The 143,764-nt window shown below is 50.3% G+C and overlaps 1 long non-coding RNA gene across 3 annotated transcripts; it reads right to left on the bottom strand.

The window, feature by feature from the left end:
• Positions 1–50,306: 50,306 nt before the first annotated feature.
• On the bottom strand, positions 50,307–107,206 carry LOC135314959 (uncharacterized). 3 transcript variants are annotated; one of them, XR_010374373.1, is made up of 4 exons: positions 106,992–107,206; positions 55,807–56,078; positions 54,261–55,198; positions 50,307–51,159 (listed from the first exon to the last, which is right to left on the bottom strand). It is a non-coding gene; the product is annotated as an uncharacterized LOC135314959 (long non-coding RNA). The 3 variants fall into 3 exon arrangements; XR_010374372.1 differs by lacking the exon at positions 50,307–51,159 and having other exon boundaries at positions 53,016–55,198; XR_010374374.1 differs by lacking the exons at positions 50,307–51,159; positions 106,992–107,206 and adding an exon at positions 80,014–80,318 and having other exon boundaries at positions 53,016–55,198.
• Positions 107,207–143,764: the final 36,558 nt, after the last annotated feature.

Genomic DNA, 143,764 nt, shown 5'->3' with positions numbered 1-143,764 from the left:
AGAGTAATAGAGACTACGCACTGCAGAGCCTGTGCTAAAGCAGACACCTACAGTTTCAGCGTGGTGCGGCGCCGGTGCTCAGACCTCATTTCAGTTAAAGTGTCATGTATCGATACACGTAAAACCAAACCAAAATAAAGCTCTTCCCCAGCTAATCACCTAAAAATAATGAAAAGCTACTCTAGGCACTTGTAAACAAGCCTTACTTTTCCTTCACGTGGTTCAAAGTGATGCTTCAGCAGCCACTTTTCTTTCCGTTTTTCTTTTCCTGCACGTCCAGAGAGCTGAGCTGTCGCAGAATAAATGTCATTATAGCTATCAGCATTACAACTGAACGCCGTGAGTGAGCCATGAATTTTTAATGCCCCATCTGGAATTCGGAGAGCGAGCGAGCTGCAGGGCCGAAGCACCGACACCCCGCGCCTGGGTGAAAGCGGAGGCAAGGGTGGTCTTTACCCTCCGAACACTCCGGTAGGGCAGAGCTGCTCGGGAGAGAACTGACCGCAGCTCAGGTGTGAAACGAAACGGGTCTTACAGGAGAACAGGGTTTTATTTAGCCGAATGAAATAAGTCTGTTTAAGCAGCGAGACAACCTGCAAGGTTTTATTTGCCTCTTTTCATTTCTGGCAGATGCCAGGGCACTTCATTACCCTCTAAGCTATATCAGCTTTACAGAACAGTATCGGCAACGCAGCCTTGCAGCTTGGAAGGTTTACAGAGCAAGATAAGGCAAAGGAGGCAGTAAAAAGGCAGCAGGCAGCACACGGGGAATTGATAGCTCCTCCATCAGTGCTTGCACACAGCCACCATAAATACCCCTTGGGCTATTAGGGGCGACCAGGATAGCTCTCACCGACGATCTGTGCATGAGACAGTACCTACCTAAACCAGACAGTTTTGAGAAAAAAAAAAAAAAGATATTAAAATTATTGATTCAGACTATGTTAGTGCAGGTTGTCTGTATTTAAAAGCTTCCTCGGCTCCGCTGAGGATGCTGAGCTGCAGCCTCCTGACTGATGGGCTAGCACACGCTGCACTGCAGCACCAGCTAACAAGACCCAGATTCACTTTTCTGCTAACAAGATCAGAAAGAGACAGGTCTTTTTTCCTCTGTCCCAGAGAATTAGGATCACTGCTAGATGTTTTAGCTCTGCCTAAAGTAAAGGCAAGAGGGGTTAAGCCCGGCTCTGCTGGAGCTGCCTGCGGCCGATGCTGCAGCAGGACCCGCGGCGTTGGCCTCCCTATCCATCCTGGCCTCACAGCCAGGTGGGAAAAGGCATCTCCACCCCCTGCCCCCAGCTTCGGTCTCTCCCTCTCACTCCAAACACAACTGGGAAGAAAAGACCAAACGAAAGCTCCTGCTGTGGCACCACCACCACAAACAAGGGCTGTCAGAACGCTCCGTGCTGTTCAGCTGGGGTTGCTCTCTGTATACCCTAAATTCGTTAAATCTTTATACAGAAGACAAAAGCTTTGATATAGTTTTTTAAACCCCCAAAAATACCTCCACAAAAACCACAGAATCAAACAGCAGTAGCAAACTATTTCAACAAAAGTTTGCAGAACTTCCCTGGTCCATTTAACTACCACAAAGTTTTGTTTCCCACAGCCCTAACAGAGGCAAATAACAGCCGTGCCACTCATCGCACGCCCCTCTACTCTGCCTTCTTTGTGATGGAGGAATATGGGACGTAAGAAAAATAGGGCGCTAGTAACATCGAACAGCCCTTGGAGGAAGCAAAGGGATTCTGGTTTGTCAGCAAAAACGTTGACAGAAAATCCAAAGCTGTGGAATTGCAGTGACTCCTCTGCATTAATTCACCTACTGAATTTATTACGGTGAGATAATTAAAGGGAATTATCATGATAAAATAATTAAGGGGAAAAGCATTGTGTGTACTATCAGAGGAGCCTCAGGACACGCTTTTGCTAAGTTATAGCTTGATCTATGTTATAGCCTACATTATATATCTGCTATATGTTATAGTCCACACAACAGTATTTGGGGACTTAGAGAGTTAAGAAAAAATACCTGTCTCAGGAAGAACGAACACCTCCAGTAAATAATGTAACATTAACAGACATTCCTGCAACACTAATGTATTATTTATAGCTGCTTTAACAAGCCACTGTATAAATATTTCTAAGTGGCTCTTTCTAAGAGGAAGATACCACATCAAATGTACATTGAAGGGGTTGGGGGGGGAGGGTTGTAATGTTATTCGAAGGACAAAACCATCCCAAGTTTAGCAATTTACTGCTAAACCTTGATTTTTAATTACACTCAGGTGGATGGGATATCTATCTGCCCCAAAATGCTTAGTGCAGCAGAAGGGGTTTGGGGGCACCTGCAGAGGATGCTGCCAGGAAAGGGCGGTGCTTTGCGGGTGGATGGGAGGGAGAAGCAGCCCCACACCTGCACCATCCCCAGCTGTGGGGCAGGGACCCACCATCCACTCCACCCGCAGCCCACGTGCCCTGGAAGCATCCCATGTCAGGACAGGGAGTGCTCCCCACACCCAACCTAATCCAGAGGGTAACAGCAAACAGCTTCAAAACCAGCTCTGCTAAGTCACTTAATCACTTTTTAATTCTGATTTCCACTGATTTGCATAAACCCATTCCTCTTGAGCAGAAGATTTGACTGCATGTCGATGGCCCTACTTGGATTTAGATGCTAAATTCTCAAAGCTGCTGGGGCCCAACATCAGATGTGCCAGCAAGCGTAGAACAATGTATTATTTATTCAGTAAACAATGGTTTCTGACTCCCCACAAAGCAGGAGCAGCCATAGATGCTCTTGCTCAGCATCGTGCCTGCTGGCCTCCTCGGCAGCAGGGATGGAGCCGAAGCACGCCACGGGTCTGCTCCAGCCTGCTTTTGCTCGGCTTCAGGGTTTCCCTGACAAGACAGGGAGAGGTGGAGGGTGCCCAGGATTTGCCACAAGTTGCAGCCAGGTCCAGAGGTCAGAAAGCAACTCCAGACGCTCTTATTAACTCATACACCAGCCAAACCAACAGAAGTCTAACATAGTTCTTCACAGAAGGCCATTCAATGGCCAGCTGATATTAAAAGGCAGGAGGTTTGAACCGGTGCCCCAAAAAAAGGTTGACAAAGCTGCAGAAATGGTTTTGCTGTTGTGCCTGGCCAGTAGGAGCACAGGGCAGCACGCAGCGATGCAGCACCACGTTGGGCCCACTGTGGAGGGAGAGCGTGCACCCCTGCCCCCGACCCCGCCAAGCCCAGCATCCCACCGAGGAGGCAAACAGGTGTTGGTGGTGGCGAGAACAGCATCTCTGCTCAGCTCTTGATCACATACGAGCATTGCACTTCATTAATTTTGTCTTCAATCCTTTTATTCCATCTCCTAGCTATTGATTTTTAAGTTAAAAATAAGAAGATCTTAAATGCACATCTTAACCACAAGCTCATTCCAGCACGTTTCGCTTACGGCTTCACTTGTTCTGCTAGAATTAATTGCGATGAGGGGGTTGAAAACTGCAGACTGAGAAGCAGTTGGCCAGGGGGAGGTGGGCTGCCAGGTCTGCTCCTCTCTCCCAGCCCCATCCGTGTGCTGCAGCTCTCCCGGTCCCCCCGGGCCGCCTCCAGGCTCGCCCCACCACCTCTGGAGCACCACGCCGGCAGCTCAGCCTCTGCTCTCACCCCAGGACAGGAGCAGGAGGTCCCAAGAGCCCCGAGACCCACTGACCTTCCTCGTGGGAGGGAGGGTCCACACGAAGGGAAGCTCAGGCCTTGAAACTACGTCTGCAGGAGCCGGGAAAAGCACCAGCTACCCAGCTGGCGCACGCACAAGTCAGGCATTCAGAACCTCAAACTGCTGAAGATGGAGCCGAGCTGCTGCAGCACAAAGTCACCAAGGTGGGGGGCTGGCGGTCAGGGAGCACCATGGGCTGCAAGCAGGAGACTTCCATGAAAACCCAAGGACAGCAAAAGAAATGCAGCCAAGCTTTGCCCGCTGCTGGGACCCGTGGTGGGTAACAAACTCTTTTGCTCCTGGCTCAGAACAAGAACGGGTTTGATGTCCGAATTTGGGATGGGATCTTCCCATCCCTGGCCGTGGACAACACGCCCTAGGATTACAGGCTGAAAGAAGCCAAGCTCCCCAAAAAGGCACTCATTTAATTGCATGAAATATTTAAAACGCAGATCACATTTGATACATTCTTTTTAGCATCGTCATTCATCCGTTTTATTGTTGCTATTTCAATGGAAAGTCTCTTGAAATTGCAGCTACATGGCTGAATCCTGGCCGTGGTGCACAGACAAAGTTGAGTCCACGAAGTCAGCTATACTAGTTTTATTTTCAGTCATTAACTGCCAGCACAAAGTGCACATTGACCAGAGAAAGCCCAATTTTGTCTGTGCATGCCTGACAAATGGTGTTGCTCTACCTAGAGAGAAACATAACTGATGAGAGCAGCCGCTGCTGGAGGGCGTGACGTGCTTCAGAGGGCTGAGCATCACCTAAATAAAATACAAAACCACATTATCAGGGCAGACCTGACATTATGCGGAGACAGATTTTCTTCCTGAAACAGATTTAGCTTGAATTTTTGCCCTTCTAAATATCCGCATTCATCAGGTTAGGTTATTTGCCAATGCATAATAATTCCACATAAAGACTATTAGGGAGGCTGCAGCAAACAGATTAGCACCGAAAGCGAACCCATGTTTTGAACAGCAAGGCAGAGCATCACTGGCAAGTTTCCCACTTCTCCCCATTTTTGGCCTTGCCACAAGCAAGCAGACGGGAAAAAATGAAAGGGAAACAGCAGCTGTTGGGGTCCGCGGGCTCTCTTTGCTGCGCAGGTTATTATAAATATTACATTGGAAACATTAGCGAGACCACACATAACAGCAGCTGGCCCAGAACATTTAAGCCTCGGGCATGAAACAGAGACTCAGCAAAACATTCTGGTGTGGGGATCGGTCCCCACCACGGCAGAGCAAGAAATTAGGAGGAAAAAGGAATCTTCCTTTGTTCTCCCAGCTTCAAAGCTGGGAAACTTAACACCGGTCCACTGCAGTGGCAAGAAATTATGAGGGACTAGATTGTTGGGAAAATAATTTGGGAGATGAAAGTGGAGATGAAAAGCCATTTAAGCGGGAGGGCAGGGCCGCGGGAGCCGAGCGCCCTGCCGCCCGGGGAGGGGAGGGCGCAGGGGCACCCATGGCCACAGCGGAGAGGTGGGTGCAGCTCCCCGTGGCACAGCTCAGCCTCCCCACCGCTCAGCAGGGCTGGGACACGGCATCGGCCTCTTTGCTCCATCCTCCACATTCCCCAAAGCCCCCGGCGCAGGAGGCGGCAGCACCCCCAGCCCCACGGGGTGCAGCTGGGCAAGGGGGGGGTCAGGGACACAGGAGAGAAGGGCTGGTGGCAGCAGCGCGATTGCACGCCAGAGATGCGGGGGCACCAGCACCCCTCCGGCCAGACTCCTCGTCCTCAGCTGAAATGCAAGAGCCGAGCATCCCCGTAACCCCCTGACGGGACCGGGGTCAGGGCTCTGCTCCCACCGCCCAGGGCCCGCACCCAGGTGCCGATTCCCGGGTGATTTTTGGCCTTCATTTCAGACCTCTGCAGGACGAATCGCACCCACGCACCAGCACAGCGGCCAGCAGACCAGGCACCGTGGCTCAGAGCAGTCCAAAAAGCTTGGGACTCACATGCAAAAGAAAATTGGTTATAAAACATGTGCAAAAAGCTTGTTTCCTTGACCACTCTCATTTTTATTGAGTGTGTTTTGTTTGGGGGTTTTTTCATCCCTCCATTGGTACCACCGCAGAGGTCACAGAAAGATCTTTCTTTCTGTACTTTAACGATTACTGTCCAACAGCCGGCGTGTTTGGTGGAGGAAGGGCTGCTTCGCGGGTTATTGTGTCTGGGTGAAGCTTTACAGAGTCAATGGGAGTAATAAATGGTATAAATCTGTAAAAATCAAGGCCCATTCGCTTCCACTGAAACTTGTCAGCCATGAATCTGTAGGGGAAGGGCTGGAAGGCGCAGGCTAAGATGGGATGTTTATTGCAAGCCTGTACCACTGCCCCCCCAAAGGGGTTTGGGGTTTTGTTGGGGGGGTTTTTTTGTTTGTTTTGGGTTTTTCTTTTTTCAAGTTAAATTACACTGTCTAAAGAACCACACAGTCGCTTGTAAACATTCATTGCTCTTCCTAAAAGAACTGCTAAGCACAGAGCAGATTAGCTACAACAAAGCAGATAAGCCCAAGAACCAGAAGGGGGTGGGGGGGAAGAAATCAGGTTTAAGAATGATAGGAGGAGTCTGCCTTAACGTCCACAGAAAACTGTCGCTCCAGAGGAGCTAAACATGAACAAGTTTCCATCCAGAATGGGTACGCACAGCTAAGGGGAAAAGCCTGGGGAAAAGGGGATTCTTGCAGTGGTTACACTGACAGATGCTCACGGAAAAGGCAGTGGTGGCTGCCACAATTTAATAAAAAAATAACAAAGGATAAAGAACGCAAGCAGCAAAGAGTCTTTACACGATTTTACAGTTTGCTTTTTAAAAGGAAAACTAGCAAGTGAAGATAAAATTGAGACGGGAACAATAACGGCACAAAAACACCCTAGCAAGGAAATTGAGGCGAGAGCAGTTCGAAGGAGGCAGCACATCACTAGTTCAAACATCGGACACCATCCAGCCATGGCAGAGATTTCATGGTGGGTCCCGCGGCTGCGGCGCTTTTTCTGAGGGCAGGGGGAAGGCGGGATGCATGGCAAGACACCCTTCTGCCTAAACACGAATGAGCTAATTGGAAAACTAGAGCAGAGTGCTTCAAGGTACGATTTTCTTCAGAACTAACTATTAATAGGTTACTTATTTTGCCCTGGTGATCTTTACTTTCCTCCTTTATTTTTCTCTCTGGTTAGGAGTAGAAAGGTCCCGAGGTTCACATGACTAACTGAACTATAGTTTGACCTAACTCAAGATAAATTGGAACAATAATTACAAAATCCCTCCCAAAATTCTGAACTAGGTCATCCGCTACCACAGCGACTAACGAGATGGGAGACAGCTCGCCTTCCAGCCCAAGCTCAGGCAGATCAAGGCTTTATCTGCCAAGATTAAGGAAATCTTACTTCAGGCGAGAGGGAAAGCATCGTGCCATTAACACCAGTGCCGCTCAGCAAAGCTGCGGGTGTAAACAGCATCGAATTAGCTCTTGGTCTCATTCCTGCAATGGTGCCAAGTCTGAGTTTAGTTGGGCCGCCCAGTGAATCACTGCAGGCTCGGCTCATCTCCTGTTGCTCCTAAGGAAATGTTCCCTTGTCAAAGCCCCACCCAGGTAATCAATCACGTTGCTCACAGACAGTTGGACACCACAGGTCGATCCGGGACCTTTATTTGCCTCTCTGCCTACCTGCTGTAGGAGGAGCACACCTGGAAGCAGGGCACATACACACACTCCCAGGCAGCTTTATAGAGCCCCCCCATCCCTAGGTCTGGGCAGCGACGTCGTTATGGAATTGAGCCTCTTTGGCTCAACAAAAACCACTGGGACCTGCCAGATTGGGAAGTGATGTGCAGGAGAGGAATTTCCAAGAATATTCAAATTTCTTTTTGTTTGGGTTGGGTTTTTTCAGAAGTGCCCAGCTGTTCCTGCTGAGCAGCGGGGCTGGATTTAAGATTTTTTTTTTTTATTTCTCTCTGAGCTGTCAGCAGTACAAGCAGCGATCCCTGAGCGGTGACATTGTCCCTTTGGATACATGTTTCTGCAGTGGCCCTATCAGGTGAAAGAGAAATTGGGCACAGGAACTCTAGGAAATTCATAAGGAAAAGAGGGTTGGGTTGTTCTTTGACTGTTACCAGGCAGCTGGGAAAACCCCATTTAGCCATCTACATACAAATGCTGGCTTGGTTTCCCTAAAATCCTCTGTAGCCTTGTTAAATGCTCTCTGTAAGCTCAGGAAGCAGCAATAGCACACAGAGGGCAGGTAAATCTGGTGGCTTGTAGCTCGCAGTCATTGCGGTTCCCTCCGTGGCTCCTCCACTGACCCCAATGAGAGGCTCCTGCCGTGGGAGCTTTGCACCTCCAGTGGAAAGACACCCACTTCCTCAGATTTAGCTCCCTTGGCTCTTACACAGCTCACTTTTAAACATATCATGCTCAAATATACAACAGAAAAGCATTCACTATAAAAATGCATTTAAAATAAAAGACCCTAATATTACACAAGAAAATGCCTAAGGCTACTATAGCTATTGAGAAGCTCTTGGGAAAGAGGGTCTGTCCTTTAACCCTTTCATTGTACCGCTGAAAGGTGGAGCATCACCGTGTAACCCTGAGCACTGCCCCAGGCACCAAGACATCAAATTCTTGCCATGACTTACAGGAACGTCAATATTGCCAACTACTTCCACTTGCAAAGTACAAAAAAGATAAAGAGTTTTTCATTTGGGTGGGGAGGGCCATGGGTTGACTCAGGTACAATGTTTCTGAGCGTTTTTCCTCTGAAATGGAGAGAATAACAAAAAAAATAAACAATGCCCTTTCTTTTCAGGTTAAAAGAAATTCTTATCGTTCACTACTCTCCACTTCCTCCTTGCTATGCCAAAAGAGCAAACTGCACATAAAATCTTGTTACAAAGACACTGCCAAGGCTGTTCCCTCCAAGTTCGGTGGCCAAATTCCCAAGTCAGAATTTTACCCGTAGAACAGGTGAGAAAATGGACATTAGAAAAGGGAAAAATTAAGAGATGTCACTGAAGGCTCTTCAATAAGGAAGACGAAAGCAACTTGGTTTTTTTTATATGTTGGGAACAGGATAGAACAAGTGCTTCTTATGGAAAAAGCCACAGGTTATCGAGTCCCTCTCTGAGCCCTGAGGTCAGGGCTTGCCAACGCCCCCGCGTGCCGGAGAACATCCCCGCTCAGCGCCGCACAACGCGCGCTGCCATAGCCCAGGGAGACCCCGGGGACCCTGCCGCTGGCACCCCCGCGCAGGCAAGGGGGAGGCGACCGGCTGCCCGGAGGGATCAGTCCAGCACAACTTATTTCTGGGCTTCTGCTGAGCTGCCGTGCGATGCACAGCGCAGGAAAGTCGCAACAGGGTTGTGGTTCTTCACAGCTGCTACCCCCTTCTCAGCGTAATCCCCACAGCCAAATAGGCCTCTGTGCAGCAGGGACTAGAGGGGGTGTGAAAAGCAGTTCTAACTGCTGTTGGGTGGTACAGGTTCACCCAGATCCTGCGTTACAGCCAGACTTCGCTTGGCATAAGTCAGGAAGAGAAGAGGATGCAGGGGAAGGTGTCATTACACCATCTTGTTAATGCCTTGTATCCCTCAAGGAGCTCCCCAGCAGCCAAGCAAGAGATCTGCACAGAGATCCAGCGCAAAGAAATATCAGACAAATGAACGAACGTGGCAGAAGCACAACCCAGGGCCGTTGCGGGTGAGGACTTCTAGTAAAAATAATCAGTACCGTGGTGGGGCTTGAGAAAGAAGCCTCCAGTTTGGAACCAAATCACCATTCTTTCGTCCAAGCTGTCCTGTCAGAGCTGATGGAGAAACCCTTAGCTCCATATTTGGCAGCATTAAGAACTTTAACAGTTCAATAAAATCTTGCACACTGCAATCTCCCTTTACAGGAGAGTCAGCTTGTGATGAACAGATAGCGCTCCACTCCCGTACTTTGGCAAATCTTGCGAGAGCATTTGCATTTGGTGACAGCTGTGATGCATGGCACTGTTACAGTCAACAGAGCATGTGATATTCAGTACATGGTATTAATCTGAAGTCTGGAAAGCAGTGATTCATATCACAGGGATATCAATTCCGCCTATAGTTTTCTGTAGAAAATAGCCCACATGTAATTTTCATAATACCAATTAAACTAGGACTCCCATTTATTAAGCTGGATTAAAAAGCAGTTTTACAAGCTCCACTAATGGTCCTTAAGTGCCTTTAATTGCAGCCTGGACAGCATTGATTTCACTGCTCCAGACTCTCACAAGAGAGCCGCGCTCCCGATGCTCACGGCACGTCCCCACCGCGCCTTTGCTGCTTACCGGCAGCGGGCTGGCGTTGCAGTGACGGGCTGGTTCCCCACCCCCGGGACTGTCGATGCCACACCGATTGCAGTGAACTCGGTTGGGACTAGCACACCTCTGCTTCTCCAGCCCCTTCACAGCTGCGAGGCTGCACACCGAGCATGCCGAGGAAAGGCTGCAGCGCAGGGATGCTCAATAACCCTCCCCACTTCAGCAGTAACAAATTCACCACCCCCGTGGGAGCTTCCCTTGCTCTTTTCTCACCTCGCAGATGAAGAGGTTCCTCCTCTACTTCAGATATCACCCTTAAGGATGAACAACAGTGCTATTCTGTGGAGGGCAGCTGCTGCTATTAACTGCCATAGAACGTAAGTTAACATCGGAAATAATTCACGGTACCAAGCGATAAGACACTTAACAGTAATAAAAATAAGAATTACTCTACAGCAATAAAGCATTAGTTTAAGAAGTCCGTCAAGATGCAAACAGCCACAGAAGCATAAAACTGTTTGAATAATTTGCCAGGAAAGGTCTGGTTTCTTTGATGTTTGGGCTTTTGTGTTGTGTTTCCATCAAAGTTGCCAACTAGCAAAAGCTTTAGAGGAAACAGACTCATTTATGTTGCATTAAAAGGACAGAGGTGGGGGTTAATTTCCTCTGCCGGATCAGTGAGTGCAGCCCCCTTACGCTTTTAAGGATGTAAGTCCGTAGGCGAACAAAAATCCTCACCCGAAATGCTGTGTGTTTGCACTCGCTGCTTTTGGCTCTCCAAGCACAGAGGCTACAGAGCAGCACTCGGCTGCTGGCCTGGCTTTCCCTACGGCACACGGGTGAGCTGGTGCAGGCCGAGCTGGGTAGGAGCATCACGCACAAGCTTCGCATCTGAGCGACGCTGCTGCTGCCTGATGGAGCACGCACGATATCAGCCTTTGCCTACCAACCTCCTGCTGAGAATATTTAAGATACTAAAAATTAAAGCAAAAACTCATTGTGGAAAGACCCAAGTGTAGAAGTAGCCTCGTAGGACATTTGGGAAGAATGACCTGGACAAAGTAAATATATTGGAAAGCCCTGATTTTAATCAGTAAAATAAGACCGTAAGTGGGGACTGACAAATGTTAGAAATGCAAAATGACAAGGTTTGTCTAGTTTTTCACACTAGAAGGCCAATTTTAAACCAGATCTTGGAACTCATGGGTAGTTTTCAAACCTGATATTCTGATATCAACATGATTCTGTGATAATGCAAGTAATGCGTCTAAATTTCATCCTAAAAGTGGAAGCTGACACCAGCCCTTCTGCAGAAGAGACACAACATCCCAGCTGAAGCAACAGACAGCTTAGGCAAGGAGCATCACCTCAAAGCACCAACACATTTCTCATCCGTTGGTTTTTTTGACTTGTGAGAAAGATGAAGGACTTGAAGAGGAAATTCCCATTCGAACTGCTCAGCAGTGAACTTGTGACTGAGGAATGATCGGCCATAGAGGCCCAACGGCAGGAAGGGGTTAAACTGACTGGAAGCAGGAATGCCAGAGACAGAAGGGAGCAAAGCTTCCCTGGGTGATGAGGCAAGAAACAGCCTCAGCATTGTCTTGTGGCCACCCTGGAATGGGAGGCCCAGGGGCCACCTTTGGGCAGCAGAGCTGGGCAGGGGGATGGGCCCAGGGCTGACACCCTTGGGATGGGTGTTGGCACAGGTAGATACATGGAATCTGCTTGTCTCCAGCATAGACTCCTCTCTCCATGGGGCCACAGGCCCTGCCAGGAGCCTGCTCCAGCACGGGCTTCCCACAGGGTCACAGGCCCCTTCAGGCATCCCCCAGGGGCTGCAGGGGGATCCCTGCACTGGTGCCCGGAGCATCTCCCCTCCTTCGCTGCCCTGGGTGTCTGCAGGGTTGTGCCTCTCATTCTCACTCCTCTCTTTGGCTGTGGTTGCACAGGTTCCCTCCCCCCGCCTTCTTAAATGTTACCCCATCACTGAGGGGCTCAGCCTCGGCCAGCCGCGGGTCCGTCTTGCGGCTGGCTGGCGCTGGCTCTATCGGACATAAGGGAAACTTCTAGCAGCTCCTCACGTAAGCCACCCCTGTAGCCCCCCACCCCCAAAACCTTGCCACGCACACCCAACACGGTATAGTTCTGCCTCGAGAGCAGATCTCCACTAAGCCCTTGGCAGACAGCCCGCTCGGGCACAACTGCTCAGCAGCCTTGCCCTGCTCGCCTCCTGGTTCCAGGGGCACGATCAGCAGCGTGAGGTAGAAAAGGCTTTTCTCCGGTGTTCACAGCATCATATTTAATGCTCCACTACCAAACCAGAAAAGCACTAGCAGGTTTCCGAGGGAGGAGGACGACTCGGGGCGCCCCGTGACATGCACCATTTGGGACAGTGCTCCCAGCTGATGGGGAGGCAGGGTCATGCTCTGCCAGGTACAGCTCTGGCCACTCCAGGAGGCAAATACACAGCTAAGGTGTGCCAAAGCAGGCTAATGCTGGTGCCTCAAGTGCAGCTTGTTCAGATTTGTGCTGCCAGCAGAGAAGAGCAATTGGCACCTTGGGGGAAGGTTGGTATGAGGCAGGTTTTTGGAGATCACCACCTCTGAAGGATGAGCTGAGCTAATAAAAAGAAATGTGCAAGTATTTCACTGGGAAGATTTATGTGGCTTTGTGAACTAGGCAACCTATAAAGAGAAAAGCACTCTGTGGTAATTCATTCTATTCTTACTATAGTTCTAACGAAGCTGCTTCTCAGTGAGAGGAAGGAACCTTTCTGATCTAAGAACTGTGTTAAATCAGCAAGAGCTTGATGTCAGATTTTTCACATCTTGAACGTTGTTTCCATATGGGTTTAGTAATAAAACTAACACTTTTTGAATCACAGGCAATAAAGACGTTTTTCACTGGATACACATTTCCTTGTTTCAAGTTTAAACATGGAGCAAGCTCAGAGCAGAAAGGTGCAAGGACCTGTGCCCTCTGGAGCACACAGTGAGTAGTAATTAAGTTCAGCTCTAAAAAGTTGAGAGTGCCTGACTATTGCACAAGTTCCATACGAATCTGAGAGCACTGGTTTATTTAAATAACAGCCTGAAGAGCCTAGTATCAGAAAAAGCAGAAGATGCCAGAAGCATCTCTTTAAAGGGGAACATTTGCCATGGGCAGGAGAGGGAGGGCTCCTGCTGAAATGCCTGCAAGCAAAGTCTCACTGTGATGCAGGAGAAACCCTGGCATTAGGAGCAGGCTGGTCTCTGCCCCAGCAGCCCCATGCCACCAGCCAGACACCCCAGCGGGTTGCTTCATGCCAGTGGCAAGTAAAAATCATGCCCAGAGACCTTGCAGAGCTTTTTTTTTCTACTGCTCCTCCTGAAGGTGTTCTGGGGTCAGATTTAGCAGTGTTGTCCAGCTGCAGGCACTACCCTCAGACCCTCCAGTTTATCTTCAGCTGCAGAAAAATCTATAGCGGAGACCCTGTTGATTTTCAAAGACCACTGAAGGCTAGGAGGGTGCTTGTTCGCAGGCTGCCTAAGCAGAGCGAGGGATGGGTCTGGCCCGGGCCAGGCTTGCTGAGCAGCGCTGCTTGCAGAGGGCCGGCGGCACCTCTGGGTCACAGACCTCGACTGGTCTGGAGACACCTTTGTGGTGACCAGCAGCAAAGCCGGTCGGCTGAACCTTCAGGGACTGGGGCTGCTGGCACCCACCAAAACCACACAGGCATTAGCCAGCCCCGAGCAGGGGGACAATTCAGGTGCTGCCTGAAGCTGCTGGTGACACAAACATCTGGTGCTGGGGAAGCAAGTCCTGCAGAGCAGGGAGAAACGGGTGGCCTGCAGGTCACCTCACCTCGAGCTGCATTAGCTCCTTTTGCTTGTCCTCAAGCACCCTCCAGAGAGGTGAGAGGACAGGGACGCCTGGGTTTTGGGGAGCAATAACAAGCAGCACCCAGGGAAGTAGAGGACAGACAGCAGGTACATAGCAGAGAGTCCCCATTGCCCTGCAAAGGTTCAGCAACCTTTCCTGAAGGACTAGCAAAATAACCCTAAAAATGGGCCTGATGAAATCCCGGTTTGCCAGCTATGAGATTTGCTCTCTTCTTGTCCAGTACATTTGATACTTCACACAGCTTAACACAGGAAGGAGACGCCTCACTTTCTGTTCACTGTTTTCTCCTTACCAGGCTATAAACACATCTACTTTTTCACCAGAGTCATGCACTTGCTAAGAGAAGCAATTTTCAGTTGTACTTTTCACACAGTATATCTTAATTGCAAAAGAAAACAGGCTCTTACAGCTTGTTTTATTCATATCACCTATTAATTTGTCCTTAAAAAGCTAACCTCCTGCTGAGTTACATCTCCTCAGTATCACAGCTAGTATTTTAGTCTGGAGATTAGATCATTTATGTTTTATGTAAGCATACTAGGGCACTCAAGGGTTGTTTCCACACTAATATACGCACTTGCACGGCTGATCTGGTTTCAGGTGAGAGCAGCACCCGCCAGTATCCAAGAGGCAGGCTTGTTGGGGTGTCCTGGTATCAGACCCTCTTTTACAGTCACACACGTCACTGGCAGAGAATGAGTGAAAACCAAGGCTATTTAGATATTTGGAGGTCTTCAAAAGGAAGACATCTACACTTTCTTCCCTACAAGATTTCTCAGCACCACCAGATCTCTTGGTGACTGGCCAGAGAGGTCAGATTATGAATCTAATGGTTCCTTCTTAACAGACCTTGCAGAAACATACTGGTCAAGGCAGCTTTAGATGAAAGCAGAGAAAAGACATTGACAGGAACAGGGAAATTCATTCATGGTCAGAGCACCACGGGCCCAGAGCTACACACACCTTCCACAGAAACCAGAACAGAAAGAAAATAGGCTGTAAAAGTGTCAGACTGATCAGAAGGGAGGTGCAAGGCTGGCAAAACACGAAGATTAGCAACAGAGATAGAAATAAGTTAGCTGCTTCCTCCAGCCTCACATTGGCTCTTTTGGGCAAGGGAGGAGAGGAAGGGAACGTGTGGGCTTTAGAAATGGAGAAGCCAGACCTCCTGTCAGCTCTGCTCCTTCCTGAAACCCAAGAGCCCGCAGCCTGCTGCGCCAGAGGTGCAGCGGTAGGTACCGAGGCACCCAGCGATGCGCTGGGCGGCGTTGAGCTGGAGCACAGGTGCTCTCCGGTACCTTTCCCCACCCCCACGGGCACGGTCGCAGGCGGAGCAGTGATGGGGATTTCAGCAAAGTTACTGCAGCATCATCATCGCTATAACTCATCCTAACCGAGCCTTGCATCCCTTCCTCCCCAGCACTTTACAAAGAAAGCCATCAGATTAAATGTCTGTTTTCTAGCTTAAAAGCACTAAAGCCGAGGAGCAGGTCTCCTCACAGCGGAGCGGCGCAGGAATCGGCAAGGGGCAGTCATCCCGCTGAAGCGGTGCCCTTGGGACAGCATTGCTGCTCGGGGCAGTGCGGTGCACAGCTGTATTTTCCCCTCCAGTTTAAAGAGATCCTCCCCCAGCAACTGACACGAGAGGATGAGCTACTTGCAGCTTCGTAGCTGGCAGAGCAGCGTGCTCTGCTGAGAGCCGGGATACAGGCCAGCAGGGACATGGAGTGCACGGATCAGATTTTTTTTATTAATTTTCTAATGAAGATCCTCCAAAAGAAACTGCTGTAACATCACTAGAGACATTTAAACAGCTAGCTCCCTCCTCTCTTTGGGAAGGGCACAATGAACTTAGGTTTGGTTTCTTTGTCCTAAGAAAAGTTTCCCCAGACCCTTTCTTGCCACACTGCGCATGCCATAAGAAAAGGCTGCTGGGGCTTGTCTGACTCCTCTTCATTTTGTATTTCCCCCTCACTTCAACAGAAAAGCGTTGCGCTCTCCCTGTGACAGCAAGGGGGCCAGCCACTTGCTATAAAGCTGACTGTTAAGTTTTAACGAGGGAAATATCCTCTTCAGGTGATGGTCAGAGTCACCTCCTCCCCCTGAGGTGGGTTCCAGGCAACAGCAGAGGTGCACACATGCCAGTGCAGATCCTCTCTCAGTGAAAAAGGAAGTCAGATGGGGACTTAGAGACACCAAAGCAAAGACTAAACTGTATCTGCCTCGTTCACAGCAATGCATCCTCACTAAGGGATGCTGTCAGCCATCACTGCAGCCCTGGAAAGGCTCCTTTGTCACAGAAATCAGGAATAAAACTCTAACACCAATGTATTATCAAGAAGCAGGCATTCTTTATTACGGCACCAGTTGCACGGGGGATAATTCCTCCTAGTGTGCGTGCTGCAAGTCGCAATAGACTAAGTTTATATTGCTCAGTTCTGTGCATATGCATTACATTTCCTGGAGCCAATAATACTTGCATCTTAATTACCCATGCGTTTTAAGCCCCTTAGGAGCCCCTGAAGAGGCATCAGGTGGTCTCCGGTGGTCCCTAGTGGTTTGTTGAAGGGGTGTTTTTTTGTGTCCTTTCCATGAACTCCGAGCCTTTCTTCCACATCTGATCGTGAGCTGCCCCATCAGGCAACCCTGACACAGTGTGTAGCGAGGTGTGTTGGTTTCAGGGGTGTTCTGACTCTTATCTTAGTTCCTTTTGTCTTGGGTTTGACTGGCCCCTGCTGCTAGGCTGTCTGCATCCCTCCAGGACATTCCCCATCAGGCTTGCGAGTTTATAGTGCGTTCTTGCCTGAGGCCCCTTACAACACCTTCACATGGGTCAAAACCAAGCAAGGAACAAACGGACTACCCCCAACACAACACTGAAAAGAATATTTAAATATTTTTTAAGAGCTTGACGTGATGCAGAGGCACCGTGTGTTTGTTTCCACACCGAAGAGGCCTCTTCTGGAAGACCCGCAGTGGCGAGGGGCCGCTGCCTGATGGCGTGGCGCAGGCATGCCCTGCATCCATGCCCTGCATCCATGCCCTGCATCCATGCCCTGCATCCATGCCCTGCATCCATGCCCTGCATCCATGCCCTGCATCCATGCCCTGCATCCACCACCTTCCCAAAGGCCACTGGCCCTGACCAGCCACGCACAGGGGCTTTGCTGTCACAGCCCCACGGCTGAGCGGGCTGCAGGATCCCCCGCATCTGTTCCTTTGCAGGCAGAGGTGCCTGGGCAGAAGTCTTTTTCCTAAGGCCTCTTAATCACCTGTCTACATCAGCTCTGCTGTGCTTCCCTGTTCTCATTTTATTTGAGGATTTTCACTTTAAGTGCCAGCTTTTTCCCTGCCACCACCTCCTTAACTTTTCCCCTGAGCCATGGGGCTTCTTGGAAGGGCTTTGTTTTCTTGTTGAATTTGGCACACCGTTTCACCAGGCTCCTAACGAGAATTTCAAGAGCAGCTCCAGCCTGCTCACAGGCTTTTTGCTTTTTGGGTTGCTCTTAAACATAAGAAACTAATTGCCAGAGGCTGTCTTCAGACCCCCTCCTCCAAACTGTTTATCTGGATGTATTCGCCTGACACTCTCCTGCTGTGCTGCACCTCCCTGTGTCGTGGTTGCTACTATCCAACACGCCAAATATTTCTTGAACCAGACTCACTTCCCTTCCAAGCCCAAGACGACAACCCTGCTTGTGTTAAGACTAATCAGGCAGCACCATCCAGTGCTTCAGCAGCTTATCCTTACACCCTGCCCGGGTGAGCCACTCACCAAGTCTGCCTGGGAGACCTGAAGCCTCCCATTAAAACCACCTGCTGTGTTTCTGCATATCCTCGGCCTCACTGGACTCGTCTGGAGGGCAGCACTGTCTCACCTGGGCCTTGGGAGCACAGCCCTGGCACCGCGTTTCTTTTATTGGGCCGAGAGGTCACCTGCAGAAATTCCATCGTTCTTATCTGTTCCCGCAGTATTTCTGATGTTTTTACACCTCACCGTACCTCTCACATACAAGACCCATTCCGATTCATTCTTTTTACACCGGCAGTCTGACAATGCATCCACACACCCTAAAGATGGGTTAAAACTGTTACTTTTTGCTTCTTTTTACAAGGGGCATATAGAAGATTGATTATTAGTGTGCCAAGAGACAAAATAGCCTTGTATCACCTGAAATAGGAGGTGAATTTAAGATTTTTTTTCTTATACAGTATTTAAAACTTAATAAGTCCCCCAAACTAACTTCAATATGGAGACTTTTCAACAAATCCCATCAAAAGCAGCTACTAAAACATATAAGCAACATATAAGGAATCATTGCACCCACTGCCTTGCTCCATATCACTTTTAACCTTACCAAAAGGCACATCAATATCAGCAGAATAAAGATTATGCAATTTTAAAAAGGAAAAGCATCTTGCAAACGAAGACACTCCCCGTGTGGAATGAAACCCTCTTCTCCAGAGGGAGCACAAGCGCGCAGCGCCTTTTCACTTACACCCGATCGCCTTCGGGAAGGGGCAAACAAGTCAACGGCAGGAACCAAAGGCATCAGGTTAAGAAAAAAATAAAACAAAAGAACAACAAAAAAAATTATCCTCACGGTGCAAATTTAAATCCAGGATCTCTGTTCTTCATCCGTGAAATTATTCAGTCTGGAAATACAATCCCCACCTGCTCATACGCACATCAACATCGGTAATTCCACAGAAGTTCGGCTGGTCACAGAGGTTTCATACGGCAGAAACCATGGAAGAGGACAGAAAACACTGTGCCGTTTACATATGTTTTCATGCATTTTAAATGGAAATTGGTATGAATCAGAGGCAAACCCAACAAAACACCGTAAATAGCACCAGGCAGACACGGAGTCTGCGAGACCACGAGAAGGGCATCATTAACATTCCTCCCTTCAATCGACCATCTGAGGAAACACAGCCAAGTAAGAACAGGAAGAATTTACTGCCATTATCACAAGAGAAGGATTAACAGTTACAAAGCGTGATTGCTCTGGGGTGCACGCTGCGAAGCGGAGTTTTGCATGAGAAAGACAGCAAAGGGGCTGTTTGCCCCCTCCCTCCCACCCGCTGAACCTCAGCGCCTCTCCTGAAGGGCAGCCTGCCCTGGGGACGGAGCAGGGGCTGCAGCCCCCGCCGTGCCCACGGAGCAGCTCAGCCCCCCACGAAGCGCTTGGTTTCCAGGGGGGGGGATGGGGAGAACGAACCAAAGCATCCCCAGCAGATTTAGGCATCCCTTGCACCGTCCTTCGTTGCTTTGAGAACGCCAAACGCACGGCTGCTAAAACCAAAAAGCCTTACACCGAGTTTTGCGCTGCCCCCCAGCACAGGCAGCCCCAGTTCTCGTCCGGAGGGCAGAACCTCCCCGCCCGCGGCCGCACCAGTCCCGGCGGGGGCCCGATCCGGCGGGCGCAGCCCGCGGCTCAGAGCCGCCCCCCGCAAGCCCCGCAGCCGAGCCCTGCCGCCAGCCCACATCGCCTTCCCGCACCAGGAGATGGCCTGCGCCCAAACTCTGCCACAAGGAGAGATCCTGCAGGCTTTTAGCCTTATCAGCCTCTCGGGTTTTGACCAGCGCTCCCAACCTCCCCCTCCAGCCCGGCTCTCAGGGCTGCGCCGCAGCCGAGCGCACCAGCCGCGCTTCTCCCGAGCTCCATTTTCATCGCCTAAAAGACTAGAAATAGGAACCCAGACCCAATCCGTCTGCTACTGAAACCCCAACCCACATTGAATCGCTCACTCACCCCGCAGCCAGGAGCCACCAGCACCTCTCCCCTACCAGCGCCCCACCTCGGAGCGCCTGGCGGGGCCCCTCGGCTGCCCCCCTTTCGGGGCCACCAAGGCCTCCCGCAGCCGGTAACCGTTAAGGTTAGATGGTGCCTAATTAAGGCCGGCCAATTCTGCCAGGCTGATGTCGATCAATCGCGCTAAAACGCTTGCGACCACAGGTTTATTTAAATTGAAATTAAGAGGTGGAATTCACATTCTAAATCACTGGGGGAACTCCCCCCAAAACCCCGGGTTTGCGTGTACCGTCCGGACCTGATGGGCAGTTCTGCTTCAAAGCGTGCCTTCGTTGCTCGACTGAGGTATTTGTCTCGGCCTCGCAGGGGTCAGGCAAACCACTTCTGTTAAAGGCACATCCCACCGACTCATAGGGTGCCACGCTTGCGTTGCTGCTGCTGTCTGACCTTGCCCTTCGTTGTTCACCAAAACCCAGTGTCCAGCAACCAACTCGCGGCTTCTCCTCTTTGCGTGTGAAGCTGCAACGCGCTGCCTCGCTGATGAAGGCACCAGGCCTCCCCGGGTGCTACAGCCATCGCAGCATCCCCACGGTGCCCTTTATTTATGTCAAGCAAACTTCTCGGGCCTAAAGTTTTCTTCCTCGTGTAACTATGAAAAGACGGTATTTCAGCTAATTTAACACAAACCGAAGGAGCTGGCTCTGGGGACGCGAGGGCTGCTGGAGGGACGCCGAAGATTATTCTGCTGGTCTGTTTCTGACCCCGTGGCTGAAATCCCCCCTAACCCACCGACCCTCGGTCCCACGAGCATCTTCAGGAAGCGTTTGCAGTCGGTGCACAAGCCCTCTTCTAAATGTAGGGCTCTTCAGTAAATTGTTTTTAAGAGAATTAAGAAAGATTAATTTAGGAACAAAGGGACATGTTTTAATTGCTACTAGAAACTTCAAGGCATGTTTCATGGGACTATTAATAAAGTGCCCCGAGGGAATGAAGACACCAACACATCACATTCAAGACAAGAATTGATGACCCCATAAAATACTCCCTGGTGTACCTTAAAGCTAAACTGGCAATATTTATAAATTAAAAATTAGCATTTCCAAGCCTCCTACTGGCAGCAGCTGTATTGCTGAAGAAGAGATTAGCGACGGCCTTAAAACAACAGAACAAACCAAACACAAACCAACCACGAAAACAACGCGGTCGCGGTGCCAGCAAGATCTTTCCTTCTCTATCAATTCCAGCTCCTGATATATGACAGATGTAAGTTGGTATTGCCAGGCTGGCAGCAAACTTGTTATTTCTGAACTTCTCAAGTTACAGTAAAATATATTGTTGATATTGATGTTATGTCGACAATCCTTTGACCTTGCAAAATTCCACAGAAGAAAAATGCATAGGCCATGGACTGAGCTGCAATTTTTTTTTAATGACAGGCCAGTGAAGATTGAAGGAGCAGTTCCCAACTGTGCATCAATCACTATTTTTCGCTGCCTTCAAAACTGAGAAAAACTGTTTGATAAATGACAGCCTTTTTAAATTTACCCAATCAAAATCTGGTTTAGCCTAAAATTCTAATGTCAGAATCCCACATTTGTAAATATTGTTTTGACAAGGAAAGTCATATGTTTTGCAGAATTTGCTTCACCAAAATGAGATTCGTTGAAGTCAGTGGAATGAAAACTCAAGAGTAAGGCTTGCTCATAATAACAGCTGGCCAGGGAGCGATTCTATTTCATGAAAAATATCAATGCTGTAAATATTGGTAAATGCTGATCTGCATAACAGAAGCAGGAACTTATGGCTGTTTTAGGGAAGAAGTGGCCGCTCTGTGGCCGCCTTCCCCCAGGCTGCAGGGGGGGAAGGTGGGACCTGGGGGCTGCAGCACTCTCTTCCTCATTTTGACCAAAAAATATCAGGACGGTTTGTGGGTGGGATGTCTGACGTGTCACGCGGAGCAGGGCGTGCCTTGCAACGCATTTTCGAGTCACGTCGATATTCACTCTGGACTCTGCGGGTGCCCGTGCGCGGCGGCTCCTGCGCCACGGCGTGCAATAGAGAGGTGCCCCCCGCCCGCCACCGAGGGCAGGCAGAGCAGGGCGGCCGGTGGGGGAGGCGTTTGCCGCGGTGTGCTGAGACACACTAGGTGTGCCCCAGTGAGGCCACATCTGGGGGGCTGCGGCCAGTTCTGGGCCCCCCAGTTCAAGAAGGGCAGGGAACTGCTGGAGCAAGGCCAGCGCAGAGCTGCCAAGGGGATCAGGGGCTGGAGCATCTCCCTTGGGAGGAAAGGCTGAGAGACCTGGGCATGTTCAGCCGGGAGAAGAGAAGGCTGAGGGGGGATCTCATCAGTGCCTATAAATACCTGAAGGGTGGGTGTCAGGGGGATGGGGCCGGGCTCTTTTCAGCGGTGCCCAACGCCAGGCCAAGGGGCCACGGGCACAAGCTGGAACACGGGAAGCTCCCCCTGAACATGAGGACAAACCCCTTCCCTGTGCGGGTGCCAGAGCAGGGGCACAGGCTGCCCAGAGAGGCTGTGGGGTCCCTTCCCTGGAGACATTCACCCCCCGCCTGGACGCGGCCCTGTGCCCCTGCTCTGGGGGTGCCTGCTCACGCAGGGGTGGGACGGGGTGAGCTCCAGGGGTCCCTGCCAGCCCCCGCCAGTCGGGGATTCAGTCGCATGAGCCCTCCTGTGCCGATTTCTGAACTCCTTCCCAGCCGGAGAGCAGGACCGGAGGATGCTAAAGGAATGCCTTGTTTGTCACTTTTCAGACAAGTTGCTCTTGTCTTTTAGTCTTAATTCCTCATGCAAAGCTAAACGTTTTTTTCAAATAATTAATGCATTTTGCCATGGTGCTAAGCAGGCCGCGGTCCCTTCATCCACAACCCCAAGCATCACCCAACTGTTCAGTATCAGGAAAAGCAGTTGGCTCCTCCAGGAAAAAGCCCACTTTTCCCTTTTCCTTGGGGGTCAGATAAACCTGCAAAATGGGCTATCGCTTAAAGCAAAGCAGCACCAGCACTAGGTGGGAACAGCTGCAGGCTGATGCTTTGTGGGCACAGGTAAGGTAGGGATGGGCAGCTGATGTAGTGATGAACATACCCGGAGAGCCTAAGCTTCGTCATCGTATAGATCACTGTTATAATGTGACAGTGACACAAGCGAGGGTCTTTCACACAAGGGGAATCTCAAAAAAAAAAACCCCAACCCAACCTCACAAAAAAACCCAGAAGAAATAAGTGTCCTGTTCTAGTCTAGTTAATATAATTGAAGAGAGGTAACATGAATCAAATTTGCAAGGTATTTGACTCAAAATGTACAATATTCACAATAAAAATACACGCTTTCTCAGGAAAAATATACAGTGGTTTAATAACTGAGTAGCTCCCCCAAGCTGAGACTTGGGGACAGACTTTTTAGTAGGGCCTGTTGCAATAGGGCATGGTAATGTTTTTATGGGAGGTAACGGTTTTAAACTAAAAGAGGGTAGACTCAGGCCAGATCTAAGGAAGACATTTTTAGGATGAGGGTGGGGAAACCCTGGCCCAGGTTGCCCAGAGAGGTGGCCGATGCCCCATCCGTGGGAACATCCCAGGCCAGGCTGGATGGGGCTCTGAGCGACCTGCTCTAGCTGAAGATGTCCCTGCTCACGGCAGGGGGTTGGGCTGGATGGGCTCTGAAGGTCCCTCCCAACCCAAACCGATCTATGATTCTATGATTCTGTATTAGAATCATGAAAAAGCAAACACCAGCAAGACCTTGTCCCCAGGTCTGCTCCTCATAGGGCCTGGGGATGCCTAATACTAGAGACACAGCTGTAATATCTTCATCAACCATCTGGGAGGAGAAAAGCACTTCACACGACAAAATCATTTGTGATATGGGTGTTAACGGCAACAGAAAAACCATCTAAAACCATCTGGGAAAGATGGGCCCATTCAAACACAACACTGCCAGGGCAGCCAGACCCGACCCGATGCACCCTGTAAGAGGTATGCAAGCCAGGGAGAGAGGTTGCCCTGTGGGCGAGAGCTATAAACTGCTTTAGAATTTACCGTAAAACAGTGCATTTAAAAAAGGAAATGTATTTTTATTTTTTAAGTTTTGCATTTTTCATTTTCTTCTTCTTACCTCATTAAAAACATGAATTTTCTTGCCTTTTCAGGGCTTTCTGCTTTGACTCACCTCATTCTGCCATTGTTTTAGAAATTATTTTGAAAGGAAAGCATATTTTTCTTCCCATTGTAGCCCTAGAGCCATGTGAACAAAACATGCAGCCAAATTGTGACACATGTCCGAGGAAGGCTTGTTTGCAGACTAGCTGCAAAGCAGCCACCCCCTCTCCCACCTCCCCACCTCCTTGGCCCCCCAAAAGGACACGTTTGCTTTGTGGCTCACTGAAGCACGAGTGGGAAAAGCCCCTTCGATTCGCTGACGTGCTGGTGGATGCAAATTATTGTCTGTTTTTACTGTGGCACCATCTGCACGTCCCCTTTTTGGTATAAATTATATGTTGAGCTCAGAGCTTGGACCACAGCTATCAAAACCCCATCAAGATCACTGCGTACGCCAACAAACCAACCTGCAAATCCTCCTGTTTCCCGACTGGGTTTTGGCAGGGGGGAAGGACCAGCGATACAAGGAGAAGCTGCCTAAAGTGCAGTTTTTACTACTCAATATTTTCCCTCTCCGGGAAAGCTGCTGGTTTGCCCTCGAGGTCTGGCGGCGTTCCCCACGTAGGGGTGCGACCTCTGGAGAGGAGAGAGGAAGGGGCAAAGGAGACCTCGGTACCGACGTACATCATCACACAGCCCCTCGATTTAGCTCTCCGCCAAGGAGAGTCAGTCAGCGATAATTCACCGGGGCCACCACGCGCATCTCCGTGACTGCAGCACCTCTGGGCACACATTGAATTTTCTTCTCTAACTAAAGCAAGGGACAAAGGTCAGAATGAAACAGAAAAACTGATCTCCAGCCACAAGCCTACATCCTCCCCTGCTTTAAAAATTGTGATAGCCATCAAAAGCGTACGTGTAAAGCTTAAGAATGGTAATTTCCCTTGAACATCCTAAAAGGGTTGTGCAGATTTCCCTTGCCAGGAGCAGGAGCGGGTTTCCCAGCCTGCCTGCGCGCCCTGTGCTGGGGGGAAGAGCTGCCGCCCGCACGTGCCAGCGCTGGCCACGTTCAGCCCAGTGGGCAGCGACGGCTCCAAAAAGCCCATTCGTGTTGTGAAATAAGACCGAGGGCAGGCAGGGAATCTAAAATTACCAATAGTACTGGAGGAGACAGACATTTAAATCAATAACTATAGGAGATTCACGTGGTAAAAAGCAATAACGAACAAGATACTGATGCATCAGGAAAGATAATTCTTAGTTCACTTACTTAAGAACAGGAAAGTTTGTTCGTGCTCTGTTTCCAAAGAAGACCTTGCATTTTTGTTTATTTATTTCAAACAAGCCTGTCAAGTTGCACAGCAAAGCGCTCAATGCCGATCAGAAAATCAGGCCACCCTTGCTCGTCACGGCTCCCGTCTCCCACAACAGCCTCTCACGACTCGCGGGTGACCTGGGGGGGTTTGCGGGGCACTCGGCGCTCCCCTCCCCGCGGCAGAAGTGGGGGTTTGAGTGACCCAGTACCCGATGTCCCTCCAGGGACCGGGATGATGCCACCTGGATCCCTTCAGCCCCAGGGCCTGCCGTGCATTCCCACCCAGCCCAGGGAGCGGGGCGAGGATGAGGATGAGATTTTAATCTCCAGCTTTGGCTCTTGCGACAGCTGAGACGCTCAGGTTGGAAATCACAAAGTAGGCATCAAATTTGCTTGAGACCACGAGCTCCTCAGCAGCTCAGGCCATGAGCTATGGGCAAGCGGGAGCTGCCGAGCACAGCCCGTGTCTGACGTCTGGGACATCACCAGGTCCGCTGGGGGAGCCGGAGCTCGGAGCTGAGCCTGGCCTCGCTTGGTCAGGGTGTTTTCCAGGGCTGTAGCCCGTTTGCCAGGGCTGTACCTGGGCATCTCCTGAGCTGAAGGAGGACTTTTTTCAGATGTAAGTACTGTTTTATATAAATATATATACAGTTATGTATAGTTTTATATATACTTTTATATAAAAATACTTTTATTTATATAAATACATAATATATAAATATATCATTATATCTATAAACATATCTATTTATATACACCCAAACAGTAGCTCTCTCTATATAAGTACAAACAACATATGCTTACTCAAAAGTGGGGGAAGCCATAAAGAACCTGTCCAAACCCACCCTCCCCCTGTGCTGATTTTATCACCAGCATTTCCTCCGGCATACAGACAAGGTTTATTGCCGTGGTCTGGGGGCAGAGTAAGGCAGGGGAGGCAGCTACATGCCACCCCATGCCACCAGCCCATGCCCATGGCCACGTGCCCTTTGGGTCAGTAATACCAGGGCATCACGCCACGTAAAATAGGCCATAAACCAAGATAAATCCAGGTTTTTTTCCAGATGTTACATTTATAAAAAAAAAAGGTTCTGTGAAACCTCTTGGAAAAACATAATGGTCAGCAGGATATTAATCTAATTATAATAAAACGGAGTTTTCTGAGCCTTAGTCTGAAAACCAAGGCCTGTGAATTTTCTTCTTCAAGGGCTTACGAAGGAAACCTGGCATATTATTCCACAGAGCAGGTAGTGCAGGATGAAAACTTGAAAAACAACTTTCCCATGAAATTGCTTTCACTTTCCAAGTCTGTTAAGCTTTCTAGTCGCTTAAACCTCTAAATCACACAGGCTATCCAAGAGTCTGCCTCTGGCACTGGTGTAGAGTTTGGCGTGACTGCAAATCGCTGCATGATCCCGTGAGCCCAGGCTACAGCGAGTAGTTATATCACGTATTAACCCTTGGTATCGCAGACACCCTTCACCGAGCCCGTTATTGCACAGCACGCAGGTGAATTACACTTGTGGTATATAAAAGGATTTTCATAATTCAGTGTCTTCTCCATTTCACTTTCTCACATATTGTTCCGTTATATATTTTGCTAAAAGGACTTGCACGTTTGCCAGGGTACGTATTTTATATCACCTACTTGCTGCCGAATTATTTATAGCAGTTAGGCAACATCCACTGTACCATATGTTATTGGGATAAAAACAAACACACACAAAAAGATAGCCTGAAAACAAATTTTATGTAAGGAAAAATTAGTTGACTCTAAGGAAGAAACCGAAGCTCTCTTTTCTTGCACAGTCTTTTCTTGCATAGTCATATGTAAGTGGCTTCTCATCCACAGCCGATCGTGCGCTGAGCCTTGGAAACAAGTTACAGGCAAAAGGGAAAAAAAACAGATCAACACAGACCACTGTGAATATGTAGCTTGCCCGAGATGAATTGTGTCAAGAGAGAGGAAAAACGAGCAAAGAAATAGCCCCGAAGGATATAAGCAGAACTGTTAATGTCATAACGCCCATGGAAACTCTGCCAGCACAGCCCCCGCTGCTGCAGCAAGCAGCCCCAGCCCAGGAGGCACGCCTAGACGTGTTTTTATGTTGGCCATAGGCTAAACCCAGTGTCATGGCCATGCAGGTGAATGACTGAACTACAGAAGCCTTTGCTGGTTTGGGGTTATCAATTTTTCCACCAAACCTTTGCAGCTGTGGTCTCCCTCGTGCTGAACAGCAGCCAGCCCCTGAGAGCCAGCACGCCGCACCTGTGCCCTTGCAGAGGCGCTGCAGGGAGCACTCAGCGCTTACAGGTGGTGTGATTTATTCCCAAGGAGCTGTAAGTGATGCCCTGGACCCCTCCCATACCGCGGGGGCGTGCTGAGACCCCTTTGCAATGCCACTGCTCTCCCAGCCTCTCCACTGTCCCCCAGGCGTCGGCTGAGCTCGGTGGGACGGGGCGGGGGGCTCAGCACCCCAGGCAGCCGTCCCCCCGCGCACCCCCCGGCACGGCGGCGCTCCTCCGTTGGGTTCGGTTCTGCCTACGTGCGCGGCTCCCACCCTGCGGGCCTAAACCCCACGGGACACACCTGAACATCCCTTCGCTAAGGTCAAGTAGGCACCAAAAATTTCCACAGCCTGCAAAAGCCATCCACTAGGTGAAACACCTTTAAATAATCTAATCCCGTATTAAGGGTCCTGAAGAAATACCCTCCACTGATACGTATTTCAGTGACCTTAGCCTGCGAAGGTCATAAAAGGATAGGAAATTACACGTATGCTTAGCTGACTTAATAAGCCAATTCTGCAGAGGGTCGCAGCCCATATTTTGTTATTCATGACCTTGAGGTGCTAATTTCTTAAGTCATAATGAGATGTAACCGACACATTTTACAGCAAGGAGTGTGGTAATGGAGAGAGATTCTTTTCACCTCGGGAAGCTTTACTCTAATTTAATACATAATAACCAGAAAACGATCTTGGATTTCACAGCTCTTTTCAGGGCTATCACCCTCTGTAAGGCTGCAGCCAGCTCTCCTTTAGGTACCGCTTCTTATTTGAGGAGAGAAGAGCTGAGAAGCAAAGCTGCCTCTCAGTAGGGAAGTGGACAGGGAAAAGGAAACCGCTGGACTGAATTCTTTTTTAATGCTAAAGATTCGTTTTACATATTAAATAAAAAGCTGTTGGCACTTCTAAAGGAGGCAGAAAGCTGCCCATTCCTGCCTTTGTGAGATTCGCAGTACGGGCAAACCAAGCACAGCTGCACACGAACACACAGTACCCCAACAGGTTTTAAAAAAAATCACATTTTATAAACACAAGATTTTGATTTAAAAATCCCATTTTAAAATCGAAATGTTAAGATAATTTATTTAACCTTTTCACAAAAATAAAGTGCCATGTTTGGCCAGCATTACCAAGAAATAAGTTTGATACAATAAGCCGTAAAACACTCATAGCTCTACCGTGTTGTTCCTTTGGTGTCTTGACCGCCAGCCTCACCAGATTGGTCCAAAAAGGTAACAAACTTCTATAACGTTATGAAAAATAACAGCAAACCACGTAATCTAGTTTACAAATGGCCTACACAGCTCAAGACTGGAAGCGTATCCTTTTTTTCTGGTAAGTGTAGAGGCGAATGCAGTTTTTTTCTTCTTTTGACTTAAATAATAACAAACCCGACACCGCGTTAGTGCGATTAGGAGGCAGAAGAAACAAACGTGCAGGATCTGCAGTGCACTGAACGTTAAGCATATCAGCCCCATAATCCCTTGTTAAGTAGCAATCAGTGGGTTTTTATACCCCGAGTCTTCCAAGACACCCACACAGGTGTGAGATACACCCGGAGTTACGGCTGTACCTGTCACCTTCCCGGGTAACCTGTCGGTACGCGCTTATTGTGACAGCTCTTCCCTTAATTTAACGGCTTTTCCCTTTAGCCCTGTGAAATGGGGTGCTCCTATGAATTCCCCGGAGGCAAAGCCTTGCCTTCCAGCGTGAAGTCTGCATTTCATCTCCAGCTGGGGTTTCCTCCGCACTCACCCTGCGGCGCGGTCACCCGGCACCTGCGATCGCTGACTCAGCAATCCTGCTCTGCACCCATCACGCCCGCCTCATTCGGAAGAGGGCAAAGGTGGGTAAAAAAATTATGTGACTGGCTTGACACATTAAGGGGTGGGGCTGATGTAAGAGAACAACCCCTCCTCGGAAAGAATAGGTATTGTACATGTTTAATCAGCGTGAATCTAGACTCCTTTAATATTTAACCTAAGCTTGAGGGGGGGATATCTTGACCCATCAGTGATTATCCATTTAATCAAGGACAAACATCCCTTTTAGAAGAAAATTATGGAAAGCTGGTATGAGAAAATAGCCATAAATTGTCCTTGCGTAACACGCGACCATATATATGGGTAAAAAGGGTGAGGGCACTTCATCTGTAAAGACCACCAAGACCCCTGAAGAGAAGGCGGCATGCACAGAAGGATCTGAAGCGGAGCCAAGAGGAGTGACTTAATGCCATTACGTATTGTAGATTAGAATGAATTTGTATTGGATAGGTAGAATATGTATGTATTTGTTGTATAAATATGATGAGGTAGCCGGCTTCGGGGTGCTTGGTTTGTGGAAAACCGCCGAGCAGCCGGGCTCGCGCAAGCCTCTCCTGAGCGTGTGACACTTGACTCATTGCACAAGGGGCGACGGATCCGCTTATCGGACAACGGGGTGTTAAGGGGAGCAAACTCCTTCCCATGACCTCTGCACCCCATCAAAGGACGGGGCTTTTGGTTGGGTCTCTGGGAGGGCAGGGGCGCCCCTGCTCCGTGCCATGGGGAGCGGAGCCCGCCGGGAGCCCCGGCACTGCCCCGCAGCAGCGCCTCGGAAACCCAGTAAAACTGAACAGGAAAGAAGAAATCCTTTTGGCAGTGAGGTTGCACAGCTATGAATAAAAAACCAACATCTAACTCCAAAACTAACTCTCAGACCCGTTGAATTCCCTCTGTTACAGAGAGGATGCCCAGCGGGGCTGCCCTTCGGAGCCTGTGCCCATACAGGTCCTCCAGCTGGTGCAGAGACCAGGACTCTTGATATCCCTAAGAAAACAGAATTTTTGGAACTGTCTGCTAAAGACATAGCAATGAACTATGCGAGCCCGGCAAAACAGAAGCTGAGGACCAGAGATGGGAACGGAGAGACAGGAAAGCACTTGTTTTAGGATTATATCCTTGAGGAGAGCTGAGGGACTGATCACAGCAAACATCCCGCCTCAGAAGCCGCTGACAACGGGGTGATAAAGTGCGTAGTCAGGGAGAGCAACTAATTGGGATGTAGATAAGAACTAAAACAAAGTGCCCGGGGGGGAACTATCCTCATTATAATACTAAAAGTCAGGCCCATAGGCCAGGAAGCGCCCCCCTCTAGTAGTCCCTTAATCTACGCACATACATGGTGAATTAAAAGTGAGCTGTACTGTTACTTCCAAGTGAGAAATTAACCAATTATTAGCTGAGGCGTGTGAATATTAGCTGCGATTGACACATTTAACTGTCTAAATGCCTTCAGTTTCTCCGTGCGGGGTGCAGCTTTGTGGGTTACCACCCAGCACCCATCTTTGCCCAAAAACGACTTGAATAAAATACCTCTGCTCTGTGTAGTTTGGCATTTTGCACCCCAGGAGGACGAACCTGCTTTTCGGGCTAACACTCTGGCACGGGCGCCTCTGGCACAGGGCACACGGGAACTCCTGCCCAGGAGGGACGGGTCGAACAGCGTTAGACACCAACGCTCGGGCAGATGCATCGCCTTCATCGCCTCTGCCGTGGCCCTTCCTGATCAACCAAGAGCCTCCGACTGGACACCAGAGGGAGATTTTTCACAGTGAGGACAGTCACCACTGGAATAATCTCCCCAGGGAAGGGGTTGGCTCGGCCACGTTGGGCACCTTCAGAAGTTACCTGGACAGGGCGCTGGGCCGTCTTGTCTAGGCTGGGCTCTTCCCAGAAAGGTTGGACTAGATGATCCCCGAGGTCCCTTCCAACCTGGATTCTGTGACTCTGGGATTCTGTGAAAAGCAATTCACATCTACCCAGTACGACACCGGCCACTGACTGGCCCCAAAGGGTACATTAGGTAAGCCTTTAAACACTAGTGAAAATAGCTAGTGTTTGAAATACTGCCCAATAGGTATTTCAGGCACCCAAAGTAATTCTTGTTACATTCACGTTTACTTAAAACCCTCTTTCCCCCAGCACTGTTTAACCGTGTGGTCATGATCCCTCCAGAAGAAGGAGGAGGTGTGGACATCTGCTCCACAACCGGCCGCTGCCCGCTGCTTTTGTGCCACGGAGATTTCCCGGAGCTTCCAGTTAAGCCTCCTGCAGCTCTGCTCCGACCTCTTCCCCCGCTTGCCTTCCCTCGCCGCAGGGCTCTGGGCTCCCGGTGGTGGCAGCGCCGAAAGGCCCTGGGTTTTGCCACCTCGTTCTGGCAGAGCAGGAGGCGATTAGCAAGGGAACATCACCACTGTTTTGCCACTTCTTTCCAAATTTCATGCCTCTTCCCGTTACGAAGCCTGATGATCTGTGAAGGCTATAAACCATCCACCCAGCAACAGGGGTGGGCTTTTAAAGCCTGAGCTGCTGCCAAGTTTTCCAGCTCCGCAGCAAAATACTGTTCCTTTCAGCTGCTCAGCTTCCAGCTGCCAAAAGCAACGGTTTGCATCTGTCAGTGCCATCTTGTTTCTCTAAATTCAAGTCCATCACCATTTGGAAACATCGTAGTCAACAATAAACGGCCTGTGGGAGGCTGCAGGCCAAAAAACCACTCCCGTTAATCTTCATTTCGAGTCGTGGGTTGCAGATTTCTAACTGCCTTCCCAGTAAAAGCTGTCCTCAAAGTGGAGGGGTCATGAAATGTGTGAGGAATGCCTCCAGTTCAAATCCTTACAGATGTGGCGTGTATTTTAATAAGGTGTCCCTTACTGTGACCCTCATCCACTGATTGCATTGATTACAGCAGCGAGTCTGGGCATTGCCCGTGGATACTGTCCTGCCAGCGCCTCCTCTTCTGACGTGCCTCTCAGTCATCCCAGGTCTCCCTGCCCCAACTCAGACAAAAAACCTGATTAGGAGTGATCTACATCTCACTGAAAACGTTAGACTAATTTATTCTCATCTCCAAATCTTTAAATAAAGATCTATAAACAAACCTCCCACAGAAATATTAGATTATATTCCTCTGTCCCTGAATTCAATGAAACAGATATGCAGCGATGATTTCAATCAAGCACCCAAGAAGTCTCATTTTCTAAAAGCATGTCTTCCAGTTGTGATTATAAGGCTCAGCATTTTCCTGCCAAGTGCTAGAGGTGGCAGCCACTCACCCCCCATCTCCGACACGGAGGACTCCCTCCATTCCCATGGGAAAGCCAAGCAGCCGGGCTGCTGCTCTCAGCGACGTCCTACCCAGGAGCGCATCAGCGTCTGCCCTGTTCCAAATCAGGCTGGATCATACATCTCGCTTTAAAATTCAAGGGCAACAAATCCATAGGACCCATAGTTTCCTCAGACCATTTTCTTCTCTTCCCTGCTACTTTGGATTTTTGGTGCCTCCGTATCTCCTCAAGAGGAAACTCCAAAGCTGAAGGCAGAGCTTAGGGAGCTGAGCTTCGGGGCGGTGGCTGGAAACCAGGCTGTGGGCACCCACCGCTCAGGACACGCCGGGCGGGGAGCAGGAGGTGGCAGCCCGGGGCAGAGCTGCGGCACCAGGTGGAGGCGAGCGGGACGAGGCTGGCTCGAGCCCTGCCGGCCGTGCCTGCGGAGCCAGGCTCCCCAGCAATCGCTCCCACCGCAGAAACACCTTCAGCAGCCAAACAGCCATTAGCTTTGATTATTCTGCCGTTATTCGGCCATTCTTTGCAGAATGAATCTCCTTTTGGGGCTGTGCTGACCCTGAAGTGTTGCTCTGCCTTCAGAAAAGCTGCAAAACCAACCGACTCCATCTGGCTTTTTTGGACAACTTGCTAAAAACTGAGACTTGCCTAATCCGGGACAGAGGCGGCTGAAGGACTCTCCGCAGGTCGCTCCCCTCGGGGGAGATGGAGGAAGGCCTTGGGAAGAGTGTCACCTTGTCTAGAGCTGCTCTCAGCGCCGGGATTGCAGAGAGGTGCTCCGGGAGAGGGACAGAGAGCGGAGGGATGAGGAGCGGTTGTTGGGTCTGTCTGGACTGCCCCACCTACAGAGTTAAAACACGGCTGCACTTTCATTTATCTATTTTAAATTTTTAAATAATTAGATAGTTACCGAGAACTGTCAGTTCCTGCGTGGAACTGGCAAGGCTTTCACTCAGGTAACGCTCCGCTCTGCTATGGATGTGCAAACCTCCTGATCCCAAATATATTTTTCTAACATGATAGAAGGAACGAAGAGGGAAATCTGAGTATCCTCCCTTTGATCAGACCTGTCATCTCACCTTGTGCAAAAACTCACGTTTGCATAGAAGTTGCTAAGCAAAATATTCCCTGCATTTTTGCTATGTGAAGAGAAAGCTGGATTTATTACTACAAGAAAGGCTGTACTGGCTCAAACCACAGATCCAACAGTCCAACAGCTTCCCCTAACAGGCCAAAAAGCAGATGGCCAGGCCATTGTGTACTGTGTCTTAACCTTTTGGGCTACTTGTGTGATATAATCAAAACGAGACCTAAATTTGTGTTATTTTGGTTTTACCCTTTGACATCTTCTTGCCTAAGGCTTCTAGGAGGAAGCATTAGCTGAAATACCGGACAGGGAACACCTGGGAGAATACAAGGCATGGTGGCTTCAAGTGTTTTATACAGGTAACACATTTGCCACTTGGGATCTGAGTTCCTGAAGACTTCCTATGTGGAATTAGACTTTGAAATCAGACTTTGGAGTTCTTTCATGTCTCCAGACATAGGTATGTCCTCGTTTCAGACACACAGCAGTCAGTGAAAACGCTCCTGGTAACTTCAATGAGTTTGGAAGCAAACCCATACTGTATGCTAAAGACATATTATATAGTTGGTAAAGTAAGTTTTTGCACAAGACGAGACAGTAGATCTGATCAAAGATTCCAAAAAAGAGATGGAAGAAAGATAAAGCACATGCCTGAAGTTCCACATATTATAACAACCCCATTTCAGAAAGAGGTGGAGAAATTTTAGGTGAGGGGGGCATTGGCAGAACAGCAATTTATCTAAAAGAGTTTTGAAAAGTAAATGTCTGCCAATGATTATGCATTAGGAGCACATCCGTGTTAACATCGTTACTGGTTCGCTTCTATTATATGTAGAGATGAGTGAAAAAGGACATTTCTTGCTATGCAAAATGACCCTGCCATCAGCCTGGGAGAAGAGAAAATCCTTAATTTGCTTGCTTATTTTTCCCATGGAATATAACATTCAAATGATTTGATTCCAAACATGGGAGAGAAAAACTGTCGTCAGTCACCCACCGCCTGGGTATTCAGAGCAGCCCTGCTGTGCAGCTCCCCGGCTACCCTCCCCCACAGGAGCAGCCTCCTCCTCCTCCTCCTCCTCCTGCTGCGAAGGCAAAGCAGCACCCGCCTGCCCTTCAGCCTCTCCTTTGCTGTGTGAGTCACCCTGCAGCTCCCCTTCATCCCACAGCTCCCCCGCACCCTGCAGCTCCCCTGCACCCCGTAGCACCCCTGCACCCTGCAGCTCCCCTTCATCCCACAGCTCCCCCGCACCCTGCAGCTCCCCTGCACCCCGTAGCACCCCTGCACCCTGCAGCTCCCCTTCATCCCACAGCTCCCCCGCACCCTGCAGCTCCCCTGCACCCCGTAGCACCCCTGCACCCTGCAGCTCCCCTTCATCCCACAGCTCCCCCGCACCCTGCAGCTCCCCTGCACCCCGTAGCACCCCCGCACCCTGCAGCTCCCCTTCATCCCACAGCTCCCCCTGCACCCCGCAGCTCCCCTGCACCCCGTAGCACCCCTGCACCCTGCAGCTCCCCTTCATCCCACAGCTCCCCCGCACCCTGCAGCTCCCCTTCATCCCACAGCTCCCCCACACCCTGCAGCTCCCCTGCACCCTGCAGCTCCCCTGCACCCCATAGCACCCCTGCACCCTGCAGCTCCCCTTCATCCCACAGCTCCCCTGCACCCCGCAGCTCCCCCGCACCCTGCAGCTCCCCTTCATCCCACAGCACCCCCGCACCCTGCAGCTCCCCTGCACCCTGCAGCTCCCCTGCACCCCATAGCACCCCTGCACCCTGCAGCTCCCCTTCATCCCACAGCTCCCCTGCACCCCGCAGCTCCCCCGCACCCTGCAGCTCCCCTTCATCCCACAGCTCCCCCGCACCCTGCAGCTCCCCTGCACCCCGCAGCTCCCCTGCACCCCGTAGCACCCCTGCACCCTGCAGCTCCCCTTCATCCCACAGCACCCCCGCACCCTGCAGCTCCCCTTCATCCCACAGCTCCCCCACACCCTGCAGCTCCCCTTCATCCCACAGCTCCCCCGCACCCTGCAGCTCCCCTTCATCCCACAGCTCCCCCGCACCCTGCAGCTCCCCTGCACCCCGCAGCTCCCCCACACCCTGCAGCTCCCCTTCATCCCACAGCTCCCCCGCACCCTGCAGCTCCCCTTCATCCCACAGCTCCCCCACACCCTGCAGCTCCCCTGCACCCCGCAGCTCCCCCACACCCTGCAGCTCCCCTTCATCCCACAGCTCCCCCGCACCCTGCAGCTCCCCTTCATCCCACAGCTCCCCCACACCCTGCAGCTCCCCTTCATCCCACAGCTCCCCCTGCACCCTGCAGCTCCCCTGCACCCCGTAGCACCCCTGCACCCTGCAGCTCCCCTTCATCCCACAGCTCCCCCGCACCCTGCAGCTCCCCTGCACCCCGCAGCTCCCCCACACCCTGCAGCTCCCCTTCATCCCACAGCTCCCCCGCACCCTGCAGCTCCCCTTCATCCCACAGCTCCCCCACACCCTGCAGCTCCCCTTCATCCCACAGCTCCCCCTGCACCCTGCAGCTCCCCTGCACCCCGTAGCACCCCTGCACCCTGCAGCTCCCCTTCATCCCACAGCACCCCCGCACCCTGCAGCTCCCCTTCATCCCACAGCTCCCCCACACCCTGCAGCTCCCCTGCACCCCGTAGCACCCCTGCACCCTGCAGCTCCCCTTCATCCCACAGCACCCCCGCACCCTGCAGCTCCCCTTCATCCCACAGCTCCCCCACACCCTGCAGCTCCCCTGCACCCCGTAGCACCCCTGCACCCTGCAGCTCCCCTTCATCCCACAGCTCCCCCGCACCCTGCAGCTCCCCTGCACCCCGTAGCACCCCGCACCCTGCAGCTCCCCTTCATCCCACAGCACCCCGCACCCTGCAGCTCCCCTTCATCCCACAGCACCCCCGCACCCTGCAGCTCCCCTGCACCCCGCAGCTCCCCTGCACCCCATAGCACCCCTGCACCCTGCAGCTCCCCTTCATCCCACAGCTCCCCTGCACCCTGCAGCTCCCCTGCACCCCGCAGCTCCCCTGCACCCCGTAGCACCCCTGCACCCTGCAGCTCCCCTTCATCCCACAGCACCCCCGCACCCTGCAGCTCCCCTGCACCCCGTAGCACCCCGCACCCTGCAGCTCCCCTGCACCCCGTAGCACCCCGCACCCTGCAGCTCCCCTTCATCCCACAGCTCCCCCGCACCCTGCAGCTCCCCTTCATCCCACAGCTCCCCTTCATCCCACAGCTCCCCTGCACCCTGCAGCTCCCCTTCATCCCACAGCTCCCCCGCACCCTGCAGCTCCCCTTCATCCCACAGCTCCCCTTCATCCCACAGCTCCCCTGCACCCTGCAGCTCCCCTGCACCCCGTAGCACCCCCGCACCCTGCAGCTCCCCTTCATCCCACAGCTCCCCCGCACCCTGCAGCTCCCCTTCATCCCACAGCTCCCCTTCATCCCACAGCACCCCCGCACCCTGCAGCTCCCCCACACCCTACAGCTCCCCTTCATCCCACAGCACCCCTTTATCCCACAGCTCCCCTTCATCCCACAGCTCACCCGCATCCTGCAGCACCCCTTCATCCCACAGCTCCTCCGCACCCTGCAGCTCCCCTGCACCCTGCAGCTCCCCTTCATCCCACAGCACCCCTTTATCCCACAGCACCCCTTCATCCCACAGCACCCCCGCACCCTACAGCTCCCCTGCACCCTGCAGCTCCCCTTCATCCCACAGCTCCCCTTCATCCCACAGCTCCCCCGCACCCTACAGCTCCCCTGCACCCTGCAGCTCCCCTTCATCCCACAGCTCCCCTTCATCCCACAGCTCCCCTGCACCCTGCAGCTCCCCTTCATCCCACAGCTCCCCTTCATCCCACAGCTCCCCTGCACCCTGCAGCTCCCCTTCATCCACAGCACCCCTGCACCCCGTAGCACCCCTGCACCCCGTAGCACCCCTGCACCCCGTAGCACCCCTGCACCCATGCCCGAGCTACGCAGCAGCGCAGCGGGCAGCACCGTCCTCCTGCAGATGCCTGAGGCAGGGGTGGGATGTGGTGGCACAAAGGGCCCCCGCTGGTGTCTGTGTCCCCCCAAGACCAGGGGTGCAGCTCCTCCCGCACGGGGGTCCCCGGGGAGCAGACCTGGCCTTAGCGCCTAGGCCGGGTTTTGATGAAGAGGGTCGGGTCTCTGGTGCTGTTGTGTTTGGTCATTTGGCACCGATCAGTTTTCGTTACTGCGCTGGCTCACTTGGCTGTTATTAATGGCTGGAGGAAGACCAATTTTCTTCGGATTTTATTATGACACATCTGCAGTCGCCAATCTGACACACTAAATATTTATGAAGTATGTCATTTTTCAAACACGCGAAGTCCCAGTTCCCTCTAATCTGCAATGAAATTAAAAATCTGTAAATTTTTCTGCCACATTATTCCTATTGTAATTTCAAATGGTATTAGCAGATCCAAACCTATTTAAACCGCTAATACATCCAAACTGCTTCTCCCAGCTTCCGTAGGTGGTTTTGTAGGTATTAGCGCACACTGTGACCGTGCTAATGCCACTGGTTGAAGCGAGGCGCTCTCCCTGCAGCCAGCCGGGCATGGTGCGCTGCGAGGGGGCACGACCTGCCTCTCACGGCAGTCTCGGGGTGGAGCCCAGTCCTGCCACCCATAACCCTGCTCCAGTTCGGGGTCCCTGAGAAGCTGGAAACGTGGCCGGTGCCAGGGCTGAGCTGTCAGATGGGCCGAGAGCCCCCCGTGGGAGCCCAGGATGTCCCTGCTCCCCCTGCCTCCGACCTCTGCCGTGCTCTGCAGCTTGCCTCCATCCCTCCAGCTCACCTCCATCCCTCCAGCTCGCCTCCATCCCTCCAGCTTGCCTCCATCCCCCCAGCTCGCCTCCATCCCTCCAGTTCGCCTCCATCCCCCCAGCTCGCCTACATCCCCCCAGTTTGCCTCCATCCCCCCAGCTCGCCTCCATCCCCCCAGTTCGCCTCCGTCCCCCCAGTTTGTCTCCATCCCTCCAGTTCGCCTCCATCCCCCCAGTTTGCCTCCATCCCCCAGGCCCTGCCAGCAGCCAGGGGGAGCACGTACCCCCAGCAGGCAGGTTAGGCTGTATAAAATACCCATCTATATATACAAGAGCCACCCATATATACAAGAGCCACCCATATATACAAGAGCCATCCATATATACAATATACATCCATATATACATCCATCCCTCCCAGTTTGCCTCCCGGTTCGCCTCCCAGGGTGTGGAAGGCTCAGAGCAGGGGCTCGCCATGGGGTTTCCCGGCTGTGTGTGGAAGCCTTCGCTAAGGGCTGGCTATTGCAATGTGGAGGAGCTCTTGCTCACTCCCGCACGTATGGCCGCCCATCACCTTCCCAAACCCGAGCTTCCTCGGGTTCCCCTACACCCCCCCCGGCGCTTTCTGCCCCCCTTCCTCCTGACAGCGCGCGGAGGCTGTCCCCGCGCATGTGCCCCACGCCGGTGGTTAAAGTTTACACCTTTCTCTTTCACGGTTTGAATTTCTTAGTGCCCGGAGGTATTTTCATTTCCATTTATTCATGCTGTAATTTTCTTATTTCAGAGCATTTTTGTCAGGCTGCTGACAGCTACTTACTGCTGATGGAGAACACAACTCGCTAACAAGTCACCTGCTGCATTGCTCCGCATACATGTTTTTGCTATGTGTTTTCTCCATACAGTACCTTAATTTACAGGTAATAGCTTTAAGACCTGAAACTTGCCTGGAAGGATACCCCTCCGATGTTATGCTAAGCCTGTTAAATCACTAAGGTCATTAAGGTGTCAAGTATAATGAGAAATTATATCGGTCTGTTTGATTTTTCTAAATCTGTAGAACATATCAAATTCGTAAGTGGTAACATTTCAAAAAAACAGTTATAGAACGGAGAATGTTTTAGAAATAGAAGTAATAGCTCTGATTATTAATAAACTGGGGGAGAGAGTTTCAGTAGCTACCCTTGGGCTGCAATGGGCCGTAGTCCTACACACAAATTGAGGAGGTCTATAGTGGCTCTTTCTACCCCAGGGCTTCCCTTCACAGAACATTTATGTCTTTTAGGGGCTGGAAAGAGCATAACAATTTAACAGGAACCTTTATGCCAATTGCATGAACTTTTCTTACTAACCTTATTTGAAATGATATAATTATCTCCCATTTGCTGCCTACTAAGCTATTTGTGTTCTTTTCATTTATTATTCACGTTCTATCTCTTTCTCTTTTTTTTTTTTCTCTTTTTTTCAGCTTACAATTGCTTCAACTGTATTCTCTGATTAATGATGTATTTAATCTTTTTCCATAACAAGCCAAGACAAAAATAGAAACCACCCTGTTTTGCTGCCAAGGAAAGAGAGAAAAAAGGCGCACCTAATTTTCCTGGGCAGTTCCCCCCGCCAGCGCCGGCCGAGCGGCAGCTCCTGCGGTGAAGCCTCCCGGCTGTCCGCATGCTACTGACCTTCTGCTTTTCACAAGTGTCCTGACCCTTGTTCCACCCCCTTTCCTGTCTCTTGCTCCCCTCTTCGCCCTAACTCCTGGAGGGGTTTTGTTTCCCACATACGGTGAATAACCTTTAGAGAGGAGAAGGGTGTTTCAGGCCCTGCTTCAGCCAGATTTCTTCTTGTAGCGAGTAGCCTGTTTGTCATTCATGCTATATGCGAGATATTTCTTCTCATCTTCGATAATCTTGCCACTGTGCTCACAGAAGAAAACAAATCAGCATCATCAAAATTTGGTATGCCTAGAGCCGGAGGGGAAGAGAGGTCCGTTGCCCAGGGCAAGCCCGTCTGCGTGTCCCCTTGTGTGCATATGCATACACATACCTTACGTGAGTACCATTCAGAAATGCTAGGGGTGGTGGCGATCCCTGGCTATAATTTTGGGGTGTTTTGCCTCAGCTCAGACTGGTGCCGATGAGGAGGAATGCCCGGGGAGGGGAGGAAGCTGTGCACAGCCAGCACTGCTGGTTTGACCGATGAGTAGAGGATTTAAAGCTGTCCTCAAGCACCAGGCTCAATGCAAAGACCCTGCAGCTTCCCCTGAAGGCAATGGTCTCTTCCCACATTTTCGGCATGCTCAAAGCAGCCCAGCGTCATCCCGAAAAGCAGGGAGCCTCCAGACACTTGGCCGTACATGGACGCTTGACTTACCTTTGCACGGGAGCTGCTCTCGAGCTGTTAACTTGTCTTCAGTGTGATGAAACCTGCTAAAACCAATTCTGCAAGATTACACTGTGTGTGCACAGTACAAACTCGGATCTGTTTCTGCCTGGGCCAATATACTAAATTTAAATATTTATAGGGTTTCAATACCATACATCTCTCTAATACTGTAGCATTGGGGTGTTTCATCTTCATTCAGCCTCATAACAGTCACATTTCCTTGCAGAAGAAGTTACCACCACCGTTTAAAGAAATTACCCCCTCTTTATAGGTGGAAAATACATGCACAGAGAAATGAAATTATTTGCCTGGAGTCACACAGCAAGTCAGAATCTGAAGCCAAAACTGCTGAGTCTTGACCCAAGCTGCCCACTTGCCTTTTCAAATCCCTGTAAAGGATCACCTAACCAACATCTGCCCTAGAGGAATGAGATGAAAATGTAGATATCCCCCGCATCCACGACCTAACAAATACAATCACGTTGTTCTGCCCCCTTCCAGCGGTGTGAACACGCAGACGCACACACGTACGCGTGCTGTGCTTTTCATCCTAAATGGCTGAAAATTATCTTTAAATGCAGAATATAATATCCTGATGGTATTTAATATTCTGATGCAGATGGATTAACTCAGCAACACGCTTTCTGCCACAGGCAGAACAACACCCAGCGGGTTTGGTACATCAGAAGAACCTGTAAGGGTCAGGCAACCGCTGCCCTGATAGCGATCCGTACCCGAACGCGCCGAACCCGCGAGGCAAAGGCACACGCTGAGAGCGGCGGGTGGGCGCCCAGGGTAAGGCTGGTGTGCAGCACCGACCCGCGACGGCTCTGTCATCTGCAGGATTGGCTGTATTCCTCCCATTCCCACCTCTGCTGGTGGCAGAGCCTGTGGCAACATACCCAGCTCTGCGAGGGTCCTCTTCATACGCGGATGTCCACAAACTAGCGTAGAGCAGCTCGGGGATGGCCAGGAGACGAATGTTCTCGTAGTGTTTCCTGACCAATGAAGACACAGGCTGTGCAGAACATGAAATCAAGCAAACAGGACCATGTGCCATGCCCTGCGGCGGGGGATGCAAGGGGAAAGGGGGAATGGCCGTGCAGTGAGGTGGCCCAGCCCCCCAGCCCCTGTGGTCCCCAGCATCTGTCCCAGCAGACGAGCTGCCTGCACCAAAACCTCCTCAGGCAGGAATTACTCTCTGTGCTTCCTGGCATCTTCCTCACTCTCTGCAGCCTCCAGCAACACAGGATTTTGCAGAGCACTGCTGATGAGCCAGGGAAAAACACAGGCTGTGGCTCAGCAAAGGGAGAAGCCAGTTCTCCCAAGCAAGCAGGGAGGCAGCAGTTCTCCCAGCAAAGGGGATGCAGCTGCCAGAAATGTCTGCGGAGCAGTAATGGCAGAAATATTAGGACAAACCCTCAGGTCAGCGACAGAGGTCTGGAAAAAACGGAGTTTCCCTGCCCCTGGGACCCAGCTGAGTGCCGTGGAAAGCCCACCCCTGAGAGCGAGGTCGGACCTGGGCATTGCCACACGGGAGACAGGGATCTTCCTGAGCGTGCTGCCTCTGCACATGCTGATGCCGCAGCCCAACACCTCTTGCGGTGCCACGGGGACCTCCCAGCTCCCTGGCCTCGGTGGCCCCAGCCCCAGCTCCCAAGTAATGCGTGCAGTGTTGGCTGCAAGCACAAAAAAAGTCATCCAGTAATTCAGAACCCCCCCACCTACTCTAATAATCCTCCTGACATTTGCCTCTGCTTCATGTGCAGTATCCATTAATGGTAATTTAATCAAGGACCTCATTCATAAATTAGATCAATAGTGGGAGTTTTTGTGGGAGGCCAGTTCAGTGGGATGCACGCGTTCCTGCCGAGGAAGATGAAGCAATTCATAGTAGCGTCAGCTCAAAGGGAAAGAAGTATTGACCTGCCAGATCAAAAGCCTTCAGTGCTACAGGGTACATAATGTGCTGCTGCAGGCTCAAAACTTAAGCAAAGGGGCAGCTCAGGAGGGATTTACAGTAAATTTATTTCATTCACCTTTGCTTTGAATTAACCACCTTCCCTCTCGTTTATGACAAGGAATTTAATGGAAAGGTAATTTCATGGAACTGTGCTCCCTCATCTCACATTACTTTACACTTGAAGACTTAATCAGGAACAAAGGTGAGCAGGCGGCAGCAGGCAGAGCTTGTTAAACAGCCTCCCCGTGCCCTGCTGCCGCCTGCTACTCGCCCACCGCTGGGAAAGCGCGTTCCTCGCAGCGCACAGGCACCGGGCGCTTGCTCCTGCCAGAGCCGTCGCTCCCGCTCAGCATCTCTGGGAGCTGCCGGACGGCCAGCCCCGCGACGGCAACGGCGGCTGCCTTCGGCACGGCTAAGCCAAAAGGGCTTTGCAAAGGCCACGGAGAAGAGGCAGCACGAAGAGATCATTTTTTCCACCCTTTCACTTCTTTGTGTTTGGTTTTCTCTACAATATTTGTAGCAAAAGAATAGAAAGCTGTCTTTCTTATTCATGCCCTGTATAACTGGCTGTTGCTGCTCCTCAGCACCGACGGGCTCATAGACCATTCCGCAGAGTGGACAGAACCATAAAATGATTTGGATTCTTAGGGACCTTAAAGATCATCTTGTTCACCCCCCCTGCCATTGGCAAGGACATCTTTCACTAGATCATGTTGCTCAGAGCCCCATCCAACCTGGCCTTGAACACTTCCAGGGATGGAGCATCCACAACTTCCCTGGGCAACCTGCGCCAGCGCCTCACCGCCCTCATCACAAAAAAATTGCTTCCTTATAGCAAATCTACATCTATGTTTTTTCAGTTTAAAACTGTTGCTCCTTGCCCTGTCACTACTGGCCCTGGTAACAAAGTCACCTCTAAAAAAAGACGTGAAAAAGACTTAGCTGATCATCTGCATCCATAAGTGTATGGAGCCATTGGAGCCATCTGTCATTTTTGCATGAGTATTTGCTCATGAAAAAGATGTTTTTCCCAACTTATTTGCACATCTTATAAATCTAGGCTTAAAAAAACATGTTGCGTTTCATGGGGATTATTTTTACCTACCTTGACTGCTCGCAAGGGCCTGAAACGATAGAAAAGCAACATCTAAATTTTGACTGAATTCAGTGAAAATTCACTAAAAAAGCTCACCTGTGCTCTTTCAGGGCACCTGGTCCCAACAATCGGACCTACCTGACCATGGAGCCCCAGTTGCACCCACAGTCCTGGGGTCACGCGGTCATGGCCCTGGAGTAAGCCTTCATCCCTTCCTTCATTTCAAGGTCACGAGAAGAAGCCTGATATGCCCGCCCTGAGTGCATTCTTCTCATCAGCCTGGGAAATGCAGTGGTGAGGACATTATCTAAAGGGAAGGTCTAAATTAATTTATTGCCACAACGCCAGCTTTTTACAGATGTCTATAGCAGGCATGGGAAAGGTGTGACTTCTGTGCAGGGGGTATTTCACTTCCAGTTTTCAAATGCCATGAAATCCCCAAGGCACACCGGTGAAGTGTTTTGTTGTCTTGATGTTTCATAACGAAAGTTGGACAAAAAACTGATATCAGTCCATTTAAAGCATTTGAAGTGCTGAAAGTCTTTCGTTGTAAGACCGGTTGTTCTCTGGGTAACCATCCCCCTGAGCTGGAAGGCAGGACGGGGAGCGGAATGAAGCCCCACAATCCCAGGGGAAATGGTTAGTGACCTGCTACACCACCTGGACACACACAAGTCTATGGGACCCCATGGGATCCACCCAAGGCAGCTGGCAGAAAGCCTCACCAAGCCACTTTCCATCCTTTACCAGCAGTCCTGGCTGACTGGGGAGGTCCCAGTCGACTGGAGGTTAGCAAACGTGATGCCCAGGAGGATCTGGGGAACTACAGGCCTGTCAGCCTGACCTCGGTGCCGGGGAAGGTCATGGAGCAGATCATCTTGAGTGCCGTCATGCAACACATACAGGAGAAGCGGGTGATGAGCCCCACGGCTTCATGAAAGGCAGGTCCTGCCTGACCACCCTGATCTCCTTCTATGACAGGGTGACCCACCTGGTGGGTGAGGGAAAGGCTGTGGGTGTGTCTGCCTGGGCTTTAGCAAAGCCTGTGACACTGTCTCCCACAGCATCCTCCTAGAGAAGCTGGTGGCTCATGGCTTGGATGGGTCTGCTCTTTGCTGGGTAAAACCTGGCTGGTGGCCGAGCCCAGAGAGTTGTGGTGAATGGAGCTAAATCCAGTTGGTGTCTGGTCACGAGAGGGGTCCCCCAGGGCTCAGTGTTGGGTTTGGTTCTGTTTAATATCTTTATCAATGATCTGGATGAGGGGATCGAGGGCACCCTCAGTGAGTTTGCGGATGACACCAAATTGGGCAGGGGTGTCGATCTGCTGGAGGGCAGGGAGGCTCTGCAGAGGGACCTGGACAGGCTGGATCCATGGGCCGAGGCCAGTTGTGTGAGGTTTAACAAGGCCCAGTGCCGGGTCCTGCCCTTGGGTCACACCAACCCCAGGCAGCGCCCCAGGCCTGGGGCAGAGGGGCTGGGAAGTGCCCGGCGGAGAAGGCCCTGGGGGTGGGGGCTGACAGCCGGCTGGGCATGAGCCAGCAGTGCCCGGGTGGCCAAGGAGGCCACCAGCCCCCGGGCTTGTGTCAGCACTGGTGTGGCCAGCAGGAGCCGGGCAGGGATGGGGCCCCTGTGCTCGGCCCTGGGGAGGCCCCACCTCGAGTGCTGGGCTCAGGTTTGGGCCCCTCGGGACAAGAAGGACATGGAGGGGCTGGAGCGTGTCCAGAGAAGGGCAGCGGGACTGGGGCAGGGTCTGGAGCACAAGTGTGCTGGGGGGCGGCTGAGGGGGCTGGGGGGGTTTAGCCTGGAGAAGGGGGGGGCTGAGGGGAGCCCTTCTCGCTCTCTGCAGCTGCCTGAGAGGGGCTGGAGTGAGGGGGGGGCTGGTCTCTGCTCCCAAGGCACCAGTGACAGGGCGAGAGGGAACGGCCCCAAGCTGCGTCAGGGGAGGGTTAGATGGATATTAGGAGAAATGTCTTTACTGAGGGAGTGGTGAGGCATTGGAAGAGGCTGCCCAGAGAGGTGGGGGAGTCACCATCCCTGGAGGTATTTAAAAGCTGTGTAGACGTGGTGCTTGGGGACAAGGTTTAGTTGTGGACTTGGCAGTGCTGGGTTAACGGTTGGACTTGATGGTCTTAGGGTCTTTTCCAACTTAATCGATTCCATGATTAAAACCTTTGCTGAATTGTACTTAAATGCAAAGGACCTTGACATTTTGTGAATTTAATTTAATACCATTGTACAGAGAAGCAATTACAGTTACATCATTATGTGTAATAACCATGACTGGAGTCTCATTCTAACCAAGCATAAAAGGATATTATTTGGAAAGCCTTGCCTATTGTCAGAGTCTTTTAACCTTCCCCTCCCTACCCCATCCCTGCACCCCTGCCACAATATATTAAAGCTTTTCTCTCCTTTACGCTTTGCAGAGCAACACAGACAGCAAGGCCCAGAAGAGAAGACTTCAAAGCACGGCTGTGTTGGTATTGTAGAGAAGAAAGGAAGAAAGGAGCATCTGGGAAAGGACAGGAGGATTTCTTGCCTACATTACTTAGAGACTTCTATCCTGAATCAATCTTGGAGAATAGTTTAATAATACTTGTGGACCCACATAGCAGTGACTCCGGGCGAGAAGGGCTCGGTACAGGATGCAATGACTGAAGCACCCACTGCACGAGAGTGGGTGGGGGCAGAGGAGGGCAGAGCACTGTGCTGTGGTCCCTGCCAGCCCCATGAGCATTGCCACCGGTTGGGCTGGTTGCCCCAGCCCTCCCAACCACCCTGAAGATGGCCTCAGGAGCACGAGGCAATCAGAAAACTGGCAGAAATTAGCTCTCCTGTGCCATCCCTGCTTCAGGCAGCTTCCTAGGCTTCATTACTTAGATACAAGCATCCATCAAAAATGCACAGTTTGGGTGAGCATGGGCTCAGGGAAGAGCATCATGACCATGGGCTTGGGGAAAAGCATCCCCGAAATGCACCTACCGCAGCCTAAATAAATCTCTGCCTGGTACTGCCCAGCGTGCCCATGTACCAGCTGGGCCTTGTGAGACTTCTCGGGGCTCATTTCCCTTCACCTCTGTTTCAGTTTGCAAAGTTTCACCACCAAAAGGTACCGAGTTTCGCAGGAAAACCTTCCCGTGGCAGCAAGGTAAGCTGTGGGACAAAGGGGTCACCTAAAGGGCTTGGTTACTGCTGGTTTGGTCTAATTAAATGAAGATTCATATAAAACAGTAAGCTAATTAAAAATAAGACACTAGGTATTGGATTAGTAAAAGTCTGTAATGTTCATATGGCTTCACATTCAGAAGCAGTCCTCCCCTCCTCCCTCTGCCAGAGCTTACTGCATGGGGAACTGGAGGATGATGCAGATTTTCATATATATATATGTAAATATGCATATAGGTAAATTTATGGTATCTCCTGGCTTGGTTCACGGTTCGCTTGTGAGTACCAGCTTACCAAAGCTGCCAGTATCAGCATTTCATGCTAATTTGCTGGACAACATACTTTCCCATCCTGTTCACCCGGCCGTGGGGTTACACGTCTCTGGAACAAGGCAATTTGACTTTGCTGACATGTTAACCCCCGTCTCCAGTCTGCATCTACAGTGCAAAAAATGGCCAATGTTCATTTCAGCCCCCAAATATTCTGAATTTGAGTTAAAGGCAGGAAAGCAATGTGCAGAGCAGAAAGCATTCCCCCTTGCCCCAGGAGGCCAGCAAAAACTGAAGAGGCAGGATTGACTCTCACCACAAAGGGAATGAAGTCGGGGTGGCCAGGCTCTGGCTCCTGGAGCCCTTCTCACCCGTGCATGTGGTTCCGCTGCTGCGCTGCTGAGCTGGAAATCAATGCCTTTTTTCAGTTCCCAATTCATTATAAAATAAGTGATGCAAATCTAACATATCCCATTACCTACACTGTTAATTCAAGGAGAAAACAGAAACAGCACCTGTTTCCCACTACTCAACTCTCACATAGATGGGCCCCAAATACTGTCCTCTGCTAGGTGGTGGCAGACTGATGTTAGCGACGTTTCCCCTTTCCCTGGGGCTCCAGGAGCGGCGGGAGCGAGGTGTGCCCAAGCGCCCTGCCCGGCTCGATGCCCAGGGGATGCTGTGCTCGGGTGCCGCTTGGCCAAGGCTGGGGATGCAGCAGAGGGGGAGCAAGGTGAGCCCCAGCAGCCTGGAACGGAGGGGTGAGCGCTGGAAAGGGGACATGGGGAACCGCTGCAGGGCGCGGAGAAAAGGTGTTTAACAGCCAAACTTCCCGGCATTCACAATTAGGTTCTCCAATGGAAAGCTGTACCACTGTTCAATGCTAAATACGTTTGAGAAAACTAATCTGCCTCTTGCCTTCCCACGTGGAGGACTATGCCTTTTGGCTGTGAAGGGCTGACATTCAAACTTTCATTAGTTCCTCATCAGCAATATTTAAAAAGCTCCGTTAAAAAAAAAAAGTGCCTTTTAAAAATGTTTTGGTACTCCTAAGGGAATATTCTCTCATTACATACTGACATATCACCCATGCCAGTGTCTTGATAACTCAAGAGAGGCTTGTATTCAGCAACGGTACTGTCAGACGCCAGGAGTTTTTCAAAGGGCTCATCCTTTCACTTAAGCATTGTTTAATTAATTACTTAACATTTTTATTTCTACTCATTCTTTTAGCTAGCTTAAAAGTTTCTCGCTTCTTTGCTAAGATCTTGACAGATCATTACCTTTGACTCAGAAAACCTCTCCAATATCCTTTCCTTTTCAGACAGCTATGGCACGCAATATAAAAGATCACACATAGCTCTACAACAAAGCAGTGGTTATACCTTGAAGCACCTGGATATTTCTGGTCAACATGAAGTTCAACTTAGCCAACATCCTGAAGCATTTTTAAGAGGTTAGAAAGAAATGTGATTTTCCTTAAGTGTGGTAAGAAATGTGAGTCCCTGCGTAGCCTTGGAGAGCAGAGGAGTTTCATGCTGGTGTGAGATTAAGCTTCAGAGCCGTTGCCCTTGTGGCACTGCTGCCTTCATAATGTGTTGGTGCAGTGCTTTTAGTGATTTCCTATAAAGGCAAATCCTAAAGCAAAGAAAAGCCCCCTGGGCCAGGGCATCCCTCATCTCCCAGTCAAGGCAGTCCGGAGTATCGCCTCCCTGGGCTTGAGGGTGGGAGCACCCCGGGGGATACAGGACACATGGCCACACGTGGGCATCCCCGTGCTGGAGGGGGTCGGACGCGTGGAACCACTCCAGACCCAGCTGCCCCGGGCTGGTTAACAACACCCACACCGCTAACCAACGTCATCTTTAACTTTCTGGCTGCTGGTGCCAGGAGTGACAGAAGTCCTGCTCTCCTCCATGAGAACATGACCCTGAGGTCTGGGGTGCGCCGCTGCCTGTTGCTTTCTGTCATCCAGGGGTGCATCCTTTTATGCACGTTGCCTTTCAGACTCCAGCTGCCTCCCTGATGAATCGTTCAGACCCCATTCTCTGCAAATTTCAGTAATAAACTCTTAAACGGGTACCAGCACAGCTGAAACAGAACACACAGAATGGAATTAGGATGCCTGGCCCCTAGATGGACAGATCTGAGAGCAAAATGATGTTGCCACTAAACACTTGAGCAAACCAATTCCTCAAGTTTCCTTCACTTCATAACTTCTCAGGAGACATGGTGGCCTTGTTATAGCTGTGGAAGCAATATTTCTCCAGTAATCTCTCTGCATTTCAACCAACAGCCAAATCAGCATCCTGTGGTTGTACTGGAAGTGCCTGTGGTGTAGGGGCCAACCCCTCTCTCCAAACCAGCTAACCTAAATTCTCCTGCCACCTCTGCCACGGACCACGGCAGGTCACTTTCTTCTAGCTGTAACTCCCCTCCTATTGTCTCCAAGTGAAATACAAGTCTGAGGTGCGAGACGCTTCCTGGGGTTGCACATTTACAAATTCTTAGCAAAATATATATTTTTTTTTACATCAGGTGTATGCTTTTGGTAAAGCTACTGATTAGTTTGGGCAAAGGACAGTTCCCTGGAAAACCACAGGAGAAACTTTCTGCAGAACTGTCAGCTGCTGAAATGTATTTGCTGTTTATCTGCTGTTTCCACCCATTTGGAGTGTGTTGAAGTGGCTCTGCACACTGCAGCACGAGCGCAAAGCTCCTACGCACTTTGAGATATTTCAGTTACCTTTATTAAGCAAATGCTTAAGATACCCGCCAAAGCAGAACCAAACTTAACAAAACTCTTTCTGTTAAGCAAAGTTCATTGGCAATCATTATGCTGCAACCTTCTGACTTGGTATTGATTACAAGAGAACATCCCAGCAAATATGGTTAGATAATCAAATACGGGATATCATCTGATCATACATCGGATAATCCTATATCAGCCTTGCCACCATCCACTACCATCACCCACATCAGACTCTCTGGCACTTCAGGACATCCCATTGCCTTTTTATATATACTGACTGATATATATTTATATATAAATACTGACATAACTTAGTTATCTGTTCCCACAGTCTTTTCCCAGTGTTTCATGATTTGTTAAAAATAGCCGACAAACAGATCCACGAGGTTAGCAGCTCCCGGAGATTCCTGGCCATTTTTTAATGATCTTAGAAGCAAACTGTGTGGTCCTGCTGATTCAGAAATGGTTAGCAGTTGCTCTTTAACATCCTTCCCAGTTACAGATGGAATAGAAAGGATTTAATTATCACAGTAAGACATGAATAAATCATCCTGTTTCTTTCCACACAGAGCGTGAGGACACATTTAGGGTTTTCAGCCTCTCTGTATCCCAATATGTTTGGTCTTTGCCTGAGAGCAGCCCAATCACACTGCTGGGGTTTTATTTATTCAGAGAGAAACCCTCCTTATCCTGCTTAATCCCACTGCCCGTCCTTCCCACTGACACAGAGCTTCTCTTCTCTCCCCCGATTTCCCAGCTGTGGATTTGCACATTTCCCTGTATTCTCCTTTTGCCTTTTTGCATCGGTGTTTTCTTCCCTCTTAAACCCAGGTGGAGATTTTGTTTTCCTTTCGAATCAAAGACACCTTCTTCCTCTGTAGTATTTGTACCAGAGATTTAAAACAATAGCAGAGAAAGATGCATAGTCATGTCGCAGGTTTTAAGTATAAACATAGCTTTAGATTGACTGTGGAGATGAGATCTGCTGGGACTAACCGTGCCGTCCGCGACAAGTCCTCGCGGGACCAGCCTCCCCTCCAGCCTCTGCAAGGCAGCCGTGCTTCCAGCCGGAGCCACCCCTTCTCCAGCCGACCCGTTCCTGCTTCCACCCCGCTCCCTTTTCTTGGTGTAGCTGTTTGTGTGGGTCAAGGAACTGGCCTGGATGGAAAAGGAAAAAAAAAGATAATACATTTTCTTGCATCTGTTTAATATTTTTTCCATTTCCTCAAAGTCATTTTGCTGTTTATGAGCACCAGCAGTTTTGGCAGCACAAGGAGAGAGGTGGTACAGGGGCAGGAGGAAACACTGGTGATGGGAAGCCAGGTGGGGGTGATCCCCACCTACCCAGTTCCATCACAGGAGCCCTTGCCCACACGGCTTGACCCATGGTAGGAGCAAGTCCTGGAGCTGCAAGTCTCAGGATCACAGAGAATCAGGAATTACTATTATTTTTACATGAATGAGAGGTTTATTAATACTCTCCAGACTATTCTCCAGAACTTTGTGTATTTTTTTTTTCAGACTGAAGGAGTTCGGTGAAAAAAATGCATTCAACTTCCCAGGTAACTAACTTATTGTATTTGATGTCTGTGACAGCAAAAACCAAATGGGCAGGAAAAGGTTTGAAATAAGCCTGATGAGTTTTTTTAATTAGAAAAAGAAATACATTTTAGGAAGAGAGTATTCATTCCTCCTCAGTTTCACAGAAGTAATGGCAGAATATTTTGCATTCAAAAAAACAGGTAAATACCTCCAAGAGAAACCAGGCTAAAATCAGAGGTAGTTTGTCTGGGTCTGGAAACAGAATCCCCGACTGGTGGGGGCTGGCAGGGCCCTCTGGAGCTCATCCCGTCCCAGCCCTGCTGGAGCAGGCACCCCCAGAGCAGGGGCACAGGGCCGCGTCCAGGCGGGGGGTGAATGTCTCCAGGGAAGGGACCCCACAGCCTCTCTGGGCAGCCTGTGCCCCTGCTCTGGCACCCGCACAGGGAAGGGGTTTGTCCTCATGTTCAGGGGGAACTTCCCGTGTTCCAGCTTGTGCCCATGGCCCCTTGGCCTGGCGTTGGGCACCGCTGAAAAGAGCCCGGCCCCATCCCCCTGACACCCACCCCTCAGGTATTTATAGGCACTGATGAGATCCCCCCTCAGCCTTCTCTTCTCCCGGCTGAACAGACCCAGGTCTCTCAGCCTTTCCTCCCAAGGGAGATGCTCCAGCCCCTGATCCCCTTGGCAGCTCTGCGCTGGCCTTGCTCCAGCAGTTCCCTGTCCTTCTTGAACTGGGGGGCCCAGAACTGGACACAGCACCCCAGATGTGGTCTCAACATCTTCCTTTAGCTTTCCCTGTGCGCGGCGCCCATCGCACAGGCAGGAGCAGCACGTTGTGCGGGGCTCTGCGGGTCCCTGGCGATGCACAATGCCCAGCGCTTTCCTCCTGGCGACCGAGAAACGGTAAAACCGATAGCAGTAAAACATGATAACGATTTGGGGGAAAGGCAGCAAGCGACCGCAGGTGTCCCCAGGTTTACACCCCTCGCCGTGCCCCTTGTTTTGGAGGCGGTCGCTCAGCCCCAGCCGGCCGGTGCCTCTGGGTGAAGCAGGACTCGCAGCCCCAGGTGGCATGGCTGTGCCAGAGGGACCTGGTGGCACCCAGCACACCCAGCGAGCAGGACGTGGGGCTCCATCCCAGAGTATGCCAAAAATTCAAATTCATTTGTTGTTTACCTCCACATAAGGCTTGGGTTAAATTGCTCTTCTTTGCAAACAAGCATAAAAGCACATGTCTAGAAACCTGGTTGAGAAAGGTATATACAAAAATTAAGGTGCACATGATAAGATGGGAGAGGATGCATTTTTTAGCATTGTTAGGAAGAAGAAAAAATCCATGGATTATTGTGCTTTGGAAGCACTGATTCTTGTTGGCAACGGGAAAGCCAAAGCAGCTGGAGACGAGCAGAAATCAATCCAGCTTATTCACCCTCCGTTAGCACTTGGCTGAGCTTCAGACAAGGACCTGGAGCCAGCAAGCCTCCGTCTGCGAAAGCCCTGACCACCCCTCACGGGCTGAGCCCACCCCAGCTCTGGTCTTTTCACACTTCCAGCACCCAAAGCACCCAAATGGTGCCTGAAAAAGCCTCCCAGAACAAGGGCCAGGTCTGCTCCCGGTGTGGGAGCTGCACTGCGGGAGAGGGGAGCGGCTGAGGAGAAGCTCCTGCAAAGCCCAAACTGTGGGAAGTTTTTCTCACTCCTAGTATGAAATCTAGTAAGATTGGGAACATCTTGGCCTTATTATTTGTGTCTCAAGTCCACTTGTCCTGTACAGCTGAGAAAAATTTCCTCCAGTGAAGAAAAATGAAATCTATGGATTTTTTTCCTCATTTTTAAATTTAAGAGTGAAAGAAAGGACAAAAAGATGCCATGCCTTACTATTCCCCTTTTTCTTATATCCTTCAACCAACTCCTCAATCTTAAATCCCATCATTACCCCCAAGTTAGCGTCTTGCACATGGAAGACATCTTGCAGAAGAGAAAATTAACATTGTGACTTTGCAAGAAATAAGATAGAAAAATGTGATACAAGGAAGAAATGAATACAAAGCACGGACACCCTGCTTTCATTGGCAAGTGAGATTCCCATCACAAACCTGAGGGAAGAAGTTTCAACGAGAAAGAGTCTCATAAGAAACTTCCCAAATTTCCTTCAGTTAAGGGCTAACGACCTGCTTCTCAATTATATATATATATGAAATAACCACAGAAACAAGATAAGATTTTATATTCTTGGTTTTGTTGTCAGCCTGAGAGCAAAGAAGAAAGGTAAATTAGATGTGCCTACCCCTAGGAGCAGTAATTTTATTTTAAGCCTCTGTATACCATAAAAGCAGAAAAAAAGTCTCTTTCCTTTTGAGATAATTTCTAATTAATAAAGTTATATTTATTACAAGCAATTAAAAATATAACCTCAGGGCATGAGCAACAATAGAGATATTCTGTCTGAGGCTTATCAAAATTATTTTCATTGCTTTTTTTCCCCAAGTATTCTGCATACGAAAATTCATTTCTTGAGGCTACGGTATCCTGTTTCATAAAAATAGTGTTTTCTAATTAAATTAATTTAACAAAGGAAAAAAAAAGTGTGTTAGAATGCTTCACATCTGAGAATAAAGGTAATTGAACCGAATCATCTTCTCTGTAATGGAAGAAGCTCTGATGCAATCTAATTAAAAAAGGAATAGGCCCTATTTAATAATTTTATTTAATCATACCCAAGACAATTGTCTGGTTGGCACTTCTCAAGGATTTGGTCCACACTTCTGACGCTGAGGGAAGTAAATACAAGCGGCGCATTGATCCAGCCCTGAGAGGTAAATGAGGCATTACAGCCTTCACCACCTCCTGCGCCGGAGCGAGACGCCGTCGCCACACCTCAGCCTCTCGAACCTTTTCCCGCGTCGTTCCTTCGGTGGGTTTGTAATGAATGCTCTTCCCACAACCCGTGAGACGTGAAACATTTCTCCTCCTCTTCTTGGACACCACAGGTCTGTAGAATCATAGAGTCACAGAACAGTTTGGGTGGGAAGGGGCCTTTAGAGCCCATCCAGCCCAACCCCCTGCCATGAGCAGGGACATCTTCAGCTAGAGCAGGTCGCTCAGAGCCCCGTCCTGCCTGGCCTGGGAGGTTCCCAGGGATGGGGCATCGGCCACCTCTCTGGGCAACCTGGGCCAGGGTTTCCCCACCCTTATCCTAAAAACTTGCTTCCTTAGATCCAATCTGAATCTCCCCTCTTTCATTTTAAAACCATCACTCCTTGTCCTATCGCTACAGGCCCTGCTAAAACTTCCCACTCGGGTACCTCTGCCTTGGTTAGAAAGTCACCCCAAAGCTGTGCAAAGGCGGGCAAACCCCCTGCTGCTGTTCAAGGAGCATTTCCCGCCGCGTCTGGAGGATGCTGGCGGGAGGCAGGACGCCCATCGACGTCCAGCTGGTGGTTGGGGCAGGTCAGCTGAAATAGCGAAGGGTGCCCCTTTGAGGTTTTGCCCAGGAGCCCTTCCGCAGAGGCGGGTCACGAGCACCGAGGCGGGGGCAGCGGGGCAGGGTGGCGGCACGGGGTGCTGGCTGGTGGCAGGGTCCTCGGCCAGCGCCACCGTCACTGCAGCAGGACATGGTCCTCAGGCCAGATTCCAGAAGGGGTTTGGGGTTTTCCTGTTGGGCAGTGTAAGAAACAGACATCCATAACACCACATATTAAATCTCAAAATACTAACGCTTAGGCAGACATTAATATTTTGGCAGTATCATGCAAGCGGTATTTGAAATGTCAGTTTCTGGATTATATTAATTGGAGTTTTAAATCTCTGGTGCTTCTGCAGATACCTGAATATTAATCTCAATGTTTTGGGTTTCTGACTTGGAAAAAGAAGTCCCTTAAGGTTAGTGAGATGCCCGAGATTTCTATTCTATATGAGAAAACTACGGAAAAAATATTTCCTTCAACACATTTTCATATTTTAACAAATTCTTAAAACAAGTTTATCCTAAAAGAGTCAGAAATACACAATATAGCTAGCATATGACTAGATTATGTAAATGACTTAGTATAATCTTTTAGGCATTAATCTGTCTTTTTTTTTTTTTGATACAATGCAGAAGCCCTGAACACAGCAAAAGCAACTTATTTTCCTGAAAATAAGCCAAAACACACAGAGGCTCTGTCTTCCTTGCAGACTTTAGTCCTCGTTTCTTCCAGGCCCTCACGACCACTCTTTATCTTAACTACAAAGGGACACAATTGAAACCGGAGGCCTCCTTACCTCCAGCACAGGCTTTGCCTGCAGGAAAGATTAACCCCATCAGTTGGATTTTTGCTGTAAGAAACAAAACGGTGCTTTCCCGATTCCCACAGTACAGCGTTGCAGTACGACAGCAGGACAGCTCTGCAGCACGGCACAGTTTAGGTGCATTTAAAACTGGCTGGTGGGTCTCAGTGGCACTGTGGCTTTGGGGTCCATGTGCTGGTGCATCGCTAACAGGGTACCAAAGAACCGGTCTTCAGCTCAGGTTATGAAGCATTTCAATCAATGGCCTGGGAAGAAACATAAAGCCATGTTGTATAAAGCCTTCAGATGGCCCAGAGACTGTGGGGGTGCCGATGGGGATGGGGGGACAACGGAGTTCTCCAGCTTGTTGGTCAGCTTGGCATACGCAAATCACTAACCTAAAGGTAAGGTCAATTATAAAAGCCAATTTTAACACCCCAGGTTCAAGAGTGAAGGACTGAGGCCACTTCTGGAGGTGGAGGGTTTTACTGTGAGCACCGTGGCTCCAAGCGTGACTTGGGCCCTTGGCAGGTGAACATCAACATCGGCTTCCAACCGACACCTCAGCCACAAAAGCTGATGCAAATTCTGAGTACAGAGAGAGATAAACAGAGAGCTGAGAGGGAGGCTTCTGCATTCCTCCCTGCTGCAGGGTATCGGGTCCTCCGCTCCGCTTGTAAGTCAAGAAGGACATCCATATGGTGGAAAGGGTCCCCAGGGCCATGGTGGGAGCTCCTGCGCTCAGGCTGAGGAGGGGAAGGCTGAACAGGGCTTGCTGGCAGCGTTCGGACACCTTGGCTTCAAGAGGAAAGGAAGAGGACTCCCTTTTTTCTTTTTATTTTTTTTAGATTATATTTGTCACCTTAAAACCTATGAGTATTGTTTAGAGTCAACGTCAATGGTAATCCAAAAATCAAAACTTGACTTTTTTATTAAGAGATATCCTCTAGTTAAAATAGAAATTAATTCAGGGAAGCTTTATGGCTGGTATCAAGCAAAAGTTCCTTCTGGCTTTGTAATTGATCTGCCGTGTGTCGAGCCGCAAGATCGAGTTTTTCAGCTCCACGCAATAAATACTGAAGGCTATTTAAATGGAAAAGGGAATCACAATTTTGCTGCTTTGGGTTATATAAGCAAGGTTTAAAATGAAATTACTGTTCCTGGAGATGAAAGAACTTAAAATCTGCTCATGTTTTTTACCCTTAGGTTTAAAAAGCAAATAAATACGTAAACAAATAAATCAAGAATATTAAGTCTCATCTAATCTGCTTTAACCGGAAAATCTAAAAAGAAGCTCTCTTATTCTGCAGCTGAAAGAGTTGGGCATGTGAATCTTTCCCAAGGAAAGCTTTTCTTCTCAGATAAGTGTTCAGAATCTGAATTAAATTAGTGTTAACAAAGCAGGCTTCCTTTTTAAAATCCGGATTAACAGTACCTTAGGTGTGCCTGACTTGTTCCTTGTGATACCAAACCGTTAATTTCTCACTTTTCTGGAAAAGTCCTCCCTGAAAAACAATCAAAACCTGAGAGTGGCACAGCTGTGACCACATTTCTGGGCACTTCTTTATGCGCCACAGAAAAGACTTGCAGCTCTTCCTATCCTTCCTCGGTCCCTTACGGACAGGGCTGGAAACCAAACACGGGAGACTTTATATGTCCCCTCTAGAATGTCAATCTCTTGACGTACACAGGAGCAGTCAGTCTGACCTTTACTCTTAGTATTTTTATTACTTCTTGTGTCTGCATTTTTATGGAAGAAGACTTGTCAAGTAACAGCGTTGAGTCCAAGAATAAAGCAGCCTCTTAAACTATTTTATGCTTTTGTGTTTCCGCAACCAGGCGCTGCCTGTGTAAATACCAACCATAAATATTCATGAGCTGCACTTTTCCCCTTCCCCGGTAAGTCCTCCATGAGCACGGAGAAGGGGTGTGATTAACGCCGAGTTAATCGTGCCAGCCTGCTTGGTCGTGGAGGACACAGAGCTGCAGACTCCGAAGGACAGAGCTGCGTGGCTGCAACTTTGCAATTATCTTTGTCCTTCTCAGTGTAGGACACCTACAGGTGTCTCCACCTTGGCCAGTTGGCTGTAAAAATAACCCTGAAGTCTTTACCACTGCAGCTGTTTTCTAATCTTCAGGAGTCTTACCGCGGCGTCCGAAGCACACCAGAGCTCGCTCTCCGTTTGTGTCCTGCCCAGCCTGCAGCCAGCCTTACTGCAGCCGCTCCTGCCGCGCATCACCCACTGAAGATCTACTGCTCCAGCCTCCTCCCAGTTCTCCGTCGGCTGCTGCCCCTGGGGCTTACCTCCAGTGCTCGTCCTCTCCCCGTCCCCACCAGGAACGCCTCCCACCCCCACCTGACCGCCTGACCGCATCCCTTTGGGGATGGATTTCACTATTGTCTCCTTTCCCTATATGAATAAAACGCATTATGGCCTTTTAAGACTATCTCTCCCTGACTCTTCCCAACAAGCCCAACTCGGTTTAGTACCTTCAGATTTTTTCCCCTCTGCAACTCCTCAAGAGCAGGTGATTTAAATGACTGGTCCCTTCTAAAAAAAAGCAGGAATAGGTGAACTCACGTGGTGTGCTCGCTCAACCCAAAAGGTAGACCTGCAAAAACACCTCCCCCCTTCCTTCCATAAACCTCAGCCTGCTCCTGTGGACTTTCCCAAATCCTCTTTGCCCCAGCTGCATCCCCCCCGGGGAAGCCTCCTGCCCTTAGGGAAAATCCCCCCCTCCATCAGCACTCCTCCTCCCTTCCGTTTCTCAACCCCCGTGTGAACACTTCGGCTCAAGTGGGGATGAACAAACACTGTCAGAGTATTTGGGAACAGACACGCATTATTTCCCAGCTAAGAGCTTCTCTCTGCTTCTCCTCAAGGTCTGTTGCATTTGCTATTCCGATACCGTTGGGTTCCCCTGTTGAGAGAAGCCTCCTCTTAATTATCTACCTAGTCAGGCTAGACCACGCCACACCTAGGCAGTTTCTTCTCATGCTTTTTTTTCTAATGGATGACGAGGGGAAAATTATCAGGGAAACAGAAAAAAAAATGTCAGAGTCGCTGTTCTTTCCTTTCTAGCAGTATCTACTGCTCCGGGTTCAGGCAAAACCAGCGCCCCTGTGTTTCTAATGGCCTTACAGCTCTGCTGCAGGCACCGCAACACGCCTCCTGTTTCCTGCGGGGACGCCCCCCGTATATTTTTCCATTATGATTTCGCACTTTACGACATTGTGTTCAGTGCCTCACTTTTAAACCTTCCCAGCAGGCTGGTTAAGCTCCCTGGGGGATGGGTGTCTGTCCACTACAGCCCTCAGAGAGAGCAAAACTGCGCGGTGGGCTGGGAAGGGGAAGCTCTTCCCACAGATATCACTAGCAAAGCCATACTTAAACAGGCATTGATGCTCTCCAGTTTGCAAGTGGATACCAAAATAGAAAAAATATGGCAAAGAAATATGATTTCAATAAATATGAAATAGAATTTCAGTAAGCCCTGATCGTTGAGCTAGTATAGTTTTTCTGGGGAAAAAAAAAAATCACCTTTCTGCAGCTTCTTTGACCTTCCAACACACATGATGAGATAGAAGACTGGTGTTTCACTTCTGTGTTTCAAGAACCACATGATGGAAAATTATTAATTTCTACGAAAATATTGTCTTATTTGGCAATCAGCAGGATGAAATAAAAACTCAAATAGAAAAGTAGACAGTTATATACTATAGGCAATCTTCACATAGTGTGTACGTGGCACAATATTAATAAAATTCCGTAGTAAGTGTTTGCTCATCGCGCTGAGTTTTGGATGACGGAGATAAACTAACTCAAGCAGCAACTAAGCGTGTTGGCATAAACTAGTTAAAATAATTTGGTTCTGTGCACTACAAAACAAAAGCACTGAATAGAAAGTTATATTAAAAATTTATATAGTATTTCCTTGCTAAGCTTTACATGCATTATAATCATATCATGAAATCCATCCTGATAACATTGCCATACAAAATAACTGGGATGACTCATCTGGCATACAGAAAAACAGAAAGCGTGTGGTGCCGTACGATTATTGCAGTGTTTATAAGTTGTTGCTTCCCATCACAAATGGAGGCAATGTTTCCAGAACAAAAGCAGGCACTGGAACGTAGGATGTAATTTCCAGGGCCGGTGCTGTAGGTGGACTTCCACTAAAATATTCATGATTTTAGCTGTTAGCAACTCAAATTAATTGCCATCCATAATTAATCTGCTGTGTAGAATCCAGCTATTTTATAAACACGGGATGTATTGGACATGCCCCCTTAATTTGTATTGTAGGTTTTGTTTATTTGACAGTCAAGAATACAAAAATAGTACTTGTCACACAGAAAAAAAATCAATATTCCGCGCGCTGCGTCTGCTGTCTGATCACGTTTAAACTCACCGCAGAACTCCTACGCAATTTAAAACCCAGTCATATTAATTTCTTAATTCTAACTACATCACTTATCATTTACTCCCACGGCACGGGCGTTAATCTCATTAGCAGCCGAAGGAGCTGCGAGCAAGGCGGGGGGATGGCGGATCCCGCAGCTGGGGCGGCGGGATGGGGCTGGCTGGCACCTCGCCCTGCCTCCAGCTCCTGGGTGAGCCCGGGCCAACCTCACCTCCCAGCCCCGACGTGCCTATTCAGAGCCCACGAGTAGGACAAGGCAGTTCTTACGCAGCCTAGGTGGTCAGGAGGAGGGGCTGGGGTCCAGGCTGTTGCTGCTGAGGTTGCTGGTTTGCAGCAGGACAGCGCTTATTCCTGAAGACAAAATGAGTCGTTGACTTCGGACACCACGCGTAACTCGTCACGCGTTGGGGCACCTCGCCCGCTCCTGACCGCTTGCACAGACTGACTGCGCATGGCTGGTGTAACTCTAGGCAGGCATTGTAGAAATACTGATTAATAAAAAAAGGCTGTTTCTGTCAAAACATTTCCAGTGAAAAGTTCCTACTGGATCTAGTAAAAAAAAAAATTTGATTTTGCCCAATTTTTTAATGCATCGACCTAAGTTTGACAGGCTGTTTTGCTGTCAACAAGAAAGAGGATACAGAGAAACTACAGCGACTTCATCCGTCAGCTACCCGGATGGCCGGGGGCCAAGAGCGTGTCACCCATGATGAGGGGCCTGTGCATCTAAGGTCAGCCCACCACCACTTGAGGGGTGCCTGCAAAGCCAGACCCTCCTTGGCAGGGTCAGGAGCAGCAGCTACGAGCTGCAATTCGGGAGGCTTTAGGCAAGACGTTAGGGAAGGCGGTTGTGGAAGAGGCCCCCGGAGGCGGTGCAGCCTCCATTCCTGGAGACCGCCAAACTCATCTAGACAAAGCCACGGCCGACCTGCGCTAGTGCTTCAGGGTGGGACTTGGGTGGGATGACCTCCAGAGGTCCCTTCCAAACAATATTCCTATGATTCATGGCGCTGCTGTTAGTTCCAGACATACGAGTTTTCCAAATTATTCTGTCCTACATAACTTGTAGCTCACAACATTGAGTTTTATTTCCTGCCATCTTGTTGATCACCTTGCTTCGTTAGGGTCCCTTTAGACCGGAGAATTGCAGCTTTGGCTGATCTAAATAACTCCATCGTCTGCAGATGTACCACATCAGTAATCACTCCCTCCCTCACGTCGTTCATTAGCACGCCAGACAGCAACAGCCCCCGTGTGGAAATCCCCGGACACCCTACCGTTAACCTTTTGCCACAGTCAAACGGCCATTTATTCCCGCTCTGTGTTCTGGGACTTGGCTGAAGACACTTTGAAAGCCCAAATAGATAATGTCAGATGGCGCTGCTTTGTGCCTGCTTGCTCAAGTGAGAAATAGACCGGTATTTCCATGCAGAATAATGACACTACACAGCAGAAGTTACACCACCGCAGCTCTCGGGGGAGGCTGTGAAAAATCCCTGGTACTGATGGCTACGCTGCGCTCATCCCCCGGTTTCAAGAGCTTTTTAGACATATTCCTTACTCCTCCTATCGCTGCCCTTGTTCTGTATGCCACTGACTGGGGAAAGGAGTTAAATTAAAGCTGTGTTACTAACACTCGTTTAAGTGCTATTCATACGCCCTGCGGAGACCGTTCTTGGAAATTCTCCACCAGCTACAGCTACACGCAGTCACCCAGGCAATGGGGGAACTGAACGACTCCTCAACGTTGGTTACGCGGGGGCCACACCCCTGGTGCTAACACAGAATCCCTCTTTCTGGACTGAGGAAAGGAAATGGAAGCAGCAGGACGTGGGTTCTGCCTGGGCCCCTCGTCAGACCCGGGGCAATCACTTAGCCCAAGCTCCGCATAAGGTCTTTGGGTGTCTAGCGCTGGCTGAAATCTCCTTAAAATCAGCAGCCTTAATATCTCCAAGGACTTTGGCCTTATCACGATGAAATTGTCCATCTGCATGGTAAGGAGAATGTTTTCTCTTAGGGAGGCGGAGAAAAGCCAACCAGCACCTCAACACGCTCTGGTGCTGCAGTGGCAGAAGGCAGCAGGTTAATTCAGGTTATTCAGAAGATGGGCCCCCCCGTGCGAGAGGATCAGTACCGCTGAGAGTAGCGTCCTCAGCAAAGACTGGTTCAACCACCCTTTCCAAAAGCTGCGCAACACCCTCGAACTGCCCCTGGCCCTCACCTGGGGAAGCGCGAGGACTAAGACAAGCCCCCCGCCTCCCAGCGGCGACCAGCAGGATGGGGAGCAAGACTGGGGTGCTGAGACACCGCAGGAGGGGGAAGCGGCGATGGGGGGTAAAGGCCGACGCTGTGCAGGCGACCCGCGGGCCGAAGGGTGAGGGTGACTGGGATGTAGCGATGCCCACTGCCAAACGGCAAGGAGCAGAGGCTGCAATGTGCTGAGTAAATCACTTGCGATTAATCCTGCGACCAGCTTCAACTCCAAAGCTTGTTCATATCCATCACGGTCTAGTTATCAGAGAGGAAAAAAGCAAAACTTACAAAAATATATTCCAATTAAGTGCTCGTAGCTCAATGAGGTTTCGGCTCATATTTTAGTTCTACTGAACTGTGAAAGCACCGGTGGAAACCTTTTGAAGTAGTCAATGATTATTTTAACAATTCAACTTATTTTCAAATGATTTATCCAGGAAAATAGCAATACCTAACTTCCCTGAATTCACTGAACCAATGTGTTACGATATGTCATATAATTAAACTAGTCATTAAGATTTTTACTTCGGATAGAAAAATCAAATCTCTGAGGCACCTGACCTTTTGGGTACTTCAGCCTTTCACACTTCAGTTACCCAGTTGTCTTAAAATTGCCTATTAGTCACTGCCTGACTTTATGGGCTTTCTGAACAGTTTTTTGAACAGCAAATTTAATATTAAATAATTCTAATAGTTTCACTTCTTAGTTTTAGTAGCAGAGTCCTGAGAAATAACCCAGCCATAATTCTCCCGTAGGCGGGCCCTCCCGTTTTAATTAATTCCTCACTGGTAGAAGTACGGCAGATACGATGTTTTCTTTTTGTTTTCAATAAATAGTTGTGCTTAAGGGAGCCTGTGAGAGGATCGGTAGATCCTTCCAAACCATTACCACTGTGTTAGGTTCAGATAGGAATGAATATACATCTCAAAAAGAGGGGGCTTCACGAATTGCATTTGCAGATATGCCAGAGTCTTCCGGTGACCTTTATTTTTGCCTTAGGCAGCGGAAGGGTTCATCCCACCTGATATGCATCAGAAAGGGTGAAAATCTTCCTGGCCTCTGCCACATCCTTGCAAAGCACTTCATTAATAACAGCAGCATCAGTATCGCAGTAAGTGGTGGCCATGGACAGTATGAACCAAACTACGAGAATTGCAGCAAACGACGGCACGATCAGCTCCAGGGCTGCCTGGACACAGCACAGGAATAAACGCACAGACATCCATCGGGCACAGCTTGTTTTCCCATGGGACGTGTGTCGGGCATACTAGTTTATATTAAAAAATAGTTCAGGTTTTTGGCTTGATTCTTGATTAGGTGGCAGAGCCACGGTGAGACAAACCCTACACCTCGAGGCATTCATTTTCAGCACGCTCAAGGGCCATTTCTAACAAACTGTGACACTTTTTCAGCTTAAAAACACCCAGCAGGAAAGCCCTCGGCAACTTTCGGCACTGCAAATGGCTCGTGCCCACGGCAGCACGGGCAGGGGGACCCCAGGGGTGAGTGTTGCTTGGCTCACCAGTTGTACTGGGAGATTTTAGACCAGTGTTGTAAGACCACCGTGCTACAGCAAACTGAGTCTGCACAGCCTTTTTTCAGCCAGTGAGAGGAAAACACCTTCCGATTCTCAGTATTACTCTGGTGCAACCAATCTAAACTATATAATGGTTCTAACTGGTGTCTCGAGGTGGGTGCTGGTCTCACGTAATATTTCATGGTTTCTCGCTGTGATTACCCACACCCAATCATCTACTTCAGAAGGTGAGGCGGGAGCAGAGAAATAAGGAAGATGCTAGGCATGGAGTTCTGTTCACAGCGCTGGGAACACGCGGCCGCCCTCAGCGCAATTAGCTGGAGAGCAGGCGCTCTTCCCCAGGCCAGCGGCGTATGAGATCCGTGGTTAGGGATTATCTGAACGGACAGCCGATTGATTTTTGGTTTTCCGCACTGTTGCATAGTGACTGATCTAAATCTTGCCTTTTTATTAACCTGCCTCCCCAGCGCCTGCCTAACGAAGCAGAGGGAGCGGAGCGAGCGCGGCAAACAAAAGGCTCAGTCACTCAAAGCCGAGCAGCTCCGGAGGCGCCGGGAAAGGTCAGCACGTCTGAGGCTGCGCTCGCTGCCAGCGCCGGCTGCAATTAGAGGCGAGAACGAGGAGCGCTCTGCTGCACCGGCTGCCTCCGCAAGCTCATTATTTCCTGGGATCCTGGTGTCAGGCCACCTGACAAGTATGGATTTAGGTGCCATTATTAGATTATATTCAAATTGTCCCGGGCTCATAACAGCTACCGTTTGTTGTGATGGCTGGAAAGATTCATGTTCCTGCTAGCTGACTGCTCTTGACAAAATCGTCTGTGGGAACTTATCGGAGGAAAATACTGCAATAATTATATGGTTTCCACTTGATTTTAAAAAGGGAAGTTAAAAAGAAAACCCAAAACTTAGAGCATCGCTGACTCTTACGGACATGATTTATATACGTATCTAGCTTTAGTACATCACTATGTGCCTGGAAGTACTCAAAAGGAAAAAAAAGGTCAAGAAAAGTTATATGCAGAACCATTTGAGTTTGATTTTTAAAAGAGTAAATGGATGTTCTTGCGGCACGCATGAACTACCTGAATAAAAAAAGTGGGGCGAGATGATATACTAGTTGAAAGTTCACAGTCAAAAGTGCTGGATCAAATAACAAGATTTTCTTCTGAAATCTCGGAATTCTTCAGTCTGACATGCGGAAAGGTAAGGAAACTAATTAACCACAGGACAGGTACGAACCATCAGTGAGAGGCGTCCTTAACGCAGAAAAAGCCAAAGGTAGGGCAGGATAGGCAAGATTTTTTCCTAGCAAGAAAAGCTTGGCTATAAACTACTAATAGTTCAAGGTATTAATGCCATTTCAAAGGACGCGGCTCCCGCTTTCTCTAGCGTATGGCGTGCCTTTATCATCCACGTGGGTTTAGATTTTGCGTTTGAATTCTTGTGAAGCACAGTCTTCATACAACCACGTTCCCCAGTAGCCAAAGGCAAGTGGAGAAGAGCTAGAGAGCTTTGCAGACGTCTTCCTCCGCAGAGGCCGGAGAGAGGACCCTGCATCTTATATCAAGCATTTGCACACAGTGGCCAAAGATGAGGCATTTCCAGTGGTGGAGAGAGAAATACGATGTATGAAAGGGAGAAGTGGTTGGCCTCCAGGGAAGGTAGGAGATGAGTTTAGTTATAGGGAATCTGGAAGCGGTTGCAGTCAAGGTGAACCCCGCTGAGGCCGCAGCCCCACCTGAAGCAGCCCGCACCCAAGGCAGGGCACCCTGGCAGGGCGAAGGGGGCTGCCCTGGAGGCACCACCACGGCGGGAGCCGGCCTCCGCCGAGCCCTGCCCTGGCAGGAGAGCGGGGAAGGTTTGTCTCAGCTGCCTGTAAGAGCTCTCAGTCTTTGTGGCGGAGCAGGACGGAAGGTGCTACAGTGCTGGGAGGTCCCTGCTCCCTGCAGCAGGCTGGTGATGAGCTCCGGTGGATTTATCGACCTGAGGACAGTGACTGCCATCTGGGGTACGGGCAGATGACTTGCAGGGGGATAAAAGCTTGAGGAGATGGTGGTCAACTATAAAATCTGAAAGACGAAAAATTTCAGGGTCTAATTACCATATCTGAATGAGGAACGCAGAAGAATTGAGAGCCAAACTTTCTTCTTTTCACTATTCTAACTATATTTTGCCAAGGGCTTATACTTAGTGAAACATCTTTCCATCAGAGGGAAGAACAGGAATATGAATATTAACATCACCAGCAGGTGCACATTACTTTTGCAGAAGACATAAAGATGAAAGAAAGAAATGCAGTTGGTAGCATTGAAGATAAAGGCAAACAAGAGTCAGACCCTACATTTTTATCAGGCAGATTTCATTGAGCTACAAAATTCAAAATGCTTCAAAGAACTAAGGAATATCTGCCGCGGCGCACGGCCGGTCCCTGATAAGGCGCCTACTTCTTTCTCCCCCATCCCGGCTCAGGGCTGTCCAGTGACAGCGCTCCGGAGGGGAGGGACGGGGCACAGGAAAGCTCTTGTTCCCAAATCAAATATGCGACGCGCAAGCTGAGAGTGCAAACAGTACCTGTCGGGAGGCAGGGCTACCCGCCCTGAATTTTATAATATCATCAGAATGAATCCCCCAAAAACATCGGCGTTAACATCGTTCTTTCTCTGGGTTCATCTGGCCACCACGGAAGATGTTTTAATCCCTCTGGTAATTTTCATGTTTATCAGTCTCAGCTGTACGTCTTAGCACGTAACCAAAGGCTCCCTAACGCACGGCTAGGAATATGCATTCCCAATTTCACCTTTTCTGTGTAACTCCACATTTTCCTGTCCCAGTCCCTTGCTGTGCTCTTTGTAGCAAAGCGGGAAATAGAGCCAAGCGCTGAACTGACGTCGTTAGCATAATCTTGAAGTTACAGGGCCATTATTCTGGTTACTAAAACAGCTAATATGTAGTAGTTTACTCTGATCATAAAACACAATGTGAAATGAAAAATAAGAGGTAATATATAACATGACGGTCATTTCTTCATGGAAAATTCCTGATGGATGAAGGCCTATGTTATCCTCATTTTGCTTTTCAGACTTAATACTCCACCTTCCTTTTCCTAAGGAATTGATTTCAGTACGACATTTGCAACATCAAGCGTTATATACGCTTAATTCTGCCAGGCCCCTCTGATATCCGCCGGGAGCAAGCCCCTTCGCTTCTGATTTAGCAAAGGCTTGTGGATATTTTCTTCCCATAAGCTTCTGCTTCAAGGCCTGGGAGACCTCAGCGTGAGCCCATCCATTGCTGTATGCAACAGTTTGGTTTCGCCTTACTAGAAAGAAATAAGTAATTTTGCAATACTCAGATTTGGCCTTGGGGGAAAGAGAGGTTGGGTGTATGAAACATGTGGAAAGAAGGTTTTCTGGAGGGTGGGCCGGTTAAATTATTACCCTGTAACAGGGCAGAAAGCTGGAGGAACTGGCCGGGCGCTGTCAGTCACCGCAGGCGGTGGAGAGGACAGCGGGGCAGGAGGGAGCCAGGCCCGTCCCGTGGGCACACTGGGAGGGATGGAGACGTCCTCCCCAGGGGCAGGCGGGGGATTTCTGTCTGCTTTCTGAGTGTCCACACAACCACGTGCAGGACAGGCCCCAAGAGCTCCAGGTGGAGCCTCCACAAGGCGGGGAAGGCTCCGTGCTAGAAACGCCCCGGGTACCACAACACTGAGATCATCTGCACTGGGCGAGAGCAGCAGATGCTCCGGGCAGGTGCGGCCGCCAAGCGGCGCAGCCAAGGCGCGAGCCGAGCCCTCGCCAGCTTCCTCCTTCACTCACGTCTGTCCCGCTCCTGTATCTCTGGCTGCTTCTGCTTGTAAGAGCATCCCATACGCTAATAAAACCTGTCAGTATAGCTGGCTGAGCGCGTCTCCACTTGCCCTTCCATCAAAACCACCTCCATTCACCACAAAATGTCTTGCTTTGTTTTGTGATGAACTTTTACCGAATCGGTGCTTATTTATCGATGAGAATCACTTACCTACCCAGATCCCAGATCCTGTTTGCGTTTCGCCTCAAACATGTATCAGCTTAATCAAGTTTTTCTGAGGAAGTTGTACAAAATCACCCTAATGTGGGCCCAGCTGTACTAACTTTTATCTAATAAATTACTGCCCTTTCACTTCCTTATAGAAACAAACAATACCCCGATTCCATTTTGATATTTATGCTCATATAAAGAAAAAAAAATCACAAGGCGTCACGTATGCTGTTGTCCCCATCGGGGCAGGATTAAACGCTAGCAATCTATTAGCTCTCACAAAAACATACTTTTAAAAGGTTTTACCGCAAGTCTGCACTACTTAGGCAAAGGCATTTGATGGAGCTTGTCTGCCAAAAACAAGTCTTTGCAGGGCTATGAGAAATGCCCCATTTCATATATGTTAAAGAGTGTCCCTGTGAGATAACTGGGGTGTTTCACAGGAGACAATCGCCGAACACTACAACAGATTTTTCTACTACTGCAATTTGACCGCGTCACACAGCTAAAGCAAAAACATGATCAAAAAGCTCTTTGAATCTAGCAAAAATTAGAGTTGTTATAAATATAGGCATAAGCAGCAGGGGGGCAACGTGTGCAGTCCGGAATTACATGGTGCATCCAAGAGCGCTGTGCTTTTTCATGATATGAGCTGTTGACAGCGATTAACAACCCTACTGAGATCCATCACACACACAAGAAGCTTTTCATGAGAGCTGCCCATGAACAGAAAGCTGTAGGGACTGAAACAACCACAGATCACTTTCTCTGTTAGGATGCAACTAGTTGCTCTTTTGATGGCTTTTGATGTGCAGAAAAATACTACAGCGGTAATTTAAATGCTTATTTGTGGCTCGATTTGCAAAGACGCCGTTCCCTTTGAAGAAGGGTGAGGAGCAGCGGGGCAGGTGGGTGGGCGCGGGCTGTGCCAGCAGCGGGAGGCTCAGCCGGGAAGCGCTCGCCAGGACCGGGACGGCAGCGGGGACCACAGGCGTGCTGGGACCCCCAGGCGTGCTGGGACCCCCCGGCGTGCTGGGACCCCCCGCAGCAGCAGGTGCATATCCTGCAACCTGCTGGAAGGGGTTGTCCACCCCACCAGCTTCCAGCATCTGCCCTCGACAGCGCCAGCACTTCTGCGCCGTGGTGTTATGGCCACGGTGCCTCCTCCTTCGCCAGGCAGGCACGCACTGGATGCGGCAGGTTTTGTTCCATTTAAGAGCTCTTAGATCATGAGTGCCACCTTTTAGAGGTAAAATGAAAGTGGGAAGATAAAGGTCTGAAGATATAAAAAAAGGTCATTCTATTAAAGGTGCTTTCAGAGAGTACAGGTCCCCTTGAAGGACTCGCAGGCTATAGGAAGAAACTCAGGATTGCCAGGACACCTAAAGAGGATGCCTGAACATTTTCCTTCTCTCCTGCTTCCCTTTTTCCTTCTTGCAATTTACTTTTCCCTCATTCTTTCTCCGCACGTGGTGCCACCCACTTTTCATCCTTCTAATCTCCAGTTTTCCTTTGTTCTGAAGCAAATAAATCTCCTTCGCATACTTATCACACAAAAATTGGTTGGGAAATGCCATGGGAAGCCTAGCGCAACTACGCACGTACAAGTGCGCGTGGACACACGGACGCGTGCGATGGACATCAGCAGGTATGACGGAGGAGCTGCCGCCCCACGGGCAGGGGGCCGGTTCCGCGGTGCTCGCCCAGCAGGGACGAGGAAAGCTGCGGGTTACACGCACCGGTGGCCAGAGGCATCCGCCACACCAGCGCTGCCCCGGGCTGCAGCGCTGTCGGCAGCCCTGTCCGAGCCTGGGGAGCGATGCCGGCAGCCGCACCGGCAGGAGCGTGTCCGGCCCGCGGTCACCCTCCGCTGCGGGGAAGGGGGAGGAGAGGCACTGGGACATCCCGCGCCGTGCCCCAGGCTGAGCCGCGGTGCACGCACCAGCCCCGCCCAGGTCACACCTTGCTAGACCAGACCTTTTCTGCCTGGCCCAGGCACTTGTCCTTCATCCCTTCCTCGTTTCATCATCACTCGTCACTTTTTGCCAGCAATAAAATAGCAGAACCGTAGGATCATTAAGGTTGGAAAAGACCTCTAGGATCATAAAACCCAACCCCCAGCCCAACACCCCCACGTCTTCTAAACCATGTCCTCAGGTGCCACGTTTACATGGTTTTTTGAACGTTTTTTGAAGCAGGACCAACTGGCACAGCCTCCCCTGCTGCCGTGGCGCTGCCGCCTGCTTTGCGCCCGCTGCGGACATGGGCAACACGCAGCACGCCAAGAAATACAGCGTCATGCTGGAAAACCACCGGCCACAGCTGGGAGCTGGTTTTTCGTAGGGTAGGAGAAAGCCTCGGCCCATCATCCTGCATGAAAGAAATATTCCCATCGCCTTCCTCCCGAGAGAAACAAGGGCCAGGGCTGGCGTTAGCAGATCCCTTCTTCTGCCTTCTGAAAAAGACGCAAGGCAGCCGCGCTGGCGCTGCTCGTTTGTGAGGTGCCCGTACACACACCACGCACACACAGGTATTACATACAAGAACATTATACACACACATTTTCTTCCAGCAGACACTGTCTGAACAGCCAGCAGCTCTCAGTTCAGCCAATAAAGCACTTTCAACCCCCTGTACTACTTGGGCTTATGACACGTTGGGATCTGGCAGTCAAAATTTTACCTTGCGTTGTTAAAAAACACTTAATTTCTAGCAAAGAACTGCTGGTAACAAACGGACAGGCTGGGCTAGTTTGCGGTGAGCTGTTCTCATCACATTGCAGCTTTGCCTCTGCTCTCTTCTGTCGCTCCAAGCTACACCCAGCTGAGTACACACAGGTTGGTGCTCCAAAATCACCAGGTTTAATCAAATGGAGGAATTCTAACCTAGCTGAGGGCATGGACAGGTTTAACCACTGTTTTATTTTCTTCCTTCTTTTTTTTGCTTTCCCAAGCTGCATCAGGGAAGAGCCAAGGACAGAAAGGAGAGAGAAGCTGCAGAGATAACAATTATTTCTTTTTGCTGATAAAACTTCTCCCATCGTTGCTGCAAAAGGCAAGGGGCCGGTGACACTCCTCGTTACTTCCAGACAACAACGCAGCATCCAGACAGCTTCATCTGGGTGCGGGGCAATGCTGGGAAAGGTATCGCCGTGCACGGGCAGCGCAGCGGCGTTCCCGAAACCGCGAGCTGGGTGCCATGCAGCTTGATCCCCTCGGGGGTGTTAGAGCCTCCCTCCTGGCACACGCGGAGCCTCGCTGTAGTGCCCACGCGGCGCCACAAAAGGCTTTCTCGGGCCCCGATGAAGAGCCTGCGCAGTGCAGGACCGTGATTTTTCGTACCTTGAAAGCGTACTTTCAGGACCAACTACACCCTTACCTTCATTTCACCCTGCTTCCCTGCCTCACGTGCCCGAGACTGCACGTGATGCTAAACCAGGAACGAAGCAGTCACTTCTTCAAAGCATTTACGGACATCCCAAAGGGTTTCCAGCACTGGGATGCTCTTCAGTGGTGTATAATATTCATAGGAAATAGTCGGGGGGGGGGTTATCAGCAAAAACCTGTGAGCCCTGTGGTTGTTTTCCAGCCCACCTGCCTGAGCTGTTGCATCCTCTGGAGCACTGATAAAGACGCTGAGAAATGCAAAGCCATCAGGGCACAGTTAGTCCTTCTGCTTTTGTCAGCTGAAGGTATTTGCTTCCCCGTGAGATAGAGGCGATGCAAAGGGAGCTGCAAGCTTGAGTATTTCTGAGGGAAAGGATCTCCAGATTCTGCATTATATATATTTTTCCTTTAAAATGTCTCAAAAAGGTCATGCTAATGATGTTTGCTATTGAGTAATAAATGTTAACACTTCTCCTCTCGCTGGATAGTGCTGAAGACTGGAGAAGTGTCTGTTTGTGTTCCAGTTAGGGAAAGGGCACTAAATCAAGCGAGGTGCGACATGTGCTATTTAAGAACAGTGACATTTACTGTTACTTTACTGTGAGATGCAAATATTTTTTTTTTCCTAATGACTATTTTCTGAAACCTGTGATAAGAAAATGCAGTTTCATGCTTTGACAGCCGCCTTTTTTGTCTTTAATAAACCCCCAAGCCACAAGCACCCCTACCCCTCACTCGCCGTCCCCGGCACCGATGCTTAGTCAGAGGCAGGTGGCTTCAGAACAGTTAATGGAAGCAAAAAGCCCCACGAAAAAGACTAAACTATTAGTAAAGTACTTAAGTTTTTTTTTTTCTTAATGCAGGTAAGATTGCAAGGAGGGACAATTAAACTAAACCCCATAACTCCTTGGATTCAGGCCCCTGGATCGTTAACACCCAGCGTTAACGAGAGCGTGCCGGCCTGGGAGGGGAAGGGCGGGTGCCGAGCTCGGGGTGCCGGCTCCTTAAGCAGCAAGCCACTGCTGCTGGGGCAGCAGCACCCAGCCGCCATGGGGCAGGTGCATCCTTAACCTATTTACTGTCAAATTACGCTAAGCTGTGTGGTGTTTGTCCATTGGAGATACTTCAAGCTGGAAACGGGGACTGGCATTATGTGAAGAGGTAAATTAAGTCGCCTTCTCTGCTGATGCTGGGTTTTTCACTGGGGGTGCCAGGCAGGGCACCACTGCCCCCCAGACCTGGGGAAAGCCGGGGCCAGCCTGGGCGGGGATGAAGGGAGCAAATCCTGGGTCTCGTTAGACGCTTTGTTACTAACTACAGGTGGCAATAAACTTCTAAACAAGGAAAATATTCCTGGTTGAGCACATTTCCCGGGAAACCACAAGCTTTGCCTCCCAGGCCGTGCTTCAGGAGCACTAACCGTGCTGCAGACGGGGTACCGCAGGCGGGCACCCACCGCTGCCCTCTGCAATATGCTGAAGCCATTTCATTAATGCTAATGTGCTGTATCACGCTTGCTAAGCCTGGCTGCACAACGTCCAGCTTTATCCCAGGAAAAGGTCACACTCAGACGAGTTCTACCTGACAACACAAAGGAGCTGCAACTCGTCTTTTTGCTGCAAAAGCCCTGGTATTGTGGTGCCCGGGGAGTGGCTGGATCACCTGAAGGCAAGCGGAGATGAAGCTCTGCTGGAGGTGACTGCTTCCCACAGGGGAGAAGGCATGAAAAGGAAGATAGAAAAGGTAGCCTGTTGAAAAATGATGACGAAGAGAGTAATCTCAGGATGCATTCAAGTGATCTCGGAGGACCGGAGGAAAATGCAATTAGGAGATGGCAGTTTCTTAAAGGAGGGATATTGATGGCATAAACACACGCTCCTCCAGCACGAAGGAAGGACAGGGTAGCACCTGCCTGAACCACGGGTGATTCACAGGCACGAGGTGGAACCAGTTCCTGCTTTCTCTGTGCTTCGACTGGTGCTAAGGGCAGGCACTGAAGAAAATGGCATGAGCATACAGGGGAAAATCAGGAGAGCCAAGGCACTTGGAGGTAAACCCACCCAGGGCAATCGGACTACCGAGGAAGCGTTCTGTGAACGGACCTACGGAAGCAAGAGAGCAAACAGAAAGGTGGCAAATAAACAGGGAGAAAAGCTTATGGCAAATAACATTGAAAAGCCACTGTTCAATAATTTTTGTTACCGTTTCCTTCACTCTTCAGTAACAGGACAATTGCAATCAGCCGCGTAACGCGATTAGTGTCATTGACTCAAGGGTAATAGCTCAGAAAAGAGCAGGGTGGAAAAGTTAATGTTTTCAGAGGAGCTGAGCCTGCCGATATTTTCTTGAAGTTCTTTGAGGATTGGAGCAATTTCAGAACTGCCTGCTGCTAGCGCTGGGGAGTTTTGGAGGAAGAATGAGACTGGGAGACTTACCAAGGGCAAACTGTCGCGTATCTTCCACTTCCTATGCAAAGCCTCTCGCGTAGCTTCTGTTGCCAGGAGCAAATAATCAAACCACGTTTTGCAAATCCCCAGAAGATTCTGAGAGATAAGTAACAAGAATGATTTTGTCCAGAACGGTTCACGGCAACCCCACTGTTCCCCTCTCCCCGACGGTGGATGCCGTGCCCCTGGGGACGGGGGAACTGGCTGGGGATGGAGGGGAGCAGCAGGTCTCACAGAACTGAGTTTAATGAGTCGGTTAATGCTCCCTCCCATGGCAAGAAAAGCTGAGAAACACGCTCTTGATAAGCCACGTAAAAGCTGGATGGGTTACAGTCACCCAGAAAGCAGATCAGAAAGGCTCAGCAGCAGGAACGGGAAGACTGAGCTGGTGGGGTCCTGTGGGGGTTCCCACAGCCTGGTGTGACTCATCAGCAAAGGCCTGGCTGATGAGAGGCGGAATATGTTTATCCCATTTGCAGGTGACTCCTAACTGGAAAGGGACGTGGGCATGCTAGGAAACAAGATTAGACTTCAAGGCGGTTCTACCATATTAGAGAATTTAAATGAAAATCAGGATGAAATCCAATAAGCAATAATCCTGCCCAGGTGAAGAAGTAGCTAGGTAGAGGTTTACAGAGAAAGGTCTTGGGGCTACGTGCAATTACAAGCTGAGACAACAGCGTCATTCCGGTACGCACAAGGCAAACAGCGGTGGGGGGCACAACCAACAGCAAGCCCTGTAAGATGCACGATTTCTTTTCTTACACCACGTTTCTAAAGAAGATGTTGTTCAAATGAGAACCACAGATGAACGGACACACAAAAAAACCTGAAAGGCCAAATGAAGTGGCGTTATCGAATCAGAGAGAGAGAACAGAGGGGAACCAAGCCGATCGTCTTCACATACATAATAAACTCCGGGAAGAAAACCCAAGCACAGGCTGCCCAGAGGGGGTTTGGAGTCATTGAAACCCACCCGGACGCGATCCTGGGCCGCCTGCTCGAGGGGGCCCTGCTGGAGCAGGGGCTGGGCGAGGTGACCTCCAGGGCTGCCTCCCCCCTCCGTGGTTCTGCAAAGCAAACTGACCCTGGGGTCAGCCGTAAGTGAGACAAAGGATACCAGAAAACACTGCAGCAAGGTAAACCTAGGCTAAATGCTACGACAAAGCCATATAAGAAACGGAAGACTGAAGCACTGAAATAGATTTTTTGGAGAACTTATGGAAGTTCCTTTAACTTTTTCTCCCCCCAAGAACAAGTAAGAAAAGCACCTGTCAGAAAAAGAGAGATGCAGTTTTTCAGGCCTTTTGTTGGGCAAATGGACCAGATGATCTGCGAGAACTCAGCCTTATTTTCTTAGATTAGATTTTAGAGCTCCTTGGGTTCAAGAAGTAATAATGCAACTCAAGCAGGCAAAGGGTGAGAAACAGGCAGAGAAGATGGGCAGAAAAATAAATGAACAAATAACCAGTCTGAAATCTCCTGCCATTTAATGTCACATTCTTAGCTAACGCTCTCTAGCAGAGATGTGCTGTAATATACCAACAAAGGAAGAGAAATACATTTACAGCCTGACAATGAAATTCATGGCAGGGAAGAGGGGCTGGAAGGCACGTATGTTCCATAACCATCTACTGAGCTTTCCCAAACCAGCTAGCAATGAAACAGCACATGCAAAAAAGAAAAGACCACGCTAAAGAAAAATCTCCAGAGACCCCTGATTTGGCAATGTCACGTACTTCACGTTAACAGCAGTTAGTTCAATCACAAAACGCAGCAATTCTTTACAGGAAAGAATACCTGTTTCATTAAACCCCCCCAGCTGAGGTTCCTTGCTGGGATACAGCTGCAGTGCTGCTGTATTTCCTAGTTGTTCACAGGCTGGTGCTCAGCTCCCAGGGCTGCAGCCGGTGCTGTGGCTCCACATATAGGTGATGTGCAGACTCACCCCTCCCCACTAACAATTAGCACCTTCGAAATTAAATCAATGCCAGGTGGTAAAACTTATTACTGTGTGCCGAGATAAGGAAGGGAGGTTTCACTGTCAGCTCTGTTACTGCCCTGGCAACTGTTTTGAGACTTGGGTTCATTTGCCCTATACACAAACCCCCAGCCAACCTGCAGCCATCAATAAAACACCAGGGATTTGGAACAACCCATTATATGTTGCAATGGAAACGGTTCCAAAAAAATCTGATCTCAAAAACAATTAAACCCAACCCTATCTTCCTTTTTTGTCCTCAGAAGTTTATCAGTTTCTCCATACCGTTATTTATAAAAACAGCTTTACTTCTCTACATGACAGGAAACTTGAGAATATGGTATCTGTAAAATATTTTGGTTTTTGTAACAGAAAGCTATTAGCAGGCCAAGAACGGCAATATTAACAACTTGCGGGATTAAAAGCAGATCTAGATGAAAAAATGCTTAATTAAATGCTTCTTTGACAGAAAATCTGCTTTTCCCGCATGCAGGAGTTTTAATAGGAAGGTAGATCTTTCCACAGCATTATTTCTTCCCTGGGGGAAAGCTCTGTAAATTGTCATGGGTTTGATTTTGGGGTGCTTTACTGCTGCTTCTGCCCAGGTGCGGTCTGGGCTGGGTACTCGGGGTGTCCTTTCGCTGCCTCCTCCTGCAGGGGCACCGGGGTAGGTGTGTGCATACCTGGGATGGCACGGGATGGGACGGGACAGGGTGGGATGGGACAGGATGGGGGAGGATGGGGCAGGGGTAGGTTGAGATGGGATGGGACGGGATGGGGATGGGATGAGATGGAACGGGATGGGATGAGATGGGATGGGACAGGGATAGGATGAGATGAGATGGGACAGGATGGGGATGGGATGAGATGGAACGGGATGGGATAGGGATAGGATGAGATGGGACGGGATGGGGATGGGATGGGACAGGGATAGGATGAGATGGGATGGGACAGGGATAGGATGAGATGGGACAGGATGGGGATGGGATGGGACAGGGATAGGATGAGATGGGATGGGATGGGATGGGATGGGATGGGGTAGGATGGGACAGGGATAGGATGGGGATGGGATGAGATGGAACGGGATGGGATGAGATGGGATGGGACAGGTATAGGATGAGATGAGATGGGTCAGGATGGGGATGGGATGGGACAGGGATAGGATGAGATGGGATAGGACAGGGATAGGATGAGATGGGACGGGATGCAGTAGGATGGGACAGGGATAGGATGAGATGGGATGGGACAGGGATAGGATGAGATGGGATGGGGTAGGATGGGGATGGGATGAGATGGGATGGGATGGTAGCCACAGCTCTGCCTGGTGTGCTACGACTGCAGGATGTGCGCAACGATGGAGAACATCCCCAGGGCACTGCCGGGGGTGACACCACCAGGGCAGCCCAGGGGCTAACACAGAACACTCAGATATTTGGGAGCTCTGCCAGAACTTTCCAGCCCATGAAAAGTTTCACTCACTTTGCCATGTTGCACTTGGCCTCAGCTGGGGTTTTCTCTCCCAGCCTCAAATCTCCTGCAGTACCAACCTGGCTGGATTGAACTGGCTGTAGCTAAAAAGCTGTGTTACCTTCTCATGTGCAGCAAGGGCCTTTTGCGAGCACTGATTTTTCATGTTCAGGGGAACCATGATGGCAGGGCGCAGAGATTAAGCCCCCTGTGCTCCTTCCCCAGCATGTGCCCGTTGGCTATCGCACAAGTGATAAACGGGTGACTTAGTTACAGGAAGAATAGTTGCAGAAATAAACCGTCCCTAGTCTATCATCCCACCCTGAACAGATGTACCCTATACATTAAACATAGGATAATATATGGACAGAGAGTAATTTCACAACCGTAATTCAATCAGAGGAACGTTGTAACGTAATAAATTGGATGAATGATGGCCCTCTGCATAATATATTTCATTACTTCTGTCTGCTTTACAACATATGAATACCTGTTTAATGGTTTCGTGGAACTTAAATTATGCTGTCAAACAGAACGACGGCACACGTGTGAAACACGGCCTTCCCGAGCCGCCCGTGCTCCTGGGCGCAGCCCGCTGTGATGCTCTGGGGCAGAGCCAAAGGCTGCGCGCCAGCCAGGTCGCTCTCCAGCTGCCGCAAAGGGCCTCGGTCCCCTCGGCTCTTCTTAAAGGGTCTCCTGCCCCACTGCCCCCCGGCCTGGTGCCCTCACGCACCTCTCTCGGGGTCACCCGGGGCACCCAGCCCTGCTTCTCTTCAGCTGCCTCGACGTGCAAGCTGACCAACCCCAGTATTTGCGTGCAGCTTGCCCTGCTACAGTTCCGTTTTGCAACACTAGTTTTTTCCAAAAATTTAATTATTTTCCTCTTCTGGTCCCTCCATCTTTTCTCAGATTGTATTTTACTCATATTTTCTTTTCTATTTGTTTCCCTCCTTGTGGCTTCCCTTATTCTGCACGACTCTACGGAATTATTCTGGAACTGCTGATCTGAGATACACGTGAGTACAGTTTAAAAACCATAAATCTCCCCCTTGCTGCATGTCACTACATCGTCAGAATACGCAAAATGCTTGCAGGGCAGAAGTTAGAGATTCCTGTTGCAACCCTGTCGCAAGTCTTGAAAATATTTTTCTTTTTAATATTTTCAGCTGATAAATTCTGAGGATTTTCATTCCTGGAAGGAAGCTGATATCCAGGCTCACTAGCATTCACAGTCTGGACCTGAGAGAGAAGGTCAGGAGTCTTTTAAATAACCATTCTTTCCATTTGAAAATGAGAATTCATTGAATCAAAAGTGTTAGTGAGTACGGATTATTTCAGCAAAGTGTTGTTTGTTTGTTTGTTTGTTTGTTTTTAATGGAAAAAGTGCTCTAAAGTTTGAAATTACCATTTTGACCCTATAAGAGCAAAAGTTCCATGTTCATTAGTTTGGAAGGCAAGCGTAAGGACAGAGTCACAGTGACCTACTTCTGATGCCACTGTGAGAGCTGATATTCGCACTCCAGGCTCTCCACAGTAAGCCTTGCAAATCTGTGCCCTGTCCAGACGTGTGGTTTTCTATAATTGCAATTTTGTGTCCATTCCACTGTGATGCACCAACTAAAGCCACAGGAAAACGGGGGTTTGCATCAGCAGAAAATTCTTGTATTTTGTATTCACTTGCATGCCAGCCCAAGAGACCAAAGCATAAGAAAACAAACTTTTTGCAATGCCAAAAGTTCAAGGAAATATTATCTGGAAGCATCAAAATGTCTGGGGGGGGGTGGTTCCGGCTGGAAGCGCGGGGGCAGGCTGCGGTGGCCGCGGTCAGCTGCTGCCCCTGCCACCGAAATGCAGGCGCTCAGGGCACAGGGCTCCTCGTGCCGTCACCAGAAATGAAAAGGGAACGTTTTCCTAACAAACAGACGCACTATCACCAGCGAGGATCACGGCGAGCCCCTAAGAAGGGCTTGGGCTCAGAAATGCACGCTCTAAAACCGATGGCGTGGAAATAGCCCAGTCAGCAAGCAAAGGGGATGCTTAGCTCATCCCATCTCATGGCTTAATATCCCTTAATTCACCAGGGGGAGGAAAACGGACGGAACGAGGGGAGAAGCGTCCCCTCCACGATGGGCGCTGCCTCCTCCCTGGATTTCCAGGACAGCTTTGGGTTCCTCTTGCCCTGATCCCAGGCGCCCGCCCGGACGCCCGGGGGGACCTACCCTGCATCCTGCCGCTGGATTTGGTGGAGGATCAAATCTCAAGCGTGGGCGAGAGCGGGCCCCCACCTCCTCCCCTCCCCTCTATACCTGCCCCTTCCACCGCTGGCTTTCAGAGCTGTGTTTCACCAACCCTTCACCTGGTTAAAACTTCAGCTGGTTTAACCTTCCTGGCAGGTTTCCCATCTGCCAGAGTGAGATTAGCCACAGCCCGAGGAGCCTCCCTCTGCTCACGCTGGAGACTCCTCGGCTGTTTTAATGAAAAGCTATCACTTACTTCTGTTGGGTGGGTTCCTTTTGGGTATTTTTTTTTTGCAGGTTAGTGACCTCAATCAGCTCACAGCAGGCTCCAACAAGCACCGGAGCCGGCAGGAGCTGAACAGCAAGAGTGCGTGGTTAAAAGGTGGGGGAGAAAGGGAAAAGGGAAACCTCTTCTTTCAGGGGTGGCAAGTAACCAGGTTACCTCGAACACCTGTAAAACCGTGCCCTGAGCCGGCGGCGGCTGTGCCTGACATCCCTGATGTGCGGCGGGGGCAAAGCAGGCAGCTGGAAGTGTTGGGCAGGCAGGTGCTGGCCGGCATCGCCAGGCTTCAGGGGCTCGGGCCACCCGCTGTTCCCCTGGAGGGGATCCAGCCAGGAGCAGAGCACTGGGTTTTCTGCTGAGCTAATTTTTCCTTTTGCCTTTTGTGTGTTTGTTTTCTTTCATCTTCAGAAAAGGAGGGCTGGGTCTCCTCAAGCCAGCTTCTGTCCAACTCAAAGAGCTTTTCGTCTCCTAAAAGACAAATAAAGCAGCAGAGAAATAATGCCATTTGAATTACTTTTATTTACGAAAGCCTTCGCTTTAAAGGGAAAGTGAATGAGAAATCACACTTGAGATTGTTTTGAACTTTCTCCATCTTCCAAAAACGCTTTAAAAGGTAGTGGTGGTTCCTGGGGGGGTAGGAAGGAAACCTGCGTTTCTGCTCCTCTACCTCAAACTTTCTTCAAGCATCGGAAGTCGGGTGGTGACGGCATCACGTCAGCATTGCCGATGGAAGGAGGAGAGGAGATAAGCTGACAAAAAAGCCATGCTTCTGCAAGGAAGGGAGCGTGTTTTGGGCAAACTGCCACTGCTGTAGACGTGCCGACAGGCGGTTTCCAGCTGCGGAGAGCCGGGAGCCAGGCTGCCCGCCGTGCTGAAGGGGAGAGGAAGGAAAACTTCCTGGCTTTACAGGGCAAGAGCAATGAATGAAATGAATCATTAAAGGGAGAGCTCGGGTCTCTGTGCTACAGCCATAGCAACAGGGCTGTTAAAGGGAAAAGCTGAAGACAGTAACGCACTTACAGTCAGTCAGGAGATCTTCCCACCTGGTTATCTCCCTGGGGTTTGCAGACCGGGTTCCTTGCATTCCAGTTTTCCTGTATGATTAATACTACAGGGGTGGGGAGAGGAAAGGGGACAGGACAGGGGATTTGGTGGATACAAAGTTCTCTGAATTTCTACTGGTTTGGAAAAGCTATTAAATATAGCTTTTTGGTAAAATGTATTTAGATGAAAACAAACATCAGTGGCTTTTCTCAAACTACCAATAAAATCCAGCCAACAGTGAAAATATCTACATATTCTAGTCCTATTTCACTTCAGCTGAACAGTTTTATATCTTCTTTTAACACTTTCTGATGACTCTTGTATGTGACCCTGGGCTGGGAACCTGCAGCATCCCCAAAGAGATCTAACGGTGACCCCACATTGTCAGATCGCAGCCAGCTCTCTTTTCAAGAAATGTGAATATGTGGGATCTGATCAGTAATTGCAGGTGGGTGTCAGCTGGGCTGGGATGTCCCGGGTTTTTATTTCTTTAACCCCACTAGTCAGTTTACCAAGAGCAAGCTTAGGAATTTAAGAAGGGCAGGGAACTGCTGGAGCAAGGCCAGCGCAGAGCTGCCAAGGGGATCAGGGGCTGGAGCATCTCCCTTGGGAGGAAAGGCTGAGAGACCTGGGTCTGTTCAGCCTGGAGAAGAGAAGGCTGAGGGGGGATCTCATCAGTGCTTATAAATACCTGAAGGGCGGGTGTCAGGGGGATGGGGCCGGGCTCTTTTCAGCGGTGCCCAACGCCAGGCCAAGGGGCCACGGGCACAAGCTGGAACACGGGAAGTTCCCCCTGAACATGAGGACAAACCCCTTCCCTGTGCGGGTGCCAGAGCAGGGGCACAGGCTGCCCAGGGAGGCTGTGGGGTCCCTTCCCTGGGGACATTCACCCCCCGCCTGGACGCGGCCCTGTGCCCCTGCTCTGGGGGTGCCTGCTCACGCAGGGGTGGGACGGGGTGAGCTCCAGAGGGCCCTTCCAGCCCCCACCAGTCTGGGATTCTATAATTGCCACAGAGAAACCATCATTTCCAGTAGAAAAAATCATGTTGGACAAAATGATCTCTGGGCTGAGGACTGTCCCCAAACATGAGGGCTTTCACAGCATGTATTAGTGCCGAAAGGGCAGCTGGTTGGAAAACTGTAGTTAACGGCGGGACCATGGACGTCCTACACGTGCTGGGCTGCAGCAGATGCCAGAGACTACGTCAAACCTCGACCCTTCCCGAGACGTGTCCTCATTGCTCCTCTCGGCAGACACACGCCCACAGGCAGCTGCCCAGGGCTGCTCCCGAGCTCAGGGGGTCCATCAGGACCCCTGGGAGGTTCATCCCCCTCCCCGACACGATTCCCCAGGTGCCCCAGGGGAGCGCAGCACCCAATGTGCCGGGACCTGCATCCCTAACAAACTGCGCACCCGCACCTTCCTTCCTTCCCATCTCGTCAGGCTGTGGAAAAGGCAGCTTCACCGCTCTAATTTATATTTCCTTAATTTGCAGAGTTATTTTTCCCCACTAGCAGTGAGCAGAGCTAGGAAAAGGAAATCTGCTTCCAACAGCCTCCGTTTGGATAAAAGCCTTTCTTGTTTTCCCTCCCTTGTTCCGCAGTATCACCCCCCCAGCCGTACCCCACCCCCCCCATGCTAACCAGGTTATATTCACACACTGGGACTTGGCGTAATTTGCCTTAGCTTAAATGGAAGAGCTGCATTTAGCACCATATTTTCAATCAATTCACATGAAAGTCAGAGACCAGACAAGAGTGAAGGAGAAATTAACTGTAGAATAGGGGCTTTTTAATCTGCAGAGGTTGAGTACAAAGCAGGAGAAGGGCATGCTGAAATCCTTTTACAAAGGAATGACAGTGTTTGCTCTGTTCTTCCAAGCCCTCTGTGGTAAACTCTAAAAGTAGCACACCAGCAAAAGGGAGAGAGATTAATGGCTATTGTTTCTTACAAATGGGTAATCAGGAAGGAAATAACTCAGGCCTAGTAGCTAAATTTAATTTAAGGATATACAAATCTATGCTTAATGATGCACTGGCAAATATATTGCATGATTAAATAAGAGATCCGATGTCAGGAAAGAAATCTTTACTGACTCAAGCAATAGAAAAGGCACTGGTGGAGGAAGAAATCTGTCCTTGTGTGGTTTTGCTACAGCGCCAGGTGCGTGGTGCGGAGACCCTCAGCGACGAGCCCCCCGGTCTTGGGCTGTGCCGGGCAGAGGGCAGGGCGCTGCAGCCCTGAGACCCGTGCATGTCCTCCGGTCTAAGGGTTTGCCTCTCTAACTCACACCTCTGAGGGAAAAGATGGATTCAGACTCAGAGGACATTGATAAATACATTGGCTCAAGCTTGCCGCCGAAACCTGGAGGAAAAGCCATTAAAAAATATCCGGCACGCGGATGAGAGCGAGTGTCTGCCCCGGCAGCCAGCCTGTGCCTAAAACACGGCCGTGCCGGGGGGGGTGGCAAAGGGGAACCGTCCGTGCCTCTGGGAGGAAACCTCAGCAGCACAACAGCATCCCGTGCCTGTGCAAGCCCCCGCAGCGCCTGCCCCGCAGGGAGTGGGATACCACACGGGTGGCCGGGGTCCCTGACCCCCCTCCCAGCAAGAGAGGGACTGGCATTCCCGGCACTGGCTCTCATGAGCCCACTCGCATCTCGGGAAGGAGTACCACGGAGCAGATTTGGGTGCTTTCAACGAATAACAGACCTTTTCAGTGCAAACATCTACCTAATAATTCTTTAAACCACTCCCCGCCCTGGCCTGAGCGCTGTGCTGGAAGAAGGAGAGCTGCTTGTTTCAGTGAGTGGAGGGAAAGGCTGTTTTCAAAGCACTGAAGTGTGCTGGGGGAGGAAGCGCCTCGCAGGACCCATGCGGATATCTGAGTATTTTGACCGATCTGTGTAAAAAGGAGAAAACAGCTCGTTGAAACCAGCAGGAGCCAGGGCGAGGGACGGTGTGTTTGGGGAGGTAACTGGTATTAGCAGAGCTGCAGGGGCAAATTCAGCACATCCTTTGTTCGAGCTTTTCCCGGTGCTGTTAGTACACCAGCTCTGCGAACACTGAACTCCCCGGCAGGCGAGGAGAGGAATTCCTGCCCTCTCCTGAGCGCCCGCAGACAGGCACAGGGCTGCGGGTGCTCAGGCTGCCCGGCGCAGCCCAGGCGGGTGCTGAGGCGGGATGTGGATGCTGGTCCCAGCGCTCGGATTTAGCATCCACGCGGGAGCAAACAGGCGACGTGCTGACAGCTGCTTTCCCTTGAACACAGCTCTCTGATGGGCGCCTTGATGTGTAACATTTGATCTCATCACTGCACCAAGCCCATCAGCCCATCCAGCTCTTTGATCATTCGCTTTATTAATTTCTGTCTTCCTACCATCCAAGGTCTTCACGCTGACAGAGGGATCCTTTGGAAGGAAAGAAGAAAAATGCTTTGTGCCTCATCACTGGGGTTGCACTTTGCAGTTCCCAACCCACCAGCATCCTTGTGGTGTGGCTGGTGGTGCCTCCCGCCGCCAGCTCACAGCCGTGCGAGCGGCGCGTGCGGGGCGGCGCGGTTTAAGGCACTGGCCTCGACGCGTGCCCGTTCGGCCACCGAGCACCAGGGTCAGCCGTATGGAGGAGTTTCTGCTAATGCAACAGGCGCTGGGCGCTGCTGCTCTTACCGGCGCTGCAGCGGGACTTGGGAGCGCGGCCTCCGGCGAGCTCTGAGCCGTGCCTATCGGCGAGACGCTCCCCAACGTGCAGCTCACGTGAAGTAAATGAAGCACAAAAGCGGAAGGGATCAAGAACAGGCTGCAGATGTTGGGGTGGGCACAACGCTGTCCCACTGCCTGCTCTGAGCACCAGCACCACCAGAGAGATGAGTTTTGCCTGACAGCGTCTCCTCGCCAGTATTCCAGTCCGCCAAGCTAGTGATGCTCTGCCAGGCCTTCGGCACCCAGCGGTGAGACCAGGGCACGGCTTGGCCCGGAACAGCAGCCTGAGGCTCGACTAATAGCACAGACCATCCAGGCTACAGAGAAGACATAAAACTGGTGCTAATTCCCCTTCCTTTTATTTTTTCCTTGCATGCTGTTAAATTACAGAAGTTTTTCAGTGGCTCCTTGTGCAGCTTGCTGCAGGCACCCAGCGACAGAAGGGCTTTGTTCACATGCCGGGTATTGTCCTGAAGAAAATGGTGGGGCCATTCTCGCTGCAAGTTTGTACAAGTGCTGTGATCATGAGATTCATGGGGTGAAGTTCAAAGCCAGAGGAGGAACTGTGTCTGTGTAATGTGCTTCTGAAGCCAAAAGGACAAAATGCAATATCAAGGGAGTAGTTAAAATGAACGAGCTTTGATCTAAGACATAAAAAGAGCAGAAAAAGCCTTTTTTTCCCTTAAAAAAAAAAAAAAAAGATTAAATATTAGCTATTGGTAAATCTAAACTGTGAATTTTCCCATTCAAGTCACTCCACAAAGGCCAATAGTTGTCCCGGCACTGCACAGTTCCTCTGGTTTGTTCAAAAGACTACCCCAAAACGCATCTGAAGACACCTGAAAGATGTAGAAGACCGTCCAGGAGGCTGCAGCCATCCCAAGACATCCCCACCCTTGCCTCTCCCTGCCTTCCTGGGCTGAGGCTCGCGGCCGCCGCCCGCGTCGCTGCTGCCGCTGTTTGCGGTATGTGTCGCACCTCGATTAAGACCCACTTAACAGATGTCAAGATTCTCAAGGGATTTGTGTTTAAAAGTATAATCCACTGTGCCTGACTGAAGCGCAATTACCCCTTACTTCTGTGTGCACAACAGGGTAACTTTGCCTTCTGGTGGGAGATTTTCGCCCGTACAAGGGAGCACTGGGAGACCAAGGGCACTGACCAGACCTCTGCATGGTCCGCAGCCCCTGCGTATAGGGTGAGACCCACCTGCACCGGGGGAGGTGGGGCAGAGCGGGTGACCCTCCAGCCCCTCCGCCTTCAGCAGCGGGCAGGAAGGACCCCGGAATAACAGCAGTTTTCCATGTGATGAAGAGCAGTAAGGACCACAGCGAGAGCCCGCATCGCCCGGAGCATGTGCAGGCTGATTTAAAAATGGGATAATAGTCCTCTCTGCCTACTAGCTCGTTGCCCAGGAAAACAGGCAGCCCTGAGATTGGTCTGTATAGATTACGAGGTTATTTTTAAGACTCCTGATTTTTTTCCCCAATGAAACACAGCAATAGAATAAAGGTTTCAGAAGAGAAAAAGGGAAAAAAAAAAAAAAACAAAAAAAAAACCCAAACGAAATAAAAAGCATGTTTTCATGCAGGGACTGAACAACCAGTTAGACCTTCTGAATCAGTTCTGAGCTGTGTCCTCTCAGCGAATCAGCCTACAAGTGATAGAAATGTGTCGCTTATTCTCCCAGGCTTACAGGTGCGCTTAAATAAAACACAGCAGAGATCAAAAGCAGTCATTTAACGAGCTTTCAGGAGGCCGCGTATTAGCCAAGAATTCCATGTTCTACCCTTCCCGTTGACACCACGCGGCCGCAGCAGGCGACGCAGCAGCAGCCGTGCCGTGCGGGAGGGTTTCGCTGAGCTTGGCACCGGAGAGGCTGGTTTACGCGCTTGCATGCGTACGCGCAGCGAGTCCCGCACGCTCTCCCGCATTTGCAAAGCTCTGCGGGACGCCTGCGGGCAGCAGGGACGGGCCCGGCGGCCGGGGCAGGCAGCGCTGCCTCGCCTCCGAGCTGCTCGTTGCAAATGGTGATGTTTCCTGATGACTCAGTTCTGGGAAGATGCCATTTTTGTTTCCTCGCTCAATGCCTGGGTTAGGTGGATCGAAGAAATACTCCTTTTCTGGGAGTCCCACTGCTCTGGCAGAGCGGGGGCAGGGGGTGGCACAGGGGGCACGAGGCACCGAGGCCAGCACATGCCAGGGCTGTGTCTCTACCGCATCGGTCCTCCCTGTAAGTATTGCTGTCTTGGAAGTCTTTCTCATGTATTCCTGGGCCCAGTTTAATCACACCTCTATAGGCACACAAAGTCCTTCGCCGTCGTGGCCAGAATCCATCCTTTCCCCTTCACGCCGAAGGATGCCAGCGGACTGCAGGGCCCTGGTACCCGCCGGCACACGGGGCACGCTTTAAGACCACAAACCTGATCAGGTCTTATTCAAATCCCCGGCAGAACATTTTCTCTGCACAGCAGCGGCGAGCGGTAAGTAACGGCAGCCCTCAGAACCCACCCTGCCGGGAGCGGCGAGGGGACCGGTGCGCTGCAGACGCCGCGCAGCCCTTAGCCCAGCCGGCTGCCCGGTGCTCTACGCGGCACTTCCCACCTGACCTGAATCCAGCATCGCTCCGTCCTGATTTCTCAGCCACCGACAGGGGCTTCAGAGCTTTGCACAGCTCAGATGAATACACGGCCCTATTTAGGTAGTGGGTTTTATGGCACAGGCAAGTTCAACGGAAGCTTATGGGGATGTTTATCACATAAGGGCTGGACACGGGGCAAACGCAGCCGTAGCGCATCAGGGCATGCGCGATGCAGGAGAGCCACGGGCACAGAGCAGCACGCAGGCAGCAAGGAGACGAGGAAAAGCTGCAGCGCAAGTATTTAATCATAAATATTTCAAAGCGTGAAATTTCAAAAATCTGCCGAAGTAGGTCGGTGTCTTAGGCTGGCAGATGATTTGGGGGCTGCACGAGGCGTGCTGCATGCGCGCTCCTCTCTGACACGCCACTGTGCTGATTTCTGCAGGCTTCCTCAGACATTTATGCAAAGGAATCCGTGAGCACCTCCTTTCCCCGGGGACGTCTCCGTGATGCATCACAGCCGGATGGCAGCCGAGGGCTTGTTATGTGAGCTGAGACCTCAGATCACAGAGGTGCTGGACGTGCTTCTAAGAGCTGGTTTCGGAAAAGGATTCATCCTCATCCTCATAAAACCTGATGCTTAATGGCGTAGGGACCTTTATTAGGGCTTGCACGTAAGTCTCCAGGTGTTTGCATTTCTGTTTGCTCCTGGGCAAACCCCAGATCAGCTGCATCCCACAGCAGTGAGCGTTTTGGCAGGATCCCAGTGCCTGCCTCCCGCAGGGACAGCCTCCAAGCGCTCCGGACACAGCGCCGGGCCAGCCTGCTGCCCTCCTTCTCAGAGCCTCTCCCCATGGCGGCTGTTTCTGCCTCCAGCCTCTTCTGCCCCACCACTGAGCTAAATTATCCTTCCAGTGGTGAGCCCCAGCTGGCAGCTGGGAGCAGGGGAGCAAAGCGAAGCGAGCAAGGAGCCGCAGGCACAGACTCGGAGACACGGCTGCCCACACGCAATGGGGTCCTGAACAGGCCGGCAGATGCACGGATCTTGAGAAAAATTATTTGGCATCGGTTATTCTAGCACCCTTTCAGTACCTGCCGGCACGCTCCTGCTTGGCACCCCAAGGCTTTGCCTCCCATCTGCAGAGCCTTACCCCTGGCACGAGCCTTCCTCACCTCCTCTCCCCTCTTGTTATCAGTCCCCTGCAAAGGGGGGTAAAATGGTCATATCACCTGAATCTATGCTCTCTTTTTCTTACAGCTTGTGCTGGAACAGCTGGTGTCCCAGGCCTGGGCATTCCAGCCACAACGCGAGCGCCCGGCGCATCTCCAGGTCCCCGTGCCGCCCGCTCCTGCTGCCGATAGCAAGCAACCAACCAGCCTCGTCAGTGCGGGGCACCCCCCTGCCTTACCCATCCTCCACCATCTTACAGAGATAATGCTTCTCTTTTAGCTGCAATTCTTCCCCTGGACATTTCCAAGCAGAATAGTGATTTCCTGAGCTGGGGTGCCATCTATGTCACCAAGCCGTGCTGCAGCTGGCGGCAGGGCTAGGGGACCAACACAAGCGCTGCCTGTACCAGCTGCCGCTGTAGTCTTATATTTTGCAGTTCAAAGGGACTGAGGTGGCTGAGGCTCATCACCCCCAGCCCCGCAACCCCGACCCCGTCCAGCGCAGCAGTTTGTACGAGCCTCGGCCCCGGCGCCTACAGACGCAATGCCCGTCGCTGCCGGGAGCCTGCGGGTTTCCTGACGTGATCCCCTTGGGAATCCACCCGCTCTTCTCGGCACAGGGGCACTGAGGTTTCGTGAAGATAAACACGCCGAAGGTGGTGAGCCGCAGAGAAAGCGAGGGTAAGCAGCGTGTATAAACATGACGGCGAGTACAGAAGCCTGCGTCTACTCTGGACGCAAAAGCTGATCATCAGCAAAAGCTGATGACCAATACATAAGATTAACTATCATGATTAACTATTAAAAGTGCAGTCGATGAGGGCTGCGATGTAATTACACAAATCCAGAATATCAGTTTTCTAATGCTTTGGAGAAAAAATGAAGTGGAACGTCTTTCAGACTGCAGAAGTGTCGCAGCAATGTTGGCTTTTAAGTGAAAATACTCCCTAGCAGGCACAAATTAACTTTTTCAAAACATGACCTTCTTCCCCAAAAGATAAAAAAGAATCCTGTTTTTCATTATTCTTGTCTGTGTTAAGTACCCCCCCCCCCCCCCCAAATTGATAAAGTAATAGCTATTGGCAGTCATACTAGAGTTATTTAGAATGCTTTTGTCAAGGGACTTGAATAAAGGCCATGGCACAGGGCTCGGAATTAGGCAGAAAATGTCAAAAGGCTGGCCTTGAGCCCATTAAACTTTATTTTTGTAGAGCTGACTTTCAGCTTTTCATAATAAAGTGTTCCCTTGGAGTTCTTAACTTTTCTGACAGTTCCTGAGAAAAACTCAAACAAACTACACAGAAGTATTTCACCTGTTGCTGTATTCTTAGGTGAATGCTGACCAGTACACTGAGACTGGTTTTTACATAAAAATAACTGAGCCTAGGAAAAAGACAGAAGCACCCTGGGAAAGCTGTATTTTCAGTAACCCTATAAGTAATTTAATAAATTAATAATGTTGCACACGCAAGGAGCACCCCTGACTCGATGTGAATTGATAATGTATAAGCAATGTTCCTGTACAGGAGCGTGTTCCGCCGACTGCCCAAACTTAAGTGTAAACAGTCTTTTGCTTCCATCAGCTGCTGCGTTTTCAAATTCGCTAGCAAGAGATTTTGGGGTGCCGTTTGGTTTTTTTTGAAGGAAACTATATTTCTCTACTCAGCGCTGGCCAGGCCACCCCTGGAGCGCTGTGTGCAGGTCTGGTCCCCGCTGTACAAACAGGATGTGGCCAGGCTGGAAGGGGTCCAGAGAAGGGCCACCAGGATGGTCAGAGGACTGGGAAGCTGCTATATGAGGACAGGCTGGGAGAGCTGGGTTTGTTCAGCCTTGAGAAAAGGAGGCTCAGAGAGGATCTCATCCCCATGTACCAGCACTTAGGGGGCAGCTACAGAGCAGATGGAGACTCCCTTTTTACACCCATGGAGAGGACAAGGGGGATGGACACAAGTTGCTCTTGGGGAGATTCCGACTGGACACGAGAGGGAAATTTTTCACAGTGAGGACAGTCACCGCTGGAATAATCTCCCCAGGGAAGGGGTTGGCTCGGCCACGTTGGGCACCTTCAAGAGTTGGCTGGACAGGGTGCTGGGCCGTCTTGTCTAGGCTGGGCTCTTCCCAGAAAGGTTGGACTAGATGATCCCTGAGGTCCCTCCCAGCCTGGGATTCTGTGACTCTGTGATTCCGTGATATTTAAACTTCAGATTCCAGCCACCCCAAGGCCCTTCCCTTCCCTGCTGTGCCTGGTGCTCTACAACCCCTTTCCCCATATACCCTTCCTCACACCACCAGTGCTGCGGGGCCAGCAACAGCCGAAGCCAAAGGCCACACAAAAGGCTGTGTTCTAAAAAGAAGAGAACATGCCCTACAAAGTCACAGTCCATAACCTAACGATACTGCCAGCAAAACTCAGCCTCCCCTGTTAACGCTGCCAACCAGCTTTGCCTTATGAAAAGAACCTTACAACCCCCTTAAAGACAAAGGTGTTATTCAGAATGGTTGGAACCATTTCGGTTACGGAAAAAAACAGTAAATAAACTTGGAGATACACACGATCTGGTCACATCACATGCATTTTGTGATAGATGGTAATAATAACACTTCTCCAATTTCAGCTGTAATATTAATCTAACCAGGCAAAGCTCCTTTAGATAACCTACAGGGCAACCTTTCCTAAAGTAATTAAAATAGTAAAGCCATTAGCTATTCATTTTACTCTGCAAAATACCCATCCTATAATTAGTTAATGTTCCCAGTTGAATATTATGAAACTGATTAGTTTTCACCTTTCTGCAGATTCACCTTTGCTATCAGAGCAAACTACCGCACCCTTCAATAACCCCCGGTGCCAGCTGTGAGGATCTGGTTCTCCGATGTCAGCATATGGCACGGAATGAGCAGACCTCCACCAACGGATAACAAGGTATTTAAAAGAAGGGCAGACGCGGTGCTTGAGGATATGGTTTAGTGTTGGGCTTGGCAGTGACAGGTTAGCGGTTGGACTCGATGATCTTAAGGGTCTTTTCCAACCTTAATGATTCTGTGATTCTATGAAAATAAAGTCTTGCTTTTTGTGCAAACTGGTCTCTTACTTTCTGCTCAAGCTCGTTGACACAATCAAGGTACCACCACACTGACTGTTGGCTGGGAAGTGCTGCCGTTAATTCGTGCTGGGGGCTGAAGTGTCCTGGCTCCGCCCGGGTGTTCCTGCAGGAGCGTGGCACCCGTGGGTGCTACAAGAGGGCCACCATGCCCGTCCTCTGCACCAGCTGCACGTGGCAAACCAAAGGCTGGACCCCAGCTCGTCAGACACGGCCTGTCCTCTCCACCTGCGCCCATGACCACCCTGACTACCGCTTTAGGAAGGGAAGGGGAACTAAACTGGGTTTTGGTCTTTCTCCTTTGCTGCTTGGAACAGTCTGGGATACAAATAAGGATCAGGCTGTCGCAGGAGCCAGAGAGGTGGTTGCCAGTCACAAAATGTGCCAAGATGTCAGACAAGACCTAGCTGGGAAGAAGGCACAGACTACACGGTTTGCCCAACGACATGAGGAAGTGTTTGGGTGGATAATGTCAGCATAACCAAACTATTTAGATGGAAACACTAAAAGGACTAAGACCAGTTGCTAGTTTCACAGCAGCGAAGAGCTTAATTTCAGCTTCTTAAATTGCACTTAATTTTAATTTAGCATTTATGGTGGTCAACTTTAATTCATGTTTTAATATTCAAATTTCATGAGTCGCTGAACAATGTGATCCTGTCAATCCAAATTATTGAAAAAACTCCCCAAATGGTTGTGAAACGCGAGTTTGCTTTCCAGTCCAGCATGAAAAGAAATACTAAAGGGTTGTACTCTTGTATCGGAGAGAAAACTGTGCTTTCTGCCAGTTATAATGCTCAACATCTGTCGGACAGCTGAGACCGCACCACGACCTGCAAGCCCCGGACCGCGGCACGTGTCGGTGCTGCCGTGCTGCGGTGCTGCAGGCTGCCTCTGTGGCACTGCCCGCAAACAGCACGTCTTCAGCTCTCAGGGCTGAAAAGCCTCAAGGGGGACGTGTGAGATGGCATCTACGAAAAAAACCTGATTTCAAATATTGGAACTGAATGTGGGTTAAAAGTTGCTTTTTAAAGGCTTAGCTTATAATTTCACAACCAGTTGTGAAAGGGAATCGTGCGACAGTCACAAGTAGTGCTGGACTATAAAGGGAAAAAAGAAACAATTCCTTATGGCGCAGCACGTGGATTAGGAATGCACTGAAAAGGAAAAAAATCCTTTATCGCATCACAAGGCGTGAGGATGTCGCACACCCCCTCGGCGCTCAGGCGGGGGAAGAAGTCAGGACTCGCCATCTCGCTCCCCCGGGGCTGCCCGTCAGGGGTCCAGGACCGGCAGTGCCCCTGTGCTGGAACCCCCCCGTGCCCGAGCACGTCCCCCGCCACTCGGGAGACGCACCGACAAGGCGTGCAGCACCTTGCCCCGCAGCTGGCACCGCAATGCCTCCGGGCTCTGCTACGTGTCTTAACCGGGGTGTTGGGGCGCTGCCATGCAATCGCCATAGAGCGGGATATTTACTACTGCAAAGTGCAGCTTTCGCTCGGGAGGAGAAAGCTTTCACCTCTGAAGGCCTTGCCCAAGTGCCGCTTCCCAGTTAGGCTCTGCCCCATCCTCAATGTGATTATGAGAAGCATAAAGTCACATCAGAGTACGGTACTTCAGTACGTGCCGCACTAGCATGGATGTAAATCCCCCCTTGCTCCTGTTAGGGCTTCCCCGATGATAACATCTGGGGTGATTGCAGCTTTTTGGGACCAGACTTGTGCGGTGGGACTCAACGTTTGTCCGCCTCAACCGCCAACCCGCTGCCCAAGAAGTGCCCTGCAAGGCTTGGCTCCCTCTCCTGAGCACGGCTTACGCCGCCGTTTTGCTGCCTTTCCATCCTTGGAAGCCACGGTCACATCCACGGACTGTGACCACAGGGATGTGAGGCTGAGGATGGCCCGGAGGATCCCAAAGTCCAAACACTAAGGCACAGGGCTTAAAAAATAGCAAGGGAGAATAACAAAATGTAAAGCCATTCACTGACAAAGAAGTTGCACATCAAATGGCATAGGAAAGGCTGGATGTGCGCCTACACCTGGGACCAAGACTGAGAGTATTTGTTTTAGAAGGATGGCAGCGCAGGATCAAGAGGGAAAAACACCTCAGAGAAACCAACCTGAGGTAAATCAGCGATCTAAATCTATCATAAAATACTAAGTTAACTGAAGTATTATCTGAATCATTAGCAATCGGTGGTGAGAAGAGATTAGGGACCCAGAAACACTTGCAAAAATCTGCTACGAACAATTCCCTGGCAAAGGACATATTAAATACTATCGAGCAGGGACCCTACTGGTTGTGCTTCTATTAAATATTAATGACTCCAGCAACACAAGTCAGGGAACTGTGAATGACATCATTATGAGAATGATTACAAGTGCTTTGGCAGGTAGGATTAGAATTCAAAGTGATCTGGATAAATTGGAAAATGGTCTGAAATCAAAGAGACAAAATTCAATAGAGACAAGTGCACATACAAATGAGAGAAAAACAAATATTCAGATACCAGAATAGGGAGCGCCTGCTAGGCAACAGGATTGAAAAAAGCAGCAATGGTGACAGCTGAAGACAAACTGAACATGAGTTAATAATGTCGTCTTGTCACAGAAGTAATATACCGGGCTCTACAGAAGCGGGCGTGACGTGTCAGATATGCAAAGCCGTGCTCCCGCTCCCCGCGGGGCTGAAAACACGCCAGGGCACCGTGTCTGGGGAAGGGTACGTGCCTTGGAGAAAGCCCAGAGGTGCCCGGGAGGTGCGGGACTGTGGTCTTGCGTGGGAGCTGGAAGAAGCCGGCATGGCAGAAGGGGCTGGGGAAGGGCAGGGGGGAGCACAGAGCCGCTGCTGGCGAGATCAGCGCTCAGGCCGGCTGCTGGGAGAAAGTTCTAACTCTCTGGAAAGTTGTGGAAGAACTTAATTAGGGAGCGAATGGAGAACCTCTCGTATGCGGGTTTTGAGACGGGTGGGACGTGGTTTGGTACCTGTCCAACACGGTCTGATGATACCCAGTCCGGCCTCGGATGGCACAGGGGGCCGGCTGGTCTCCTGAAGCGCTTTGCAGCTTGCAGGATTCCTCTCTCATCGCCTTATGTCTATTGACAACATGCGTGTGTCCCAGCCAGCAAAGGAAATCCAGAAGAGCCCTAAGCTGGGCAAGAATCCTAGAATTATCCCTCACCAGTATGTGTCCCCATGGACAACCTTTCATTTTGAGATCTGCCTTCTAGCCAGCTTTTAATCCATGCTAAGGTGCTTCATTGATACTATGCAGTGGCATTTTTGTAGTACCACGCCATGAAAGACTGGGTCAAATCAATGCATTTCAACATACTCTCTCTGTTAAGATCAGCTCTATGGCAGGCTGTACTTAGGTACCTGCACGAGGGAGATAAGCTGCATGTTGCTTCTTGTGCCGTCTCCCAGCTGCAGACGACATTGCACGGCGGTGCTTTCCTACCCTTTAACACACCTCCTCGAACCGCCGGCATCGCTGCGAGAGGTTACAGGAGGCGACAATCTGCAGCACGTTCTTGTCCTGCACTGGTGCCCCCAACCTGTTCCAGGAGACGAAGAAGTCTCTCCCAGTCTCCTGGGTGTCAGATCCCCGTTACCAGAGGGCTGCAGAAGGTTCATCCCACCAGCACGCAGTTCAACTTCAAGCAAAAGGGGCCTCCACCTTCTGTGGGCACATCTACAGGTTTCTTCTGGATTGCTTCAGTGGGGTTTTGTCTGGGTTGGTTGGGTTTTTTTACTTTTGTCGTAGAAGCTCGATAGGTTATGTTATGGAGGACTCTGGTATTTAAGGCCCTGGCACCCCGAGCCACAGAGAGAGCAATTAAGTAAGATAAATGATGAACTGCCAGCTATGCTAGCAAGAACTAAATTGGCTCGGAGAGGATGGTTTCCTGAACGGTCGGGTAGGACAGAAAAGACACATATTAGAACATACATTGAGAGAATCTAAGAACTACAGCTTAGCCGATCTGATGAAATTTCCACACATCCCTGTCTCTAATCACTGGGGACACTGGGACTGGGCTGTTCCCTGAGCCGTTTCTAACCAGGCTTTACCGGGCCAGTTGGCAACAGCTCCAGCGATGCAGGAGCCATGATTTCCTCTGAGGGATGTATTTCATAATGCCCTAGACACTACAAAGAGAGCATCACGTTTCCTCCCATCATCCTTCCGCTGGGGAGCACCTTTCTCTTCCTCCCAGAAGGACAGGCAAGGAGGGAGATGCTCACCAAGCAACCACGAGCATCCAGAACTGAACCAGAAATATCCTCAGTCTTTCCTGTAACGACAGGCTAATAGCCCAGGATCAGAACAGACCGGTGTCCAGACCACACCACCTTTCTAAATCACGGCCTGTTGGGAATAGTGCACAGCTTGCAGAGGAACATTTATCCTTGACTTTAAAATGCCTGCAGCTGAGCAACCGCCGCAGACCTTCCCAAGCTGTTCCCAAGGCAGACCCCCGCCACCCCCGGACATCTCTCATTTCAGGTTTGAGCTAGGCTAGATTTCAAATTCCCATCTCTAAGCCTATCCGGTGTATAGTGCATTGGGGGGTGGGGTGGGGTGTGCGTGTGGTAGGTTTTTTCCTAAAAAAGCTGATATTTTTCCCCAAAAGGCATTATGTTGTTAGATCACTTGGGTTTTTTTGGTAAGTTTGCTCATTTACAAAAAAAAAAATAGACCAGACCTAAAAATAAAAGTCACGGTTGGAAAAGCAGATTTTCTATTTGAAGATGGAAGATCTTGCCAAAATATCCAGGTCATATTTCATAGCTGGGTGTTTAGAAAGTTCCCATCCACTTCTTGGTATTGTTCTGCGTCGTTTGCACAGCACAGGATGCTCACTGCTTTCTTTTCCCCTTCTTCTGTGTAGGTATTAGGGAAGAAAGAGGAGTAGGTAGGAGAATGTCTTAATACCCAGTTACCCCTCTTTTTGTAGTGCAGTAAGTCACGGTATCTTTGCCATTCCGTTTCCTTCACCTGGTGCTAGAACGTGGCACAATTTTGGCAGCGCAGGCCTGACGGCAGCGTGAATTCCCCTGGACCCTCTGCCCTTTCCGCTCCTCCCTCTGCACGTGCAAAGCTTCGCTTGTGAGGAAGCCTAAGGACCGCAAAGCGATGCGAGCTAAAAATCCATCCTGTTTAGTGGAGTTATATGAGCTTTTAAAAATAGAAATAGGGCTCAGGGTATGGCTCTCTCCCGCTAACTCTCCTGCAGTTTGGATTCAACATAAACGTGCATATTAAGCATAAAAAAGACTGAACCAGAAGCAAAGCTCCACTCCAGTCCCCAACTGGACGGCTGCCTCAGCTGCACGAGAGGTTCACGTCAGCAAATTTTCAAAGCCAGCACTTTTACAATGCACTATTTTACCTACCCACCAGAGGTTACAGGATGCCTGTGGTAACCGCACAGAATAATATCACGTAAAGTACAAACACTTTCCTCTCTCGGTGAGGTGTTTCTGTACCAACACAGGAAACTGCTGGAGGTCCTTTTCTCTCCTTTGCTCCTCCTAGACCGACAATATGAAAATCGTTTGTGCCCGTGGCGGGTGGACGCTGCAGGTTTCCATCCCCTGCCTACAAACAGCAAACCCCTCTCCCAGAGGGTTTTGCCGGGCTGTGACCACTCGCGACCTTCCCCGCTGAGAAGCAACAAGCCCGTTGCACCTGCCCTGCCCGCGCTGGCCCCGTGGCCGGGAGGAAGCCCGGCGCTCACCCCGCATCACCGCGCACCCTCCAGCTGGGTCTCGGCACCGCCGGGAGGGCGCGGCACGGCGCTGGGCTGCACCGGGGCAGAAGCAGGCTCAGGCAAGGCAAGAAACGGCCTCAGCACCGGCGCCGGGCGCTCTCGCAGGTGCCTGGGTACAGCTGAGAGCAGCACCGGGCTCTGCCAGCACCCGACCCCACGGGCAGGGCCGCCGCTCAGGGCCGTGCACCGCAACCCCCCGGGGAAGGCAGGGGAAGCAAGGAGGGCATTTCCCAGTGCCCAGGGTGAGGCTGCAGAGGCATTCAAACACCAGGCTCCTGTGGCTTTGTGCTGGCAGAGGGGGGGAATCGGAGGCAGCCGGGCGCTGGGAGACCTCTGCACGCACCGAGCAGCGGCGTCCAGGCGGGACGTGCTAACTTTTGAGTCAATGTGCAGATTAGGCTTTTTGGCAGAGCCTGGAAATTCAATTTGAGCTTTCTTTTATCGTGAAGTCCAGGCTCACACACCAATTACAGCTGTCCCCCAATTAACCTGTAGGGGCACATTTTAAGTTTATAATTCCCAGTGATCATCCAGAGCCCATCTACTCTAAAAAACAGGTTTCACTCCAGTAGAGCTAGGTCTGAACCAGGATAAACAAGAACAGAAGTTGCTACGTTCATTTTAGCGTATGCATAAAAGATAGCTTCCTTCACCTTTGCAAACAGGGGACAATGGTAATTTGTTATGTGCATTAAAATTATAATAATGCTTTTCGGTACCGTCAAGATTACATTAGGAAGCTCTCTGTTCCCAAAGGGAAGATTAAAGTGCAAGTCTAATAGCATGATTTGTTCTTCAGTGGAGTGCTCTTGTGCTGCTTGGAACAAAATATTCCCAGCAGAAAATATCCGAAAGACCCGTGAGAACAGTTTCTTTACAGTACCAGATCTGTGGGAAAGTGAAAGCTACATTTTCTATTTTCGTTGATGAGTTTTCTTGAACGCTAGTAAAGCTTGAATCTGTAGGTAGGTGACCCGTTACCCAGGGAATCTGAAGTAACTTCTGTAAGAAGCTGCAGACGGGTAAGATAACAGACCCAAGGCTGAGACGTTGGGTTTAGGGTCCCGTCCTCCCCGGGAGCACCGCCTGCCCTGCCCACCACCTGAGACAGCAGGAAAGGCAATGCTTGATGCCAGGATTAATTCAGAGCTAATAATAATAGTATTAAGGAAAGAAGACTAGGCTTGGGCAGCAGCACGGGACCCACACCGGCCCTGCAGCTCCCAGGAGGTTCTGGGTGAGCTCTCTGGAGCAACCTGGGTATGCCACAGGTGCCTACTAGGAGAAGCAAAGGGCTTTATCTGCAAAGATGTAACTGAATCCAGAAATTAGGAGAGACAGAAATACACATCCTGCTGGATCTGTTCAGAGCACAATTTCACATGAAAGCACACACCTGTTTTTACTGAAATCTTCCCTGTTTGAATGGATTATTTGCAAATTCACCTTGGACTTGGGTAGGGAAAGCATGATACACACTGACGACGGTAGCAACCCACCGATATACAACCACAGCTGATTTTGGAGCATATAGGACTGGTATATAGCATGTCGTGATGGCAACTTTAGATAGACCCAGAAAGACAGAGTTCGCAACTGATGAACATTAGTCTTTCCCATTTCTCCAAGGAGTCCAAGTGCTTTGTCTAAACTCACAGATCTTTTTCCTCATCTTCTCTCTGGATCTCGTGGCAAACAGATTTCCTTTCACCTCTTGAGACAATCCCCACAGCCCTTTAAGCCGCTTCCACCAAAACCCTCACGCGTAGCATCCCCAGTTTCTGTACGGTGGTACAGCCCAGCGCTGTGCCGCGGGGAAGCCTGCGTTCGGAAGGGAGACCTGCCGCACAGCCCCCTTTCAATGTTACCTCCCGTTCCTTCCCTCTCGCCAGGCACATGAAGGTCTGAATGACGGGCAGAGTTAGGTCCAACAGACAGAGCTATACGGGGCTTGATGTCAAAGGCAGCCTCCCCGTCCCACAGCTGAACACAGCCTCGTCATTTAGCACGAACTGCCTCCAGCCACGTGCCATGTTCGGTGGGGAGGTGGAACGGCCTTCAGCTGGCCGGGTACCCACGGAGAGCTAAATCAGCGCTTCTAACCAACGCAAAACTGTATTCACCTTCTTCTTTGAGCTCTAAAACTCCATGTTTGTTTTTCTGGGAGATGAATCGTGCAACCTTTTGCTAACTCTGCTGCTGCACTTCCCAGCAAGAGCCCAAAATCAACATCTTGAGTTTGCTGTGAAAATCCCCAGGGAATCCAAGAAGCCAAAGAGCACACAAAATTGTCATCCCGGGCTGCGCACAGTGGACTCTGACTGGCAAGTCCTGTGTCAACAGGTCTCATTGACAAGATGAAGCACCGCTATCACACGATAAAATATGACGTGCTGTTAGGAGTGCACTGCATTGCTTCTGATTTTTTAAGCAAAATGGGTTTTTTGCCTTCTTTCTCAACTCTTTCTAGATTTTCATTAAGAGATGCTTCCCTGTAATGGACCACTTTCACTTTTAATCTTAATTAGCAGAGAAACTAAACCCCTGCCAAGCTTTGCGCTGCTTCATTCTATAGCTCAAAATGCATTGGGAATACTTGTGAGACACCAGAACCACTCGTTTTTTCTACCTCTGCAAAAATGATGGAAAGTAACAGAGAATGAGGATTGCAGACACCTCGCAGGATGGCCAGAAGTGGGCTTGAAGCCCTGCCGTAGGGGAGCCGTCGGCTGCTGGTGCACAGCATAGCTCCTCTGCATATAGTGAACACTTTAGGCCTTTTTTCAGCTACTATTCCTGTAAAAGAAAGACATAAAGAAATGGCAGACAGTGCTACCAGCAGAATTCAAAAGGCAGGCACTGCAGCACAGGGAGAACAATTAGAGCCCCAATTAACATACAAGCAATATATCTCCCGACCAGAAATAAGGGTGCTTGCTGAAAGTGAACTTTATCGACTCAGCATTTTCCCAGCTGATTTATTTTGGAGAGAAAATAAGGTAGATCTTTTTTCCCTGACAGATTTGCTCTCTTTTTGTCATGTGTCTAGCCTCTTAGCCGTTTCTCTGTTACTTCACCCATTTAAAGCATAAGATACAATAACCAGGAATACAACATTTCTTCATTAAAAAATACTTCATGCACACAGCAGAAATTGCAGAGGCACTAACAGCAGACTGGGCTTTGCTGCTGTCTCCTCCTGGCCAGGTGAGAAGATGTGAGGAACGCTGGGGGGTGAGAGCAAGGCTCTGTTTAGTTAGCCCCGTGCCCTGGGCTTCAGCAGCGCCCGGGGGCTCCAGCAACAGGGGATATCTGCAGAGAACCTCCTGCCGCACCTTCCCGCCTCTGGCAGGGCAGGGAACCCCCTCGCCAGAGCAGGGTCTTAGTGAACCAGAGGCGTCGCTTCTGCTAAGAGGCGGCAGGTGCTCTGCAAAGGCACCAAACCGAACAGAGTGTGAAAAGTGCTGCTTTCATATCATAAATGCAGGTAAATCCAGTACCACCATCCCAACACCGTGTTCAGCCCTAGCCACCCCACCTGCACATGCTCCTTGTTAACAGGAGGGACAGAGATTTCAGCAGAAATAATTAGAGACCTGAAAAGGCTCTCAGGAAAAGAGAGGAGAGACAGCTTTGTATCAGAAAGCAGAGGGAATCCAAAGAGGGAACATCCCCGTGACACAGTCCTTCAGGCACCACGAGACCCCCTGGTCTTTCAGAGAGAAGACCCAGCCGTTTTATTTTTGTGTGTTCTCCAGTGACTAAGTACCTGAAAACCCAGAGGTAGTCATCTCCCACGCTCACTGTTCTTGCGTATTTCCAAACAAAGATTGTTTTTCTTTGTATCTTTAAACTGGAAGTTGTTAAACCTAGGGGTGTTCTCTCAGTGCCAGGCCTTGACTGGGACACCTGGCACTACCAGGATACAAAATGCCCCGCGTACTAGTCAGAATAACAGCCTAAAATAGGTGTAAAAGAACAGGAAGAAAATAAATGAGGGATTGCAAATAAATGAGAAAACCATGTAATCAAAAAGGTGACAAACTCAGGGTAATAAAACGATTCTTTTCCCTAAAACATATAATTAACTCTAATCCTTCGCTACAAAATTTTACTGAAAAGAGGGACATGACACAGTTCAAAGCTTATAGGGTTGTCGTAGGGTGTTTTTTTTGTTGTTGTTTTGGGTGTGTTTTTGGGGGGCTTTGTTTGTTATTTTCACAGTTAGCAAACAAAATACCCCGAACTGCCGGGCAGGCACTCAGGCTTCGGAGAGGGCTCCTTTCTCTCGCCCAGCGGGCGCGTCTGCCCGCAGAGCAGGGTGACCGTGACCGCCCCTGCCACCGCGCTGCACCCTTGGTTACAGAAGGGAGACCTCACCATTGCACGCTTGGCTGAACTGCAGAAACGATTAGCGTGTCTGATTTTCTCCAGATAACCGAAGTTAACGGGCACAGATGATGGAGACAACTGCAGAAGCACTTTTGTCCGCTCAGTCCCTTACAATTACGCCAGCTCCTCACCCAGTAAACGCCTACCTGCGTGCTCGTGATTAATATTATTAAAACCCACTCACGTACATGGCCTGCATTTATGCTTGCAGAAACAAAGCACAGGTCACTTGTCTGCAGTAGGATGCAGAGAATTGCTTTCCCGGAGCTAATCCCCTGCGTACGCGGGCAGATGAAAGCTTGCCACGGAGGCAGCAGGTGCCCAGCTCCGTCCCCGCGCCCCGGGGACAGCCCGGGCACCGGCCCTTCTCAGCCACGGCACTGATCCCTCCTGCAGGACCTGCTTGTGTATCGGCTGGGTCCTGCCCGGAGAACCTCTCATGCTTTTCATGAGGCTTATCAATGATTAGCACAACACAAACATGTTCCTACCAGCTGCAAAAGCTTTTGTAAGCAAAAGCCTAGAAGTAACCCAAAATGAAATCCACCCTTGCATTGGGTTTGCATGGCAAGGTTTTGATACGGTGGGGGGCTACAGGGGCGGTTTCTGTGAGGAGCTGCTAGAAGTTTCCCATATGTCCAACAGATCCAATGCCAGCCGGCCCCAAACGGACCCGCCGCTGGCCAAGGCTGATGATGGACGATCGGCGCTGGTGGCAGCGCCTCTGGGACAACATATTTAAGAAAGGGGTGGGGAGCAAAAAGCTGGAGAGAGGAGTGAGAATATGTGAGAGGCGCAGCTCTGCAGACACCAAGGTCAGGGAAGAAGGAGGGGAGGAGGTGCTCCAGGTGCCAGAGCAGAGATTCCCCTGCAGCCCGTGGAGGGTAACAGTGACCAGAGACCCACCTGCAGCCCATGGGGACCCCACGCCGGAGCAGGCGGGTGCCCAAAGGAGGCTGTGGCCCCATGGGAAGCCCACGCTGGAGCAGGTTTGCTGGCAGGACTTGTGACCCCGCGGGGGACCCACGCTGGAGCAGCCTGTTGCTGAAGGGCGGCACCCCGGGGAAGGGACCCACGCTGGGGCAGCTCGTGGAGGACTGTCTCCCGTGGGAGGGAGCCCACGCTGGCGCCAAGGAAGAGAAGGAGCGGCAGACACAGCATATGATGGACTGACCACAACTCCTATTCCTTGGCTGCTGCACCACTGGAGGGGAAGTGGTCAAGACTTTGGGAGTAAAGTGAAGCCTGGGAAGAAGGGAGGGGTGGGAGGAAAATCTTTTTAAGATATGTTTTTATCTCTTATTATCCTACTCTGATTTGATTGGTAATAAATTAAGCGCATTTCCCCAAGTCGAGCCTGTGCTCCTCATGAGGGTAATTGGTGGGTGATCCCTCCCTACCCTTCTGTTATATTTTCTCTCCCCTGCTCAGCTGAGGAGAGCAGCAATAGTGGCTTTGGTGGGCACCTGGTATCCAGCCAGGGCCAACCCACCACAAAGCTTTAGAGGAGAGGTCAGACAGAAATCCCTTCCACGTGCTCCCAAATCCACCAGACAATGATATTAAAAGCGCTTTCCAAAGCCCCAGCTAAGACAACTGTCCTGCTCAGTGTCACCAAGTCCCGGTGACCTGCGGGCGGCAGCCGAGCGCCCTGCGCAGGCGCAGGAGCCATCCCCCTCTCGCGATCCACACCAGAAAGGGAACCTTTGCACCCTTCAGCCCGAGAGAAGGTTTGCAGAGCTAGAGGACATGGGTCAGCATCTGCAATTAACTGCACTGAGCCACTCCGGAAAACAAGGCATTTACATGAAATTAAAATGGATCGACCTATGTCTATTTTGTCAAGACGGATCTCATCAAGACCGGTTTGCATAAATATTCTAATCAGTGCTCTCATCCTGTCCCTCTCCTTACAGTCAGTGATAAAGTTATGCTTTTCTCAGAAAATTATTCATGATGTTTATTCATGATGCTGTTTTTTCCCGGGAGCCGTGATCCTCAGAAGAACTGAAGCACCGGGGTGAATACCAACGGCAGGCACGTGCCAGCCAGGACGGGGTGGCTCTCTCTGGTAAGAGGTGTAAGCGGGGGATGCTGAGGGACCAGGGGTGGCATTGCATTACTAAGGCCATCCATCCAGGCCGGGGACACCAAGATACAACCTGACAAAGTTCAGAGGCTCACGAATACGAAACCAGTTTTATACAGAGAGACAGGTTACAGGCACTTGACCTTTTTAATTTATCCAAGGGAAGAGTAACGGCCAATTTCACTGTGTTCTTTAGTACCATCATGGGGAGGTGATTCTAATACCAGGCAGCTCTTTAATTTAGCAAAAAAAAAAATGTCATAATGAAAGCCAAAGGCTGGAAGGAGAAACTAAACAAATCCAGACTAGGAATAAAGTTAATTAAGCAGTGAAGCAGCTAACCTAATAGGGAGCAAATTCTCTATCCTTTGAAGACTTAATTACATGATTATTCTTGAGAAGATGCCCTAGCTCAGAGGTTTCGGGTTTCATGGGGAGCCCTGGGTGGGAGCTGGGTGCTCCCTGGGTGCTCACCACCCTCGGCAGGGCCCTACGCTGGGCTTGGGAATCGGGCTCAGCTCTTTCTTTACTTTACTGGGCAACAAGGGGAAATTCAGGCTAAGGTTTTACAGGTGTTTACGAGCTGACTTGCAACTCCAGGTCTTGCTGCCAAAGTCTCTTTTAAAAGTGGGTATTAGCTACGCAAACCATTTATCTGGCATTCCTGAATGAAGCAGCATCCAAATGACTTTGGGCCTCGGGTTTCTATAAAGCGTGGTGAAGCTCATGACATCCACCCTGCCCAAGGGCCAAACCCCGTGCCCCGCTGCCACCCGCCCGCTGCCGGCTCGTCCCAGGCTCTGGGCCGCAGGTGAGACAACCGGTGGGCGCCGAGGACCTAACTCTGCAGGTATCTTCTCGACCTTTACACAGCGCATCGCACTTCTGTTTTGCCAAGATCTAAATAATACCAAGTATACAGATATCTCATAAAGCCAGTGGTCACCTGAGCTTCCCAAAATAGCTCAGACAGGGAGCTACAAACATGAAACAGTGAAAGCTCCCTAGAGCACAACTATTTCAGATATGCACCTGAAAAATAAAATGCCTGGCAGACTTTCTTTTACAGCAGGGACCGTTTCAGACCACGTTGCATAGTACGTAAGAGAAAAGGCAAAATAGGAAGCAACCCTGAGAAGCAATAAACTAGCCAGAGGATGCTCACTGGGACAGCAGTGTAAGGTGGTCGCTTCTCTCTCCCACCCACCCTTTTCAGCAACGGGGTGTGGTTGGACCACTCTGAGCATCCCTCAGAGGCTGTTGCAGGATTTCAACCTCTTTAGCAAGGCCTGTTGTGACAGGACAAGGGGGAATGGCTTTAAATTAAAGGAGGGTAGATTTAGACTGGATATAAGGAAAATATTTTTTGCGGGGAGGGTGGTAAAACCCTGGCCCAGGTTGCCCAGAGAGGTGGTCGATGCCCCATCCCTGGGAACATCCCAGGCCAGGCTGGACGGGGCTCTGAGCAACCTGCTCTAGCTGAAGATGTCCCTGCTCATGGCAGGGGGTTGGGCTGGATGGGCTCTAAAGGCCCCTTCCCACCCAAACTATTTTATGATTCCGTACTCCCCAACAACGAGAGCAGCCCCACCTGCTCTAGTGGATGAACAACCCGCTCTGGTGCCCTGCCAAGATTTTTGATGGTCCATGGCAGTGCTTGCTTGCAGTTAAAAGGTAAAGTGTCCGGAGATCAAGGAGAAAAGTGAGAGCTCTGGGGGCCACAATCACATATGACTGATTTTGCTGCCACACTAAAAACGGCAGAAAAAAGAAAAGTAAAGAAAAAATTTTAATGTGACAGGACACATGACAAGAGGCACACTTTGCTGAGCAAAACAGAGGGGAAGTGCCATTAATCAGCAGATGCTGTTGAGAAACATGGGTTGCTGCCACTTCCAGAGGTCCTGGGCAGAAGAGAGTGCAGCTGCAGAAATAGCAGACCTTGCTGAGCTACAGCATCCAACTCTGCCTACAGTCCCATCTTTATCACCACAGGCACACCAGAAATAGGTATATTTTCCAGCAGGGAGCAAAGAAAAATGACAAAATTAGAGGCTAAAGAGAAGGGGGTGGAAAAAACCCAAACCCAACAGAGAGACCGCAAGGGAAGAGCAGAAGCTGCTCTGCAGCTCCTCAAGACACAGCCAACTGTTCTGAAGGACGACGACGAATGGGAGTTATAATAAAAGTGGACTCAGCTGTTAGCATGGGGCTGAAGAAAAGTCATATTTTAAAACGGACTGAAGACAAGCAGAAAACGAAAGTCTGGTGAAGTTAAACTAGGATGACACACACGCACAGACCCCCCCCCCCCAAAAGCAAACAATCTTTGACCAGGCATAAATTAATACAGGCATATGTGGTACATCTTTGTAAAACCTCATTATCTTGTTTGGGAAAGTAGCAACAGGAAACAAAATTATGAAAGGACACATCAGCTTCTCTGACTTCAAAAAAAAAAATTAAATCTGTCAGTAAAGCAGCAGCTTTTTCCACATGACATTTACCTGGAGACCTGTTCAACAGGTAGGAGTAAAAGGTCTCGGCGAGCAGGTACGGGGCACAAAGGACACGACAGCACCCGTGTTCCTGCTAGGCTGGAGCTGATAGCCCTGTCTGATTCAAACTCTGCTGAAAATATCACAAAAGTGATTTATCAGTAATCCAAGGGGACAAAGCGGGCAAGGTTTGGACGTAGCAGATGTGGCTGGGAGGTGGCCCAGATAAGTTCAGACGGGACCCTGTCGCAAGCGCAGGCCTGTGGCTATGGCCGGTCACACCAAATTGTCACAAATACGGCCTTGTGCATCCTCCGGCTGCACCAGATGGTCGGGAATATGATCTGTTACACAGCTTCGGTTACAATTTAAGATTTATTAATATAACTTTGGAGATAGATCACAGCATTAGGCTGTATAATTCTTAACAGCACCAGCCAATTTAAAACAGCAATTTGATGGAATTTTTTACAATCAATGTAGCGATTTAGTTAAAGGTCTGAGAACGGTGAGGGTCGCTCTGTCACTTCTATAGGAATGCACGAAGGAACCCTGAGGAATACTCGAGCCAGGATGACCCAGAGGGGCTGTGGGTGCCGGGGATAAGGGGGGACCCTCCCCCTCGCTTCCTGAACCCCGTGCAGAGCGTCCGGGCGCGCCTGGGTCCGCTCTTAGTCTCAGGCTTGGTCAACGGTTTATGAGAACAGGGGTAACGTATATAACAGTCAAATCGCACCGCCCCCCCCCAGGTTAACCTGCGAATAAAACTTCATCAGTTACTCACGGTTAGGCGCAGCCGCCGGCGAACCCCCCGAAATGCGGCCTTCGCGTCCCCGCGCAACCGCCCGCAGAGGGTCCGTCGGGCCTTGCGCAACCGCCCCCGAGGGGCGCCCCAGCCCCGGGGAGCTGCGGGGTCACCCAGCCCGCCGCGGCCTGGGGGGCTCCGGGGGTCCCCCCTCGGGCGGAGGCGGCTGCCTTTGGCCGGTGTTTTACCTCCCGGCGCACGGGCCCGGGTGGCGGGGGGCAGCGGCCGCCCCCGGGCCCGAGTCGTTACGGCCGAGGTCGGAGCGCGGCGGGGCTTATCCTGGGGCCTGAGGGTGGTCCCGCGGCGCCATTCGGGCAGGGGGTGGCCCGGCGGGGGGCAGGGACTGCCCGGCGCCCGAGTCGTTGTCACCGAGGGAAGAGCACCGCAGGGCCCGTTCCGGGACCCCAGGGAGGCCGGGGGGGCTGCACCACCACAGACTCGCATATGAAACTTGCTGGAAACGGTTACACAAGAACAAAACCACTTAAGGTTATCTAATGCAACTTTGACATTCAGCTTAAAAAGGACATTCGCCTCCACGTGAGGTATTTCCATATCAGGGAAGATGGAGGAATCCTTAAGAGTAGGATCGGAAAATACATGAAAAGAGTTGATATGGTGGAAGGAGACTGTTTCTGCAAAGGAAAGGCATCCAGCATGAATCTGAGTGCTCTAAGGGGGACATCAACATACAAGCAAGAGATGTGTTTCATTCCTCTCTCCAGAACCCAGGGAGGATTTCATGTTTCTCTGAGTCTGGTCTTCTATTCTTCACCACCATTCCTATTAAATTGCTGATGCAGAAATCAAACTTAACGGTCTGCAACTTGCAGTATCATCTTTGCCATCCTTTTAAAAAGGAGGTAGACCTTTCTGTTCTCTGACATCGAGGCTGAACTAAGCAATAGTTTATGGACTAGTCTGCAGTGTTAAAACATGCTGCACCCTGGTCCCTTCAGCTCTCGGGACAATGCTGTCCAGCCCTGGGCACTCTGCTGCACTTTCAGCCTGTTCTCAAAGGTCTTTCGGAGGACCTTTAGGTAAGGCAGTCGCAGACCTGCTGTCTGCAGAGAGCAGCTGCGGGGCTGAAACCTTGCCTCTCCCAGAGCACTTGTCACAAAGAATTCATCAAACTTCCCTGCTTGCTTCCCCTCCCCACCTCCATGAACTCTTGGCCTCAGCAGTTACGCCTCAGCTGATCCCTACAGGAAGAGGTTTTTGTTAGTTCCCAAGCCTGTTGCTCCTCAGAAAAACTCTGAGCCCTGTTAAGTGCAAATCTGCAGTAATTAGCTAGTGCTTATGCTCTTCCCTATTTTCCTCCTTTAGGAAAGATCTGCACGCTTTGGGGACTGCCTTTTCACTCTTGGAGATGTGAAAGGGGAGCGCGTCCTCGGAGCACTCCGTGATGGGCACAAGGCAGTCAGAGCCTCCTGCCTGCTATATCCCACATGATGTCTATTTTCCACAAGCATTTCTGCTGCATTATCTGATCCCTTAATTGCTTCACTCCACTTTATATAGCTCTTCTTCTAAAGTTAAGTATTACTATCATATGTATTTTTTACTTTCTGCCTTTTACAAGAATGGGTTAGGTTGGCCTGGCCTCTATCACAGTATGGCTCTTTGTTAGCTTTATCTATAGCCCCACCTTCATGCTGCTCGTGACTATATTGCAGTCTCTCTTCTCTTTTGCCTCCTTCAACAAATAGCAATTGTTTATTGCATCTAAAAATGCAGCCTGTGTGACACTGGTAAATAAGCGAAATCTTTTATTGCTTCTTTTAAATCCTTGCAACCCCTCTAATCCTCCTTAGTATTTTACAGTCCTAGATGTCACCCTGGTCAAAAGATTGAAACTAGAGTATGGTTTTCCCATTTGAGCACGGGATTTCAATCCACAGAGAAGCTGTGAGGCAAACGGATACAACTAGTTGTATACCTGACTCTGCTTTTTTTTTTTTTCCCCAAAACAGCGTGTCACCGCACATCAGCACGATCTACTTCGCCAGGGCTGTAGGTTGGTCTGATCAGCTGCTGCAGGTTCCCTGTGGCTCTCCACCCCTACGCGCTGCCGGAGGCACCCATCGCATCGCTCCACCTACCTCAAGCTCTCTCTGCTGCAAGGCCTCAGCCAAGCACAACCTCCATCAACTTCATCCTCTGCCGCAGCAGCCGTGAAAAGACATTCTCGCCCCCCCATGACGGCTAACCTGGGCCAGCACAAAGTCTGCAAGGCGTTCCCTGCTTTCTTTTAAACACCGATCGAACCCACCGTGCATTTGGTTGCGTTTCCACCCCTAGGTGGATGTCCATATTCCACCAGGAGCTTTGCTTGCCTCCTGCTCCAAAAGTAGGCTTCCCCCCCTCCGCCTTGCTCCGCCTCTGTTATCCTGTGGCTGTTCTTCCCCCCAGCCCTGCCAGTGTTGCCTCACTCAGACAGCTCATCTACTGCTCACAGCTTCTGCGAGTGGTGCTCTGATTGTTGCTTCAATATTGCTCACCCAGCAGGCCAGCAGCCGGGTGGTGCTCACCACTGCCTGAGTCCTGCCAGCTTTTCTTCCAGCTTTGAATTGATTCTGCTCTTTTTTTGTTTTGTTTTTTTTTTTTGTTTAGTTCTCTGCACAACTTGGAGGCTGTGATTTCCGTAGGCTCCTCTGGGCAGGTGGACTCCTTCCTCATTTCTCCAGCCCAATCCCTGCTAAGTTGCTGTAAGACTATAAAGGAACTTCACTGGGGCTGAGAATAATCAAAAAAATGCCACGCCGGAGCATAGGAAACTCCCAAGAGGACGGTGAGAAGGCTTCAGCCCTAACAGGGTCCTGTTCAAAGCACAGGGAATTTGAAAGCATTTGACATACAGGAGCTACATTTTTATACTGCTGGCAGGTAATAGCTGTCTGCTCAGGTTTAAGAATGCCTCTAACAAAACAGCAGAAAATACATTTTGCAGAATTTACTGACATTCAGTATAAGAGAAGTTTCATGAATAAGCACCTACTTGGAAAACATAATTACCAGAAGTAGGGCAAAGAGAGGAGGAGTAGATAAAAGTCCCCCCAAGGGGTCACATCTTACATTCCTGTGTTTATATATAGATGGCCTAAATAGCAAACTGAATTAAGCTACATTTGTCCTTTCCGACAGCCTGGCTACGGGGGAGTCACGACCATGGAACAAGCAGTAAAACTGGAGGCTCTAGCTCTCCTGTGTAACCGGGTCACACGTAACGTTAATTAATCTCATATTTGACTTTGGAAATACTTCCCATTTGGTTTGTAGTGTTACTCCTAGGAGTTGTTAATAAGCCCTGCTCTCTCTCCCCGTCACCATTTCCTTGGGCCAGCCATTAATTTCCCAGGAGCTGCTGGGGTTTCGGCCGAGCAGACCCCACACCAGCCGGCGGCGGAGCAAAGGGCAGCTCTCTGGCAGCAGTACTGGCACGACCAGTTGCTGCTATCGGTTTTCCCCATCCTCTGATTCCCCTTTTTTTGTCAGAAACGCGGAACCGCTCGTAGGTGTTCACCTCCACCGGCTCCTGCACACGGGACCCCTTTGGAGCTGGTGTCAACGTGCCATCAGCACAAGCATTGGAGCCAATTTACTTTGTGGTTCGACTCAAGTAAAAATTACATATACTTCATATCTGTTTTTACTGATCCACTGTGAAATGACTCAAGCTAAGCCTTTGTTAGGAGAATTTCCTCTAAAATAAAAGTTTCTGAATAAAAAGCTATTTCTAACCAGCCTCCCACAGCTGCTTCTTCTGAGAGATCCATCGTGAAATGCTGCATTCGTGGGCCTTGCCAAAGGACTTCCCTCTAATAAGAAAGCTTGTCAATAAGTTTGCTTTCTAGCTGTTCTTTCCAAAGCTTTTGTAAAGATGTAATTGTCAAGAAGCTATAGATTTACTTGGCATCCCTAGCTAGGCCTGAGAAATTACAGGTGTGCCTTTCTGTCAAACACACGCCTTCAGCCAAATCGGTCTGAAACTGTGTGTGATGCGCGTATGGGAAACTGCAGGAGGCAGCTTTGCCGTGGACTTCTCGCTAAGAAAAAAAACAACAAACAAACAAAAACCCCAAAACAAACAAAAAATTACATTTAAAGCCCGGAAGACGAATGCAAAACAAACCTCTTTGCCTTGGGAGGTTGTGCTGGGTAGCCGGCTCTGGCTAGCCATCCATACCTGAGCGCGGCTTGGGGTTTTTTGACTGTTTTCCTTTTTCCAGATCTATCTAAGCATTTCCGATGTCGTAGATAACGGCATAGGATTCCACAGGTTGTACACATGCATTACATAAAGGGAAGTTTTCTTAAAAAGGACAAGTTAAAAAATGCGCTGCTTAGACTGAAAAGAGGGACTGGCTCCTGCAGGGATGGCCCTAGGAAGTCACACGGGGTCAGGAGTACCACAGTGTGCAGACTGCCGGCTGAAGCCCAGAACATTGCCTCTATTTCCACATCTAATAGTATTTTCATTAGTGCAATAGGCATGGCAGCTTCAGCCTCCCCCCAGAAATATCCCCATTTTTCTTTTTTCTCTCGGTGCCAACTCCCGCATTCCAGCTGCTGCTGCAGCTCTGGCACCACTGTGAACCCACCAAATCTGGGTCGCTACGTGCAGGCTTGGTAGTCTTGAAGGAAAAAAATAACTGAACAAATACCTGCCGTATTTTATACCATGGGCTGGTACCGTTTAGTTATCAGCCTTGTCCCCTGACCCAGCAAAAATCCAATGGGTGGCAGATGATATCAGCGCTATCATCCTAGCGTACTCCACCTAAGGAAATCCTTACACACTTACAAATTCAATTAAAATGGTGAAGTCAGAGGGCAAAATCCCTACAGATAGCAGATGTACTTCTTGCAGTAGGTGCTTTTAAAAGTCATAATCAAGATTTGCATATAAAAGCAAAATTGATTTTGGATTAGTCTGGGAACCTGAGAGCTGCCTATGCTCACGGCAGAGAACATCTTTTCTACGTGGCTTCCATCAGAGCCTGAGAAAGCTGAAGTTCAGTCACTTTCAGTGATCCCAGAAAAATTGTTTTAAGTGGGAAAAAAGGACTTCTCTCCCCTCCCTCCCCTGCTCTTCAAATTCTTCATTTTTCTTTAATTTTTTAAGCACTACCCAACACAATTCTCTGCAAATGTGATCACTGTGAGCAAAAGCTACTTAAAATTCTTTGCTATTACTGAGAAAATGCACAACACGTGGAAGCCTGGCAATTTGAAGCATCTTAGGTATCTGTCCTTACAAGAAACATGCAGCATTTCCCATTATTGCAGCACAGAATTAACTAGTTGCTCCTTTTGGATAAATCTGCTTCCTTCATTGCTCCATTATTGGAAGTTTCAGCACGTTAATTTTGACCTTCCTTGTGGCTTCAGACAAGCCCAGTGACACGGCTTGAACGCATCATAGACTGTTAAAGATAATCAGATTTTTCAAAAGTTTTGTGTATCAATATCTACCTTAGTCGAGAAGGAAGGTGCATACATCATCTCCGTCTGGGGGGTGGAAGGGGGCAAAGTGGTCAGAACAGGCAAGATAACTCACAGTAAATTTTTAGCTGAGTTGGCTTTACCTTATCAGCGCAGCTGACTGACCAGAGCATCTCCCCAAGAGGCAATGCCTGTCCCAAGAGAGACCGATGGAGCAGAGCCTCCTGGAAGCTCTGTCCAGGCTCTGAGGAGTACGAAGAGATGATGGGAATAGCCAGCAGAGATTTGCTAAGGACAAGTTGTGCCTGATCAACCCTTAGAGCTAAACTGGAGGCATATGGACAGATGGGGATGGTGCTCCACTCTGGCACTGGTGAGGCCCCATCTGGGCACTGGTCCTGCCTGGCCCCCAGTCCCAGACAGCCCTGCTCATCGGTGCAGACCCCACGGGACCAGAGAGGTGGTGGGAGCCAGAACAGGGACAGGAGAGGTGAGGCCGAGGGGGTGATGCCACCAGGAAAGGAGGCAGTGAAAGGGCTTGTTGCTGCCTGTGAATGCCCCATGGTGGGGATGGAGCTGGGCCCTTCCTGGCGGAAGGGCAAGAGGCACAGGCTGCGGTGAGAGAAACCTCCTTTAGATACCAGAAAGAAATTCTTCCTCCTGAGGGTGGCCAAACACTGGTAGAGAGGCCGAGTGAGAATGTGGGATCTCTGTCCTTGGAGGTGTTCAAGATGCAGCTAGACAGGTCCTGAGCAGCCTGACTGGCTTCGGCGTTACCCCTGCTGTGAGCAGAAGATGCACCCAACACCTCCAGAGCCCCTCTCCAGCCTCCAGCACTCGTGATCTCCAGGTCTGCAACACTGCTCCCTTTTTCCCACTTCACGAGGTCAGAAGGTGCCGGTACAGACCAGTAACGCAGCATCTATAGCACAGACTCTCCAGCTACATGTCCCTAAGCTACAAGTTGCCCAAATGAACTGTGCTTTTGAAAAACCAGGCAGATAAATCAGAAACAGGTCATAAAGTGAACGCCGACATCTTAAAGACTAATTCTAATCTTAAGCAGTAAAATAACAAAAGGTTTTTCCTTCCCTGCGTGAAAGAACATTTTTAAAAAATCACATAAAGATTTCTCATAAAACAGAGGGATGACGAAACAGTAAAATATCTGAGGATTGTATATTGCAGATAAGAAAAGACCAGGCCTGGGAACACCGTGCTACCCATCTTTTGTTCCAGATGTGCAGCGTTACGTCCTGGGGGAGCTACGGAGTGGGAGGCCTTGCGTGGCACTTGGGGACAGGGGCAGCTCGGTGCCGCTGCAGAGCGGAGGCAAGACTCACCCTGGCTTTGCCACTGCCCCGTCCTTGCAGGCAGGCGAACCCCGCAGGGGTGCCGAAGGGGCTCACCGCCGCACCTTGCCTCTCTTCCACACCCATTTTACAGGCACCACAAAGCACCCTGGCGGTAACGCACCCGCCTGCCAGTCTGCGCAAGATCGGCGGCACCGGTTCGGTCATACCAAGCCATTTCACCCCGTCACGCTGTAAGGGATCCCTGCTGAGGGGTGAAGGGGAGGGCAGTTCCTCTCTAGGCAGTAGATGTCCCACGGTGACCAAGCACCAGAGATGCACCCCAAAGCCGGCACCCGCTTCAGGCCAGGCGCCGTGGCGGATGGCGCAGCTCCCCTTGGCCGTGCACGCTCCCGGACGCCAGCAAGGGGTTCCCAGGCCCCCCACCTGCTCCAGAAGATGCACACACTGTTCATGAACGGGACCAGAAGCAGTTCCTTTACCTGTTAACAGGAGCATATTGCAAGGGCATTCAAGACCCGGACGTTTTAATGCCTCCTCTGTATCAGCTAGGACCATCATACCCTTAACAGTTATTTTTTTAATGTTTCCTATAGAAGGACAGTGCTTCTCTGGACGGCTCTGGAGAATGTAACCGAGGATTAGTGGAGCAAAACTCTGAGCCAAGAAGCTTCTTCAGCTTCTGCTAACTTAAGTATTTCTTATTAATCAGAATTACTTGGACGTTGAAACTCAGATTCACGTGTAAGTGCCTTGCTGGGCTGCAGCGTGAGCCATGGCCTTGCTGAATCATGTCACTGCAGTAGTCTACAGAAAATTATTTGAGACCGGGACATTTATCAGTTAAAATTAATCCCTCTCCAAGTGAAAATGCCTCTGCCTTCCAATTAGGCTGCTGTGAGGAATGGAAACAAAGGCAAATCGCTCACCTTAATTAGTCCCTTTGCGGTGCTTTCTGCAAACTCATCTCTCATCACCAGCTCGCCGGGGCTGCCGCGGCAGGTCGCCAGCGCTGACCGCGGGGGTGTCCGCAGGGAAAGCTGCCCCCTTCCCCCCCGGGCCACGTCCCACCGCGGCCGAGGCTCTCCCAGGGCGTGCGGGAGCAGTGCTGCGGCCAGCGCGGGCAGCGCGAGCATCCCGCTGGGCCGAGGGAGTCACCAGCGCGCCCTTTTATCCTTCAATGTCCCAAATCAGAGCTGGAAAATGAAAAATAAATGCGAAGAAGTAGTTATTCAGAAAGCATCACACTTCTGGCGATCCTTGTACAATGCGTGCTTTAAAATGATTTCTTCTTTAAAGACAAAAATCTTAAGGACCTTTTCATCCCGTTACTAGCACAACTTTCACACAAGTTATAAAGTTTGAATCATGGAGACTTTCAACACCTCATATTATCCAAAACGAGGAAGAGTAAAAACTCTTTAATAAGCCCGCCTTTAAGACTAAGTTCAGCTAACTGCTGAAGTACATCCTTTACTTGATATACAGACTCACATCTATCCCTCCACAGCAAACCCGTATGCTTTAAGCACTGTTTCAGATCCAGTGATTCTGCGGGACTTATAAAAGCAATTGCGAGTTCTGCTGGATAGGGATGAACTCGGATATTCATTTTAAATTAAAAGTGCAGGCAACTGCATTATCAGACTGATGCCCGTGAACCTATAAAAACGCAAGGAAAGGCAACCTCAGCACCACCGTACTGTAGACCATTAAAAATGCAGGTGCAATACCCATGTTTTAACGGCTCTACAGACTGACTCATATACTAATTACAGTTATCTTTAGCTCGTTACATGGCAAGTGAGTTTGTTGTCATCTTGCCTCGTAAACAGCTTGAACATTCATAATTAGGAAAAAAATGTACAGTAGCCTCCATTTCCATTTTTAACTTCTTCCACAAGAAAAAGATTAAACCATTCCTCATTCTTGCATTCAAGAAGCTGGTTTCTAGTTCCACTGTCAACCACGCCAGGAGAATTCATTTTTCATACACAATGTGGATATAAGCATTTTTAATGCGTAGATCAATCCATTTATCTCTAACACACAGAGAAATGGCCTCCGGACACCCTGCCCCGCTGGGAATGACACCGCGTGGGTTGCTCGTTGCCGCGAGATGCCACGGCGTGGGTTTGCACCCTTGGAGTGCAGGTGGCACAAGAAAGAGAGCACAGGCGTTACTGGGCAGGATAAATGCAGCTGAGCACGTGCCGGTCAGGCCTTTTTCGGTACATTGGAGCTCGCTGCACGCTGAGGATGTGCATCCCGCTCGTCTCTTCCAAGCAATAAATGCAAACACGCTACACAAACCACAAGCTGTGAGAAAGCAGCTGTCCAGGTTAGTCCTGGATTGTCTTAGAGGGGGCTGGAAGCTGCAGAGATGAAACACTGCACTTAGATGCCCATGTGTCATAGAATCATGGAACCATGGAATCATTAAGGTTGGAAAAGACCTCTAGGATCATCAAGTCCAACCGCCAACCCAACACTACCACGTGTGATGCTCTGCAGCTATATTTTACGATTTCTCCGCCAAAGTGACTGGTACTGTGATGTCTTCGGGGTACTTTGACATCACTTCACCCAGCAAAGGTGCTTTAGGGTGGAGGTATCAGCTGTCTGTTGACCACGGAGCTGCCTGGGATGAGGCAGTACTTGAGGAAGGTTCTGAACGTCAGAAGCCGCTGCAGCATCAGCAATACTTCATCAGCAGGAGGCTAATCGATCACCATCCCAACCAATTCAATTATCAGAGCATCAGGTTGCAGCAGGCTCTTGGGAGGCATTTGTGCTCACAGAGGGCTGCAGTGAGGAGGGAGGCTCAAGCGGACGGGCTTTCCCCAGCTCCAGCATGGGGAGGTAGCTCTGGGACATGGCCTCAGACCCCAGCTGTAGCAAGACTTAAGTCTCAGGGAGACTTAGGGAATCAGACCAAATAAAGATAGCTAATAAGATATATTATTACTTTGCATCCTTACATCTGCTTTCCAAACCCAGCGGCCAGTTTCTCAGCTTTCTATTTCAAGTACAAAAAGGCTAATTTTCAAATAAAAATTTGACCTTGCTTTAAGAGCAATTCCAAGGCGTGAGGCGAGCATGCAGCCCCCCTCCACGCAAGAGCACGGCTGGCTCCACATCCCGTCCCCGCAGGGCTCTGCCCCTGGGTCGCCCAGCCAGGCACGGCTTCGTGCCACGAGGAGACCCCTGCGACCCAGCCTGCGCCCGCCAGAACCAGAGCGTCACACGTCAGCCTCTCTGCGCCGCTCCGATGCAGGCCTGGGTGACACACGGGACCTCGCTCTGCTGTTACTCAAAACAGACCGATCACAGCTTCAACGCCCATGACCGATGCCCCCAGGCTTCTTACTGGATCTACAGTGGGGATCTCCATGGAGGTGACTACAGACCTCCCCACTTTAGTTAACTAGAGGAGCGAATGAATGATGCATTATTATGGAGGTAATGTTTAAAAAAAAATCCTACAGAGACTGCGTTTACAGTATGTTACAAAGATATAACTTAAAAAGACCCTTAATTTTAATCAATTCCATTATTATTCCTTACATTCCAGACAGGGACTGCAGCCAGAAATAGAAACATCTCTGAAGGAGACCATGAGTGTTCCCACTAGCGGCTCTGCCATCGGAGGACAGCTGAGAGCACGCTACACCAGGCGTTCTCCGATGACCCCCAGAGAAAGACAATCATCTCAACTCCTCCCCCACAATGTGTTTAAATTTATAAGGATGTAATTCCACTGTTGAATTCTGATAATAATGTCTCAAACCACAAGAGTAGAGCAATTACAGAATTGTACACTCAAAAATTACCCTCCTAACTCAGCCCTATCTGACCCCCCTCTCCAATTAGCTCCAGACACTGCAGGAAGATGAGATGCACTTTATAGATGTCTGCTGTGATCTTGGAGGTCTCCGACTCCACACACAGTCTTCTGAGGAACTGATTCATAATTCATTTTTACTATTTCTCGTTGTGAATTGAACTAAAAATCCAGCTCAACTCCAGCCTGTTGGGGCCACTCCGTGGGGCCCAGGAAAGTATCTCCACTAATGGTTTCAGAGCCTGGACAAACACAGCCAAGCTGCTGCCCACCAAAGGGGCCAGGAGGATGGGTGGTGAACCTCTGCAGGTCCTCCGGCCCCTGAAGCAGCGCCTGCATTTTCCGGGACCCCCACACGTACGCACACTGTGTGCATCTGGGCCTCTCCCTGCAGCCCTTACGAATCTGAGGTCTTTGCTCAGGGCTCACCTGGATTCTGGTGGTGCGACGTTTTCCTGGGGGACAGTAAGGGCATTTCTGTGAGGCTGCGGTCTTTTGAAAGGACCCCGCAAGTGACGGTCTCAAAGGTGAGAAACCCCACTGCTGAATGGATGGCACCAGCTCTCTGCACAGCGGGGTCCCCGCAGCCCTTGGGGGCACCACAGGTCTCACCCACCTCAGAGCCACGGGGACAGCCTTACCGTCCGTGGTGGGACGCTTCAACTGCCCTGCTCTTTCATAAACCCCTTACAGATGCCTTCACCCACTTTGAGTACACCTGACCCCACGTCCCTTGTGTCCTTCCCAACTCACACCACGGTCCTGTCCTCCTTGGTCAATCGAAGCCCACGCTGACTGATGCATGGGTGGTAGTTCAGCCTCCCAAACACCCCTCTGGATGCCTCCAGAAGTTTTGGAGTTAGCAAGAGCTGTCCCAGGCTGATCCACAGGTGACCCTAGAGAGCTGTGCCCCCTTTAAAAAGCACTCCCATGCTATAAGCCAAGGGCACAATAACTTGACCCCAAAGTTCTGGTGGTCCTCTGGGCCACAACGAGAACAGACAGAACCCAGAGAGCGAAGGGGAAGGGAAGGGCATCCTCCCCACCAAGGACTGAGACACATGGAAAAGTTGCATAACTTCCCGGGCTCTTAAGTCCCAGCTATTGCCGGAGTTACAGCACAAACATTCCTCTCTACATATAAGGTCAATGCTTGGGTCTAGCACTGCTTCCCAGCTGCTCACATTGATAAGGGTTTGAGGGCAGAACAGCGGGAGATGGAGCCTGCTAATTAAAACATTTTATCTCCAGACTTTGTCTGATGGCACTGCCTCCTCACAGCTTGACAAAACTTCCATCAGTCAAAAGTAAGTCTTGGCCAGCTGTACACCAAATCGTGATCGCGGGGGCTGTAACCCTCTGAAATATTTAGACCCTCAGTGGATGAAAGACAGTGTTTATTTGATTCCTTGCCATATTTTTGGAGCATGATAAAGTGGAATATCTTACACCAGCCAAACTGTGCTTGTCTGCATAACTTGGGTTTTTCATGTCAGTGGCAGCATTGACATGAGTTATACACAGATGAACTTGCCTTTTTCTTCTAATGTATGTGCTGTTTCCAGCTGAAGTCAGACAATACATTTCCAAGTCGGCACAGAAAATGTGCTCAGCAAAGATAAAAACACATTAATTCTCCCCGTTACGCTATTTGGGATGTTCCCAGCCATGGGTACACTTTCCACAGGAACAGAGAATCAGATGATTCCTGGGAGGAGTTTGCAGCACCAGACCGACACATTCCCAATGGGTTATGGTGCAGGAAGGTCTTATGTGAGTTTTATCTCACCCCACTGTATTTTAAATATGCAGAGGCTATGAGAAACAAGTGACCATCGCTACCCACCCCCCACCCCAAGAACAGATGCACAGCCACTGCAGGAAACCCTGCATCCCCCAAGCCTCCTGCTCTCCAGGTCTCCCCTGTTCTCCGCAGCCGAGGCAGCTGTGGGGCCTCTCCTCCAAGGCCACCGCTCATGACCCCCGCAGAGGCAGGGTTTGTGCCCACGAGTGCTCGTGGCCGCTGTATTGGGTGCTTGACTCGGAGCCCGATGCAAGATGGAGCATCACCACTTGCAGATACGGTTCCCAGCAGGACCGCGGGGGGAGGCCAAGGGACTAAAAGGCACTGAGAGCCGCTGCTGAGGCTCTTGGGGAGGACAAGGACCTCCTCTCCACTGGACCATGCCATTTCTCCCTGCTTTCTCCCGTGACAAGAGGAGCAGGATGGATACAGCAACAGACAACACCAAAAGCTTAAAATGCATTACCCAGGGACCTGCACTCTCTTGGACGCTTCCACATGACCCTCTTCTTCCCCATACGAACGTCGGAGCAAACACTGGCCATACAGAGACCGGACCGGGCAGATGGGGGGGCTCAAGCTGCCAAAGCACTTTAAGGGCCTTCACGCGGGCTGTGGCGGGTGCCCTGGGCACGGCAGGGCGAGGGGATCTGGCAAACCGCTGCCCGACCGCATCAGCACCGCCGAGCATCATCCGCCTCTCACACTGCAGGAACACCGGGGCGCAAACCCCTGTACAGCCTCGGGCCTATTAAATGTTTTAAGTATTAATAAGGTTTTCTTTTCTAAATGCTTCCACAAAAATCCTATCCATTCTCAACCGTTGTCTAACGATCTTACTACACACAAAGTATAAAATATCCCAAAGAAACAGAAACTATGCAGAGTTATGGCAGTGTATTTCAATTTTAAGAGCCTGATGATATTGGCTAAACAGATGCAGGCTTTACTCGCTGCAGAGTCTTCACTCTGACATACAATCTCTTTAAAATCCTGAGGGAGCCCCATTTTAATTTACAGAAATTTAATGACAATATTACATTGGCAATTAGAGTTAACTTTTTAATGGCATATATTCCTTCATGTGACTAGCAGAAAGTGTGCTTGTAATAATAAACATTTAATAGAGCCGTGTGGGTAAATATCGAAGCATTTGTAACAGTTTATTGACACTATACTTGCAAATCCATCAAAAAAGTTCAATAGCTTTTTTTTTTTTTTTTTAACTCCTCTGAATTTTCAGTGCATTTTACCTGCATGGCATGTTAGCATGGTAAACCAAAGCATTTGCAATCTTGCCGCTCCTTATTTAAGAGAAAAGCTTTATCCCTGCCCTGCGAAGCACACAAGGTGGTAGAAGCCCTCTCCCAGGGGCTTACGCCCAGCCCCGCTTACAGGCCACGGCGCTCTGCACCAGTGGTGAGCGTCTCCGACAGCCTTCCAGTGTCTGAAGTGCCAAGCAGAAGAAAGACGCTTGGAGTTGTTGACATGTAAAGATTTTCATGCATGTCCCTACTGAGGAGCAGCAATTTTGGGCTGAGATATTTCACCTCAAAGCCACGTCCAGCCCCTCCTCCTGCCCCAGGTACATCGCTTACAACTCCAGCAACCGCAGCTACACTTTTGCTTTGTATTGAGAACCCACACTGAAGCCTCTGCTATGATCCCGCAGGCTTCCAGACCTCCATCCCTCACATAAGTGCCAGCTATTTTGGCTGTTGAAGAGGCACCTCTCCGTTTGGCTGTCTTAAAATACCCATATTTTTCAAACAAGCTTATCTCATGGTCTGGTCCATGTCCATCTGCCCAACTGACCCTGCCCCAGTGTTATTTACAATTCTATAAGGGTTGGGTTTTTTTTATCATCTGCAAGTAAACTGTAGATATTTTCTTCTAGCCCAGACAGCCTATGGACAGCCAGAATCAAGACATCACCAAAAACCATGGTATTTACTTGCAAATGTTCTCCAGCCCTTCCAGAGATCAAAAAATTAAGGAATTTGTATCTATTTAGAAGCATGAAGAAACTTCCCTGTGGCTACAGCATTCAGAGGAGTTAATGCTTTGATTTAGGACCTGATCACCACAGAATACGCTCCTGCTTGGAGCCCCACCCAGACACTTCACTTACAGACAGCAAAGCTGCACAAGAGACCACCTGTTCAATAAATATTTAACTGCCCAAACACAGAAGCACTGAAGCAAATGCATGCTAATGCATAGAAATGGTTTTTACCATTTCTAGGTGACGTGCTGGGGAGGAGACACCAAACCCAGGAGGGTGTTTATAGGAAAGTTGGTAGGACCCTGCGGGTTTCCAACCCGTGGCGTGCCCTGCTGGGCGCAGCACACGTGGTTTTTATGGGATCTGGGGACGCTCACGCTGCAGCGAAGCTCCCAGAGGGCTGGGGGGGCTCTGCCCGAGCCCACCCGGGGCTCAGCACTCCCAGGACAGCCCAACAGACCCAAAGGCTGGACCTGTTCAACCTTCAACCTTCCCCTTGTACCCCGAGCACTGTGTCCCCGGGACCATTCTGCACTCTGCTTTTTCATAACCAGTTCAGCCTTTTTTCCTTAACTCTTCCTACCTGGTTTAATGCCTGCTTGCTGGCTAAACGGGGATGTGCCAGACTGAAATACCTTCTGGGCTCGTGCAGCACCCTGCTCCTTCGTACCGACCCCGCGGTGAAGAGGAAGTGCAGGAGCATCCCCGGCAGAGCTTCCATTTCTCCCAATATTTGATGTTTTACAGAAAATCCCTGAGCCCAGAGTCAACTAGGCATATAATATATTTAAATGAAATCCAAAGGTTTTAACAAGTGTATTTTTAGCAAAGGCAGTTGTGGTTTGAAATTTCAGTTCCAAGGGAAATCCTGAAAAAAAGAACGAAAAGAGGAATGTAAATCAGAAAGGAAAGCTTGATTTCAGATATTTCCTACAAGACAAATAATTTGGGGGGAAAAATTTGAAGATACCGAAACATTGGGAACTTTTTCAATTTCAACGTTATTTTCACTTATATGGCCAGTGTATATTGAAAAAAAAACCCTGTTAAAGTATAATGAAATCAAACAGATCAGTTGGCACGGAGTAAACGGTCTGAATGAAGATAAGACATTGAAAAGTTTTTAAAAGATAGCGTTAAAAATTCCCTTTGCACCTCCCAAAAAGCTTGTGCCATGTTTTTTATGGATAACCTCCTTCAGTCCCCAGCTGGCTCCTGCTTTCAGTTCCCAAGGCTGCGGAGCTGTGATATCAGCAAGCTCAAAATATTCATTGAACAAAAGCAAAGCAAAAAAAAGATATGTTTTCTTTCTCTTTTGCTAGAACCTTCTGATCTATAGAATTGCCCGCAGATTTTCAATGTTTGGCCATCCCAGCTCTCCACTGGCACATGTAAAACACCAGCACGAATCAGAAGCTAAATGTATTTGCAGCCAAATGCCCATCAGGGGCACGGCCACGGAGAGCAGCGCAAGAGACCCTGGTGGAAGCCACACTGAAAGGCGCACGGAGGGGCTCCAAGCACTCCCCCCGCACGGGGTGGTAGTCATGGAAAGAAGGTGCAGGAGGGCTTTGGGAGCCTCCTGCCTCACTGGTGCTGGGCTGGTCCCCACACCCAGACCCTCTGAGCTTGGGGACCTGCCTGCCCTGCTTTGCACGGGTGTTTCTACCCACAGCCCAGAGAGGTGGGGGGGTCGCCACCCCCGGGGGTATTTAAAAGACATGTAGACGCGACACTTCAGGGCATGGCTGAGGAGGCCTGGGGGTGTTGGGTTGGCAGTTGGACTTGATGATCCTAGAGGTCTTTTCCAACCTGAAGGATTCTATGATTTGATGACTAAATTACCCCAACATTGCCCAGGAGAAGGCTGCGTGGCAGCGTGCCCCCAGCCCGGAGCGGTCCTCGCTCCGGGGCCCCGCAGCAGCACCGTCACAGGCAGAAGGCACTGCCCCTCCAGAGCAAGCACACAGCCTGTCTTCAGGCTTTGCGCATTGCATTGCAGCGAAGGAAAGTCTTGGGGGAAAGCAAAAGCCTTTGGAAATATATACAGCCTTTGGAAAAAAAAAAAAGCAGGAAGAAACAGCTGTTCTGCGATTGCTTTTTTCCTTCCGCAGAGCCTGGGGCTCCCCGCGGGACCGCGCTCTGGCTTTGGTTGAAAGAGGCTCCCGGGCCTCGTGGGGCGAGCCCACGCCTCCGCCCTCCCCGCTGGTGGGGTGTGCTCCCCGCAGAGCCCCCGCCCGAGCGGCGGCACATCCCTGCGCACCGAAACGGACCTGCCTAGGGACACCCGTGAGCCGCCGCAGGGCCGTGGCTCCCGCCCGGGGGAGCCGAACCCGCCCGGGTGTCGCCGCCCGCTCGCGGGGCTGCCGCGGCGGCGGCGGCAGGAAGAGCTGCTCTGCGGGGACGTGGCGGGAGGAGAAGGCGAGAGGAGCCACGTGCACGTCCCCAGTGTCTGAGCAAAGCCAGGACCCGTCCCTGCCCCATCCCGCGTGGGCACACCGCTGCCGCCAAGCCCGCCCCCTCCGCCGGCCGACGCCGTCACACCTTTGCTTTGCTAATGGCTGTTTTTCCTCCAACAGTCCATTTTGAACTCTCTCTGCACAGCTCTTAATACTATCTGCTCTCGTCTTTTCTCTGAGGTTTGCTTTAATTACATTTTCTGTGGATCCCTATTGATAACTTTTCCCTAATGATTTTTTTTTTTTTTAAATTCTTGAGATAAAAAATCAGAACATCCATCATCATTACCACTTCCCTCCTTTGTCTCTTCTAAAGCAAGCAAAATTAAGCCCAGGGAACAATTATTTCTGGGGCATCCGCACTTGTGCGTTAAAGCCCAGGTCCTCTCTCCCAGAGGATGCGCTCCCTCAGGCCTTCTCCGTTTGCGTTCGCGTTCAAACAGAGCAGCGATGGGTCTATTCAGCGCCTCCCACTTCTTTAGGGAGGGGAAAGAAAAAACTTAAGGCTTGTAATATTAATTTAAAAACCTTCTTCAGCAGTCAGTGACCTAAATAGCGTTGAGTTCCCTGGGTTTGCCCTGACGCTATTGCTCCCGAGAGATGTGCGAGCAGAGATTGGGGTCTCGCTTGTCCTCGCAAGGATGGGAGAAATGATCTGCCTGGTAGTTCAAAAAGCAATGGCTAAAATGATGCACAAATAAAATTATATTTTAGGACTCTAAAAAATTAACCGCTGTTCTTTAGCCAACATATTTGAAAACTATTTCTGAAGCACTGATGGGCCATTTCTTGCTGCTACCCCAAGTCCAGCTTAAAAACAGGTCTGTTAAGATACTGCAACCCACCCTGTCCTCTGGGAGCGGGGCTGGCAGCACCCCTTCGAACCACACGGAGCCCACGTCCATCTCGGGCTGGCTTCTTTTGGAAGGGAAGAGTCAGAGGAACTAAGGACCGCGGCTGGGGGCAGCTTTCCGAGGTGCGGCTGACGAAATGAACTCCGGGTGGTACCGTCAGAGGCGAGCGCTGCCGCCCGGGCGAGGCTCCCCACGGCCCCCCATCCCTGGGTGAGGCCCCCGGGAAGGGAGGGGGCAGCACCCCCAGCTCACCCCTCCCTTCGCCTGCCCGCGGTGACGGAGCCCTCTCCCACCGCCCCCAGAGCTCAGCTGGCTTCAGCAGCACTCTTTCCCTTGATTTCGGGAACCTTTTTTGGTTGTAAAACTAAGTTTGGAAATCCCCAAAGCATTACATTCTGACATTTTCGCTGGACAGAAAAAGGTGGTGTTTTTTGGAAATGGCATAAAATTCCAGAAAACCCTTTACTAAAATAAATAAATAAATAAAAGTAATTAAAAAAAAATGAAAGCTGGAAACAAAACTAAGTACTTTATCTGAACTACAATTACCTCTCCCCTTCCAACAACGTTTCACTTTTTTACTTTTTTAGAACTGATTATAGAAAAATCAAATATTTATACTGTGAATTTAGTATTGGTTGTGTCAACTATGGTCATCAACTAAATATTTTTCTAAAAAGCGCTTTTCCTCTACAAATAGAGAAAATAATTCTGCTGTCGTTACTCATGCAAATAATCTTATTGGCTTCAGCAGAGCTGCTTAGCAGAGCCAGGTCACTGGGTTTTGGATCGGGATATACTGTCAGAAAACCACTCATGCTGGCTTACTTAAGAATCACTCATCAGCACCTTTCACAAGCCTTTTCATAAACCATTTCCTTAAGATGTTTTAGGGACCCGCTTTAATGCCGCCTTTAGCGGTACCCTGGAAATAAGGCTGGCTCTGCCCGTCTGCCAACAGCCATTTTCAGCTCAGCGGCAAGGAAACCGTTCATAGGTGTCACACCAGCAGCCCCAGCATAAAGCCGCACTAAGCCATGGAAACCCTGCCATCAGCTCATTTTGTGAAAATTAATGTAATTCGCTACCAACACATCAGTTCCTTCGTCTACTCAGAACCCTGTTTGCACCGACTCCTGACACCAGCAGCCTTCCTGTTAAGTCCAAAGATCACACGAAGACAGCAATTAGCTGTGACGTGCGGAATCACTTGCTTTCGTTTAATTGTTGGCACTGGAGAGGACGATAAGTAGATCGGGAAACAGCCCTGAGTCACCAGCGGCGCCCCCATCCACCAAAAAACCCCAAATCACTTCTCACCTTTACGCCCCTTCCCACAAGGAGAAATGTGCAGTTGCTAATTCCATGATAACACGCCACGTCCAGCGTGCTCTCGTTTATTAGGAGGAAACTCTCCGTGCAGTAATTACATCTCTGGGAAAGCAGCAGGGGATCAACACCTCCCAGGGGAGAGCTGGACACATTTCGCCTGAAGAACTGATCCCTGGAAGCTTTTCTTTTCACAATAAGGAGATTCACTAAACTCATGAGTTATTAAAAATCTAAATGCTTTGGATTAAATCTGTCTGGTCTAGCCTGAAGTCTCCCTGGGAGGTGCAAATGGGGAAGGGGAGAACTACTTAAAGAGAGGAAATACGGAGGTAATACGCTGAAACTCACACAGAGTCCTCTGCTGGGCGGGTGCCACATTTGAATGCCATTCCCCGGCCCCAGCACCTCGATTCGGTCAGGCAGGGTCATCCGTAACGATGCTGCAGGCACGAATCCTGGCTGTGACTCTGCTCGGGAGGCTGGAGCCGCAGGTCTGATCCTGCTGTGGTGCTTCCAGCAGCTCTAATGAAAAGTATGTGAAGTCTCCTAAACCTTAATGAAAAAAGACCGAATTGCCAGGTCTTTGCGAACCTGTCAAAAAGGTCGATTTAGTGCCCTGAAAGAATAAAAATCCTCTCATTGCTGCACCCATCCCAAGAAGAAAAATAAATGGGACTCCGCGCAAAAATGTCCCCCCCCCCGAGCGTCCGCACGTCCCAGCTCCGCTGGGCAAAGAGGAACGAGAGGGGTGGTCACAGCAGGGCGCAGCCTCGCCGCGGGCGGCGGAAGGAGGCACCCGCACGGCCCCCGCGCTGGGGGCTGGGGGAGCCCCGCACCCGGCTCTTTCCCGCAACGGCTTTCCTTCTCTCGCCACCGCCCCAAATCAGTCAGTTTTGGCTGCAGTGCAGGACCTGCTAGCGTACACTGTCGTGTTTGTTCCTGACAAGGCTTAACCCAGGAAAGCAGGAGAATGGGGAAAGCATATTTGACATTCCTCCGTGGTCCAATCTGAAGCATATAAATTCTTACCTCTTTAACAGCCATCCCATGAATCCCCGTTCTGAGGAGCTGCCTGCTCTGCCCCTGAGCAATTCTGGCCACCGGCTGCCCCTGCTCTTCCCTGGAGAGGTCAGGGAGCTCAGTCCACACTCTGGCGTGGTACCTGGGGGAGCCAAGCTGTGGTCAGGGGATGCCCAGGGCTGCCAGTGCAACGGCCCATGAGCGCAGGAGACAGCGGGCCACGCTTCAAAGGCACTTCTCATTTATATCTCACTGCAAAATTAGGCTGAGCCAAGCCCTACCATCAGGCTTTGGTAGCTGTACTTCTCTTGAATCATGGTGTCTACGGTGCTTACCCTTCTAAACCAGCCAACTGAAAAAGAAGCCAAAGGAGAAAACCTCCTTCCACAGTTTCCCAGCTGTGATCACAAAATAGGCAGACCTTGAGAAGAAACAAAGACCCAACAATCTTGTTCAATCTGTATTCAGGAGAGAAGTATGGACAGCTCTGCAGTGGAAGGCATCGGTCACTTGGCATCAAAATGATAAAAGGCTATGTGCTTCACAGGTAGAAGGGAAATAAGGACAAGGGAAACATCTTACCCATTTCTAGTAGGGAAACTTTACTGTAGGAATCATCTCAGCCAAAAAAAGGAGCTGTTTTGTACAATCCTACTGCAACTACCAAGATAATTACCATCAACGCTATTTACCAAGAGGCCCAGATGACTCACTGCTACTTACAACCTTTGAAACCAGATTTGAGTCTTAAGACATGCTTTCGCTTCATCCTCCAGTGAGCTGAAGGTATGTACATCTCTCCTCTGCGCTGCCGTGAAAGGGCTCAAGGAACAGCATCAGTCGATACACCCCGCCTGAAAACCAGCAGGTCAGAGTCTGTAAGTCCCCTCCGCCCACCAAACCTCTGGCCGCCACAGCCCTCGTCTGGCTGGTGTTCCCTGACCCTTGGCTTTGGCTTTTCCTCTCGGAGGACCTCGTGCAAACCAAGCATTAATGTATATTCATACCTGATTCTGCTATTGAATTGTGTCACAAAAGCCCGCGATTTAGAATATATTTAAAAAGTTGACTGTAATAGTGCATTGTTACGTCGGTATTGAGTGTCCTATTATATGTAAGAGCAATGAGACACGTAGCAACATCCAAAGCTCTGGGAGGAAACAAAAAGAATAATCTCAAAGCTGATAACAATTCCAGATATAATTGATACCTTTGCCCCAGTTTTGACTGTTCATAATGGAGGCAGGTGATGTTAGAACAAGGCTGTGGAACTGTGATTTAAAGATGAAGCTTTTACAATTTGTGTTTCCTTTTAAAAGAGTAATAGTCTAGTCCGCTATATCTGGTATATAAAATCTCATCTTGGCTTGAAATTTTCTATGTTTATCTGCCATGGGTGAGTTGTTTTAGAAGAAAAATTGGGTTTTCCTACCGTCACCTATGTAAGTTTTCAATGTCGTCCTTGAAATCCGTTAATTTGCTACTAGAGGGGTAAATAAAAAAAAAACCAACACAAACATCTAAAGGGGTCTTGAAAGTCCAAGTGGAACCTGTTTGCGTAACTCGCTCAGGCACTTTGAGCAGCCTTAGTCACTAGGAGAAAAGTTTCCCGAGGTCCCAGAGGGGCCCCATCTCCTCCAAAGCCATTGGGAGCTGGTGCTGCAGTCCCTGAGGGACGCCGGGAGCCTGGTGGCACCCGCGCCGCAGCAAAGCTGGGTGCAAGCATCGCTGTCTGGCTGAGCCATGGCGGCCTTGGAAGCAAAAGTAAAAGCTGGGCTTTCTCCACATTCCCCTACAGGGTGCCGTAAAGAGGCAGCGGTCCCAACACCTTTAAAGCCTGCTCAGCCACATGCTAAGGCAGCATCCCTCCGAGTGAGCGGGAGGCGATAAGGTGGGGACCTGCTCCCCGGGTGTCACCTCCTGCGATCCCCCCACGTCTGCAGCCCCAGCTGAGGATGTCAGGGACCGCTGCCATGGCAAAGACACCTTTGGAAAAGTGCCATGGTTCAGTGTGGGCTTGCAATCCACGGTGGCTGCAGCTCTGAAACAACCCCCGCGGCCTTTCCTGAGCTCTCTGTGCAGAGAGCACCGCTCTTGCTATTCGCCTACGCGCTGCCGGAAGGTGATGTGCACGAGGACTGGTGAATTACGCCGCTGTGTACAGAACAGCCTTCCCTGCCCCTCTGAACCTCCCTCCTGATGCTCTGCTCTAACCTTACAGCAGTGCACAGTGAGGGCATGGCAGGAATAAGTGTTGGGCCATCGCCTAAAACCGCACCTTACCAAAATCAGCAGCTGCTGGGGCAGCGCACAGTAGTATCTGAGATAGCTACAGTCTTCCCTGCATTTAAGTTAGGAGGCGGAAAAGGGTGGCAAGTGATACATTTGCAGTGGCTCCTACACTATACCAGGATGAGAAGCAAAGGATAAGTAAAAATAAAGTGTTCTTGCTAATAGAGCTGCAAAATTGAAAAGAAAATGTTTCCGCATCTGGTTACGACTCACCCAAGGGCTTAATTTCACAGTCACTATGGGGGGAGGAGGTAAGGAGCTGTCTCCCTACATCTGCTTGAGCTAATACTCCTAATGCCTTGAAAGTTCTTACCTTCTGCTCATACATAACCCAGAGCAAGAACATGATGGAATCAGTCCCTCCTGGCTCATACACCATGGACAAACATGTGTCTTTCCCTGTACAACAGGATTTTGATTCAGCACACATTTTCACCGCTTTGAGAGAGAAGCAAGCCAGCCACGCAGACTTGCTGTCCCTCTCCCCTTTCTGCAGGGTATACAGCCAGACACCCTGCCTCTGGGCGTGCCTCCACATCAAACCCACAAATGCTCCCTTGATGCCCTTCCACGTGCTGCCCACTGTTTCACAAAGTTTGAGCCCTGCCTTTAGTTTTCTTTCCAGCGAGAAAGTGCTGAAAGGAAAAAGTCTTAACCAGGTAAGATGTTCTGCTGAGTTCAGTAATGGCTATGACAGAAACTGGAACCGGTACTGGTACAAGGAAGCGTTTTCCAGCAAGGAGCAGCACTGCCGTGCTGGCCCCGCTGCACTCCATCACCCACGTACACGCCAGAGCAAAGCACCACCCTGGGCAACACCGAGGGCTTCCATGTCTCCAACCGCGGAGTGCAAATGGCGTCTGGAGAAGTTGGCCAACAGGGACCCGGTGGGGCTCAAAGGGAACTGCAAAGTGCCGTCCTTGGGCAGGAACAACCCCATGCACCAGTACACACTGGGGGGCCAACTGACCGGAGAGCAGCTCTGCAGAGGAGAACCTGGGGGTCCCGGTGGAGGCCAAGCTGACCATGACCAGGAGAACCTGGGGGTCCCGGTGGAGGCCAAGCTGACCATGACCAGGAGAACCTGGGGGTCCCGGTGGAGGCCAAGCTGACCATGACCAGGAGAACCTGGGGGTCCCGGTGGAGGCCAAGCTGACCATGACCAGCCATGCACCCTTGCAGCAAAGATGGCCACCAGCCTCCCGGGCTGCATCAGGCAGAGGGTGGACAGCAGGTCAAAGGGAGGGAGACCCTGCCCCTCTGTTCAGCACTGGTGAGACACAGCTGTGGTGCTGGGTTCCCTGGAATGAGACAGGCACGGGCTTACTGGAGCATGTCCAGGGAAGGCCCACAAAGCTGATGAAGGGACTGGAGCATCTGCCAATGTGGGGAGGCTGAGAGGGCTGGGACGGCTCAGCTGGAGAAAAGAAGGCTCAGGGGGATCTTCATTCATCAGGTATAAATACCTGATGCAGTGGGATGTAAATAAGATTGAGCCTGACCCCCCCCAGTGGTGTCCAGTGGCAGGACAAGAGGCAATGGTCACAAACTAAAACACATGAAATGCCATTTATAGACAAGAAAGTTCTTGCCCCCACTCCACCCTGCCATGAGGTTGGTCAAACACCGGAGCAGGTTGCCTAGAGAGGTTGTGGAGTCTCCATCCTTGGAGATATTCAAAACCTGACCGGAGACAGCCCAGAGCAACCCTCTCTCACTGACCCTACTTGAGCAGGGGATTACAGGTCTCTTCCAACACTAACTACTCTGTGACTTCCTTTTAAATATAATATAAATATTTGGAAAGTGTTTTAAAAATTAGCTTTTTCGATTGTATATAATTTCTAAGACATATGTACATGTTTCAGTATAAAAGTCCTGATGGTCCAATAAACAGTGTCCAGCATGAGTTGCAGTTTACATGCCCTTTCTTCTGAATAAACCGTTTTTGTGAAATACAGCAAGAGTGGTATAGGGTACTTGATCTACGTCTTCTACAGGGAAAAGAATCCGTCAGTGAGGTCAGCAACTAAAACCTATGAAGTAATAATAATAGAAGGGTCCAGAAGAGGAGAGCTGTCATTGCCTTCTACAAAGAACGAGCTACAAAACAATTAAGTAGTCATACGAGCTCTTGCAGAAGTTTGCAGCAGAACTAGAAAGTGAATTTTAAGTTTCCGAAACCGTTCCACTACCTAAACTCCTAATTTAGTCACTTGTTATGTTTACTACTCAAAATGCTTAATATATTATTAAGAGCTCTGTGGGGTTCTAGAAAATATGGAAATATGGGTGCCCAGGGAAGTGCTTAAGTCCATGCTGTGCCCATTTTCAGTGAAACAATGAAATCCTAAATTTAACAATCATTCCCCTGGCACTTACCCAGCAGCTGCAAAACGCCAACTTAATACAAAAACAGCTTAAGTCTCAGCCAAACATGTCACAGAACATTTACTGGTATTTTCTAATGTATTATTGATATTTCCACGCTCACGTCCCCGTTGAGGAGCCCCACGCTAGGGCCAGTGTCCCCGCTACCACCAGCCTTCCCGGTGGGCCACCGCGATGCTCACCTGCCCCAGCTACCCTAGCCGCCAGCCTCCACGGGCACGTAGGGCACACCAGCAGCGTGTGGGGTGAGAGCCCCTCTCCCTGGGGACACACAAGTCCCTCCGACACGGGGCTGGCCAGGCTGCAGAGCCGACCCTCTGCAAGCTGGAACAGCCCCGGGTGACGCTTGGTCTCCAGTGCCGGTCTCCAGTGCCAGCCTCCGGCACCTGCTCATTCCATACAGCATCCACCGTGGAGCCCAAAGTCCTCCCCTCCCACCCTGGCTGCCTCTCGCCCCCTGCAAGGCTCTCCGATGTTGCCTGACCCGCCGTTAAACAAGTCCATCGGCAGCTGCGCGCCTTCGCCTGCTCCAGGCACGTGCCCGGGGCTTTGCGTCCTGCAGGGAAGGACCCCGAGCCACGCACCTGGGAAAGAGCCCAGGTGACACGCAGGGCAGGATGGAAACCTCACTGCTCAAAACCATCTCATAAAACTCAGATTTCGGCGAGCGTTGTGGCCCGCTCGTTCCCCTCCACCTACGGCAAAGCTCCCTGCAGGCCCAGTGAGGACGGGAGCAATGCTTAATTTGCCAGAAGTCATCAGTGCTTTGACAATGAAGCTACAACCCTTTAAAAAACAGATTTTAAAGCAGTTCATCGTAACCTTGCTGATAAACTCTGAACTGAGCAAGAGTTGAAGTTAATTATTCTTTTAAAAGCGGATTTTTTTTTTTTCCCCCTGCATGAGCTTTAAATTATCTCCGCCATCCCCACACAAATCTCTGATAATATTAATGAACTCCAGAATCAGGCTGCAGAATCGGTTTGCTGCGTCAAACTACAAGTGGTGGGGAAAACTATTTGAAAGTGATAAAGAAGGAGACATGGTAGATGCCTTACTGTCAATATCAAAGGAATTAAATCAAGTTCAAAGGAAATCGTTAACATTTATGCAGCCTAAAATGCAAATCAGTGTACATGCAACTACTAAACTGTAAACTTTTATCATGTTTTAAGTTCAGTTCCATAAAAATCTATGCTTGTAAAACGTACGTATCCTTCCTGCCTTTGTTGGACGCGTCCTCATTTGATAATTCTGAGCACTTCCTCTTGTATTAGAGGGATGATAATTTCAACTAATACATCTTTCAAGAGTTCTAGCTTAAAAATGGAGTCACAGGAAGACCTAAGGTGGAAAAAACCCCAAAATATTGCAACAGAAATTTCGTAAAGAAAATAACCGCTTTTTCCTTGGTTACTTTGAAACTTTAACTTTGCTTTTGGAGAACTGAAACATTCGTTCCTACCATTGAACACCATCTTCTCTTCAGCTTTTGAACGAAAAGTTCTGGGTTTGGCTCAGTTGCTGCGTGGCATAAAACCCCCCGTTCCCAAAAACCCTGGCCAAGTGCCTGCGGCACCTCAGGACGTCTCATACCGCCTGCTGCCGCCTTCTGCAAGCACAGTCCCGCGCTCTGAAAACCTCTGAAGGAGAAAACTGCTCCGGGTTCCTCAGGCGCATGCCGTATAGGCCACCACTCCAGAAATTCTCCAGGAAAAATTATTCTGACCTTTCCTGGTCTGTAATACTTTCTAAGTCTCCTATTATTACTGCTGTTTTATAATTATCCTGTACGCTTCTATTTTTCCTTACAGTCTAGTTCCCAAAGTTAGATGCAGCACGCTAAGATTAACGACATCAGAACCACCTGATGCTATTCAAATCCTCAGGGATCTCTTCTATTAATACCTCCCAGAAAAGGATTTTGGTTTCTGGGGGGCAGGGCTCATATTTGCTGGGACCTGTAGTTCTCCAACTGTTCCTATCACCCTGCTAAGGTGAGTTAGAGAGAGGCTGGACCACGTACAGCACAGTAGGAAACTTCTGCTCTTGATCAGGTAGGAACTTTGGATAGGAAATATCCCCCTAAATCATTTAATACAGTGGTGTGACCCTTTCCATAAAAATTGGGAAAACTTCACCTTTTTCTTGGCCTCATAAAACCACACAGGATACCTGTGGCTGCCTATGAGATCCCCAAAGACAGAGGGAAAGAATTCAGGTGTTCCTTGGTCAGGCTAAGCCTGGTGGAGCTCGAGGCCAGCCCTTTTTTTTCCTATCAATGGTCTCCATTCTCCTTCCGAACACCGCGGCTGTGACCCCTGACTGCAGAGTGCAGTTGGGTGCGAGCACAACAGTTAAGTCCCACAGGGAGTGAATACCCGGACACAAGGGGGGTCCCTTGCCCCAGGATGCAAACTGGCCACTTTTTGTGACACCACGCTGACAGTGCTGCCTCTGCAGGGTTGGTTACAGCCCGCAGGAGCCCGGAGATGCTCCCTTCCCTATAAGAGGGCTCTGCCACTGTGCTTTGGATGCTGAACCGTATGCGTCCCGGCATCTAGGAGGAACATCCACATGACAATTGTCAGGAAGGGAGTCATAAGCAGAGTTTTATAAAAGATAAAGAAACAAAATTCAACAAGGAAAAGTGTAAGATTCAACAAGGACAAGTGTGAGGTCACGCACCTGGGAAAACATAATCCAGGAGCGCAGCACAAACTGGGACCCACCTGGCTGGAGAGCAGCTCTGTGGGAAGGGACCTGGGGGTCCTGGTGGGGGGAAGCTCAACGTGAGCGAACAGTGGCTGCTGTGGCCAAGAAGGCCAACGGGATGCTGGGTTGCCTCAAAAAGGGCATCGCCAGCAGAGAGAAAGAAGTCACCATCCCGCTCTACTCAGCGCTGGCCAGGCCACCCCTGGAGCGCTGTGTGCAGGTCTGGTCCCCGCTGTACAAAAAGGATGTGGCCAGGCTGGAAGGGGCCCAGAGAAGGGCCACCAGGATGATCAGAGGACTGGGAAGCTGCCGTACGAGGATGGGCTGGGAGAGCTGGGTTTGTTCAGCCGTGAGAAAAGGAGGCTCAGAGGGGATCTCATCCCCATGTACCAGGACTTAAGGGGCAGCTACAAAGAAGGTGGAGACTCCCTTTTTACACGGAGCCCCATGGAGAGGGCAAGGGGGATGGACACAAGTTGCTCTTGGGGAGATTCCGATTGGACACCAGAGGGACATTTTTCACAGTGAGGCCAGTCACTGTTGGAATAATCTCCCCAGGGAAGGGGTTGGCTCAGCCACGTTGGGCACCTTCAAGAGCCGTCTGGACAGGGTGCTGGGCCGTCTTGTCTAGGCTGGGCTCTTCCCAGAAAGGTTGGACTAGATGATCCCTGAGGTCCCTCCCAGCCTGGGATTCTGGGATTCTGTGAAAATGAAGGAGGTGCTCAGGAGAAGCTGGGTGAGAGCCCCACGCCCTGCCAGGAGGGAGGCAGCGTTCAAAGCCAGCTATGAGCAGTTCGCAATGCGGCATCCTCCAGCAGCACAGATTGGCGTTCGAGAACACCAGCTGGACAATGTTTCTGGCAACTAGTCTCATTTGGTAATTTTTCCTGAACAACTTAACGAGCAAAATATGAGGAAAAGAATGCTTTGAAATTGAACGTGTTTCCCAAAAATACCTTCTTGTGAAAGATTGCCATAGTCTAAGCAGAAGTGACCCAGAAACATCGCAGCTTTCCCTCCCGCTCACCATTAAAAGGCAACAACAGTTTGGACGATGCCTCTGTACATCTCCCCGTAACCGAGGAGCGGTTTAGGGTGCTGCTGCTGAGACCCGCCAGGCTCAGATGGTTGATCTCACACCCGGGCCCAGGAGGGCGACTCACACCGGGCAGCAGCGAGCCCGAGGGAGAGGACTGGGGCAGCCCCAGGGCTCTACAACGTGGTGACTTATTCTTGGAATAAGTCTCCTTCCAAACAGGTCTTTTAGCCTTTTTTCTTACACAAAATGAGAACCAGTGGATCTACTACACTGTGCTGTGACAGTGGATACAGTGAGGGTTTTTCTTGCTTTTTTATTTTCTTATTTTGTCCAATTGCTCTGTGAAATTTTCTAAGAAGGGAGTTGGGTGGGAGAGAGTACACAGCGACGGTCCATCTAATCCAGGCCCATTTGTTTCACGTGATATGAAGGCGAAAGGGAGGGCAGTCTGCTGTATTTTATTTCCAGTTGGACACGGAGTGACAAAGGCCATACCTGCATGCCAGCACCCACCGCGATTTTCATATGGGCGACCAGAGCTATGAAAACCTCAGGAATATCCAGGAGGAGGTCTGGAGGCTTGTAGGTGTGTTTCAGAGATTTCCTACCCAACGCAGTCTCCTCAGGCATACGGTGGGACATCTTCCCTCTTGGCCTGGGGAACTACGATTCCTCTCAGATTAAATTTGACACTACTTAGCTGTCCAAAAACTAGGGAAATACAGGTGTTGCGGCATTGTGGGAGAGCACTCAGCTCTCCTGACGTTTAAGAAAACTAAACCAGCCTTGGACATCATAACCTCGGTGACCCAGGTGTAAGTGCTGTAGACACAGAACTTCCCAAAGGAGCTCCACTACAACCCAGTCACTATTTTCTTCACTAATTGCTCTTTTTTTGTACTCCTTATTTCTGTTTTGACCCCCCAAAAAAAGAGTTTTCAGGAAACAAGATTAAAAAATGACCATATAGTAACATATAAATTTGTTTTTTGGAACTAGCGACCTAGACAAAACATATCTGACCATATAAAAACATATTAAAGCAGCTCAGAAGGTTGAGGTTTTGCTTACACTTCTGTAGCCAGGGTCCTGACATTGATATTACCATCACTGCAGTGCTGAAGCGGTCACCAGACACCAAGTGGCTTTCTATCCATGATAGGTCGGTCACCAGGTCGATACTGAATATGATATATAGTAACTTTGAAAGGTTTTATCCAGTAAAGCCAGGAGCAGCCCCGTGTTCCGAGCCGAACGCACCCGAGTCGAACCTTGCAGCAGGCGCTACAAAATCTCGTGGCCCGGCTTGTGCGGCCGAGAAAGGCAGGCGGAACTTATCACTCCAGCTCTTCAGCCCTCGATGTGCGCTGCAAGAAGAGAGCATCGCCCCTCCTCGGCTGGTGGGTTTCACGGAGAGCTGCCAGGTCTGTACGAGCAGCCGCTGCCCTTCAGCAGGGTCTCAGGCAGGGTCTCAGGCAGGGTCTCAGGCAGGGTCTCAGGCAGGGTCTCAGGCAGGGTCTCAGGCACAAGGAAGAGCTCAGAGGCATTTACGTGCTGCGAGGAATGCCGTTCCCAGGCAGCGCCTGAATTTCTCTGTATTGAAGCATTTCTGCCCTGTGCTCTGACTTGCAACCAAAGCAGGTGTTAATGTGCTGGAAGGCTCTGCAGGACAGAAAGCCCACGCGATGCTGGGCTGCGAGCCCCCCAGGCGGTACTGGTGAGCTGCTGCTGGGGGGGGGCACGGGCCCCCAAAGGCACCAAGCGGGGACCATTGCTGCACCCACTGCCTGGGTGGGTGCTGGGACACGGGAGGAGGGACAGCTCGCTCACTCCTGGGTTTTGCAGTCTGGGACAAACCGAGCCGGCTCCGGCTCGCCTATCAGCCGCGGCGAGCGGGCTATAGCGAGGGGAGGGCGGCGTGCTTTGTGGATGTTTCTAGGACCAGCACTATCATGGCCACGTCCTGCCTGCCGAGACGGCAGCTGGAGCTCTGCCGGTTTGGCTCAGAGTGTGTTTCACGCACCCACCGCTTCGGGCAGAAGAGAAGGGTGGGTAAAACAGAGCAGATAAATCAAAGCTGCCAGAGTCCGTGCGAAGAACGCCCCGGGAGCGGATGCCTATGCCTGGGGCCAAGGTCTCCATCACAAGGAGAGTATCTCAGCACGCACATCGATGCTCGCCGGTCTGCGTGAGGACGGTAACAGCACCGTACCGCTACGTGCGTCCTGCCTGTGTCAAGCTCTGGCGTATCAATAACTGAGCCAGTATCAGCTCTGCCTGACCAGTTTGAAGCAGAGTCATTCAAAGCAGACTTTTGCCCAAAGGGCAGTAAGTGGTGAGGGTTATGCAGGAGATCAGGCTCCCTTGGTACAGTAGCTGTTTCTGTGCTTCTGATCTGCAAAGCTAATATGGGAATTGAAATCTATAGTGTCAACTTCTAAAAAAAAAAAAACCAACAAAAAAACCCCAAAAAAGCAACAACAAAACCCAAAACCAAACCAAAGAGAGGGCATTAAATTTAAAAGCCCAATAAAACTCCCTGACTCTCTGCATGGCAAGACGTCTAACCTGTCCTCAAAACTCCTGCATACATCTGAACTGGCTTATCTCAGCAAAGATTGTATACAGAAGTAATTTGATCCTCTTGTTACGTGACTGTGGAGTTTTCCTTTCAAAAATGTTGAACAAAAAGCAGCTTTTACCTTCAAAAAATTTCTCCATATGCACTTCCTTCTCTTTAGGCATCTATATATACACACCACCCCCCATTACAGTGTGTCCTTGCATATTTCTATAACCAGACTACAGAAAACAGTTGAGTATATTTTAATGGAATGTATCAGACAAAACCAGGAGCGACGGGCATGCTGTATTCGCTTAGAGCCAACAAAAAGAACTATCCTGCTTTCTTTCTGAGTGTATAATGGAAAGATTAAGTACATTCAATTCAAATTTTTAACCTGTTTTGCAGCTTTTTCTTTTTTTTAAATAAATCCATCTATGCCCGTTGACAGTCTGCTACTAAACCCTTGCAAAAATGCTTTAATAACAGCATTTAAAATATATTTTTCATGATACCTGTTTCCATTTTTTCATTCCTTTTCTAACCTCAACTGCTCCAGATTTAAGCGGTTCCCTAATGAACTTGAGAATTAACGCATGGATCCAGTCCCTAGTCTGGCTGAGGCATTGCAGTAATTATGCTGATTTAATGCCTACAATTCTGTGTAACAAACGCCAGAGAGACCTGCAAGGGAAACTCTTTTCAGACAGCCTCTGCGGTCCCTACGAAGTTGCAGGAGTGGTTCATCCTGCCCGTCCGGGCAAAGCATTGCAAACTGACAGCAAATAACCGAAGTGATCAAGGAAAGAAAGAGGAGCTGAGCGCACTGATTTCTTCTCTGAACTACTCTTGTACAGGCGTACAAGAAGTCTTTCGTCTCTGAGACCAGGAAACAGCCCCACAGGTCCTTGCACCTAAAAGGGACTACGGCGAGACGTAACCCCGCCGCCATCCCAACAAGCCGCGTGCGCGTCGTACGGGCCACGGCTCGTAACTGGAAGGTTTAAATCCCATACAAGCAATTGCACTTAATGGAGGCTTTGGAGTTTTGCCAATCACCATGAAAAAGTCTCCCACAGCAGTTGTGCGTCCCAGCAAAAGGAAAACATGGAAATTTGCCGTTTTCCTCCCAGGCGGGCTCTTGTTTGGGAGAAACAAGGCGATGGACCCACAAGCTTCCAAAACACCTCCTCTCCCGGTGCGTTTGGGAAAGGCTTAGCAAGGAGTATTTTCCCTGTTACGCACCATTCATTTTGCCTGCTTTTTGTGTGACGTTAGGGATATTATCGCTGCCTGGAAACGGGAAAATATTGAGGAGGCGAAATGCTGCCTGAGCTGAAGAACAAAAGCAGCACGGGAACAAATGTAAAACTGAAAGAGAAAATTCTCTCAGCTCTAGTCTAAAAACCATAGATCAGGTAGAAGCTGTCCAAGGGGAAGATTTAAAGGTGCTATATTTCAAAATACAAAGCAACAGCTCTTGGAAGAGCCCAGAGTGGCACCACCGGGCAGGAGCGGAGCCAACCGGCGTCAGCCAAGCACTGCCAGGCGCCTGGGAGCTGGGGCTGCCCCATGGCCACAGGCTGCTCGGGGCTGTCCGCCACGGAGCACCTCAGCAGAGCTAAAGCTGTCCTTGCATCCACAAATAAAGCCGTGGGAAAGGCCCTGCTGCACGTGTGATGCTGCTCCTAATACACTCCGGGTTACTGCCTCCGTGCTTGGAGCATCAACCACTCAGGTCTGGGCTGCTCTTAGTCCTCGGAGGAAAGTAAGCGGCCGTGACAACGGGGCACGGCTGTGCAGCGTGCAAGGATTGCTGCTTTCACGCCAGCCTCTGGGCCGCTTGGGTTCCCCAGAGTTTGCAGCCACGGTTTAGGTCAGGTCGGTTTGCTTTACAATGGGCTGCTTCACATGTATTAGGGTCTGTAAGCTTGCACGCACACGTGTGCAGGCGTGCTCGCCCCATGCACGCCCGGCTTGCCTTTGCAAGGTTGTAACCTCCTCCTGCCTGGTTTTCTCTCACCTCTGTCTTCTCACAGCTGCCAGCCCATCAACTACTACCCCGTTCATGGCATTTTTTTTCTGAAGCTAACTGAACTATTCTACTAATTTTACTTGTCCTTTCTCTTCTTCCCTGCCCTAAAAAGGGAGGTTATTTCTCCTGATATTCTTCCCCAAACAATAAATTTATTCAGCCCATCTGCTCTGACTTCAGCATGCGCTCCTTTAATTTGCAACTATTTGTTAAAATACCAGAAATGTAATTATTCCAAAAATGCCACAGGTGTAAGAGATGCTTAACATAAAAAAAATAAAAATCAATCAAGGCAATGTTTGACTAGTTTAAAATCAAGGTTTACCTTGCTAACCTGAAAAAAGACACGGAGAAGAGGACAGGCAAGGTTACGTGAAGGTCTAACAGATGGCGGTGGCACAGAGGGACTCAGATGTTCGGGGCTGCAGCGAGGAGGCAGAGAGCAGATGAGATTTTCAGAGCAAACTTGGGGAAGCAGCCGCAGCCAAGACGAATAAGTTCCAATTAAAGCTGCCCGTATATAGCGGCAACACCTCTTGGCACAGTCACAAACATTTAGGAAGCAAACACCTACAGGACATGGGGTGTGTGCAGGGCTGTGCCTGTGGGTCCCCAGATGCAGCTCCCCCGCACGTATGCAGCCTCCCATGCATCTCCCCCCCATGCAGCTCCCCCCATGCAGCCCCCCATGCAGCTCCCCCGTGCAGCTCCCCCCATGCAGCTCCCCCCATGCAGCCCCCCATGCATCTCCCCCCATGCAGCTCCCCGCATGCAGCTCCCTCCATGCAGCTCCCCCCATGCAGCTCCCCCGTGCAGCTCCCCCCATGCAGCTCCCCCCATGCAGCTCCTCCGTGCAGCTCCTCCGTGCATCTCCCCCCATGCAGCCCCCCATGCAGCTCCCCCGTGCAGCTCCCCCATGCATCTCCCCCGTGCAGCTCTTCCGTGCATCTCCCCCCATGCAGCTCCTCCGTGCATCTCCCCCCATGCAGCTCCCCCCATGCAGCTCCTCCATGCAGCTCCTCCGTGCATCTCCCCCCATGCAGCTCCCCCCATGCAGCTCCCCCATGCAGCTCCTCCGTGCATCTCCCCCCATGCAGCTCCTCCGTGCATCTCCCCCCATGCAGCTCCCCCTTGCAGCTCCTCCGTGCAGCTCCTCCATGCAGGTCCCCCATGCAGCTCCCCCCATGCAGCTCCCCCATGCAGCTCCCCCCATGCAGCTCCCCCCATGCAGCTCCCCCGTGCAGCTCCCCCCATGCAGGTCCCCCATGCAGCTCCCCCATGCATCTCCCCCCATGCAGCTCCCCCATGCATCTCCCCCCATGCAGCTCCCCCAAGAATCTCCCCCCATGCAGCTCCCCCCATGCAGCTCCCCCATGCAGCCCCCCATGCAGCTCCCCCCATGCATCTCCCCCCATGCAGCCCCCCATGCAGCTCCCCCATGCATCTCCCCCCATGCAGGTACCCCATGCATCTCCCCATGCATCTCCCCCATGCATCTCCCCCCATGCAGGTACCCCATGCATCTCCCCCATGCATCTCCCCCATGCAGCTCCCCCATGCAGGTACCCCATGCATCTCCCCATGCATCTCCCCCATGCATCTCCCCGCATGCAGCTCCCTCCATGCGGCCCCCCATGCAGCTCCCCCATGCATCTCCCCATGCATCTCCCCCATGCATCTCCCCGCATGCAGCTCCCTCCATGCGGCCCCCCATGCAGCTCCCCCATGCATCTCCCCCCATGCAGCCCCCCATGCATCTCCCCCCATGCAGCTCCCCATGCAGCCCCCATGCAGCCCCCCGCAGGGTGAAGCCCAGATGCCGCAGGCTGGCGAGGGACACCCCTCGGGGTACAGCGGCGCGGGCGCGGGCAGGACGCAGCCCCTCTGCGGGCGAGCTGGAGGGGGCGTGCAGCCGGGCAGGGCGCAGCGTCCCACCTCGGGGCGGGCAGGGCAGCCTGGCAGTGCTTTGATGGCCCCAACCCCGTCCAAAGCTTTCACCTTGTCCGGGCTTGGTGCTGGAGACGAGGTGGGGGACATCATCTCTGTGTAGACTGTCCCAAAGTAACCTCACCCATGAGTCAGAAAGAGCTTCTCCAAATCACTCTCGGGACACCAAACTTAACATTTATCTCACTGAAATGCTAAAGCACCATGAAATACAAAAAAGGTCCTTAAAATTGTGCATTATCTCTCAAAGAACTTTGATTTTCCACGCCCAGAGGACTGCTGATTTATTGATATCTCCTTTGACATTTCTGATCGTAATAAATACTGTAAATAAACATTCACATCTCACTGCGTAGGGAAAGGAGCGCGTGCTGATGTGCTGATCAGAAGCTTGAGTGCCGCGTGGAGGCTACGGGCAGCTTTGGGGCTCGTCTCCTCTCCCACCCCCGTTCCACGAATACTCCTGCTCCCCACACCCTGATGACCGATGTCCCATCTCTGGAGACCGCACGGTGCCGGCTGCTGCTTCGCCTTCCCGCTCTCACGCCTGTGGCGGTCGGGCATCTGAAATCCAGTGCCCACCAGGTTTGCACCAGCCCAGAAAGCTGAGGAGAAGCTGAACACAGGCACCGGCACAGAGGGGAATCCTTACCGTAGGGGTTTGTACTTTGGTGCTTTCTGGGCCATTAGCCCAGAGCAGTACAACCGATCTGTCCTCCTGCTCCTCCCTTTAGTCCTGAGCTCTGCCTCTGTCTCAGAGGACTCGATTCACAGTGATGCAGACGTTATTTTTACAGACACACTTCTGGCATTACAAGCAAACATCGTACGGAGTGCAGATTGATTTTAGTGTTGATTTTTTTCTGTCGTTCAGTTTGCTTTCCTTTCTCCCCGAGCTAAGCTGCTCCCTCTTCTCTTGTATAAAACAACTGGGTTTAGTTCAGACTTAGTTTCTCTTTCAACATACATATTTTTATGGACAGAGGTTTCATTCCCCAGGCACTTCTGCTGGTAGGGAGACTTCAAATTCCCTAGGAAATACACTTTAAAAAGCAATACTTAAAAATTCCTACCCAAATATGTAGGAGGGAGGCGTAATCGTCTGCCAAAAAAAACTTTATATAGACTAGAAAGAGGAAAAGCCTGAAGCAGCAGTTCAGCTCCCTGCTCCCGCCGTGACAGGAAGCCACGGGGCAGGGGAGGATCGGCGCGAGCTGCCCCCGGGAGCGGAGGGCGCGGGGAGCATCCCGGGATGCTCTCCCAGCCGGACCCACGTCACCGGCTCCCCGCGCTTTGCGGCTGCCTCGTGCCGCGGGCTGGTGGGGAGCCAGGGCGCGCGCCTGGGCGGCGCCCGTCGGGGTTCATCGGGTCCGCTCGTATGGGAGGTAGGGGTTGTCGATGCCGCGGTACCGGTACAACTGCGCGCAGGATGCAACATTGAAAAATCACAGTTCGATTATTCGCTGTTCTTTTCGTAGCTTGAAAAGGTTCTGTATCGTATTCCAGAGATAGAAAACACCAGCTCCCTAATTAAAATATTTTTATTTATGAGATGGAGCCTGACTTTCTTTTTGTCGCCGTGCTGCAGAAACCGGCACAACCACTCGGTCCCCTCCTGAGGAATTACCTGGACAGGGTAGAAGCGGTAAAGTATGCGCTCAGCGGCCCTGGGCAGGGGCCAAGAGGTCTGCCGA

This window comes from Phalacrocorax carbo, chromosome 9 (assembly GCF_963921805.1).
Source record: "Phalacrocorax carbo chromosome 9, bPhaCar2.1, whole genome shotgun sequence".
In the NCBI taxonomy this organism is placed as follows: Eukaryota; Metazoa; Chordata; class Aves; order Suliformes; family Phalacrocoracidae; genus Phalacrocorax; species Phalacrocorax carbo.
Note: the sequence above shows the minus strand (reverse complement) of the source record. Positions and strands in the feature narration are given on the sequence as shown.